Source organism: Anastrepha ludens, chromosome 4 (genome assembly GCF_028408465.1).
Source record: "Anastrepha ludens isolate Willacy chromosome 4, idAnaLude1.1, whole genome shotgun sequence".
Taxonomy (NCBI): domain Eukaryota; kingdom Metazoa; phylum Arthropoda; class Insecta; order Diptera; family Tephritidae; genus Anastrepha; species Anastrepha ludens.
The window spans coordinates 122,735,958-122,857,853 of record NC_071500.1 but is presented as its reverse complement, the minus strand read 5'-3'; the positions used below and the strand labels follow the sequence as shown (position 1 = coordinate 122,857,853).

At 36.5% G+C, this 121,896-nt stretch overlaps 1 protein-coding gene across 1 annotated transcript; it reads right to left on the bottom strand.

Moving 5' to 3' along the window:
- Positions 1-1,924: 1,924 nt before the first annotated feature.
- Positions 1,925-85,761, bottom strand: LOC128860943 (uncharacterized). The gene is made up of 4 exons (XM_054098751.1): positions 82,325-85,761; positions 75,597-76,724; positions 5,430-6,008; positions 1,925-5,354 (listed from the first exon to the last, which is right to left on the bottom strand). The coding sequence occupies exons 2-4, from the start codon at positions 76,444-76,446 to the stop codon at positions 4,378-4,380; spliced, it is 2,406 nt and encodes an 801-aa protein (XP_053954726.1). The 5' UTR covers positions 76,447-76,724; positions 82,325-85,761; the 3' UTR covers positions 1,925-4,377.
- Between the last annotated feature and the right edge of the window lie 36,135 nt (positions 85,762-121,896).

The following is a 121,896-nucleotide window of genomic DNA, read 5'->3' as shown; positions in this document are numbered from 1 at the left end:
ACAGAAAATTTCGAGTTTTATTTCAGCATAAACAAAAAATAAAAATATTCAAATTATTTCAAAGAATTCCAAGGAATATTTCCGTGTACATTCGGATATCGGCATATGGTAAAATTAAATTACGAAACGTACTATTTACATTCAAATTTGTAATTTGAAAATTGAAATCTTGCACTGAATTTAAATTCAAAAGGCTTTTTATAAATAGATAAAATAATGAGAAAGTGCGTCATTTGTTTGAAATAAATAAATCACAATGTACAAAATGTTGTTGTTGTCCTAGTGCTACCATCTTAGGAGAATTCACCTTGAGGCAATTTATAGAATTGTTTTTGTTTATTGATTTTGAGGGAAACATGTTATTGAAAATGTGTTTTAAGATGTGATTAACTATAAATAAATAGATGAATGACGAGATAAAAATTAATTAAAAAAAAAAATTTACAAAATTAAAAAAAAAAAAAATTAAAAAAAAGCTAACAAGTTAAAAAAATATTGGTATTTATTTTAAAGAGGTAGTAAAATTCTACATTTGTTGTTGAGAAGCATACAAAATATCCAAATTTCTCCAATAAACATATTTAATTTTTTTTAATAAATTTCTACTCTGCACGGACATCAAAAGTGAAAGAAAAACAAATCAAACATTACGGATTTCATTTGATATTTTTTTATTTTTGAAATAAGTGTTTTCAGTAACGATATCAGTATTTTATTAGTTCTTCTAATTTTAGATCTCAGTAATCAGAATTCAGTCATACCTATGCTCGGAATTTAATATTCATTGAATCCATCACGATTATGTTCTGAAAGGACAAGCGGGCATTAAGTGCTATTATTTGGCTGTTTTGAGGCGTCAGCGTGAATACTATAAATGGCCGGAATTAATGGTTGCTGAATTACGACACCAACGTATCGAGAAAATATTGTGTACAAATTTAAAGAAAGCAAGAAAAACAACGCATTACATTTCTATTATTTAATTGTTTGGTGCGTTGTTGGAACATCTTTTAGATCCCTGCTCATCTCATCTAACAGTAGGCGCAGGAAGCAGGCTGTTTCGACGGGGTGGGATCAAAGTCATCGGCGTTTAGCCAGCCTAAGGAATCAGAAAGCAATGGTGCCAGGCGATTTCATTACGGAATTTTTTTTTTAAATACATTTGAGTTTCTTTGAAATTATGAGTTACAACTAGGCGGTGGAGACTATTTTCTGTGGAAACAACTCAAAAGCTGTGTTTATGTGAATAAGCCAGAAGCAATTGGAGCTTTGTAAGAAATTTACGAGATAAGGCTTCAATTGCGTCCAAGTCTCATCGAAAATTTCACAAAAGAGTCCACATTCGTATGCGTGAACGCTTCATAAATTTTGTGGTCGTATAGGTGCCACCATAATAGCTTAAGTCGATTTAAGATAAAAATATATATATTATATTTTTAATAGAGTTCTAAATACTAATACGTCCACATAACTTTTTTATTTCTTAATTACATTTTTAGAAAAAAAATCAATATTAAGATGAAACAAGCTAGCAGAAAAATAAGCAAAGGTGGCTATATCTCCAAACTACTACATCATACGACCACAGAGTTGTGCATACACACACACGCTACACACACATATGTAATTTAAAGGATAATTTATTTTCGTTTAAAATATTATATGTGTTGAAAAAGAGACTCGAACATGAGATACCCTGTACATACAAGTATAACTATTTCATGTGTTATGGGAGGATTGTCCCCTCAAATTTTTTTTTGAACTCTTAAGGACTTATGGCATGTACTCAAGGCGAATTGAGTACTGGAGGTGGCGCCATTAAAAAACAGTTACTTTACTCTGACCTGAGCTCCCTTCGCAATACAAAACAAACAAAAGTAGGAGAAATTGTATGTTTTGGAAAATTCAGTGAATGGCTTGGTAGTACTGTGATTTGTGACACTTGAATTAAACAAACTAATGAAAACGAAGTGCCGAAGTGTAAAGCACAAATTAATATAAAGCCTCCAAATGCAGGATTTTGCGTTTTTATGCGGAAGACACCGCGGCTAGAAAGTGTGTGTGTGCATTTAATTTCTTGTGTTTGGTTGTTTCCATTGCTTTTCTACCCGTCTGTTCGCCTACCCTTCTTCTTTACAAACAAGTAATTCCCTTTCCTTTTGTTTGTTTATTGATGGACTCTTACGATATGGCGAATGCGGAAAGCGCAATCTTTTTCTCTATTATTCTTGGTATATACATAGTTCATAGACCCATGTATGTATGTATGTCTGCCTGATTTACGATGTACGCAGATGGGAGAGGAACAGTAGTTCTCATAAAAATGCAATATTTTTTGTAGGCTTATTTGGGTTAATTGGAATCTATTGTAACTGCTAACAATTTTATCAACTGATTTTTGCAGATTTTTTTTTATAATTATTAATTTGTAATTTTGTAAAATTACCTTCAAATTCACTTAGTTTATGTTGTACGAGCCTTTAGAAATAGGAAAAATATAACCATTAGACAGCATAAACAAAAATGGTTTTGATTAGAAAAAATAGAGAACAAAAATTGTTTTTAATTAGAAAAATATTAGAAAACAAGAATTGTTTTTAATTTTTTTTTTTAATTAGAAAACAAAAATTTGTTTTTAATTTTTCATTTTCAATTTTTTATTTTTTCTAAACATAATGGTTGCTATATGTATACATACATATGTACGGAGTTATTGATATTTTCAAATATTTAAATCAAAAACATCAAATCATGCCGTTCTTTCAGGAAAATATTAAATTTCAGTTGTGTCACAGTTAGGTAGATAAGTAGTTTGCTTCTTATTTGTTCTAATAAAAATACGAATATAGCAAAGTGTTTAAATTTTTAATTTCTAATTTTTCTCAGCTATTCTTAGAAATCAACAAATATTAGAGATCAATCGAAGGGCGCCATATCATAGCAGTGCCATATTAATGCGCTGCAAATACACGTCCAGAGCGCGACTGCATGCCCATGAAAGGACTGGAAAGCACAGAGATGCGAGAATTCCAAGTAAAAGACGAATTTAGCAAATATATTAATGTATATGTATGTATATTATTTTAATTTTAAATTAACTATCAAGAGCTCGCACAAAGCAGGAGAAGTAACTAATATATCATTTAATTGGCATTCTATCCGTGTAACTTCAAAATAATTAGCTTAATGTACATTTTTGGAAATGGGTTGCACTGAAATTTTACATAGCCAAGCATTTCTTTAATGTAGCTTTATTTCTTTATATCCTTTTAAATGAAACCACTGATTTGAAAAAAAAAAAATGTTTTGTTTTATAAACAAAGCTGAGCTATTGCCGTTAGTTTAAAAAAATATATATTAGTATTTGGAGGTGGGAAAAGTGTTTCTTTTTACTTGTCATATTTTAACCCAAAAAAAGCATCGAACATATCTTTATAAAAGGCAAATGACAAACAATAAATATCTAACTGTGCTCCTGAGTACAGCTTTTTCCATCATTCAGCGTAAATAAATGTATTTTCTCATAATTACTGGGCCAAGTAGTTGTTAGATTGGAATTGACATTTTTTTTCCAAACTCAATTAATATGTCAAGCTTTAATTTTTAAGTACTAAGTTCTTTATAACTGTTTTTTTACAAAGCTTTTAGGTTAGTTGTTAAATATGATTTAAGTTTTTTATTCAAACTTTCATATGTCTGTAGACATTTGTCATGGTATCTCGTGGGTGTTTGTCATGGTGTACTTTCGAAAGCTTCTGTCACTAAGCTAAGGTTATTTCAATGGTAATACTTATATTTACTTTTACATATTTTGATTTCAAACGGGGCAAACTATTAATTACAATTTCTAGACTTTTGCTGCAAGTTAATTTAAATAATCTTAGCTATAAACATACAGGTTTCAAATAAACTTTATAGGTTAGAATAAAACCATTTTTTGTAGGTCAGTTTAAGTGTTCCTTCTTCAGAGGATTTAACACAATCCGCTTTTAAGTTTTACAAACTTTTTCTTTTCGAGTATTTCCAAGACTTATATGCTGATTTATGTTTGTAGGTATTTGCTGCATCCAACATTTCCTTTGTTTACGCATTTTGTAAAATTTGAAAGTGCATTGTTGCTTTTAATAACATTAAGTTCGTCTTTTTTCAGGTTCTGCAATTTTTGACTTTCTTCCTTTTTCAGCCGTTCAATTTTTAATTTGCATTCAAATTTTTAATTTTAAATTTTTGTTTTTCTTATATAAATTTCTTCATACAAACTCATTTTTTTTCTCATTCTTTACTTGCTTTTAATTACTCTCCCACATGAAATTTTTCTTATCACTACTCTTCATTTATCAAACCTTTCCACTTCCTCCTCTTCCGATTTATTATATTTCACTTGCGCACTTCCTTATTCTCCTGCAACTTCTTCCAAGTATCGCCCAATGCCTTGGCAAAGTGATCATCGACAGAAGCATTCACTTTAGTGATGCTGGTGGGCGAAGAGGTGGAAGTTGGGGAGGCCGGCGGTGTATTGGACGCCGACATGCCCGGTTCGGTTTTGATGCGCATTATGGCTGGCATTATGGGTGGTGGTGATGCTGCCGCTGTTCCTGCTGCTGCCGTTGTTGTTAGTGGTGTGGTTGAGGATACCACTGCAAGTGTCGCCGCAGCAGATGAATTTGGCGATTGTAGTGGTGTTGGAACCGGGGAGCGTGAACTACTGATTGAGAGTGGCTCGATTGATATTTGGTTGCGTAGCGACGCTGTAGGGAATGGTGGTGGTGGTGGCGGCGGAGAATTTAGCACGGCGCTAGGTGGTGGTGGTGATTGAGTTACTCGTCCTTCGACGTCCATGCTGGGAACTATTGGTTGTGGCGTATTGCTGCGCTGTGTGGTGGACAGGGCAAGCGGTTGCTGTTGCGGAGGTGGTAAAGCAACCGCCACATGCTCCAAGTGATGTGGCGACAAGGCCTCAGCTTTAACTGGATGCTGTGCTGCCGCTGCAAAGATTGCTGCCGAGGAGAGTAAGACCGACGCTGGTTTTGGTGAGATGAGCGCTTGCGGTGAACCAACAGCTATGGTTGCATGATAGGGTGGTAAAGCGCTTGGCGCTGGCGCATGCCCCACAACCAATGCTTGCAGCTGAGTCTGCGTGGTTGAAGAAGGTGGCAAAGACAACGCTGATGGCGGTGGTGTAGGTGTTGGTGTATTTATGACCGCTGTGGTCGTCATAGCGGCTACACTCGGTTGTGGCGATGGTGTAGTTGGATTGTGGCCAGGCGATTTTTTGCCGAATAGCGCAGCATAGTCGGGACCCAGTGAGCGGCGGAAGTGTTCATCGATCACCAATTCGCACTTCGAAATGGACTCTACAATATAAGGAAATGGTAATCATATGAAATAGTATTTCAATCGCCATTTGGCTTGGTTGTGATTGTACTTACCAGTACTGCGATTGTCATTCTCGCGATTCGCCAACAATTCGCGTTCGCCGCGTTCACGTTCACGTTCGCGTTTCGATGGCGCTTGTGTAATTACGCTGGGGCGTGCAAGCGCAGTGGCATATGTGGAGCCCGGAAGTGGTGCACGGTATGGTGGCGGCGGCGACGATCGATGTTTCAACGTAGACGACGACACCGACATATCGATTGGACTCTCCATGCCGCCTTGGTGATGATATGCTGCAACAGCGGCGGCGGCTGAGGAGTTCGATGGCGGAGGCGTTGGACGATTGGTAGATTCGCAAAGCGGACGCATTGCTGCGGCCATCATAACGGACATGGGTGGCGGTACGCCGCTGTGCACCGACGACGCGACATGATGATGCGCGCTCACTGGTGATGGAATGCCAGCACAAACAGCCGGCGGCGGTGGTGTGCCAGCTGGCGAGAGGCTGCTCGAAGTAGATGCGGCGACGGCGGCAGACACTACACCGCTGCCCAGCGTGGGGTATTCACCAGCGCGCGAACGACGCTCGCGGCGCCAACGCGCAGTCGGCAAGTCCTTCGACGAGAGGCGGGCCTCTGAAAAGGAAATACAAATTTTGAAGAATTATTAGGAATATTTTTAATAATAATTTAAACAAAAGTATGTATGGCTTATGCTCAAACATTTTTGACGCTACTAAATATGTATATGTGGGCGATAAGAATGCCATATATTGCATGCCATGTTTCTAAATTTTCTAAACCTCGTTTTTGTTGCCGGAGCGCACACATACGGGATTTTGGAGTGAGCTTATGAAACGGTATACCTTATAAAAACATACATATTGACGTAAGTAGCCTCATACAAATATACATAGCGCATAAATATGAACCTAGTTATTGGAAATTCATGACATGCCTTCGAGGCACGTCAACATCAGAGACAACTACGGCGGCAACGGTGGCAACGTCAATGTCTTCGTCGCTTTTTTGGCTTTGCCATTGGCGTTGATCGTTGGTTGCTGCCATTCAGATATGTTCGCACATACGGGTATTTGATAAAAAAATAAAACAAGTCCAAACTGGCAATTGCAAAACTCCAAAAAAACGGGCAATAATAAACAAAAACATATAAATTCGCATTGTGCAACTTGGAAGCGTTCCAGCTACTGTCTAGCTAAAGCGTTGGCGTTATGATTCATAATTTTCATGCGAAATGGCTCCATTTGGATAAAGAAGAAAAAATATAGTACTTAGTGAGCAAATGTTTACAATGAATGATATAGAAATTTTGCATGCAATTTAAAAGTAAAGGATTTCGTAAAATATATTCGGGGTTGGTTGTATGGTTTGTTTTTTGAGATAAAACTGACTTTCGTTGCGTTTTGGTGCGCTGAACACTATTTTGGAGCCTAGGCCGGATTTCTAGCAAATTTCTTCAGGCGAATGGTAATTTTACTATTCTTTCTCTGGAGCACTCATGCAACAAATTTCGAAACATCATAGAATATTTCGCCTACTATGCTGAGATTTTAACTGTCTTTCGAGCACATTGGACACATCGGGCTCTCTTTTACCAATAAGAAAAAAGTTGCCACTCTCTCCCAATAAATGTTTGACGTTGGTATATTTCTAACTTTTCATAAGTAACGAAGTTTTTCTGTAGCTGAACTAGATCTCAATGCTTAACAAATTCCAACCCTTACCTCTCTTGGTCCGGTGCCGAAACAAAAATTATCTGTACGCCATGAGGACCATGCGGCTTGTTGAGGCGGGATATCATTGACTGCATTGCATAATGCATGCAAATCTATTTAGTAGTACTGATTTTATTTAAAGTTCATTTTTATTATTTAAAGTTTTGGATAAGGTTTCCTATAGCGATTTTAATAATTGATTTAGTGTAGAAATTCGGTATGGATCACTCAACAGTCTCTTATAAAGATAAAGTTCGTAGTTTAAGTCTTTTGTTTTGCTAACCTGTATCGATTATCCTCATTTGGGTCTTATAAGAAAAGTTGCACCGATTATTTTGAGTAAAAGACACAAGAAACCATAACAAAAAGTAACTTGGAGTTCCCATGAAGGAAAATATCGTTGTATGCCAGTGTTTTCATATGGTTTTATAGATCAGCATTCCAGTATCTGTGATATTTGTCTGAAATTATGAATCTTCTAAAAAACATTTATTTTGAGTACAGCAGCTGCTTTATACGATGGCATCCTTGTGCTAGCTTATACAGCTGGCAATAGAAAAGGAAGGTCATGAAGAATGACTTTTGTTGGGTGCAGTATTTTGTGCGTTAAGAAGAGCTTTTATTTCTTAATACAAATGGTTTTAAGACTGTTTAGGGTTTGCAAACAAAAAAAAAAACTGAAAATTAAATGTGAAGGACGAATGAATGGTTAAATGTTCTTGTTCATAACTTTGAAGTCGTGGAATTACGCGGCACTTTGTGCTTTATTACACTCCAATTTTTTACTATCTTATAATACAGATTATGCGCTTACAAATCGTCCAAGCGAGCTAAATATTCAAATGATAATAGCGAGTAGCTTTGCGAATCATTGACATTAGATTAAGACTAAAATACTGTTCGCTTCAATAAGTAGCCTATAACCGAAAAAATATCAATTCATACTAACCTATATATTTTATCACAAGAGAGTATCAACGTCACATACCAGCCGTTTCAATCCCATCACACTATCCAATCACACTCTCCAAGTTTCTCCTAATTTTTTAGCAGTAACTGGTTAGCTTAGATTCCGCAACATACATAACATACACATACTTGTTTCCTCATTAACAGCTGTTAATGTTTTACTTTATATTTCATTAACTTCGGCATTATGTAAACGTTATATTTACATACATTAATAACATCATGTTATTAACATTGCCGCCTATATTAATATTCGCTTGTATACTACATACATATATATAAATCGCGCTCCATCTTATGCACCGCTACGGCGTACAGAGAGTCAGTATGACTTGCAATTATACGCAGTGGTATCCTTATTATGGAACTCTTTCGATGTTTTGATGACATTTTTTATACATCAAATTTAATATGCGACAAAATCGTCACAATACATGAACGTACGCGTAAATATTGATATATATGTATATAATGCCGCCGTAGCCGAATGAGTTGAGACGTGACTACCATACCAACCTCATCGTGGTTGGTCTCCTTGCCGCGGGGATGGGGCTTAAATGAAGGCTAAATTCCTTTTAGGAATTCAACCTGTCATGAACTAAGAGGGAAGCTCCGTATGGGGATTGGTCGAACACCCTCACGCGAAACGGCGTGTGCGATGCTCGTCCAATCATCTATACGGAGAGTACCGTACCAACACATTCCCAAGTCAAGGTGTGCTTGGAATCGTGCCGAGGACTGAATGGTGCAGGGAATTAAAACATGTGCATCGCGAACGGAGTTTCCCTCTCGAATACCTGGCCGCCTTCGAGAGTAACTGTGGCCTTACCGCGGTAAGGGGCGCTGCCGCGGGGGACCCCATTACTTCCCCTTAATACTCGTGGGTTGTGGAGCTTGACGCAGTCAGGCGAAGCAACCGTAAGAAACAGATGATATGAATTTACAACAAAACGAAAAAAACCAAAAATTCGTGCCGCGCTGCGACACAATACCATCCTCCGAGGAGGATACCCTGTTGGCCTCCAGCCAAGAAACGGCTGAGTCAGCGAAGAGTAAGGGAAGTACCAGCCATAGCACACCCTTACCAAGAAAGCAACAACAACAACAAAAAGTTCTACCACAAACATCGCAAAAGGCGGATGACGGCACTCAGAGAGAGAGTCAGGCCGCACGAAAACACAAATCCGAGGGTGCCCTCATGAAGTCTCGCTACACGAAGGCGAGGTTCATTCTAAGCAAGATTGCCAAAAATGAACTCGCTGGAGCGACTGACGAGCGCGACGCGGCTGACAAATTAAGGAGTACGAAGACTTCTTATCCAAAAAACCCAAAGAGGACGACAAGAAAAAAGGCGATGCGAAGTATAGAAACAGGTCACAGGACGTGATCGACCAGGCTCCGAAGAGACCTAAGGTGTCCAGCAGCATCGAAGAAACGAAGCAACGACCGTTCAGTGAGGTGGTTAAGGATAACCTCCTCTATGCACTGATCGACGAAACCACAAACAGTGGCAAAGTGGTCCTGCAGAAGTGGGGGCAAGTGGAGGCCAAACTGCCCGAGCTCGTGCTAGACAAGCATGTGGTTGGAGCACAGGGCGCAACTCTCCCTTCCTTTAATTCTGCAGGAGTACTTCGCGGCTGTAGAGTTATCAAGTGCGACGACGACTGGTCAAGGGTTGTCCTAGAAAAGTGTGTTGCTGAGATCAACAGCACACTGGAAGGCTTAAAACTCAAGCTTATTCCGGCCAAGGACATCCCTTGCCCTCCTCGCGCTCGCATTTGGCTACCGGTGATGGACTTGAGCGGTGCAGAAGTGCTGAAATACCTGAAGTCGCACAACCCTGCGGTGCCGATGGACGACTGGGCAATCGTGAAGGCAGAAAAACCGCAAAAGAGCAGCATGTCATTCGTTCTGCAGATCAACGATGAGTGCCTGCCAATATTAAAACAACACGACAAAAAAATGCGGTTTGGTCTGAGAAAGGCCAAACTGAAAATTTTCAAAGCAGACAGCAATGAAAATGAGGAAGACCCAGATGAGGTCGACAACAACATACAGCTAGAAAGACTAGAAAAGCTGGACCTAGCTGAAGAAAACAATAAACCCGATGCCTAGAGCCATACAGGTGAATCTGCAGCACTCGAAATGTGCTACAGAGAATTTGGATGTCTTCCTCAGGGAAGGGGACATCGACATCGGTTTCATACAGGAACCCTGGGTCAGAGACAACGAGATTAAGGGGTTCCAAAACAACAAGAACATCAACATATTCTACAACAAAGCTGACGGTAAGCCACGGTCATGCATAATCACTAAAAAACACTTAAAAGCTTTTCTGTGTTCTAATTTCAGTACTCCCGACTTTACGGTGGTGAAAGTGGAGCTGCAGAAATCGGCGATATACCTGGCATCAGTGTATATGCCCCATGAGAAACCGGCGCCGCCAGACGAAGTGGCTCGATTCCTGTCAACACTAAACAACACAGACAAACTATTGATGGGCTGTGACGCAAACGCCAGAAACGAGCTCTGGGGCAGCTCAGAGACGAATGAAAGAGGTGAGTCACTTTTTGAATTCCTATTAAACACGAACCTAGACATATGTAATGTAGGGACCACCCCAACCTTCACTTTTCCGAGCTCGGCAAACTTTCCAGGCTGGGAAGAGGTCTTAGACGTTACCCTATGCACAAACAATAATTCCCAAATAGTCACAAATTGGAGAGTCTCCGACAAGAAATCCTTTTCGGACCATAGCTGGATCCTCTTCGATATCAATCTTAAGCTTGAGAAACCTATCCCATATAGAAATCCTAGAAGAACAAACTGGCACACATTCCGTAGAGTGACCCAGTCTAAACTTCAACACATAAATAAAACCATAACGTCAAGGGAAGACCTAGATGAGAAAGTAAGAGCTTTCGAAACTTCGTTGACGAAAGGACTTGAAGCTTCATGTCCCGCCACATATGGCAAAACAACCTATCCTACCTGGTGGAATGAAGACTTAAGTCAACTCAGGAAAATGACAAGAGAAATCTTCAATATCTGCTACAAACACAAGTACTTCAAACCCTACAAAGACTGCCTTAGGGAATACAAGAAAGCAATCAAAGAGGCTCGGACAGAGGCTTGGAGAGACTTTTGTAGTTCCATAGAATCGACCAAAGACACGGCCAGACTAGGCAAGCTGTTATCCAAGGAACACTCCTGCCCTTCCTTCTTGAAGAAAGATAACGGAGAGTGGACAAAATCCTCGGCCGACACACTAGAACATCTTGTAGATACACACTTCCCAGGCAACACAGAATATATTGAGAACAATACTGACAGTGTTCACACATCCAAAATATCACCCACTATAATCAACCACATCGTATCCCAAGACAGAATATTATGGGCGATAAAAAACTTTGAACCATATAAGGCAGCCGGCCCAGACGGGATATTCCCAGCCATGCTGTGGAACACTCGAGAAACGACGATTCCTTGGCTGGAGGTCTTTTTCAGGAAAAGCCTTATGCTGGGGCACATACCAAAAAGCTGGAGGAGGGTTAAGGTAATCTTTGTCCCTAAAGCTGGTAGACGCGGTCATGATACAGCGAAAGATTTCAGACCCATCAGCCTATCCTCCTTCATCCTCAAAACTCTCGAGCGATTGTTGGATGTACATCTCAGGGAAAAGATTACAGACTCAACGATCTCGCCATCTCAACATGCTTATCTCAAAGGAAAGTCCACAGAGACAGCTCTTCATGAGGTTGTAAGTGCGATTGAGAGGAGCATAGAATACAAGCAATACTCACTAGTCGCTTTTCTCGACATAGAGGGGGCCTTCAACAATGTTACGACAAGATCTATAATTGAGGCTCTTAACATGTTAGGCATAGACATAGGTCTCAACGAATGGATAGAGAACATGCTCAAAACTAGAATAATCATCGGTGAGGTAGGCAGCAGCACGATAAAACGCTCTGTCAACAGGGGAACCCCTCAGGGAGGGGTCTTATCCCCTCTGCTGTGGTTACTAGTCGCCAACAACATTCTCACCAAATTTAACCGAAAGGGAATTAAAGTGGTGGCGTACGCGGACGACATAGTGCTTATGGTTTCAGGAATGTTTCCAACCACAATCAGTGAGATTATGGAAGGAGCTCTGGTATTACTCAGCAATTGGGCCACGGACTGTGGTTTAAGTGTAAACCCGAGAAAAACTGAACTGATGCTATTCACCAAGAAAACCAAGGTGCCAAACTTTAATCTCCCAAAACTAAACGGCGTCAGCCTCACGCTAACCAAACAGGCAAAATACCTAGGGGTTATCCTGGACCCCAAACTCAGCTGGAAGTCCAACGTAGAGTATAGGGTAAAGAAAGCAAATATAGCACTTTACACGTGTAAGAGAATGTTGGGAAAAAAATGGGGTCTCCAACCAAAATTATCCAACTGGTCCTACACAGCCATTGTAAGGCCAATACTAACATATGCGGCACTGGTTTGGTGGCCTGCAACAGAAAGGAAATACAACAAAACTAAGCTGAACAAGATACAAAGAACAGCGTGTATCTTAACTACAGGAGCGCTTAGCACCAGTCCTACTGAAGCGCTCAATGTACTAACACATCTATTGCCATTAGATTTACACATTAAAACAATAGCTACTTGCAGCGCGGTGAGACTCAGAGACATAGGAAGCTGGACAACAAGGTCGTACGGTCACAGTAAGATCCTCCTACAGGGACCCCCCCTGCTCAAAAACGGATCAGACTACACAATCCCCGACCTAAACTTCAAGAAAGGCTTTACGGTACGTTTTCCACCGAGAGCCGAGTGGAGCAAAGGAGAGGTGATTGGAAGATACGACATCGAAATTTATACCGATGGTTCTAAGATGAACTGTGGTATGGGAGCTGGCTTCCATTCGGAGCCACTCAACCTATCTCAATCAATTCGTCTTCCTGATTATGCCACCGTGTTCCAGGCAGAACTTTTGGCGATCAGAGAAGCATGCAAATCCCTAGAACTCTACAAGGAAGTTGGTGCAAGAATAGCTATCTTCTCAGACAGTCAAGCAGCTATTAAGACCTTAGACTCCAACTACATTTCATCCAAACTGGTCCTACAGTGTAGAGAGGAGCTGAAACTGCTCAGCCATTGGCTTGAAATTACCCTGATATGGGTTCCCGGTCATAGGAACATATGGGGCAATGAGATAGCGGATGAGCTAGCAAGAAAGGGCTCGACACTAGACATAACAGAGGCGGTGGCAGTCTCCACCCCACTGAACACACTAAAGGCATCCATTGCTTCACACTATCATGCTTTAGCCGAAAGAAGATGGAAGCAAATACCTACATGTATTACAACAAAAAACACATGGCCGTCATACAAAATCCAAAGGACGAATGACCTGCTAGGATGTTCTCGGCCAAACATTTCACGCATCACTGCAACCCTTACAGGGCATTGGAAAGTAGGGGATCATGCAGCTAGACTCAATCTACCCTTCAATCCTATCTGTAGAAGCTGTCAAGCGGAAGGGGCGAAGGAAAGTTTTTTCCACTATTTACGTGAATGTCCGGGACTAGCCAGGGCACGACTCCGATCCTTCGGTAAGCCTTTCCTACAGCAAGTTAAGGAGATCTCAGACATCGAGATAAAGGATTTGCTGCTATACTTGGACCTCACTAAATGGATCTGACTTGGAAAAAAAAAAACCTTAATCATCATCACACGAGATAGTGGTAGTAAAACGGTGCTGGTCACTAATTAGGAGCATATTCAGCTCAGAAATGCTCAACCACCTCAACAACAACAACAACAACCATTCGGAGTTAGGAGAGAACGTAGGTTCGAATCTCAAGGAAAGACCAAAATGAAGAAAAAATGATTGCTATTAGCGGTCGCCCCTCGGCAGGCAATGCCATGAAAAAGCTCCTCATAAAAAATATCTGCCGTTCGGAGTCGACTGTAGGTCTCCCCATTTGTGGAACAACATTAAGACGCAGTAGTGGTAGTGGAGCAGCTCGGCCTAACACCCAAATATATATATATATAATGAATGCACGAAGTTAACAGGGCTAGAAGAGATTTCCGCGAAGTAAAGTAAAGTTCTTGTTTGCCGTATTTCATATTTTCTTGGTATGCGTTATACCATTTTTTAGATCAATCAAGACCTCTATCACAATAATGAAGGTCGAATCAATTTCTCTTTTACGTCAATTTAAATAATTTTTCGCTCTTATGTTGAATTGTTTTAATGTTATCAGGTAATCAAAATTGGTCAAGGGGTTTACTCTGTAATGCGATATTACTATGCAAATACAAAATTTCCTTTCGCATGCAATTACAGAGTAGACGCCCAGGTACTCAGTACGGATAATTTGAATTTCGGCGCCGGGCTAAGAAAATTAGGAGTTTGAATTTGTTAAGGGTCGGGATCTAAAACTGTTTAGCTATAGAAAAAATTATCAGCTGCATTTAGCATATTTACACAGGAAAGTGTTAAAAAACAGGTCGACGTACATACACATACATATGTAGTATGATTATATGCACATAGAACGTCAAGTAAGAGAAAAATTACAAGAAATTGAAGCGCAAAACATAAGAAAATAAAGCGTTAGAAAGACAATGACGCAAAAAATCGCTAAAGCAAAACAAAACATAGAAAACTAGGTACATTTTCATCTATGTGTGTGTGTGTGTGTGCTGAATGTATGAGTGTTAATATGCAACCATGCGCTTAGTGAACAACAATGACAACATTAATAATAAACAATGAAAGCGTACAACGATAAACATAACAAACAACAGGCCATGAAAGTGAGTGCATAAAAGAATAGGAATTAAACAAAAACGAAAAAAAGAGAATGGCATAAAAAATTAATAGCACCACGGACAAAAGACTAAAAATAAATACATGCAAAAGAAAAAAAAGAAATGATGTAGTGGAAAAGGGAAAGAAAAACACAACGGGCTGTGGAAATCACGTTGAAAGCAAACCAGTTTGCTACCACAATACGCGCGCCTTGCTGCTTGGTGCTGATCATGCCACCAACACCACTACAGTCATAGCGACTTCAATTGAAATTACAACAAAACCAACTGCTTTATTTTGCTGCTTGTCATTTCTATTTGCTTGCTTTTGTTTTAACTTATTTTTATTTTTACCTTTTTGCGCCTGGCGTTTCCACCTTTTCACATTCATATTCACGTTCACGCCCCCCCTTTCGCAGCCACCGCTTCAAAGCAACGTGCGAGTGCGTGTGCTGCGTATAAAATTTATGATTGAATATGAAAATATACATGCATACGCACATACATATGCACAAGCAGGCGAATACGTACGTGTTTATTTATGTTTGTACAGCATTAAGTATGTGGTATGAGAAGTGTGGCGATCACGCTGGCTATTGGCTTAAATAGCATTACAAAGTCGTGCGACCAAAAAACAAAAACAACAATGTTGGATGATTGGTACGGTATGATTTGCGAATGTACTTTCGAAAACAAAAAACTAATTAAAAGTTGTGATAGATTAGCAAAATGTAAAGTTATTGCTACAAATAGAATACTCAACTACACTGTGCGACAAAATCAAAGTTTTTCTAAAATAACCGTGCCGGAAAATTAGGCGACCAAGTTTTAACAAAAAAAAATATTTAATTAAAATAAAATAATAAAAAAATGTTTTAAACTTTTTTTTAATTATTTCATTTGAAAAATTTTTGAAATTATTTTATTTGATAAAAAGTTAACATATTTTTTTATTATTTTTTAATTTTTTTTTAATTATTTTTTTATTTTAATTAATTATTTTTTATTAAAATTGTAAAAGTCAAAAAATTAAATTATTTTATTTAATTACAATATATTTAATTAAAAATAATAAACCAATTAAAAAATTTTAGGTTTTATTAATGAAATAATTAAAAAGCTACAAGAAAATAACTTTTGATTAAAAAATTAATTAAAAAATAATAATTTGTTATTATTGTACATAAAATAATTAAAAAATAATTTCTTATTAAATAAAATAATTATTTTTTATTCAACAAAATAATTTAAAAAAATTAAAAAAAAATGTTTCTTATTAAATAAAATAATTAAGAAATAATAATTTTTTGTTAAATAAGATAATAAAAAAAATTAAAAAAATGTTTTTTATTGAATAAAATAATTTAAAAAAATAATTAATTTTCTTTCGTATTTTCCGAAGGAAACGGAACAACGGAAGCAACGAAATGCAAAAATGTAAACTTGACTCTAAATATTTTTGAATTTTATAATTCAAACTAAAATGTCAACTATTTACAAAGACACAAATTATTGTTAAAAAAGTGAAACGCGCACTGAAATCAAGCAACCATGCCTTAAACGCGTTATTAGTTTTCCTACCATTAATTCCTAAATAACAGCATTGGCAAACACTACCAGAGGTTGAGGATTGCCTTAGCAGCGGATAGCTGAAAGCATTTCGCGAGGAATCAGTTCAGTCTAGTATTGACCTTAAACTGACTAACGAGAAGTCTTGAGACAATTCGTTTCAAAAAGCATGAACATGTAATTTATTACCATCGTAAGCATATATATGTGTGTGTAAATATTTACAATACTTATACATATGCAGTACATATTTACACTCACTTAATGATCATGAGACTTTTTTGCACGTACATACATACGTACGTGACAATTTTTCAAATTCCGAACCACACACAGCGAAATATGTTTGTTACTTTACCAGACACAAGGAAATATTTTAAGTGCATCGATTTGTAACAGAAATGCAAATGAAATGTTATTATAACAAACCATTGGCGAGCAGTGAAAATGGAAGTAAATTATTTATAAACACCTAAAAATTAATTTAAGAACATGCATTAAGTAAACTCACTAGGTGCTACCGTGACTGGCTATGCATGCAGTTTAACTTACTTTTTACTCGTACATAGAACTTAGTAGAAATAATGTAATACACGTAAAGGCAAGAAAAGATTATGGAAGAAAAAATACATGCTTATTAGGGTGGCAGTTATTTTGCAAGATTATTTTTTTATTGGTGCTACCCCCCAGATTGGTTCCTTTATATATAAAAATGGTGGAAAAAAAGTTTGAAGTATATTAAATCTGGTAAGTGGAAAGTGTGCCCCCGGGCCTTCAAAGTTTCAAAAAATCCGAAAATTCGTAGTATAAGTACTAGTAGTAAGTAAAGTAGCCGAGCATTTAGTTTATCACATTACAATGATAATTCAAATTATTACGCTTAAAAAAAATATTCAATGCAGAATCTACCAAGTCGTTCGACCCTTGCTTTTTGACAACTCTGTCAAAAATTTTCCATTTTTCTCCAATTTCTGAATTACAAAAACAAAACGGAAGTTAAAATACGAGGGGTGCCTTCTATATGTCGGGATTTGGCAACCCTAGTGTTGCAATCTGGCAACTGACAGATGTATCGCAAAGTTTGACATTTTTTGGCTTTTACGTACTCAGAACGTTTTGAAATACCAGCGCTATTTGTGTTGTTTACAGTAACTTAAAAGATTCATCTCGGTCCAAAAATGGAATTAAATCGTGAACATTTTCGTGCGACTATTTTTTACAGCTTTCGACGTGGATTAACTCAGCAACATTGCATGGATGAACTTAATTCGTTTTTTGGCGATGAAGCTCCATCAAGGACCAGTGTTTATCGATGGTATGGTGAATTCAATCGTGGTCGTAGTTCACTCCAAGACGAATTTCGTGAAGGTCGTCCAAAATCAGTTGTTGTTCCGAAAACCATTGATGCTGTGCGCGAACTGATATTGCAAGATCGTCATGTGACCTATCGTGAGATTGAGACAATCTTAGGCATTAGTGGGACCAGCATACATTCAATATTGCATAAACATTTGACTGTCAAAAAAATTTGTTCGCGTTGGATCCCACACAATTTGTCAATCACCCAAAAAAAGGCTTGTGTCGATTGGTCGAAGGAAATGCTCAAAAAATAGGATCGCGGGGCTTCGAAACACGTCTATGACATCGTGACAGGTGATGAATCATGGATTTACGCGTATGAGCCCGAAAGTAAACAGCAGTCGACTGTATGGGTGTTTTAAGATGAGCCAAATCCAACAAAAGTTGCTCGCGCACGAATCATTTCCAAGCAAATGGTCGCCTGTTTTTTCGGAAAAACTGGACATGCCGCAACCGTACCACTAGAACAACGCAGAACAGTAAATTCTGAGTGGTACACAACCATTTGTTTGCCAGTTGTCTTCCAAGAAATTAGGAAAACCCTTCGCCAAAGACGGATCACTCTTCACCAGGACAATGCGTAGGCGAGCATTTCGTTTCTGAAATAACAACGGTAATTCAAATTTTTATGGTTAAAAAAGTTTTGTATTAAAGTTTTTTACAAAAATCATTAGTTGCGTACAACATTTGAAGTGAAGACATTCGGTAGTACAATGTCGCCGACCTCTATTACGGGAAAAAGTTTATCTGCTCGGGTATTATTCAAATGAAATTTTTGGAAACAAACTTCCATCTGTAAAACAAACGTTACAAGTTTTTTTTTTCAATTTACGGGTGTGTAAGTTAACAATACGAGGCAGTGCTTCACTAGCTGTGCGGGAAGTGATGATATATTGGGAGAAAGCCCGAATTCCGACGCAAGAACTAAAGAACTGTATACCAAAGTTAGATGGTCTCTATCAGCAGTGGCGGCAACTTCAAAAGCATGCTGCAAGAACGTCGATGGATCGTAAGAAAAAAAAAAAATTTCGTTGAAAAACTCTTCATCTTCTCTAGCTACCTATTTAACATGAATATTTATGTATATCGAACTAAATCGTACTTATATTGTTAATACTATTTCTAGCTCAATCTGATATACTGATGACGTCGAGTTCAAGCAGCGGAGAAGATTTAGAAGTGCGTGCTTCAGAGGAAATTCCGCAATGCTCAAAACATTTGTCTGTACCAGCAAAACAAAAAAAGAGGACGACAAATAATAATAACTCCTAAGCTTGCTGCTGCTTTGAATAAGTGCAAGATCAGTGGCAGGAATACAGTTCATATTCTTATAGCTACACTTGAAGCCCTTGGTCAAGATGTGGAGAGTTTTGCGATCAACAGGTGGTCTATTAACAATTCTCGTGAGAAACTCCGCGAAAAGAAAGCTACCGAAATTAAAAATATCTTTAAGGATAAGGAATTGCCTGCCGCTACGTTACATTGGGATAGGAAATTACTGCCATCACTAACAGGTAAAGAGACAGTAGACCGACTTCCTGTTATTCTTTCAAATTGCGGTGCTGATCAACTTCTTGGTGTACCTGCATTGCAATCAGGGAGTGGAAAAGAACAGGCAACATCAGTTTGCGAAACCCTTGCGGAATGGGGCCTTCAGGACTACGTAGAAGCATTGGTTTTTGACACTACTGCCTCTAATACGGGCGCTTTTAATGGTGCGTGTGTTTTGATTGAAAGCTTTCTAGAAAAAGATCTCTTATATTTGCCTTGCCGCCATCACATATACGAAATCATTTTAAAAGCCGTTTTCGAGGAGAAGATGGGTAAAACTACCAGCCCAACCGTACCAATCTTAAAAAAGTTCCAAGCTGCTTGGCCTAAAATAAATCTAAATAATTTTAAAACCGGAATCGTGAATAAGAAGATCAGAAAACATTTGGATCCGGGTGATGTTTCCCGAGTTCTTGATTTTATACGAAGCACGTTGCAAGAACAACAACCGAGAGAGGATTATCAAGAATTTTTACAATTGGCTGCTATTTTTCTTGGCGAAATACCATCTCGTGGAGTACCCTTCCGTGCTCCAGAAGCTATCCATCATGCAAGGTGGATGGCTAAGGCTATTTATTGCTTTAAGATATTCATGTTTCGCGATGAATTTAAATTATCACCGCGTGAGGAAAATGCAATTTGTGATATTTGCATTTTCCTTATCAGTATATATATCGAAGCGTGGTTTTGTGCACCTTCTGCAGCCAAATCACCATTTTTGGATTTCAGTGGTCTTTCCAAAATTTATAAATGCCGGACAGTTAACGAAGACATCTCTCGTGTGTCTTTACAAAAAATCAAAAATCATTTGTGGTATTTATCACCTAAATCCATCGCCTTGGCCTTCTTTGACCCAAATGTGACGGCAGAAGCAAAAATTAAAGTGGTAAAGGCGTTGAATCGTGAAACTGATGCTGAATGTGAAAAAAGTATTAAAAGGATAACCGTGGAAACAAGCCAAGTTCCTGAATTATTAAACCAAGGACTTGAACAATTTGTCTCCAACAAAACAAAACGATTCGTTATAAGATTTAACATAAATGACGAATTCTTATGCACAGATCCTGCCCGGTGGCACAAACATGAAGATTTCTTTAATTTTGATTCATTTTTATTTTATTTTCTTCAATGAGTTATTTCTTTTTTTAGTTTTTTTTATATGTTGTTATTAAACTAAATTGCAATGAAGTAAGCGTCATATGGAACTATATATGCTAAATACTGTATGGATAACAATATCCTTCTACTTTACCAATTAAATTCTTTTAGTACTTATTTACGCTGTATATAATATATACTCATGTAAAATAAAAAACACACTTTTAATGAAATTAAAATTTTGCATATTGAAAGGCTCGGGGGCACACCTTTCCCCTATCCGATTGGCACCAAATTTCACAGAGGTCATTTTTATATAGAATGGAACCAAACTGGAGTGTAGCCCGCGAAAAAATATTGTATATAAAAAAACAGGTCAAATAACTGCCACGCTATTGCTTATGTCTGTGATTTGAGGTACATATTTCTAAAATTGTTGTTTATGTATTGCATTATGAACTTTAGCGCTATGACAAAACAACAAAGCTATTTTTCAGAGTAATTCATTGAATCAAAAAAAAAGGAGATACTCTACACTTTTGCTGATCGTAAAAAATTGTTTACACGGCTTTTTGAGGTTCGACTAAGTCACATTCTTAACCTAATTTTGTTTAAAAGCAATTAGATACATACATACATTTTCCAAACTTTGAAGGAGCTCATTGAGCCAATAAGAGAATTAATGCACACATACTGAGAGCGTCAAAAGAAAGTGTTCACCCCTTAGTGATACGTTTTGCCTAGGATTGGGCATATTGCACTGAATAATGAATGCAATAAGCGGATGGTTAAAACATTGAAAAACTGAAGATGTAGTGATAATGAAACCCTTATTTTAACTATCATTCAAAAATTAGTGGTAGTGCGGTTTAGTGGTAGTCCAAATGCCGGACCCTGGTTTTGACTATTTATTTATTTATTTGGTAATTTCAATTATTTTTTTATAAAAATATGGTTCATACTACAACAAAAATCATATAAAGCAAAGTTTTAAACATTGTATAAAATTTGGAAAAATGCATCAAAATCTCAAACTTCTTACTCAGAATTTTGGAAAAATTTCTAGTATGCAGTTTTATAGTTTAATAAATTTTGGTATAACAAAGGGCAAATTTCAAGTTAGTCAAAAATCACATTGATGTTTAAGATTTTTTTTTGCTGGCGGTCCTCATGTCCATTGGTGTAAATGTTGAAGAAATTCAGTCACAGTGGTCCAAAGCACGTCTATTACATCGTAACAGGTGACGAACCTTGAATCTATGCATATGAGCTGGAAACAAAACAGCAATCGACAATACGGGTTCTCCACGTGAAACTTAATTCAACAAAAGTGGTCAGCGGAAGAATCACCTCAAAGCAAATGGTCGGGTTTTTTTTTCTAATCATGTCGTAACTGCACCCCCTATAAATTTTCTTTTTCGTTTGCGACATCACTTCCAGTGACTTGCTTACATAGAGTTGCAGACCTTAAATTGATATTAGTTTGGGGGAAAAAGAAATCCATTATTTTTGTGCAAATGGCTTAAAACCATCGACCTCTAATCTTTAACTCCTGAGCGATACTACGACTACTAACACACCGGTCAACTTCGATTATTTCTGTACTTTTATCGACATAATCGACATCTTCTTTAACATCAAAAATGCCTGAAAAGAATCGTCTAAACCAAAACTGCACGTAATCAGCTGTTGCAGTACCGGCATCATAAACACCATTCACAATTTCAGCCGCCTGGCTTGCATTTTCGCCCTTATCAAAGAAAAACTGTAAAATGTACCGAATTTTCTCTTTGCTGACTTCCATTGTTAACATCCTGTAACTCACAACTGAAAGGAACAACCACAAAAACAGTAAAACTTTAAATTGTTTGATCGGTACTTTACGAGATATCAGCCATCTACCGAGAAAATAATGGATATCTTTTTCCTTAAACTAATATTTTAAAGTAAATTTTCCAACCTGGCTTAATTGAGTGTTTCATAAAAGACTGTTTTTATCTTAATGAAATTTGGTAAATTATTTAAGGTACAATTTAAAATCTTTTACTTTAGAAATTACATATCCTCGTACAGGACCGCGAAGGTATAAACTTAGCGCAACTTTCAGATATTAACATTTCATATATCTTCCATATTCCTCCGCGATTTTAAAGATGGCTCCAATAACATCTGCTGTAAGATTTCTTTTGTTTTAGTAAAGAATACGTTTCGAAATTTCACCATAGTGATTACTAATTCGTAGCTAATAAAAAAAAAGAACTGGTGGAAAAATAAGTGCGGCTTCGAGAAGAACGGCCTCAGGTGAAAACATTACCGCAATCACAAGCTTTTCTCGCACCTATCCCTGTTTCAAAATTCGTATAGTCCAAAAAGTAGTACCCCTCACTTACATACATACATTTACATACCTACATTGCTTAACTGAAATATGCTTTCATTAAAGAAATACGCATTTTTTAAATCCTCAAATTCTTCAAAATCAACAGATGCGCTTTCTTTGGCAAGGTATTCACTGTCCATAAATTTTTTTAATTTCGTTTTTTGGTTTTTTATTTATTTTTTATACTTGGGTTCACCAACACGTGGTGTGTTTTAACGTTCCATTGCGTGCAATGCAACGCTGCTACAAGAAGTCAATAAAGACAAAAAATAACAACAGCGCATTTTTTCTGCTCTGTCGAAAACAAGTTGCCAGCGAGAACCACAACTGAGCTCCACAAAATCATGAGGCGGTTCACTCAACAACAACAACAATAAATACACAATATAACAATCATGCAACTTCTTGGTCAAGATCACGCACACATTTGAAATTTGTTTCGGCCGAGTTGCAGCCTCCACAGCTAAAGCAATAGCTGGCTTTTTCATACATACATATTTGCATTAGGGTGACTCACCAAAACAAATAGCTGTTTTAACACTAGAATTATAACATTTACGTGCTTTAGGACTTTCAACAAACTATTTCTGAAAAATACTAAGTTTTATGTGAGTTGGATCGTTGTGAAAATACCTCCAAAAGCCGAGTGTTTTATAAATGAAATTAGTTTTTAAAAATATTTCTTCCAAAACTCAGATGACAGAAGTGTTTCAGCTTAAAAGGTTGGCATAAACATGTTTAAAAATTGCATCATTGAAATTACAATAATAAAGTTTAGGGTCCTACTTTTGACTGTTTTGTGGCAGATAAGTTTAAAGAAAACTTGAATAACTTGGTGAAATCTTGACAAATGCAGACCTTTTAAGCTTGAACTTTTTTATTATTTGATCGCAGAAAAAAATATTTCTAAACACAAAGTTTAACAAAAAAAACTCGATTATTGGAAGTATTTTCAAATCGAAATATTTTGGCGGAAGTCTTAAAAATTGTCCGTGCAAAGTCAGAGAAATGGCGCATGTCGAGGTTGTGTTTAGTAGCATCTCTTGGAAGAACACACACCAAGTTTCAGGCAGATCGGTCTATTTCTTTGTGATTGGGACTCGTTTAAATCGAGGAAGTCGATTGATTTTTCTTTTTCAATAGGAAAATGCACCAGCTTACACCTCAGTAGTTGTGGTCGCAAAATTAATGGAAATAGTGTTCCAACTGGTTTCACATCCCCCCTATTATCCAGACTTGGCTCCTTCGGGTTCCTAGGACTACTATTCGTGCCTCAGTGAAGAAATGGCTGGCGGGTAAAAGATTTTATTCAAACGCGGAGGTGATTGCAGAAACAAATGCCTATTTTTCAGACTTAGGCAAGACAAAATCTATTATTCGGAAGGAATAAACAAATTAGAAAAGCGTTGGACGAAGTGTATAGGCTTAAAAGCAGATTTTGTCGAAAAATAAAAAAGGTTTACCCCAAAGAATTAAGTAGTTTTTATTTTTTCACGGATTTTTCAAACGACCCTCGTATTTCCAAGGGAAAAGCAGTACCAATGTTTTCGTATGAAGAGTGATGCATCCTAATGTACATACATACACTTTATTTTTGCGCTTAAATTGTTATTTTTGTGGCTCCTTCTGAAATCTTGAAAAGCGCATCTGTTCTCATGCATACCCATATGCGCATACTTACACACATACATGCGCACTCATTTATGTGTATTGTACTTTGGTAAATACTTCACATTGCAGCAGAATCTTTGAATACTCCACAACATTTCTGCTCCGCTGCCGGCCGCTACCACTCTTCTAAGTATACGTCGCAATTTGAAATTTTTTACGTTGCGTGCACGCATGCGCAAACGGAAATGCGCTGCATACAGCCATTTTTGGCGCAACCTTGGTTGCTATCACCATTCTTACCACTCCATTATCCCTCCCTCCCTTCTCAATCTTCCTCTTTTGCAACGATGCTCTTCCTCTTTGGTGCGTCAGTCGGTTGGTCAATCGCATGCCACCCATTTCCACTTGCATGCCAATGCGAATGTTCCAGTCAGGACAGCAAAAAGGTATTTGACTTTTTGGTGCCACAAGTAACAATAAAGACAAACAAACAATAAAATGCTTCAAGCCAAACAAACAAAAAATAAAAGCAGCAAAAATATCAATGGTATCAGAAGCAGCACAGGCAGCGCAGAAGATGATGGCGGATAAAGGTCTTATTGTGGCAAGGCGATTCAATTGGCTCCATGGCATAACAATAAGGCAGGAAGTGAGACTATAAAGGATAGCTGTACACGCAAGGCGTCTGCATGCATTGGCATTTTACTTGCGAGTGCTACGTAAGAGTCCAAAGTGTGCATTGACTGCAACATAAAACCTAAGCTGGAGGCTGCCGTATTCCTGCATTAATTCAAAATATTCGAAGGAAGGGCGTTGTTGCATTTTTGCATGCATACCGGACATGGTTGTGGCCTGTCGTTGAGCCCTCACGGTGCAGAGAACGATGTGCAACGCGCAATAGGTGAACAGGCAAACTTGTTGGAACAGAATGATATGTAAGTATGTGGCTGTTGTTGGTATTGCAAGGAGGAATGTTGATTCATATGTAATGTGTACATAGTAGATACCCCTGTGTTTGTTTTTGTAGCAGCCCACTTATCTGTTTTGCGCTTGTTATTTGCTATTCCAGCGTGGATGCCAGCGATAAGTCACGTGGAGTTACACAACTACTTGCACACATGTGGAAGAAGTCAATGAAATAATAAGTTAATGCTACATTTGGTATGCGTCAGGGGTGAAATTCACCACGCGTCTTTTAAGCGAGTAAAATTCACCACACATTACAAGAAACCACAAGATTTCTGCATTAAGGGTATTTTACTTAACCTAAGTTCTTTTATATCTCGAGCATTACATCCGATAAAATCAAAGGCCCTAAATCCAACTGTTTAATGAAAAGGCCTGATAGGGTGTTAGCAAGATTATATCTGGAGCATTGATAAATAAATAAAAACAGTAATAATTGGCGCGTACACTTCTGTTAGATGTTTGGCCGATCTCCTACACCTATTTGTGGCGTGCGTCTAGATGTTGTTCCACGAATAGAGGGACGTACAGTTTTAGGTCGACTCCGAAAGGCAAATGATTATTTTATGAGGAGCTTTTTCAGGGCAGAAATACACTCGGAAGTTTGCCATTATCTGCCGAGGGGCGACCGCTATTAGAAAAAACTTGTTCTATAATTTTGCTGTTTCATGCCGGAATGGTAGTCACGTACCATCTTATTCGGCTACCGCGGCCGCATTACATCCGATAAAATCAAAGGCTCTCAATCCAAGTGTTCCCTGGAAATACCTGATAGGATGGTAGAAAAATTCTTTCACAGAATTGCGAGGTTTAATCCATGGGATGTCATATGATCACCATAGGCATCATTGAAGATCCATGGTGCAGAATTTGTACAGAGGATGAGAATACTCTGTATTCTCTACTTAGGTGATACATTTTTTGGTCGGATGTATTGAGGAAGTACGAGGCCTATTCTCTTTCTTTCGACAAGCTTTTAAGATTCTTAAAACATCTTGGTTACTTGAAGAGAATCAATAAATTCCCACCCACCTGTTTTTCCTTTGTTTTTTAAATCTTTCTTTACGCTTAAATATGGCATTCCATTTCCAAACCCCCAATGAATTGATGCGGACATTAATCAGTAAATGTTTCTGCAGATTGTGCCCATATTTTTCCAAAGAAAGAGAAGGAACAGACCAACAGCGTCAATTGAGTAATATATCTTTCAACTTCCTCCAATCTATAGGTACGCCTGATTTAAACCTTATGATTACACGAAGATACCTTTATTGCATTGATTGGGATTTGCAAAGGAATGGTGATACTTTTTGAGGAGGACATGTAGTAAACATCAGACTGAGCTTAAATTATGTTAATTTAAATGAATACAAAACTAACACTCTATAAGGCTCCCATCATGCCCGTTCTAACGTATGGCGCAGAAGTTTGGACGATGACAATATCCGATGAGGCGTCCCTTGGAGTGTTTGAAAGATTCTGGGAAGATTTTGGGACCTTTATATGTTGGTGACGGCGAGTAGGCTCTGCAAGTAGACGATGCGGAACTAGTTGGTGATAACAGAGAAAGAGCAAGACCTCCTCTCCGTTGAAAAGATCAGGTGGAGAAGGACTTGGCTTCACTTGGTGTGTTCAACTGGCGCCGGTTAGCTTGAGAAAGAGACGACTGGCGCTCTTTGTTAAACTCGGCAGAAATCGCATAAGCGGTTATGCCGCAAATCAAGAAGAAGAACAAGAAGTGTACAAATGAAGTAACAATCTTTCTGAGATTTTGAGAAATTTACATTGCACTTGAAGAATTTACTATTCCCAATAATATACAAGAAACGTACTTAATCCGAACTCTTTCTACCATAAAATTGTATATTCGACATGCGGAGAGATTTTTCCTGACCCTACCTACCTTCGGTCGTATCTCTTTGAATTTACTCTAACTGTAAAATAATCCCTTCTCTTTGCTGAAGCTTAGCCTATTGAACTGGCCTTTTATTGGAACAATAGTCAGTAAAAATTCAGGTCTCCAGTCTTTGGAGTATACGACCTTCAGAAACGTCTTCCACTCTTACTGGGTTCACGGAATTTCTTTCCCACATTATTTTTTACTCGGCGCTAGAAGTTACCTTAATTTATGTATAATTTATATAATATTTAATGAAAAATGAATGGGAATGACTTCAAATCTAATATGCAAGAAAACGGAATGCGACACCAATCTTATAATAAGATTTCTTAAGAAAAATTAGTAAACTTTATTAATTTTTTGAAGACTTCTACGAATTTAAATTAAACAAAAAAACGAATACAAGAAAAAATGGCAGATGGATCGATCTCAAAGATGAATACAAGGGGAAAAAAACTACTTTCGAAACTGCGACACTGACTGTAACAATGTTACAGATGGATTTGCGCAGGCAGTTTGAACGGCGCCGCCAACGCGAAATTGACTACATATACGTAGAATTTCCAATGAAGGCAACAGTGACAGCATCGCCAGCCCAGCGCCAAGCCAGTAGGATCTAGAGTAAGAACACCTCTGCCTAAAGAGAAAAAATCAACAACGAAGGTTGGAGCAATAGAGCAAAAACACTCAACAAAAAAGTTATCGCGACAAGTACGAGAATGGAAAAGAACGCGCCGCAAAACCAAAACCGCGCGTAACTTCAGGAAAAGGGTCGGGCAGAGCAGATAAAGAGTGCAAGTGGTAAAGCAAATGGATTAACCCCAAAGTACGACACTCTGCACTTGGCTGAATTCGCGGCTGAAGTAACAACGTTATGGCGGCTTGGCGGTTTGTCTGCTCGATGGGCACAAAAGGGAATGAGGGTCATTGTATAGTAGATGAGTTGTTGTGGAAAATCATGAATCTTCATTCACAAGCCGATTGCCGCAAAGTGGAAGAGCCGAGAGAAGATGCGACGGGATGGGAGAGCAGTATAGCGGACGTAAGCAAACATAATTTACTACAGACTAAAAAAGAAATACGCGATAGCGACGCAACCGTCGACAAACCGGCCGATCGACCCAACAGAGGCCGGACATATGGATTTGCAAAGCGCAGCATGAACAAAACACAAAACACAAAAAAACGAAAACAAAAACAAAAACAAAGGAAGAAAGATGAAAGGCGTAGTGCGCTACTACATAGAAAGATAGTATGAATGCGAGGAGCGGAGCGAAGAGCAGGAGAATGACCATGATGATAGCAGCTGCTGTTGAACGAGAATCGTAATGCTGCACACAAATAACAACGGCAACGGCAGCAGCGGCGGAAAAAGTAATAACAATAATAATAAGAAACTTGCCAAACGGCTTCTGGATTTTTTGAGCAGCGCGCAACATAAAGTTGCAGATACAGCGAAAAAGTTGACAATATGCAACAACACAGCAGAGCAGCAAAGAAAACGATACAAAAACAAAAATTAAAAATAAAAATAAGAACACAACAAATAAACTGATGATGAACACATACACAGAGTGCAGTTGAAGTTGGGATCGGCGATTTGGTCGGCGCACAGGTTGTAGAAGTGTGCGCGCGGCGCGGGTGTTGGCAGGAAAAGCTTTAGTTTGCAAAATAGGCACACAAAAAATAAGAAGCAAAACAAGAACAACTGAGATGAATACGCGATACTGACGTACCGACAAATAAATTTAATGAAGATAATGGAAAAAAGGATGGAACCACTTCAATAACTATGTATGTATGCACATACAACAGAAGGGGTAATACAAAAAAAAAAACCAAAAAAGCGAAAAAGCCATAATACTTAAGGGGGAAGTCTACTGTGACAAGGGAAAAAACAGGCTTATTTTCCGGATTTTATTTCTAACAAAATATTGCTCGTACATAAAATCTATTTAAACTCTTATCTTTATTATATATTTAAGTTTTTGAAAAAAAAATTTTAAGTCAAAATATTCAAAATGGCCGCTGTGGCACTTCTGCAAGCGCAGGTCCGCTTTTCTTAGGTGCCTAAACGGTGTACATGAAATCTTACGTTTCGGTGATCTAAAACAAAAAAACAAAATATTGTTATCATATACATAGTATTGACTCTCGTCTGACGTAGGATTATGTCGATAAAAAATTTTGGCGTTGAAAAAAAAATTCTTGAAATTTTTTTCTTTTTTTTTGCCTAAAATTGATGTTACTATTGTTTATAACAATTTAACAAATAACGATATCAAAAAAATCCTATGTCAGACGAGAGACACTATTACAGAGAATATATGATTAAATTTTTAAGCTGATTCATTTATCAGAACTCGAGATATCGTGTACACCGTATACAAAAACTTAGTTTCGAGAAAAATGCGTTTAAAGTTTCAGTATAGCAGGTACGCGCTTTGGAGCGCTTCGGGAAAAGGTCGAAATTTCAACGAAAAATTTCAAAAATTTAGCCAGCTGTAACACATATTGTACCTTATTTAAGAGGGTTCAAAGTATTTTTTAAGCTAATAAAAAAAAAATCGATTTTTTGAAAAATTCACAGTAGACTTCCCCCTTAAATGGGTAGTGCGCGTATGCGAGAAGTGAGTGCGGCGAGTTGGGCGCAGGTAGAGTGATAAGCAGGAGGGCAGGCGGGGAGATGGCGTAAACGTGGGTAGGTGAGCAACAGTTGGAGAGGCGATCCACCAGCAGACAGGACTCATAAACAACATGGCAACAAGCTGCAATCACGCCATGCACTGTTCGTGGAAGTGATATGAATGGGGATCGACGCGAAAGAACCAACGAACGCACGAAGGCGCTGATTGGTTTGTGTAGTGGGAAAAATGCCAGTGCCGCCGAATATTTTTACGAAGCAAAATTAAATGCAAAAAAATACGCATGAAAAGTAGCTTTAGTGTCGATGGGGAAGTTAAGCGTTTAAAATTATCGTAAAAAAATTGAGTTTTATTGTTTCTGCTACGTTAATATACATTATGAGAAATTTAATTTTAGGGAACGAGCAACAAACTGTGGGAACGGGGAAAATAGTTGGCAGGTGCTGAATGGAGTATTATTAATTGAAACTTTACTTATATTAGCTTTTTTTTTTACTTTTTCAGTAAGGTTGAGTTCAAAACACATATAAATGAGTGTATGGAGAGAGAAAGTAAAGAGTAAAGAGAGTAGAGAGAGGTGTACATATTTTCATAAAAGTCTGAAATTGGTGTAAAATATGAAATTCATTTAAATATTAATTTAGATTTTTATTAAATTTTCCTGCTTTTAGTAGCGCACATTTGCCAAAAAAATTAATTTTCTATTAAGGGAAAATGAAGTAACTCCGCAATCAAACAAAAAGCGAGCAAAGTATTTGTCGCAATGGCCAGTTGTAATTTTGAGGAAGTAGAGAATGTTTTTATTTGAGAAAAATTTAAGAATAATAACAAGAGCTTTTAAATCCGCTTTTTTCCAAGAATGATAGAAATAAGATTGCGCCCATCAGGGAGTGCGTGACGCCACATTGGTGTAGTTGTGCAGTGTCGCCAACCGTTTGATCTTCGTTATAAACTTTATGCTTTTTTACACCCAATATTCGAAAATATTTGAGTTTGGTGTTTGCTCCTTTTTTTAATTTAAATTGTATAAAATTTGGGCTAAAAAAGTTCACTTTTGCATTCAAAGCTTGTGATGAGAAGATTTCAGTGCTATTGAAAATTTGTTGATTCTTATGAAAGTTGATGTTTTGCAAAAAATTTGATTTGCACTTTATCTAATTTTTTGCGCGTTTTGAGGTTATGAAAGAATATTGGATCTTCTTCTCTTAAGTCTTCTTAACATTTATAACCCTTTTATATATTTTTAAAAGCCTTCGTACGAATTAAAGCCATAGTTGTGCATTCATAGTAAAAATAAAAGTTAAAACATACCAGATAATACTGAAGAAACCATAACAACCTCAAATATAGCAAAACAGTGTTTTTCGGTTTTTTTTAAAGAAAACCTCTTAACATAAATTTTTAATACAATGATGGCTTTTAACAACTCTATTTTTCAATACAGTCTATTGTACGTAAAACATTTATTAAGAAAAAACGCATACAATAAAGACACTTTGTCACGCATACAAAGCTCTCTAAATAATTCAATAAAAATTTGGGATTTTCTTGACTTTAAATGGGAATTTTAATGCTTTTTTATATCCAAAACTAGGCAACACTGCAGTTGCGAGAGAGAGAAGGAGAAGAAGAAGAGCAAACTTGGAAAAAAAATTCAACAAAACCCCAAACGAATAACAACGAACACCAACTTTAATCGCAATCACCGACAATGTAACCAGATAATAAATAAAAAGTAAAGCTAAATAGAACTGAGTGAAATTTATTTTATAATTATATTTTACATAATTATAAAATCACATTTCAATTAGAAGAGACTAGAAAAATGTTAAGAAGAAAGAACTAAAACTCTCAGGCTAGATAACAAAAAATATGCCAAATCAAGTTACGAAAATGGTCCACTGATCATCAATTGCACTAGGGTGACATCACGAAAATCAGCTGATATTGTCGAAATCGCTGAGAGCAAAGTAACGGTTCAACGATAGGTGCCACCTCAAATTTTCTATGCTTAGCTTTTAAAGTTTGCCTTTGCCTTTTTTACGCCGGTAAGGGGCTTAATACGAGAAAGTCCATACAAATAAGAAGACACTAAGATTATTCGTTTTTAGACTCTATTTTTACTAAGTATTTTTACATTTTTATGCTGTTATTGGCCATTATTCTTGAACTAGAAAAACTCTGATGTTTAGCAAAAATGTTCTGATTATAATTTATAGCTAATTCGACCACCAGCCGGGCATGAATCGCCAAAAGATAGAACACACATTTTCTAATAGCGGTCGCCCCTCGGCAGGTAATGACAAACCTCCGAGTGTATTTCTGTCATAAAAAAGCTGTTCGTAAAAAAACTTCTACCGCTTAGAGGCGGAGGCTGTCGGAAAACATCAAGACTGACTCTACAAATTGAAACAACAACCATCAAAGAATGTAAGCGCCTAATATATGTACCAATATAATTTATAACAAAATGATGAAAAATCAGTGTTTTTCTTAAAAATTCGAAAAATTCTCTGCTTCCTCAAAAAGCAGACTTTGACCAAAAACAATAACTAAACTGACGAAAACGCTAGAAAAACGACGTAACTCAAAAACGTGTAAAAATTACCAACATCATGGAAAAATTGTATGCCATTACCCAGTAACAGTATATCAATAGGTGAAAACAGTATATATTTACGTTTACTTAGAGAGTAGAGGTATCAGGTCAGTCCATAAGTTCGTGCGTTTTTTAAAGGTAGTTTTAAAGTTAATAAAAAAGATGTTTAAAGTATTTACAGGGTTTGATTTAAAAGTAATGAGCCTTATTTTTTTAAGCAGTTTTATTAAACCTTTTGGCTTATACAACTAATATTCCTCAAAATAGGACCCTTGAGCGTCAATACACCGCTGGTAGCGGTCCTTCCACTGCAGGAAACATTTTTTAAACTCATCCGCCTGAATCGCGTTCAATTCGGCTATCACAATTTTTTGGATCGCCTCGATGGAGTCGAAACGCTTCCCCTTCAGCTTTCTTTTCAGGCGCGGGAACAAGAAGAAGCCCGGAAGAGACAGGTCTGGGCTGTAGGGAGGGTGGAGAAGCACCGGAACCCCCATCTTGGCCAATGCAGAGGTGCAGAGGAAGGGGGTTGCGCCGGCGCATTGTCGTGATGAAGGGTCCAATTGTTGACGAGGTCGGGCCGAACCCGGCGACGCGGTTTTTCATCCGAAGGAGCACTTCTTTGTAAAATGCCGCGGTTAGAGTGCTTCCTGGAGGTACAAACTGTTTAGCTTTACGCAAAATTTGATCGAAAACGTTGCTCCAACGATCGCTGCATTTTCGCCACTGCAAAATCCTAACACACTTTTAAAACAGCTTTCACGCGCGCAGCGATGTTGACTGCACCGCTGTTGGCAGCGAACTGGGACCGGTTTCTAGTGGAAGGGGAAGGTCCAACGATCATTTTTCCCCACCAGCCGATTCGGTTGATCGCTTGGCAGACGCTTCGCGCAGTAAGGCTCATTACTTTTCAATCAAACCCTGTATTAATCAATAATATATTTTCCTTCCTTATTTACAATGTCTTCCCAACGTTTAGGCAAATTTTTAATTCCCTGCTCAACAATTTTTTTGTCCTTGGAGTAATTCTTGTTGAAGGCCATTTCTAGGGGTTGGTTCCGGTGTTTCATCTTTATCTAACCATTGGCGGATTATTGTAAAGGACCCGTTTCTCATCACCAGTAACGATACGGTTCAAAAACCTTTCATTTTCAAGCCGTTGCAGCAGCTGAGAACACACATTCACTCTCTGCTGAAGGTTGGCGACGGAAAGTCTATGCGGAACCCATTTTCCCAGCTTTGAAACATTTCCTAACTGAACCAGGTGCCTGTGAACTGTTTCATGCGATGAATTCAACTGCTGAGCTATCATATCGACTGTCAAATTTGGCTCAGCTTCCACGAGTTCGAGCAAGGCGTCGGAGTTAAAAACTTCAGGACGACCAGCGCGCGGAGCATCCTCCACGTCGGAGTTACCACTTCGGAATTTTGAAAACCACTTTTGCGCAATCCTTACACTCACGGCATCCTCTCCGTGAACGGTGTTTATTTCTGCAGCAGCAGTTGTTGCATTTTTACCACTTAAAAAAAAATACAAAATATACCTCTTATACGCGTTCGAAGATTCAATTTTATTTTTTAACAATACGTGCTTCTATCCGCGATTAAAATCACTTGTTGAATCCACAATATATCAAAGAAAATATAAATAGTTCCGTTATATTCCGCTTTGTATGCAAAAATCATACAAAAGTGAAATTATGGGTAAAATACGCACGAACATGTGGACTGACCTGATAAATTGCAATCTTTTAAGCAATTTTTCGCGAATTATTCATGTTTTGAGTTACTATGTTTTTTTTTCAAAAAAGGAGCGATACGTATTTGGTGCAGAAACCTGGACAATGGAGCTGTTCTTCTTTGATAGAATGAGACTGCGAAATATTAAGGGACTAAGGAGCTTAAAGATATGGAATAAGCTGCATGACAGATGAACTGGCAAAGCAAATTTTGCAGTCTGCAAGAACGTTGAGGAAGAAACGATTCTATCCTCCTTTCAGAATGCCGATGCCATTCCCACTCTCTTACATCCAGCTCGAAAAAGATTGCGGACGTTGATTTTAAAGGCCTAATGAAATTTATTTGAGGTAATGTATGGTTCAGCATCGGGAATTGGAAAACGAAATCCTGCTATTTCTATTCTGTGTACACGGTGTGCCGGGGGCCAGACTTTTTAATAGTTTTTCGTATGCGTTTGCTTATGACTTGCCTTATGTTTTCTATTTCTACGAGGCAATTGACTTCATAATTTATTGTTTTTATTCATGCCACATGTGACGAAATGATTAGCGATATTGCAGATACCTGAATAAAGTGATTGAATGCTACACAAGATAGTCAGCCAGAACTGAAGCGGTGAAACCTTACGCAAATCAGTTTAAAGGAGTACAAAAGGCAATGGAAGAGTTAGCTGGAGTTGCTTTGACAGCGGAAACTCGGAAAGATGTAAATATCATTTTAACTTACGTTACATGGCGATACTGGATGATTTCTTAGCTAATAAACTGATAAACCATTTCGGTGAGGTATCCTGGCCATCCTCGTCAACCAATCCTAACCCTATGAACTTTTTGACGTTTTTATGTGAGAATTCTCTAAGTCTATGGTACGTTTTCACGTTTCCAGTGGGCAGCATGGAATACAGAGGCCAGATTCCAATAGTGTATGCGACGTAACGGTCAACATTTAGAGGAAATAATCTTTTAAAAACAAAATTCACACTTGTCTTGAAATAAACTTTTATCATTAGTATTTGTTTGAATTTAGCTTTTAATTCCTAATTTTGCCAACGGACACCCTGTACTTCATTACTAACATTATATCACCGTTATACAATATTACTTCAAACTGTCCGGCATCAGCGAAGGTAGGAGTATTTCGTACATACATTTACGTACGCCAAAACGTTTTTCTTTGCAAGTTTTCCATTTTTGTTGTTGCACTGGTTGCGCATGCGCTTTATATACTCGTACATAGTGACCCGCTGCACAGAAAAAGCTGCGCATCATTTGGCTTCGTTGCAAATTTAATGGCACGAACAAAAATACAACAATGCGAAAAAAAAAACATATACGAAAACTACAAGAGCGCAAGAAAAAATTTTAACAAAAAATGAACAACTAAAAACAGTAAAAATGGGGGAAATCATGAAGAAACATTTAAATTTTATTACACATTTCCGGTCGTTGTTTGCAGTTTTTTTTCGCTTGCTAATTTTTTGTTGCGGCTTTTGCCTGTAGTATCTTTTTCCTTTTGGTGCTGGCTGGCTATTGTGTTGCTGATCTTTTACTTTTATTTGTCGCGCTGGCTGTCGAGCTCTTGAGTTTTTTATTTTATGTATTTATGCACGTAGGTGTGTGTGTGTACATGTTTGCGCTTGTCTTTTGCTTGCTTTGTCGTCGCACAAATAATGCTTTTTTTTCGTGGTTGTTAATTTATCTTATTTTTCGCTGTTGCCACGGACTGAGTGGACTGTAGCCGGAGGGGATTGTAGTCGACTGGAGGACCCATTGACTGAGCTTTCTGCACGCTGTAGTGGAGTGAAGATGCTTAGCGTTCAATTTGGACGTTTTGGACAACAAGTTTCGCTTGGCCTGGCTGTTGACTGTTTTTGAAGTTTTTTGCTCCGTACACTTTTCGTAATTAAAGCAGGAATTGCATGCATGTTTGTGCAGTAGTTGTTGTTTCGCTGAAGTGTTTTAGTTTTCGAAATTTATTTTTTACTATTTCTTGCTCATATTCCGCGATTGTACTATAAGAATACATAAAATTTGTCATTTTTAGCGTCTAAAATTCAGTAATTATTTTCGCAAAAAGTACTATTTCAGCAGAAGATGAGAAAATGAAAAGGAATTTACTTAAACTACAACAGAAGAACAAAACTAAAGTGGGAAAAAATACTGTTTTGGTGCACTTTTTCATAAATTTGTTAATTCCAGCGCGAAAAATTGAAAGTATTTGTTTCATGCCATTCAACGTTTAGTGAGTTCATTCAGCAAAGGAAGATACCACAAAATTCATTCACAATGTGAATGGCAACATTTTTGTGTCCCTTTTTTTCGGCAGGCACAATTTCATATGGGACTTTTTTGTATGCATTTTATGTATGACGAAACTGGTTTGTTAAACTTTAGTTGCAGATTTTTGCAGTTTTTTTTTGAAAGTTCAACTCGCAAGAGTATGGCGCAAAAACTCATATGCAATATATATGTACGAGTAGGAATGTATAGTAAATTGGATTGTGCGAAGATACATGTTTTTGTTATTTATTTATACGAGGCAAGCTGATCAATCAATGAAATATAATTACATGCTAGGGTAGGCCAATAACTCTTTATTTGGGTGAAATAGCTCATTTGATTGGAGGATGGTTCCATGTGTAGAAGTCCACGCAAGTGGACGATTGTTCTGCATATGGCTCAAGCAGCTCACAACGTCCGGGATTAGCCCACGTATCCTCTGGGTAGCTTCCGAACACCCGTTCGGGAGTGAGCTAACGTGAGAAGGCGAAGCATTCCAGGATAGCTGGTTGTGCGCTGAGTTTGGGACCCGCCACTTAAAAAGCCCCCCCAATGAAAACAGCAACAAAGCCTCGGATGAGAACTTCCAACACTGATGACGACCCCTGCAAACGAAATAAGGAATACGATTTGAGGGCGTGTACCTGGAATGTGCGGTCCCTTAATGGGGAAGGTGCCTCTGCCCGGCTGGTTGATGTCCTCGTGAGAGTAAAGGCTGACATCATTGCCATCCAAGAGATGCGATGGACGGGGCAAGGCAAGAAAACCATAGGACCTTGCGACGCCTACTACAGCTGTCATGTAAAGGAGCGCAAATTCGGTGTTGGATTTGTTGTGTCGTCGTCAACTACTGTCGTTCACTCCGGTGGACGAGCGTCTCGCAATAATCCGCATCAAAGTGCGATTTTTTAACATCTCGCTATTTGCGCCCACGCCCCGACGGAAGAGAAGGACGATGCGACCAAAGAATCCTTCTATGAGCGCTTGGAACGTTCCTATGAGCGCTGCCCCCGCCACGACATAAAAATCGTGCTTGGCGACTTCAACGCTAGGGTGGTCAAGGAGGGAATTTTTGGTCCCACAGTCGGAAAATTCAGCCTGCACAATGAAACATCCGCTAACGGACAGAGGCTGATCGACTCCGCCGAGGCCCGAAACCTAGTAGTCTGCAGCACCAGATTCCAGCATAAAAAGATCCACCAAGCTACCTGGCTGTGCCCTGATCGAAAAACGCGATGATGGAAGACACGCTTCTAGTGTATTAGATGTACGTACGATGACGATCCGAGCCGCAGAACTTAATCGCTCAGGCACAATATTTTATAAGAGCGTACAATTGTTGGCGTATGCCGACAATATTGACATTATCGGCCTTAACAACCGCGCTGTTAGTTCTGCCTTCTCCAAACTGGATAAGGAGGCAAAGCGAATGGGTCTGGTGGTGAACGAGGACAAAACGAAGTACCTCCTGTCTTCAAACAAACAGTAGGCACACTCGCGTATCGGCACCCACGTCACTGTTAACAGTTATAATTTCGAGGTTGTAAAAGACTTTGTTTATTTAGGAACCAGTATTAACACCGATAACAATGTCAGCCTTGAAATCCAACGTAGAATCTCTCTTGCCAACAAGTGCTACTTTGGACTAAGTAGGCAACTGAGCAGTAAAGTCCTCTTTCGACGAACAAAACTAACCCTCTACAAGGCTCTCATCATGCCCGTTCTAATGTATGGCGCAGAAGCTTGGACGATGACAACATCCGGTGAAGCGACGCTTGGAGTGTTTGAGAGAAAGATTCTCTGCAAGATTTTTGGACCCTTGCACGTTGGCAACGACGAATATCGCAGGCGATGGAACGATGAGCTGTATGAGCTTTACGACGACATAGACATAGCGCAGCGAATAAAGATCCAGCGGCTTCGTTGGCTGGGTCATGTCGTCCGAATGGATACAAACGCTCCGGCTTTGAAAGTATTCGATGCGGTACCAACTGGTGGTAGCAGAGGAAGGGGAAGGCCTCCTCTGCGTTGGAAAGATCAGGTGGAGAAGGGCTTGGCTTCACTTGGTGTGTCCAATTGGCGCCGGTTAGCACGACAAAGAAACGACTGGCGCCCTTTGTTAAACTCGGCCAAAATCGTGTAAGCTCGTGCCAATTAAGAAGAAGAAGAAGCTCATTTGGTTTCAACTTAGTTTTGTTTTTTCTACTTTTAATAAAAGTCAAAGTGAATTTTTCGCTGATCACCAAATAATACGATTTCTCTCGGCATTTGTTTCGTTAACAATAATAAGAGTAATTGCCGTTTGCACCCTTTGTTTCGTGTTTGGCTGAGCTCCTACTATTTGCGGTGTGCGCCTTGATGTGTTTCCACTATCCTGATGGAATAGAGTGTTATCCTCGACAAACGCGGTCTTATGTTCTCGAGTGTTATCGAACCAATTCAGCTTATCCAATAATCTGGTTAATATGCCACGGGGACAATTCTATCCTTTTCTGGGTAATTGATGCAATTCAGATAACCTTCCACGACCAGAAAATAGTGTACGGATTCGTTTGGATTGTAATTGAATGACGCCAAACACTCTTTTCACGTTGTGAAACGATTGCATTTGTTGTCAATTGTCTATCTTGAACGGACCATGCCCAATAAGGACACCCTCCAAATTCAAGAGCTGCGGTTTTGTTCGCCTCAGAAGTTCCCTTGAGCGCCCCCGATCTACCCGTGGCCAGAAGGATCTCACAACTTTTCACTTTTGCGCACTAACGCAGCCCTCGCTGAGTTGATGCGAGACCCATATTTCCAGGAGCAGATCACAGGTTCTCAAGGGAATCCCGATACTCTCTTTTTGCAGTAAGCGCCTTTTGAGGGCCCCCTGTCTGGCCAGCTCTTCATCCGCAGTTTCCCGCTGTGCCAGTGTGACCAGGAACCAAAATGAGCCGAAAATTTACATGTGAAGTCGAGAAAGAAATCAATCAATTCCCGACTAATTTCGAACGCACAAACAACAGGCCCCGAGCCCTAATTGCCGCTTGGCTGTCGAAGTAGATATTTATTTCCTTTACAGTAATTGCATAAGTAAGCAATCAATTCAATGCTTCTTTAATTGTAGCTACCTCCGCTTGGAAAACACTACTGTGGTCCGATAGTCTAAACTTGAGCTTGATGGAAAGCTCCTCGCAGAATAGTTCCACCAGTCTTTCTGTACAACTTCAAGCCATCCGTAAACATGTTTGGTATGCCCTGTTTCCAAATGTTGCTCCCCACTACTTCTCATTTGAGGGAATGTGAATGGAGAAAGTACTGCACGGGCCCAATAAGGGTGTACGTTGATTAAGCGGCATTGGGATGAATTTTAAGTTCCTAAGAATACTAAAATATCCGTAGCTTAAGTCTAGCTTTTGACCCGAACGCCTCAAACTAATTGTGCTGCCTGCAGCGGCAGCTTTCCCTGCGATTCCTACGCGTACCACATTCAGCATAACTTTAAGCGCTGGAGTAGGAATAGTCAGAAGCGCCCCACTGATTCCTTTGGACCCTCTCCAGTTACTTATATGATGTCATCTCTTTCAGAGAGTTGCACCAGACAAGAAGTCAGTACAACAAAATTGGAGGAGCCATATCCATACAAGGCAACTGTTGGCTTTCTGATTCTCTCTTCTATGTTGGGCTACCACGCTAGTCCTCTGTCAGTTATGAGTTACAGGTACTTCACCCAGTCAGAGAGCGCCAACGGAGCGCCCACTATTGAAGAAAGTTGAGCTGTACATATGTATTTTATCTTTCTTCGTCGACGGAGCTCCTCCAGAGGATTTCCCGAGAAACCGCAATCTGCAGTCCATTTCACAATCAGATTTCAGTTCCATGGGAGTATCTAGAAACTTCCCTCTGACAATAAATGCTACGTCATCCACGTAGGCAACCACCTTGCAGCCTCTCCTCTCCTCTTATTCTTGCCTTGCAAAAGTTCCAAGTAGAATCTGTATCATGTGAATATTTCGCCAAGGGTAATTATATCTCACCTTTTTCAGGTCACTGAATCATTTCCATTTTCCCTATTTATATACATAAAGTAACCAGTTCTCAAAAACCACGTTTTCCAGTTGAAACGGCAATTCCTTCTATACAAATTAAAAAAAAAAAAATTCTAGAGAAATGACTTCATTTGTGTTTCCTATGCAATTAGTAATACAGGGTGGCCTACTTAGCTTTGAGAAATAAATTCGATTATAAATACCTTCTGCTCAAATATGAACGAGACGTTGACTTGTTTACAGTAGCACAGAAAAAAAAAAACTATGTAAGCTTATAACAGTCCTACCAAAAAACAAAAAATTTATTTTTGCCATATGTCATCCGCGGACCGTTTTATTGATAACGTCTCGTTCATATTTGAGCAGAAGGTAAAACACGCTTTCATATTTTTCAATGATTTCGAAAGAGAAACTTGAAAAACGAGCTTTATCTGAAAAAATTATTTTGATATTATTAGTTTCCTAAAATTGTCTCAAAATTATCCAAGCAAAAAACGATTCAGTTGGTAAATATCCAATTATAAAAAAAGTTTCTAACAAACCCTGGATTGTATTTTAGCTGTCACAGTCGAAAAATCGGCAACTCAATTCAATTCAAGGTGACATTAATTTTGTGTTTCTCTTGCCACGCATTAACTTTCTTATTCAGTCGAGAACTGTGCTAAGCTTTTACCCTTTTACCTAAAGTTATTTAAAACGAATCTCGAGTCCAATGTACCTATTGCTCGGACTATTCGCAAATTTAATGAGATCTCGAATTTCATTTCGTTTGATATTTCGTTTAGCAAAAACAACTATCTTCTTTGTTGATGTTCTATTCAAGTCGCTAATATATTTATGTATTTATTGATACAGTTGAACTTTAGTCAGAGCTCTTATTATTATTCTATTAATAAACAGTTAGTACTAAGTCAGTAGTCAGTACGAACTTTTGTGTTTCTGACTAAAATAAATAAAACAAACAAACACTAGATGTAGCACCCTGTATATATGTATGTATTTGTAAAGAATTCATAGTCATGAGATGTGTACGTTCGCAATAAGTATGCGGTTACATCGTATGATCGAAGCTGTCAAGAAAAGATTTTGTAAATTACAAATTGCAGAATTCTCGCAGTCAGTTGTAATATTACTTTTGTTGAAAGTAAAAATGATAAGTCAGAAAAACACCGTCATCGCTAAAAGACCGCAAACTATGCTGCTTGATGTCTGAGCTCCAAATTTGAAGTAGCTTAAGTCGTAACAAATGACTGCATGCCTTATTTATATGTATTTGAGGGATCAGATGTATCCGTGAATCCTATGGTGACTCATTCCAAGCGCTACTGCGCATTTAAAAATTTGTTTGGTCTTATGCGCGTAACTCGTAATCGGGGTACGAACTGGTTGATTACTTTTTTTTCTACTGCAAATTCACTACCTCAGAAGGCAGCGAGAAATTCTTGTGGTAGGCAAGAAAGTTGTAAATAATTGTGGGCGTTAAAAGTAACATAAAAGTCGCTCGCCAGAATCACGTCACTTGCTTTATTTACTGCTCGGTGTATAAAGGGTGATCAGATTGGAGGTACTTTTTCCAATAGGGGGGTGATTACTGTTAAATTAAATACATGATTTTTTCAGTATTCATTGGCATTTCATCCTGGAAGGACTTACACCTCAGCAACGTTTACAAATCGTAAAATTGAATTACGAAAATCCAGGCTCTGTGAAAAGTGTTCATCGCGTTCACGCCAACTTCTGGTTTACAGCGATGAGGCCAATTTCTGGCCTAATGGCTACAATGGCATCAATATGCAAATATGCCATATTTGAGCTGAGAACCAACCCGAAGCCATTCAAGAACAACTAGAGGCTGGAGGAATCATCAATTCATATTTCTAGACTGGCGCCAATTTAACATTGAATGGCGAACGCTATCGCGCCATGATAAACCACTTTTTGATGCCGGAAATTGTAGTCCATGATCTCCACAACATTTGGTTCTATTTATCTCTCGTTTCGGACCAGTGGATTGATCACCAAAGATCGTGTGGTATCATACCTTTGGACTTTTATATGTGGAGATATGTAAAGCCAAAATGCTCTGTGGTTGAACCAGCTTTAATTGAGGCATTTAAAATTATTCACGAGATACCGACCGAAGTCCTTCAGCGAGTCACCCAAATTGGTGTTTACGGATGGCCGAATTACGGCGCAGTTGCAGTTAACATTTGAAAAGGATTATCTTTAAAAAATAAATAGGATTGCCCAAACTATTCGAATTTTCGTTGTTTTATTTCAAATTAAAATCCGATATCTCTAAATTGATCACCCTTTAGTAAATATTATAGGTATAAATGTTATGTACTGCGTAAGAATTTTTTATGGCAGAATACTAAGCCACTAGGGATGCTATGGGATACTATACTAACGATATCGGGGTTTCGCGATTCCAGGATTTCAGGATTTTTAAAAATATAATGTGTAAATTTATAATTTTATATAAAATAAATTTTGGGTAAATAGAGTTATAATTTATAACAATTTATTTTATTTTAAAAATAACAAAATTTCGGATATAAAACAATATAGTAGATATAAAACAAGTATAATCTCTAAAAAAATTGTATATGATTTTATGACATAATCTCACTTTTGCCATAATCTCACTTTCCCTTTTGTGCAAGTGGGTGAAAAAGCAGAATTGAAGTGCCAGTGAACCAATTTAAAAAAACGAGAATAGAGTAAAACGTAAGAAGTTCTTGACAAAAAAAAAAAATGGTTTCATGGAGTCGATATACTCATCTTTCTCTTCTCTATATAACTAGCTCTAAGGTTTCGTAACGAAAAAACCAAAATGTTATAATATACAACTTTTTAATAATTTTTCTCTTAATAATAATTAAATAAAACTACTTCCACCGTGAAATAATTTTTTTCAAGTGGCATCGCGCGGCAGTAACGGCTGGAACGCAATACTGACGAAGTCCCATCATACTGAAAATGCCCTTTTAACCCCTGTTGCCATAGCTCCCACTTGGGTCTAGTGTTCGACAAACCTGATTTTGATTTCACTTAAGGGGTTAGGCCACTCTAGGATTTTCAAAATATCGAAATTTTTTTTTTTTGCTTAAAAGATGCTTTAAACTCTTTAGAATATGAAACAAAAAGTCCTATGCGTGAAAAAAATGTTTATCTCTAATATTTCGCACTTTTGCGCGAGCGCCTCTGACGTCTCTGACACGACTATTTCAAATTTAAACCGTGTTTATCTCAAAACGTGATTTTTCAAAACTGCACGCAGCATAACACAAACAATTTTTAATATTTTCACTTGTAATTGTACAAGGATCTTTAGAACATTATTCCGCACTGAAATACGTACGGATTTTTTTATTAATTAATTAGAAAAATTTTTATAAACAATTAACGGTTCCATTTTAGATGAAAAATTCTACTTTTGACTTCAAACATCTGCAAAATACACAAATTTCAATATTTCTAAAATCCCGTACGTATTTCTATAGCTATACTCACGTCGATTGAGAAGAATTTTTTTAATTTGGTTTAGGTGGACATTTACGTCAGTTGTACTGCGTGCCGTGAAGTGCCTTTTTCGCAGGGCGCGTTCAGAGATTCACTCCAAAGGCGCCATTTTGTAATATTTTTCAATAAAAATATTTGTAATTACACTTAAATACATGCTTAATAATATACTTAAAAAGTTTTTTCCTAGCACCTTTCTTTCAATGTAAAAAAAATCCTTAAAAAACTGCTTTTTTTACAGTAGCTAGAGGGGCGTAACCCCTTAAGTGGCTCTAGAATTCATCTCTAGTAACCGGCAACTGGTATGCAAATATGGTATGTCTTGAATTTAGTTGTTATGTGCCAAATAGCGACATGCGCTCTTTTCTTCACGTTAGGTAACACCGCACAAAAGAGTAATTAATTTCATCTACATTCGATTCGAAATTTTTTACTAGTTTTATTTTCATATATTTTTCCCTCAACTATTGGTCACTTGATTTTAGTGAACTCTGTATCGGTAGTATGCGTTTTATTGACCGCTGAAATGTTCGAAATTTTGATCCAAAGGGTATTTTGCGCCCAAATTTGGATGTTACAACCTCGAATCACCGTTTCCGTTACGTTTTTTCTTTGCTTATAACCTCAGTTACAATACATATAAAAGCATAAAATTTCGGGACAGAAAAATTTTCGAACCACTGCTTGCCAGTGAAAAAAATTCCTTGCCTAGTGGAAAGTCCAAGAAGAAGAAGTCATCGAATTTTTGGATAATTTTTATCTAATCGATACAATTTTTGCAATGAAATGAAAATGAAAAGGTCACGAAATCTGTGTATATAAGTAAATTAACAGTTATTGGCAAAAACATTGCCATTTTTAAAGGCGGTGTCTCGCTTTTATGTGTATTAAAATGGTCGTTTAAAAAGTAATAGACCTGAGGACTAGTTAAAAAGCGACGGGAGTATTTTAAATTATTATGCGAATACATACAAGACATACGTACATAAATCTGCCATGGCCAAATTGTGAGGTATGAATCATCAACTGCCATGGCGGCGGCCCCCAATGAGACAGTCAAGCCTGTCAAACAACTAAATAACCAACCAACCAGACAGCTACCGATCAGACAAACAAACCGCTTAAAAGTGCGAGTGTGTGTGCGTATGTACGTTTATACCTAGTCGTATGTTTAAGTGTAGCGCGGCAGCTAAATTAAACATTGGCGAACGTGTAAGCTCACCTAACCAGTCATTCGCCAAGTCATTTAGTGAAGTCAAATGCTGGCAAATTAAACTGGCCGGCATTTTGGAGGCAGTGGCGGCGGCAGCAGCAGCAACATGTGAATTAGCATGTTTTCGATTGAGCGTTTGGACACCAAAAAATATGTTTATACTAACACAAGCACGAGTATATACATATGTATGTATATGTAGTTATTTGTTAAATAAAAATATGTTTATAGATTTTTAAAATAGTTCGGTACCTACATAAATAGACATTAATATGCGCATATTTTCGCGTTAATAATTTTTAATTTTTTTTAGTTCTTTTTAATTGCTTTTGCCGGCTAACTGACGAATGATAGCAAAAACAGCGAATATACTATTAGTGTGTGTGTGTGTATTTTTAGTTTCTTTCAATAAATTAAAATTTATAAGCAATTATGCTCATATTTTGTCTATTCAGAGCAGTTTTAGTGAAAATCTAACCGTTATTTAGTGAATTTTTTAATTAAAAATCCTTTCAAGTGCCATTCGTTTGATACCCATATTGTGTTTTTTTAATAAAATTTATTTAACTGATTTATATTTTTGTAATAACATTCTATTAAATCACATTAAAACTTTTATAAGCGCTTTCTTTGTTTGCAAACTAATCGTAAATTTCTCAACGTTTTCATTAATTAGTTATTTAGTTAAATTTTGTAAAACAAATCTTGGATTCCTAGATATTCCTTAATACGTCTAAATCTTAGTCTTTTTTTTTTTTTAACTATAATTTAAATGGCGGAATGAAAATTCACAAAATGCCAAGGTAATTTCACTTATTTTTTTTCATAAAACAATTTACACATTTACACTCTTGGTTGCTTTTAATTTTACTCGACAGGTCTATGCGATTATCCTAATCGAGTAGCTATTTTTGATCTTAATCTTAATCTTCTTATCTTCAAGCAACTTTTATTTGGCATTCATACTTTCATGTCTGGCTTAAGTAAGCTAAAGAAAGTTATTAATTTGTATTATTATATTAAAAATAGATGGCAACTGTATTCAACACTACTAAATACTTCCAATACCTCGATTCAATGCGAGTTGAATACTTAGCGCCTTTTGCACACCTCATAAATGTTTGAGTAATTATTTAACTAAGCATAATATATTAAAAGCTAGTTGGCAACCCTGTTCCGACAAGTTTTTTGACGTTTATACCGTGTTACGTTGCTGAAGTATTTAATTAATTAATATTTTTTACTTAAAATAGGTGGCAGCACTGCTCAAAACCATACTTCACTACAACTCGCTTTTAACGCCTAAGCTGTAATTTTGAAAAAATTGTGGTAAATTTTCCACTAATTATTTAGTTATATATATTTTTTAATAAAGATTAGGTGACAACTCTATTTTCAAAAATTAAGGTAAGTCCTATTTGATAATTTGACTATAAAATTTTTTTGAAATTTCAAATAATTAACATTTTGGGCATTGAAAAGAGGTGGCGGCACTGCTCAAAACTATACTCCAAGTGAAGTTTTTTTATTATTTATTTGGTACTTGATAATTTTGCTTTATAATTCTTTACCAAATTTTATAGGTGGAAAATGTGGACTACTCTCCTTAAAATAATTTTCGCCCAAAGCTATGCCATGTGCTTATTTTTGTAACATATGTATTTCTATGGCGGTGTCTTACTTAAGTTCGTAGTTGATGAAAAAAATTGTAGACAACTCTACTCAGTATCTAAGAAATAAGTTGTTGTCAGGGTTGGGGATAGTACACTAAATAATTAATGCAATAAGTGAATAGTTAAAACACTGAAAAACTGAAGATTAAGTGAAAGTGAGACCCTTACTTTAACTACCACAAAAAAATTAGTGCTAGTGCAAAATGCCCTACCCTGGTTGTTGTAGATACATTTCGTTTTGCACCTTTGCAAGCTTGTATTTTGGGTCTAGAACTACACAAGTGCTTAGTGAGGTTTCCAGCCTTTATTTACCTTTACCATGAACAGAATCATGGTTTTCATGGAATCATGTTGCAGTACTATCAATTGTAGAGCTTCCCCAATGCATCTTCATCACATAGAAACAAAATGACTGGTACTGGTATAAGTGTTAATGACAAAAAATATATTTGCTACGAGTATATACAATAAAATAATAGAAAGTTCATAAAAGTGATTCTTTACTTATAGCTACAAAAGTCAGGATATCAGTACGGAATGAAAGTGTTACATGCAGCAAGAATATTGAATTTAAATTGTAGACCAGCTATTTTGACTGTGCTCTGTTCGAGATTGCTTCGAGCTTATTTCTATCTCGTATTGTAATATTGTTAAATTTTTACTCGGTCGGAATTCCAATTCCACAATTTGTGAAGAATTTGATTATACGAGATGATGTACATTTTTTGTTTCTTATGACAAACTCTTTAACTGAAAACAGAAAGAAGTCGGACTTTTCAACTAACATTTAAAATGAAGTGTTCGTGCAAAGAAATGAAATTGTATTTAAATAATCTTTAAAATAGAATATGCATACCTTACGTATCTAGGACGACTTATACAGTAACGCTGTATACCTACAAAGCCAATAGAGACAATAAAAAACAGGGAACATAACTAAAGTAAAAGTAAACGAGCAAAAATTCGACTTTATAAATAAAGTATGCGTATTGAGATTTTTGTATATACTTAATATTTCACTTATTTATTACTTCATAGACTTATGAATGCAAAATCTATTATGAATAGTGGGACGCAATTCTCGATTGAAAAAGAAAACTTGGCATAGCAAAATCTAGGTCGAGTAGTCTGTAGAAAATATTTAGCTCAGTAAGAGCCTACCGATATCGGTGCTCATAATCAAAAGATTCAACTTTTGCAAAAATAAAGATACATATGTATGTACATAATTTCCATGAGCGAAGAAAAAAATTCACATAAGTCTGATTGCTGTGTTTTGCGTTCGTGTGCTAATGACATTGATGACGTTCCAGCGACTTATGACGTTATGAATGATCAGTATCCACATTCACATCGTATGTGCACTCATACACATGAATCCACATATGCATATGTGAATAGGTGTATAATGAAACGGCACGTGTTACACTGCCACTTTGAGCAGTCAAACAGTCGCTAAATTTATTTTCCAAAATGTTTACGAATATTCATACATACAAATGTTGAAATTGTATAACATAATTATACAGTCGTGACTTTACGCACCGTCGTAGCCGAATGGGTTGGGGCCCGACTACCATTCGGAATTCACAGAGAGAACGTAGGTTCGAATCTTGGTGAAAACACCAAAATTAAGAAAAACATTTTTCTAATAGCGGTCGCCCCTCGGCAGGCAATGGCAAACCTCCGAGTGTATTTCTGCCATGAAAAAGCTTCTCTTAAAAAAAAAAATGTCTGCCGTTCGGATTCGGCTTGAAACTGTAGGCCCCTCCATTTGTGGAACAACATCAAGGCGCACACCACAAATACGAGGAGGAACTCGGCCAAACACCCAAAACGGGTGTACGTGCCAATTATATATATATATAACTTTGCGCACAAAGCACCTTATTCAGATTATGGCATGGGGTAATTACTTATGAAAAATTAATAAATGAGAAAAAAAAAAGTATAAAATAAAAAAAAGCAATTCATTGAACAGTCATATCCTCACAACGATATTCTATATATGTAAAAATGAGACCTCTACAACTTTACTGAACTAAGCAATGCAAAAATCCAAGTAGCTGCCTTACAGTTACATCTGTGACTAAGCGAATCTAGTGTTAGGGCAAATGTACTACTTCCTATTAAAAAATATGAAAAGTAAGTGAAAATTATGAAAAAACAAAGTAAATGGAAACTATTTGTGTAATAAAAAGGCTTAAACTATTAAGTTGCTCAAGTTACAAAACCATCACGTACGAGCACAGCTGTACTACAATCTGTATATACACATGTATGCACATATATGTATGTGTATGTATATGAAAATGTAAAAGGGTAGCACATTTGACACGTGTTCAAAGTTCTACTGCAGATTTAGAACGCAATAAGTACAGGTGCGCAGTCTGCACCGCCGCGGCTCAAACTGCATAATAGAAAGAGGGATATTCGAATCACTCTGTAGTTACACTAATAATGTCTTTTGATTACAAAGCCATTGATTGACTGGCCTGGTGAATAAAATTTAAAAGTGAAATGGCTTATTTTGCAAAATGGCTACTTCTACATTCATACATAGTATATAAGTAGTAAAGTTCAACAGGTGTGTATGTATGCACGTACATGGATACGTTTGGTAGAAAGCAATAAAATGCGTCGTATGACGAATCATTTAAATCGCCATAAATTTTTCATGCTTGGCGCGAAGTTCCTGAGATCGTGTTATTTGTTGGTGGTAAATGATAAATTTGAAAAGCGGTCGCCAAGTCAGTGATTGAGCCACTGAAAATATTATCAATTAGTTTTTTAAGGAAACCTCGATTTTTTTGTTTGCGTAAAACAGAGTTTAGGGTTTTATGAACAATATCCAGTTGGTTCTATGGTGAAAGCAGTGCTCAAGTATGCCACAATGCCTCGGAGCGGTTCGTCAGAGTTAATACAAATCTTCATCGCAAACATCTTGCATGCAAGAATGCAAGAAAACTGAAATTTAAATCGAACAAATTTGTTTCGATGACTAAGTAGTTGAGGAAGACAAGATTTGCAAGTGTAAAACAACAACGGCCGCAAAATTTTGTAAAAGAGAACCATAAAAACAACAAGAAAAAACTCGCTTGTTGCAAAACACGCGCCAGCAGTCTTAACAATGGCGGAAATTGTAGGAAAAAAAGTTTTAAAGCGAAAAATAAATTATTAAAATGCAATTAAAAATTAACACATTTTGCCAAAGAAAATTTTCACTTAACGGATTAAAATTGTGTAAACCACAAGCTTCACATGCCGTAATAAAAAACACAAAGCATATACCATATATGTATGTATATACCTATACATACATACATACATACACAAATTCGCGCTTAATAACAGTACTCAAATGGGAGCTGGCAAAAATGGCGTTGAAATGCAGAAGATAATATCATAGCAAGGCATTTAAAGTGCGACAAAAGAAATAGGTGGGTGTTGGCCAAACCAAATTCCCACATACTATAGATTCTCTATTAGGGTATCAGTGTAGGGCCACTGTTGGAATCATTGAGGATTCTATTTGCCTGTCTTGCTTAGAGGAGGCGAATAGCACTGAGCATTTTTTCTGTTCATCTCCTGCCTTTGCTAGAGCAAGGCTACAAATTTCGGATTCATATTTGGCACTTTCGAATGGTAGGCACAGCACACTCCAACCTATTCGGCTACGGCGGCGGCTATTAGTAGTGATAAAAAACTAAGTCAGGTTATATTATATCCCAGTTGATCATTATTCTTCCTTCCTAAGTCGGAAAAACTGCTAGAAAATGTCGTCGTATTGAAAAATTAACTCTAGACATATGAATGCTCATAAGACACATAGGTATATGGGATTTATGCACGGACCAAGTCGATATAGTTGAACGTGGACCCGCTTCATGGATTCAGAGTATTTCTCTAAGCCCAACTTTCGCAAACAATTTTAGTATTTGCCCTATTTTATTGAGTTCTGATCTTTTTTAACATAGCTAAAACTTGTTTATTTTGTTTTTGGCCGTCAAATTGTAAATATTAATATCAATAAATTGAGTTCGAGGTCGGATCTTAAGTAAACATTTTTTAAATAAAATACAATTTATATTAGATTCCAAAGATGACTTCAGATTGCAGCCGACACATAACGAAAAGAAATTATGATAGTGGAAATCCGTGCAAATCGGATACCCGTAATGTATGTATTTTTGGTGAATGCGCAGGGCAAGACATTTTTGGCTTGTGGCATATGATTCATTAAGTATACGCCCGCGTGCACTACGAATTTTCGCTAATTATGGCACAATACCTATTTTTCAATAGGGCATGCGTCAAGATGCTGAAGAAAACTATCATATAACGATTTTCACTACAGTAGCGGACATAATGTTAAGATCTGGAAAAAATCACATTTTCTTACCGCTTTCTGTTATTTTTGAAGGGAATAATTTATCTTAAATATATATTACTAAATTATAAATAAATTTTAAATAATAATAAAATGTAATAAGAATAAATTTTAAAATTTAAAATAAATTAACAATTAATTAATTAATCAATAATTAAATAGTTTTAAATGCATTTCTTTAAATGTATTTAAATCTGTTAAATACATGCAAACACATTAAATGATACAGTTTCGAGAAAAAAATGTGTTTATTTTCATTATTAATTGTGTAATCATTATTTATCTGATTTCTTTTTTCAATTTATTGCAAGAGTATGTTGTTGTTTTTTTAATTATTTCTTATATTTGTATAATAGAAATTAATGACTCTGAAATAAAATGTTTTTAAGAAGTTTCATTTATTAAGTCTAATAATCAGTTCTAATTGCCCAAAATATCCCCAAATTAGTCGACTGCTTCCCTGTCCAACAGTTCTTCTAAAGCAATTCTACGGATGTGATGGAGTTTGCTTTTTCTACATCTTTCGCAAGCTATTTCATCAGATGCAAATAAATTGCAAGTGGATTCATCGAATAATTTTAACCTACTGAAGTCATATGCCGTCTACTTTACATGTTTTTTCGCGCATGCAAAAGTAAGTAAAGAAGCTAGTTTCCTACAGTTTGCGTAGTAAAATTATGCTCAATTTTTCCCATAAAACTCTGCTAATATCCGAAGATTGGAGCTATTGTTTTTAGTAAGCGATTTTCACGTGCGGTGGTTTTTGGTATCTTTCTCGGCTCCTTTCTTATTATAAAGATCCAGTGTCCTATTAAGGGGGTCTTCTGGTCTCCAGCGAAAAAAAAATCGTTTTTTTTTTTTTTTTGCATAATTTTGTTGTATGTGTATGCGAGAATACGCCACAGAAAGGATTTTTTTAAAATCGCATTTTTTCACATTTTTCTGGGCACCGAAGTGTACCCTCCTCCGGCCGTTTTCATCATAAACTTTATCTTTAAACGCGTTTCCCCGAAAATCGTGTTTTTTAAGCATTTTGGTCACACTTTTCATAGTAGTTATACTCCGATTTCAATGGTTTTGGTCTTAAAAGGTTCGGAAAACTTACCGCTAAGTTTCCCCGTGTACGATTTTTGAAATTTTTTTTCATTCCATTTTTATAACCTTTTAAAGTTCAAAAAATGAGCAAAAAAAATTTTTTTTGCAAATTGTTGCATAACTTTTGAAAAAAATTAAAAAAAAAAAATCTGTCACGGGAAAACTTAACCAGGGCAACTCTGAAGACAACGCATATCTAATTTTTGCTTTCTGATTACCCAGGTGGAAAAACCGTGACCAAAATGGAGACCTGTTTCGTTTGGAGGTGGACGTCTTCAGCGCCATTTCAAGGTCGCGGGTGTTAATTTTTTTCAAAGTCAAAACCATTTTTTAAAAGCCAAGACATGTACCTTTAAAATAAAAAAAATTTTTTTTTAAAATATTCACAGGATTTGTCACAATCAATCCCCAAAAAAACCCTTCATTTCAGGGCCTCGAGACCAGAAGACCCCCTTAAGCATTTAAACATTTTCGTATTGCAGGTCTACTAAGCCAAACGAGAGAGTTGCTGATATTCCGCAGACGTACAAATAATTTTCAACATATCAACTTGTGTAATTTTTCATAACTTGCCAATGTTTCCACTTAACACAGCAGCACCGTTAAGTAGTTGCACAACTTAAGAGTAATTGATTTAATTCAAATCGTAAAAGCTCTACTTAAACTCAGAAAAATTAATAGGTAGCAAACAGTTAGTGTAATATTTTTATGGCCCTCCAATTGCGGTTAAACTAGCAGTTACAATTTTTATGTCCGCCACTGTATACATATACATATATTTCTTTCGATTTTAACCTTACTGTTGATGGAGTGACTGATGATCAAATAGAAGTTGCCCCGCCTTTTTCCTTTCCCCTCATACTGTACATATATTAGCGCGCATGCTCGGCTATTTGGTAACACAGCGTAAAAATTCCAAGTCACTCCACGAGTACACATACTTGTATGCCTCTGTGTGTGGATGTAGTACGAGTATACGCGCGTTCGTTAGCGCATCAATTCGTCGTTTGACGCGTCACATTGCGCCGTTACAAAATGTCTGGCAAATAAGAAAAAAATGAGAAAGTGCCGATTATACATAATGGCCAGAAAATTGTGCAGAAAAGAAAAGTAGAGAGTAATAGCTAACAATTGTGGCTGGGCGGATTTTGGAATGATGGCGGCAGGCGATTACAAAAGCGTTCGGCTGGCTGCTGGCTGCGCTTGGCTGATGGTGTGGGTAAGACTTGAAGGGGCATTTTTCGACACTCGCTGACTAACCGCAGTTGTTAACTATTTTTATTTTTGTTCTCCTTTTTATTTTTAATACTTCTGCTATTTGTTTTTAAATTTTGGTACTTTTTTCTTTAATTTTTATTCACTTTACCTCTTTATATTTATTTATTTTTCACTTTGCCTTACGGTTGTTTGTGCCTTGGTTGTCTGCGTAGTGTCAGAGAAGCAGATCAACAAAAAACAAACAAAATTTTTCTGGCGTGAGCGAAACAACAACAACCATAGTATTGCAATACAATTACTTGCATTCATTAACTACCCGCATACACCAAAATATCTGCAGAAAAAGTTATTGTTATTATTGTTTGTTGAAAGTAAGCGAAATAAAAAAAATTATATATTAAAAATAATTACGTTGAAGTGTAAGAGTTGAGCAAAATTGTAATAATAGTTAAACACAAAAAAGGTAATGAGTAATCATAGATATACATGCATATGTAGCTTTCAAGCTTTTCCGAGCTGCTAGCTTTTTAGGACATCTTTCAGGCAACCAACTCTACAAACAGTCTTTACAGTTCTTTCTCTCTCGCCACAGCTGTTTAACAATGGATTGGACGCCCTCATGAAGAACGCCGCGCAATGGAGATTATTCATAAGCAAGAATGATAGAAACAAGATTGCGCCCATCAGAGCGTACGTGACGTCACGTTTGCTGAGTTGTGCAGTATTGCCAACCATTTGCTCTTCGCAATAAATTTAGTGCTTTTTTATACCGAAAATGCGACAATTTTTAAGTTTGGTGTTTGCTTCTTTTTGTTTTTAATTTAAGGCTAGCGAAACTTTAGGTTAAAAAAAAACTGTATTATTATACAAAAGAAGTTTAAAAAAGGCCACTCTGAGAAGATTTTAGTGCTAATGAAAATTTTTTTACTCCTATAAAATTTGATAATTTGAAAGTGCAAATTTAATTTTTGGCTCCATTTAAGGCTATGCAAAAATATTAAATGCCCCGCTCTCAACTCTTCTTAAGATTGAAAACCTTTTTACACATTTTAAAAAACCTTTCTTCCGGTCATCAATCCTTAGTGAGACATAGGGCATCAAGAGGTGTATTCATAGTAAAAATAAGCAACAAAATACCAGAAAATACCAAAGAAACCATACTGACATTTTTACAAAAAGAGTACCTTATCTAGTTACATAACTTCAAATATAGCAAAAAAGTCGTTCCCTTAATAAAAGAGTCTCGCTTAACAAAAAAAACTCATAAATTAAATTGTACATAAGCATAACACATTTATTTAATAAAAACGCACATTCTACAGACAATTTGTCACGCATGCAAAGTTCTTTAAGTAACACAATAAAAATTTCGTGTTTTATTTTCTTTAAATGGGCATTTAGTGCGTTTTTATATCCAAAGCTAGGCAACTCTGCAGTAGCGAGAGAGAGATTTGACTGCCGAAAGCAGAAGAACACCAACAACACCGGCAATCGCGGGCAATGCCACCAGATGTTAAAAAAAAGTAAAGCTAAATAAAACTGAGTGAATTATTTAAATAATTATTAAAAAGTGTATATTTTACAAAATTATAAACATTACTTTTAATTAGAATAGGCTAGAAAAATGTCATGTGGAATGAACTAAAACTCCGAGACAAAAAATAATAAAAATAACAAAAAAAAAATGCTAAATTAAGTTACGAAAACGGTAATCTGGCCATACTGGAGCTAAAATCACGTAACTAGTTGTCAAATTCGCTGAGCGCAAAGTAACGGGACCACGATGGGCGCCATCTCATTATTCTTTGCATCATGCTACAAACAGTCTTTACAGTTCTCTCTCTCTCGCCACAGCTGTTTAACAATGGATTGGACGCCCTCATGAAGAACGCCGCGTAAACTGGAGGCGGCATTACCTGGGGACTGAAAGAGCGCCTAGTGAACACAGAAAATAGCAAAACTTTTCAATTCATCGTATTGATCTAGAAGAAGTGGCTCTCGGCGAAACGTGGAAGGCGACGACAGCTGATACAAGTTCACTACTAGTCTTTTTAAGCAGACCTCTACGGAAATCCTTAAAATATTCTGGCCAAATACTATATCGAATGCTGACTTATGGCACAAAACACTGCAAAAGCCTATGCTTTTAGAGATCTGAAAGAGAAAATGTGGCTGGATCGGCCATGGCGACATATTATATTAAGGGTAGCGATTGATTGGAACCCTCAAGAAAGCCGCAAACATCTGCAGATGACAGCTGGAATGAAGTCAAGAGATTGGCGCAAAACTAACCACCGCAAAAAAACCACTTAGACTTGTTTAAGATTATTTCCATGAATCTGCTACAGCGAAGGATCCAAATAAAAAAATTTCTTGCGTAGTATTTTTATAATGAAATCAAATAAATCCTTAATACTTTTTAATGAAACTTTCGTTTGAAGCAGCCATTTTTCATGACTAAAATGATGTCTCTCCTCGTTCCGAGCATGCTGATATACAAAGAGTGGGCGCTAAAAATGCACTCCTTTATCATCATTACAAATTTATTGACTTATTTATTTGTTCATTCATAGCAAATCTAAAAATACCTGATTTATTACAAACTGCAATAACAGTACTTAACGATTATAGTTCATATTTATTCATATAATTCATTCAGTGACAATCGAAGAGTTGGCTAAATGATGAAAAATCAAAAGCCGAAGAATTTGAAATTTTGAATATGAGAAGTATTTTAATTGAGGCTTGTGCGGTTAAGGTAACATTCGTTTCGCTAAACTGAAAGTGAACTATTAGAAAGAGTGAAGTATTAGAAAAACGTTCTCTATTATTTGGTGTTCGAACATACGCACCTACGCGAATTATTTGGTTTTAATATGTTATGTTCTTGAAACAAATTGCAATATTCAGGCACGAATGGTCTTGCAAATATGTAATATTAAAAAATTGATTTGAATAGGAGATGCCACGCCCATTCACTTCAAATTAATTTTACTATGCCTATATCATTACGGAAATTGCAAGCAATAAGTTGACGAAGATTCATTATTGATATGGCAGCTTTTAAAATACGTACAAACAAACAAATATTAATTTTTATATAGAGGGTTTTCCAATAACAGGTGTTTTTTGAATGGGATTGCGCTATCGAGAGATGATTAACGATTTTTAATGGCCGGAATTGGATGGTATTGATCTGGACAACGTTTATTTTCAACAAGACGGCGCTACGTGCCACACAAACAACGAAACCATTGATCTTTTACGGGAAAAGTTTCCGGACCGTGTTATCTCTCGAAGAGGTGATCACAATTGGCCACCGAGAGCTTGTGATTTAACACCTTCTGACTTTTCTCTTTGGGGCCACGTGAAAGAGAAGGTCTACGCCAACCGCCTAGGGTCGATTCAAGATCTCAAAGATGGAGTTCGTGAGGCTATCGAGGACATAGGGCAGCTACTTTGCAATTCGGTTATGGAAAATTTCATGAAAAGGATATTGTCCTGTAAGCGTGGTCGTGGTAGTCATTTGCCTGATGCTATTTTCCACTATTAGCGGCATACCTTCCTCCTTATAACGAAATAAACATCCGATCATGGACCACTTTATTTTGTCATTTTTATTAGAGACATAAACATTACGCCCGATATTCTATTTTTTTATTTTATGCGAATGGCTTAAAAATACTTAAAACCGCGACGAGTCTTTCTGCTTCTATCAAACATAAATCGGATCTAGATAGTGTAACAGCTTGGAGTAGTAGGAATTTCTTTGCATTTAAATGTTAAAAAATGCTTTGTTTAGCATTTTCTCAATCTGAATCTGCTGTCCGTACTTGCTATTATATTGGTGGCACTTTGCTCAGTTCGGTTAATGAGAATTAGGGTAGTTTTAGGTGCCAAATTTATTTTTCATGGTCAATTGAATTATGTTATCACAAATTTTTACTCTATGCTTGCATTCATTCGCCGCTTTAGCTCGGATTTCACTGACCCAAATGCACTTAAACCACTGGTTACATCTTTGCTACGCTCCAAATTAGAATATGCCGTCTTCTTATAGAGACCCAATTATGTCTGTCATATAAAAGCCGTCAAGTCGTGCCCAAAAAGGTGTATGACTTCGGTCGCTACGATTTCGTGATCCCATATTTTCCTATAAAGCTAAGTGGGTGCTAATTAATTTAAATTCCCTTAAATAGTAGAACTATTATATTATTGGAATTTGTTTTTGATATTTAATTGTTTCTGTTTTAAAAAAACTATTTATAGGCGTTTTTATACGTTTTTATACTCGATTGAGTAAGAGTAATATACGATTCTAACTGCGATGAAGGAATATAAGACTCCCACATTTTTTTCAACATACATAGATTTTTCTCCACCGAAATCTAGATTTAAGCAGTTATTGCATAAACTACTTTAATCAGTATTTAAATTGTATTTGTTAACGGTAAATAGTCTACAAGGAAATTTTTACATTTCCTAAATTATAACGAAAATATAACGAAACAAATAGCGAAACAAATAAACAAAAGAATTGTCGAGTATACTCGATATTAATAGAAAAAAGTCCGCTTTGTTATTTATTTTAAAATTCGAGTAAACAAAACTAAAAAGTTATAAGCACAAGACGATTGTGATGATATTTTCAAGAGCAATAATAGAAAATTGTCGCAATATCGTTTCGTTGATTGTAGGTGTAAAACAGTATCTCATAACGGAAATTCTTTCGCATTTATTTACTGGTATTTTAGTAACGCGCAAATTCTTGTTGTGTGTAAAACGAAGACCAAAAGAGTTTGCTTTTAATTTAAAAGTTTACATCGTAAGTTATAACGTTAAAATTATTATATGTATTATAAGTGCTTTTGATTGTTTTATCTTATTCTCGTATTTATGTGTCTGCTTGGTTTTAGAGATAAAAAATAAGCCGCGCGAAAAAGCTTTGTCTGAGTCTGAGCAGGGACAAATTTCACCATGGCGAGAGGGACCTTACAATTCGAGAGATTGCTTCAAAATTAAAAAGAAGCAAAATTGTGGTTTCGCATTACTTTTATTTGAAAGAAAATCAAAACTTAGCGCTAGAGATACTCGGGAAATCAAACGTTTAGTTATAAATAAATCAAATAGCCCTGCTGAAATTAAACACGCCCTTAATTTTGAAGTTACTACTCGTCGTGTGTAACAAATTTTGCAATCGGATTCTACTCTAGAATATGTAAAATGAGTACCTAAGCCTAAGTTAACTCCACGACACAAACAGGCCAGATTGAAATTTGCAGAAAAGTACCAATATTGGGAATATGAATGGGAAAGAATAACTTTTTCGGATAAAAAAAATTCAATCTGGACGGATCAGATTATTTCTAAATGTATTGCCATGATAAATGGAAGAAAAATGAGGAGAGAATGGTTTGCAATTTTTGAGGGGGTTCTGTCATGGTTCGGGCAGCCATTAGAGTCAAAGGCAAAACTTCTGTGTGTTTCATATGCACAAAGATAAATAGTGTCACAAACTTATTGCTTTTTTTAATCATAATTTCGATGCGGAGTGGATTTTCCAGCGTGACAACGTAGCTATTCATGCTTTCAAAGCAACCAATTTTAGAATGGCCTGCAAGCAGCCGTGACGCTAAAACTCTTGAAGTGCGACTAATGTCGAATCGTCAAAAATTGATCAAAATATTATAAAAAACTTAATGAAATCGATTCCTAGACGACTTCTTTTTCTTCTTTCACAGCATTACAACGCGGGGTACGTCAAAGCTTCCTTTGCAATGCTCCTTCAAAGCAGGCGATCTTGAGCTTTTGCTTCATAGTTATGTATTCCCAAATCCTTGATATCGTTTTCCATTGTGTCTATCCATTGGTTCATGGGCCTGCCTTTGGCCTTTGGCCTTTACTCCCATTAGTTTCCTGTCATGGCTTTGTTCACGGCACAGTCAGCAGGCTTACGGGTAACATGACCCAGCCATCTTATGCGCTGCGCTTTAATAAAACGCGCAGCTGTCCCGTTCTGAGTAAGATCGTTTAGTTCGGAGTTGCACCGGATTCTATAGGTATCATCATCCATTCTTATTCATCCAGCCTCGACGACTTCAAAAAGTTATGATTAAAGGAGGATGCAACACAAATTACTAAGGCCCAAATTATAAAGTAACCCCAAGAATTATATTTGTTTGTTTTAAATATAATCAGATTGGACTTACACTTTTCGTTCTATAGATTTTACATTACTAAATGTGCGCTTATTTCGGTATATTTTTAAAATATTTATCATTAAAAGTGTAAATATTAAAAGGGATAAATTGTTAGCTGTAAGCTGATAATAAAAATATAGGAAACTAGCTGACCCGGCGAACTTTGTTCCGCCCTAGAGGCAATAAAAAAGCAGATTTTTGATTTTATTAAGTTAATTTTTTTATTAATCAAGTATTTCAATGAAGCTTTAATAGATGCACTCTTCAGTTAAGCACCTTGTGATACACGACATTTTTTGTTTTATTATCAGGTGCAAGAACAAACAACGCAGATGCTTTTCCGACCCGTGAACATGCCACATATAATTGACCATGTGAGAAACATTGATTTTCTAGATTCAGACCACAAACTTTCAAGGATTGGCCTTGTGATTTGTTAATGGTCATGGCGAATGCAAGACGGATCGGAAATTGAAGTATTTTAAACTCAAACGGAAGATCGGTTGGGATCATCGGGATCCTCGGAATGAGAACTTCTTCACCTTCGAATTTTCCTTTGAGTATCGTCGCGTAAATCACATTGTTCATCAATTTATTTACCACCAAACGCGTACCGTTGCAAAGTTTTGGTGGGCTTATGTTTCGAGGCATGATTACTACGGAGCCAACTTTTAGGCGTATATTGTGCGGTGGTAAGACAGGCACATCCAAGGAGTTTAAAAATTCACTTCGATAGTTGATGGCTTCATCTTCATTTGTTACACAGTCAATGGATTTGAATGAATGCATTGTTCCAATGATATCCTTTTGAATTATGTAGTTTTGGTCATCTACATCTTTATTCTTAGTCGCTAAAATTGCTCGCTCACTCAACCATTCATTATTTTTGTAGTTATTAATAATGTTTGGGAATACTTTATGGATAAGTTCGTCTTTCGATGAGGCAAAGTTACAGAAATTCTGAGGAAATGAAATCAATCCGCTCGATTCGTAATCAGGTACTCGACCATTACCGATAGTCAGTAATTGCTCAGAGAAATCTTCAGTAGATGTATCATTAAGTAATGCAACTCTCATGTTTGTTGTCAGCTGAGGTTTCTTCACAAAGCGCAATAGATTCGATGATTTGAGGCAAGCGCTTATTTCGTCAGCAGCCGTTGATCTTGGAATTACTGGCAGTGTTTGGCGGAAGTCGCCAGACAATAAAATCATTGCGCCTCCAAAAAAGTCAATTTCATTCTTCCACTAAGGCAGCACAATCCGGGCGTTTCTCCGGAAAACTTCAATGCGCTACAATACTCGCAAACAACGTTCATTGGCCCAATGCAAACGCTAGGATGCAAGTTGTAATCAGTGTTGCAATCATATCGAAACGCTCCTCGATTCAAATCAGCACTTGATAATTCTCTTCTTGGGCGACGAAAATGATCTACTTGTTGATCTCTGTTATTCGCTGGACGATTTCGCATTGCCAACCGAGCCGTTTCACGGGCTGCCTCGCTTTGCTCTTGTGCTGCTTTGCTAATGATGATTCAAAGGGAATACAAATTACTGTGATTATATATTTCTGACAAAATTTATATTATCAAATTTTCTACTTAACCATAGACAAAATTACGTTTAGCTGTTATTTGCGTTTTGTTATTCCATAAAAGATGCGTTTTTGTTATAACACATTTTATAGTGACATCACGGAAACGAGTTCGAATGGGATAAAAAGTATCCTATGTCCGTCTCCTGGTTCTAAGCTACCTCTCCACCAATTTTCAGTCAAATCGGTTCAGCCGTTCTCAAGTTATAAATAGTGTAACTAGCATGACTTTCTTTTATATATATATAATATGTAGATTTAGTTCCTTTTATAATTTTTTCGTGTAAAATAAAATCAATCGAATAAACTCAAATTATTCAATTAAAATCCTTTTAACACTTTGAAGTCGGGCGTTTCGTCGAGAGTATTCGCCATCGCCTAAAAAATTAATTACACCCATGCACATTTTCGAAATAAAAAAATGCTTAAAAGGCTAATACAAAAACGTTGCCATGGCGCTCTTCCTTTTCTCAGTTTTCTTTCTATGCAATTGCATTTAATACTTTTTCCTCACGAATATGCATTTAAGTATGGCTTTTCAGCATTGGTGACCATTTTTTCTCATACTTATTCACAATTTCATACTAAAATAAAATGCCACTTATGCACAAATAATTAAGCTTAGCTTTTAATTTTTTTATGTCCACCACAAAAGTTTGTTACTCGACTATTATGACAACGACCATTATTTGCTTAAAGGCATATGGTAACAGCCGCCTGCTTAACTGCAACCAAAAAGGGTTAACCATTCCGCGCTTTTGCAATTCAGACATTTCGAAGAAAGCAAGTCAAAAACAATCACCTCAGCGGATTCAATGCTCGATTCACAAACTTGTCAGTCAGTCAGTCATAATTTTGCAAATTACCATTGCCAATTGGCAAATGTGTGTTGTAAGCTTTAAAATTTCCCAAACTGCTACGAATTGCAAAAAAACTACAAACAATAAAAAATAAATAAATAAAATAAAGCATACAAATTTAAGAAAATAAAAGAATTCCAACATTCAATTCTTCTGATAAATGCATATTCTTCTTTGTTGGTATTGGCTCCATTGGACACTGTGGCAATATCGTGGATGGCAAAATTTACATTCTTGCAGGTGCCCAACATTTTTATAGCTACATTCATATTTTTTACATTGCGACATTTACTGTCAATTGTTCGTCAATGTATATGTGCACCTAGTACATCTATTCCCTTTTATGTCGAGTTCAATGAGTCCATTGCCCATTAATGAATATGAGTCGAAAGTGTTATTTTACAATATTGACAAGCGAATAAACGATTATAAAGTGAAAAGTGTATTTACTTTTTACTCTTTGCAAAATTATCGATAGCTAATAAGGGAAATAATAAGAAAAAAAATACAACTTTCTGTTATATAACACTTTTCATTTTAATATTATGAAAGGATCGATAATAATTTGCTATTTTCTTAGCAGCCCACCAAAAAGAGAAAGCAAATCGGTTTAATTGCTAATGTGTTTTTTCAGCATAGGGTTTGCACGTGTAAATCTTTTGTAAATTATTTCAAAATCGTTGATGGCAGCCCAACAATTTTTCAAAATGCTTACTATTTATTGCCGAATTTTTCTTGTGAAAAGTAGCTTGTTAAACATAACTCTTCGGAAAATTCATGTAGAAATAACTTTGTAACTCGACCAACTGTAGTAAAAGTTCTCATAGGCGGGCACTCATGATGCCCTGGTATACTTAAACGAAAAAATGCCATCATTTCATGACGAGTATACTTAAAGGGTTAATGAAGGAAATCAATATACAGTCGAACTTCGATAACTCGAACTATGACATGCCACAAAAAAAAATCGAGCTATCAAGATTTCGAGTTATCAAATATATTATACATATGTACATAAATACATAAAAATCCATAAACAAATAAAACCTTAAGGAAAAATAAAACGATCCATAAAACTCAAGGGTTAGCAATCAATTTTATTGAAAAACAGTACATGCTTCAAATTATGTATAGTTGCTATATAATATTGTATGTGTATATTTTAAAATTATATATACATAATTAAGAACATTGTATGAATAGATGTATAGCTTTCATTCGTTTAAAGTAAAAAAGTCAGTTATTTGGGATTGACGAGAGGATTTTTTGTTATGATCTTCAAAAAAAGCTTCAATATTATTTAAACCATTGTACAGAGAATCGGTTGTATGTTCATTGGTTTTTAAATATGACCGCAAAATCTTGAACGAATTTGCAACTAGCTCATTTGAAACTGGTTGCAGTATATCATCTTGCAAACCATCTTCTACATCACTTTCGCTATCATGCTCAAAATCGGATTTAGATCCCAATAGCTCCACAATATCTTCATCTGTGGGAAACTCTGAAGTAACAATAACGTCATCCACATGCATAAAATCATTAAAGGTAACACCTTCTGTACCTTTGCTATTTTGCCAAGCTTCATATTCATTCTGCAGTTGAATTTCTTCCTTACTCCTTTATTTTATGCGTTCGCTTATGAAAACCAAAGGAATGTCATCTTCTTCCTCCCATTCAGAATTTTGACCGAAGCCGGCTTTTCTAAAACAATTAGAGATCGTTTCAGGCTTAACATCGATATTCTATGCATTAGTTATTTCATCAACACAGTCCATTAATGTAATGTTAAGACTTTTGTTTACTTCAAAGCACCTTGATCGAGTGGTTGTAATTTTGATGTCATATTCGGGGAAAAAATGCAAGTTTGATAAACTTTACAGCTAAATCTTTTTTCGCGCACCCATTTCTACTTCCTTAATTAGTTTAAATTTTTCATCAATAAATAAAGTTTTTAAACAACGTTTTGGTGACATGTCAACAGAGTTTATTTTCGCGTAAGAACTACTAATAAAATACCTGTGGACTTAAACAGTGCAGCGACCCTACTGCTGACATCTGTTTGCTATAAAATAAGTAACACGTAATAAGGGGATTCCCCTGGAAATTCGACTTATCAAAGCTGGCGCCAAATATTCTGTTCGAGTTATCAAGATATTCGAGTAATAGAAGTTCGAGTTATCAAGTAAAAATTACACACAATTCTCACTCTAAACGCCATTGCCAAGCAATTTGATTCGAGATATCAAATATTCGAGATATCGAAGTTCGACTTATTGAGGTTCGATTGTATTAGAGATTTGCATTGTAAAGTGCATACGAGTAGTATTTTTTTCAATCGCGAAATTTCGGTATTAGATTTCGGATTACGGGACTTTCATCGGGATCCAGTGTTTTTGAAAGTTGCATTAAACTATATTGATAAACATAACGATTTTTAACTATTACAATTCACAATTCGTGGGAAATTCAGAAAAAAAGCGGCTGTTTCTAGATCTGGTCATCGACAGTTACAATAATACCTATAATATAATAAATTTGGATAATCGGACAGGTTCTTCAATTCATCTTCGAGTGAACTGACAACTAAATTCAAAATCACGCGGAAGTGAATTACAGACGCCCCAGAATATGCAACTATAGCAGTATAGAATCAAAGAAGTAGAAAAATTTTCTTATCTTGGGAGTGCCAGCAATAAAGACAGCGGTGATATATCTACGCAGCCGAATATCAGAAGGCCACGCAGTGTTCGGCTTGTTGGACAAAGAGTGAAGGTCATCTCATATATCTAGACGCACGGGTCCAATGTGAAGTCGGTTATCTTAAACGGTTTCCGACCCTGGTGTCTACGTGGAATCCAGAGGGACAAAACTATACTTTGCTCTTGGAATGTACGCATCTGCGTTGCAAGCGGAGGTGTATGCCATTCAAGAAGCAATGAACTTTGTTGTAGAAAACAGGTGGAGATCTGTATGCGTCTGCAGCGACAGCAAATCTGCGCTAATGGTTTCAGACCGCCTTCCAACCACTTCAAGGGTAGTTGAGTCCTGTAAATCCTGTAAACATGTCGGGGGACACGTGGGTATCGCCAACTTCTTTGGCCCGCAGCCCGTTCTGCCCTCCCTTCTGCAGCCATTAAATCTACGCTTAGCAAACGGGTTACTTCAACCCACAAGCGAGCTTGGGAGGATGAAAGAGGCTGCACATGAACAAAACTGATGTTACCTGTCATGTCCGACCGACTATCGCAGATCCTCCTGTCATTAATCAGAAGTGACTGCAGGCAGCTGGTTTTTTTATGGGCGAAGCACATGGAAAAGATAGGCATCTCAAACATTGCACTCTATGCAGCATGTGGAGAGGAGGATGAGGCGGCGGACCACTTTCTATGCGTCTGCGACCACCTTGGCTCTTTGGCACTATAAAATCTACTCAGATTTCTTCTTCTTTCGGGTAGATTTAAAGAAAATTAAAAAGGGAACCCAAGTGCAGTACAATGGACTTAATGTTGTCTGAATGAGGTACTAGTTGCTAGATTCTAGTTGTCCCCACAAAAAAAAGACAACAAATAAAAAAAGTCGGCCGCGTAGAAAAGTAACAGAGAGAGAGAGAGAGAGCAATAACACTGTGCGACAATTTTGGGGTCATCAAAATCAAACCACACCGGACCTTTTTTTTCTGAAAATATACCTATTCAATAGCAAAACCCTCGCTGGGTTTTTAAAAGTTAGCTCGATTTTATTTTTATTGCGTTTTGAAGTTTTCTATTTTCATGAGATTTTGAAGTTTTACCTGTACGCTAAATTTGACTTATAAATCGACCTTTGTTTGATTTAATCGATTTATTTTGTCATAGCTTGATGCAGAAATTTCGTACATGTACAAATAAACTTATTTTGAGAAGAACCTATATCTCAATACGCAATTTTGAATACCAAAATTTCGAAAAATTGTATGTTTTTACCATTTTTTACTGTAATTATGAAAATAATTAAAATTTCTCACTATTTCTTCTAGCAAAAATGTTGCAAAATGTACTAAAAAAGTCATTTATAAGATAAAAACATAAAACTGAACTTTTAGTTTGTTATTTTCTAAAAAAATAAATTTTTAACAAGATTTTTCTTCATAAAAATAATTTTTTTATACTCTGCTTTAAATTTTTTTTAAATATCTAAAAACTCTGTAGGTAAAAATATTAAATAGATTAAGTAAAAAGAATATAGACTTGAATTCTTATAATTTTTTTTTTTTTTTTATTAAAATAAGGAATTTTTACGTACTAAAACCTTAGAGACGAGCTCTTTTCGACAATGATTGAATTTCGACATCATCATTATCAGAGTAATCAGATTCATCAGTAAAGAATTCCATGCCTGTCTCTTCTTCTTCTACCTCATATTCTTTTTCCTCCTGGTTACTCCATTTTCCTTCATTTTCTTCCTGGTCGTATTAAAAAATATGTTTACTCCACCAACATATTTCGGCTAGTATGGCACCTGGAGCTCGTTTTCCTCGGTATCTTGACTCAAATGGCATCGCAGTTTGATGGTAGCGCTCTCCTTGCTCATCTGATTCTGTCGACAATTGTTGACTAAAATAGTCCAAATGTTGGTGAAGAAAGTGAATTTTTAGCGACATATTGACCCCAATTTTGGAAAAAGCATCTAGCATTCGTCGCACAGATTCTTTGTAACTTGGAGAACGATGTTTGCCTAAAGGTCCAACTATTATTTCTTTTAACGATTCCCACGCAACGATTTCATTGTTTATTAGGACCCTGTTAAAGTCTTCAGACTTTACCAATTTGCGAATGTTAGGACCATTTAAAACGCCTGAATGAAATTTAAAAAAATATGAAAAAATATATATACAAATAAATGATATATATGTGTGCATCTGGAAATAAATGTATCTCAGAATCTCACCATTTTTCCATTTTGCATCACTGATCTTCGGAAAAATGTCACGTAGGCAGGAAAACCCCGCATCCCTTTTAGCAACAATCATCAGGAAATTTTTCACAATTCCTAGCTTGATGTGAAGTGGTGGCAAAATTATTTTTTTGGATGATACAAGTTCCTTGTGAATTCTATTGGCGTCTTTCTTTTCACTTTCATCTCTCATTTTCCAATCGTTTTTTTGGTATTGATCCCCTTTGTAACGACCATCCCAATCACACAAAAAACACATGTGTTTAATGTAGCCAACTTGAAGACCGGTAAGCATAGCAATCACCTTCAAGTCACAACATACACGTCCACAACAACAGCAGAAAACGTTAATATTTGCAGGACAATTGTACATTTTTTATTTTCTTAATTCATAAAAAATTCACGTAAATGAAATTAATAAATTCAAATATGTTAACAAAAACCGTATTGTTCACAAAATATTTAGCGCGTCAAATGTGTTTTAGGAGTTGTTATGCACGAACCTGATCTCGCAAGAACAAATTTTGGAATTTCTAAAACAAACATTTCCTGATAAGACAGACTACAGCCTTCTTTATACTTTTTATTTTGGAATGTGTGCTAGCCACTTTTCTATGTACTTAACAGGCTAAAAGTCTTGTGAGACCAATCTTGCTTTTCACTACTCACGATCACATTTTGTTACATCCAATATTCATTAGAAAACCGTATCTGGAAAAAATACTAGCAAAAATAGAAAAATCTGAAAATGTGTATAACGGGTGGTTACGTATAAAATTATTTTCATAATTACAGTAAAAAATGGTAAAAACATACAATTTTTCGAAATTTTGGTATTCAAAATTGCGTATTGAGATATAGGTTCTTCTCAAAATAAGTTTACTTGTACATGTACGAAATTTCTGCATCAAGCTATGACAAAATAAATCGATTAAATCAAACAAAGGTCGATTTATAAGTCAAATTTAGCGTACAGGTAAAACTCCAAAATCTCATGAAAATAGAAAACTTCAAAACGCAATAAAAAAAAAAATCGAGCTAACTTTTAAAAACCCAGCGAGGGTTTTGCTATTGAATAGGTATATTTTCAGAAAAAAAAGGTCCGGTGCGGTTTGATTTTTGATGTCGCACTGTGTAATAAGAGAATAACAGTATTAAAAACAAGAGATCAACACAGCGCTATAATGACCTGGATTTAGTCCACCACCGTCCACTGTATACATAAAACATCAAAATTATGGAAAATAGCGATCGTCCCTCAGTAGGTAATGGTAAACCGTAGCATGTCTTTCTGGCATGAAAAAGCTCCACATAAAAACCATAATTTGACATAAAAATGCAGAAAAAAATCTATAAAAGTGAGATCATACTATCGTGGAATCGCTCTAGGACATATTGCGCCACCGTTGTAAAATCAAAGCTGCTCCCCATCAAGATATTGTGAAAAAACACGTACGAACGCATGTCTATTTATGCTCAAAACGTAAACGTACCGAATAGAATAAGCTGTCGAAATGCTTGCCACGAGAAACGTTGTTGCCAACTGGGAAATCAAACTTTCCTTTATGCATAAGTACACTTGTATATGCATACATATACAGATTAATATACAGGTGAAACTGTATAGAAAAATTATTGCTAGTAAAAAGTTGGACAATTAGGTTTTATTTGGAAAAATTGAGTTTAGCATGCATTCACATATGTATGTAAACTGCAATAAGGGCAAAGTGCCATAAGCACGTACAATTTTTAAAACATTAGGATGATTGGACAGCAGCAAGAAAAACGATATACTTTCTTATTTTGACCGCAATAACAGTGACCAGTACATTAGACATCTGAGAACCGTTCACAACAGCCCCACTTACAAAATCGTGCCACCACGTTACGAATACTACGACTGCATAACTCATATGAATTGCTAAGCAACAACACCACCACTTGCACCAAAATATAAAATACATACAGTGGCTCACAGAAGTATTTTGCATAATAGCGCGTATGTACAAATTTAAGATTTTGTATGTACTAAGTATCCGAAAATAAAAATGTTAATACTTACACGCATTATTGAGCACTGTCTTAGCAATTGGGCTACACATCATGCACAAAAATTGTACCGTTAGGTGCATATAACAAAAAACGTGCGTAGCAATGAAAATGTGTGCTCACAAAAGTATTTTGCTTATTGTTTATAGATACCGTTACTGGACGCAGTTCAGTTACTTTTTCTGTTTTCGCTGAAGTTGTGGCTACAAGTGCGTATTATAATCAATTTTATTTGTAATTGAGTTAATTTCGTTTGTAATTGTGGTACTGTGCATATCGGAAATGCCAAAGGGTAAAGAACTAACTACAGCTGAAAAAAAAAATTATTTTACATCTCCATAATGAAGGAAAATCTACGAAATATATTTGCAATATGTTTAGTCGATGCCGCCAAACGATAGAAAATGTAATAAAACGGTGTAAAGAACGCGGTAATTTAGAAAATTTAACCCGTTTTGGTCGACCAAAGTTGCTAACTGAGAGAGAAGAACGCCAAATATTGAAAGAAAATCGAGAAAACTCACATTTATCAGCCCCAAAAATCAATGACAAAATAAAAGCAACCTTTCAGATTGAAGTATCCGATGAGACAGTGCGCAGAGCCCTCAGAAGCAACAATATTCACGGTCGTGCAGCAAGGAAAAAACCACTGATTTCACAAGTCAATAAAGCAAAGCGGCTTTTATTCGCCAACACCTATAAAACCAAAAGTTTTGAGTTTTGGAAAACCGTCATATTTAGTGATGAAAGCAAATACAACATTTTTGGTCCGGACGGACGTCGTATGGTATGGCAGAAGCCAAATGAAGAGCTGCGATTAAAAAATGTTAAATCCACTGTTAAGCACGGTGGAGGTTCCGTCATGGTGTGGGGTTGTATGTCGGCCCAAGGAGTCGGAAAGCTGGTGTTTATAGATGGAACGATGGATAAACATCTTTATTTGTCTATTCTCAAAGACAACTAACATTCCAGTGCAGAAAAAATGGGAATGTCGTCTAACCACTTTTTGTTTCAACACGACAACGACCCCAAGCATACAGCTCATGATGTCAAAATGTGGATACTTTTTAATACAAAACATTTACCAACACCTCCCCAAAGTCCCGATATCAACCCCATAGAAAATCTGTGGGCCTATCTCGAAGAAAGAGTGCGAGAACACAAAATTTCGTCAAAAAGTGACCTTAAAGATGTTTTACTCCAAGAATGGGAAAAAATACCTCTTGACTTTTGTCGCAAGTTAATAGAATCTATGCCAAGGCGCTTGGAAGCAGTTTCCAAAAATAATGGTTATCATACGAAATATTGAATTAATAGAAATTAGTATATTTGTACACCACCTAGTCAAAAGCAAAATACTTTTGTGAGCAATGAATTCTATTTTATTTTACTTTTTTTACGTTTACATTGGAACATATTTTTCTTTTAAAGTTTTAATACATTGTTAATGTAGATATAAGGTTTATGTTTAAGAATTTATGAAATAATTAACAAATGAATTTAAAAAAAAAAAGGGATTGAAGCGTGAACTTATTTGTCTTCTCATGCAAAATACTTTTGTGAGTCACTGTATGTACATATATACATTCATACATGCAATCATAAGTTTATGTACGCTATTGCTGGTGGCGCTAAAACCTATGAAAAACCTCAACGATTCTGTTAAATAGTCCAGAATAAAATGGTAGCAGCAAATTTCTTACTTTGCTCATTGGTTAATTCTGTTATGGTATAGCTTTGCAAATAGGTGACTTGACCCACTTTCAGCACAGTCGACACCACCAATTCACCGATTTGCAAAACCACAGCAACACTTAAGGCAACCGAAATTTACAACCATTAACCGTCTAGCGTGCAGCGAGCGCCGAACGCCAAGGCAACAAAGCTTTCATTCATTGGCGACAATGAGTTCACTTTCAGCAACCAAGACAACAAATACGTTTTTCTATTTTTTGTGTTGTTTATAGCAACGAATAGCGCATCAAATTTCTTAGAATTGCATGGAAGTTGGTAAAAAAGTGTTTACACAAAAATTAGCCGTGAAGAAATTGCACAAAAAGCAAAGAACCTTTACTGCAACTAAAAAGAAAAAATAAATGATAAAAAAATTAAGAAATAAAAAGAGAATAAAAATAAAAAGTATGAATAAAAAAATATTTTGAATGTGACAAATAATGAATTAACCGAAAATTATTGTTAAAAATGTTGCTTTTTGGGGTCAAAGCAAACGAATGCTAAGTAACCGCGGAAAGTAGGGAGAAATAAATAAAAATCGGACTGTAGAAAACTGAAATTTAAAAGAAATATTGAATTAAATATCGGCGTTCTATGTTCGATTGAAACATTACTGGATTTTATGTAGTTCACTTTGTGTACAAAATCCAAACTTCGGAGACAGAGCGCGGCATACGCTGGGGTGATAGGAGGAAACTAACTTGGTTTAGGGATGGTGAACAGATTTTCAGAGATTTGGCCAAGATAAGACCGTTAACCGGCTTTCAGCGAATTTGAAAGAAGTTTGTTTACGAAAAAAATGAAATTGCGTTGGTGATACGAAAAAATTAAGGCAGTCTCTGCCCATGTTCTTTCATTGTCGTCACACATTGGACAAGTGTGTGAATGCATGTGAAATGAGCGGTCAGAATTCGGCTACCAAGTACCGGGTGATGTGGCAGCCGAAGTGGTTTGAACAAATTTGTTTTTCAGCTTAGCTATGGCCAAACCGGGTAATCTATCATCCTTGGATGGGATTGAGTAAATTAAGCTGATTCATCTCTCACTCGCCAGAAATGGGCTGTGAGTACCCAGTCTAGAGAATAACACATCCGACGTTGTTGTTCTTTCCGTTGAGAGAGGCGAAAAAAAATGTGTACCACGATGTACAAACTGTAAAGGTGTGGCCAACATTAAGCCGCTATTCAACTCTCAGCGAATTTAAAGGAAGGAATGACTGACGTCATAAGTGTGATTGTTTACAACAGAGGTCGGGAAAAATTGAGACTGTGTTGGGGATATAAGAAAAAATCAACGCAGCAACTGCTCCAGTTACTTCGTTGTCATCTGAATAATGACAGGTTGGGAGAGCGTAAGAATACGTATAAAATGAGCGACCACAATTGTGCTTCGGGTGGCCAAGTCGCGTAGTCTATTATGCAATCATGGAATTTTAAAGAATAATTCTATCATTTTCAAGCCTGGATCCCAGATATGGAATACTGATGGGTCGAAATTAGAAGATGGTAGAACAAAGGTAGGAATCAATGGATCTAAAGTCAAAAAATCGATTTCAATGGATTTTTGCCCTACAAGCTTCCAGGAAGAAATAGGAACTCACATTTATATACTTTCAGATAGTCAGGCGGCTTTGAAAGCCATTCTATTAACTAGTATCACCTCAAAAATGGTATATGACTGCTTAAACCTTCTCAAAATGTTAGAAAACTTCATTATTAGGTTAGGTTCCTGGACACGAGGGACATGAGGGAAATGAAACAGCGGACCATCTAGCTAATATAAAAAGGGGGCAAACTTGACTCTAATTGGTTCTGAGCCTTTTTGTGGACTTGAGAGCAATTTCTTAGAAAGTGGGAAGGGAAGAAATTAGTTGAACACTGGCGAAATTCTATCGGTCAGCGACAAGCGAAACAATTCCTAACGCCGGTCAGAGTAATTTCTGTTGAACTACTTTCACTTAACAGATTAGACTTAAGACTTTGAACTGGTTACTTCACAGGCCACTGTAACCGTACCTCAGACTTAAATGAAACTGGTCTCTCTGAGACCGATTCTGTGAAATGGACACTGAAAATTCTGAACACAGTCATTGTAAATGTCGTACACTAGGCAGAAAACAGCTACCGCACATCGGTGGTAGTAGCCTAATAATAATAAATATGCTTGCGACCTTCCCTATTACACTGGCGACTTACCGACGGAGTGCGGAGTTGAGAACTTGTTGGGAGACTGGTTATTATGTGTATTAATAAAACCATTTCAACTAAATCGACGATATCCTGAAGGAGTATAGAATTGAAAAATCATTGTGAGATGATTTTGATATGTCTACCTGGGAGCTTATCTTCTATGCAGACGGGATCTCGATTGTGGAAGGAGATGAGAAATCATTGGGACAGGGTATGAAGCGGAGGCAAGCACTTCTTCGGATCTGCTGGATGTAAGTAGGTACTTTCATCTGCCTTTCTTTCAAATTTTTGACAAGGCTGACTTATTATTTATCCATTTTATAAGGAGTAACATTACACGCGGTCGATCCTCTATGAATCTGACAACATCTAAATCTAGAATATTTTTGAATGGCTTCTGTAATCAGCTTGTGGTTGATTTGATTTAGGTTATCGGACATCGAAACATTCCCGATACCTAGTAAAGGTTCTTTTACCATTCTTTAGCAAATGCGCAGCGAATTTATTGGCAACCTCTTGAGAGATGCGAATTTTAACCGATCAACGAGTTTTTGTTAGAAAACAAGGTAAATATAGATTTAGTCGAAAAGTGGTTCTAATAGCCAACAATGAAACGGCTTTTAGCACAAATTAGACCGGAATTGGTGAAAAACTTGTTATAAGCAAAAAAAAAAAAAAAATCATAAATAAATAAAAATTATTTTTATGGTCCAAAAGAACTTGTTTTTATTTTTATAGTATAAAATAATTTTTGTCTTATTTTTATGGCATAAAACAAAAATTTTTTGAAATAAAAACAAAGTTTTTTTGGTTAAAGTTTTCTACCTCTCTTCCAGTCTAATTCCCATTTGGCAGATTAGCTCTAGTTTTTTAATTAGAATTTTGCTTCAGCTATTCAAGTATTCAAGTAGGGTGATCCAAATGTTCACAATATAACACATACATATGTAAATGCATATAAAAATATATATGTGTGCACACCATCTTCGCCACTTGCATTATTAGAATGCTACGGCCGGGAGAAATACAATTTCAAATTGGGTTAACTTAACACTCTACAATCAGAGCATTCATATTGATTATGTGAAAATTAGTTCAGACGCTTGGGAAATTCATTTTCCCATGGCATTGCCAAAGTGACCTGTTTTGATTATTCAGAACCTCGCATTTACATATACGTTAATTGGGTCAATAGTCGGTTACATGGATATATTAATAACATTTTGTATAATTTCAAAATTAACAAAATTCAATATCATATCACACACCACATCACATTATCATATTCAAATCATAATTCATCATAAAAGAATGAACAAAAGTAAGTAGATAGGATTATGCAAATCATAGCGACTGATTACTTCAAAATATACTAACCAGTGGCTCGGAAGAGTGAATAATTAAATAAATCCAAATATTGATTGTAAATGACCGCGATCCTTTCCCTCAGGAGTTAAGTGTAGCCATACTCAGTGTTAGTAGCTTCAAAATGGTTTGAAAGAAGTAAGAAAGGGTTACAGGAAGAAGTGATGTCTCCTAGGAACACACATCGACTCAGCTCCCTCTAGCTCAATTTCCTATTGATGACATCAATAACACAATCGGATCTGAGAGAATTCGGGAAATGAGCTGACATTTTTAGTTCTATACATAGAAAAAATATCAGTGCCTATGGGCCCGTAGCCGAATGAGTTGGTGCGAGACTACCATTCGGGAAAGTGTAGGTTCGAATCGTCGTGCATGAAACAGCAAAATGGTAGACAAGTTTTTTCTAATAGCGCTCGCCACTCTGCAGGCAATGTCAAAGTGTGTATTTCTGCCATTAAAAAGCTCCTCATAAAAAAACATTTTCGTTCAGAGCCGGCTTAAAACTGTAGGCCCCTCGATTTGTGGAACAACATCAAGACCCACGCCACAACAAGGAGAAGGAGCCCGGCCAAACACTCAACAGAAGTGTATGTGCCAATTATTTATTTACTGTTTATGAGTAATTTTAAGGTAGAAACCCATGCAGGGGTTATTTTTTCAGTCGCAGGCGGAAACCAATTTTGTCCATGTAAGCATTTATCTAGGCATGATGCCCATGCATAGAATTGGCTCAAACGCATGCTGCATAATAGCAAAACTGAGGCTTTCTACGCCAACGGAGTGAGAACACCACACGATTCGAAAATAATTATTTATTATTTTTCCTTATTTTTCTTTAATATTTGCGTGCAAAGAGAAAAGCACTTTGAAAAACTTTGTTTTTCCTCACACTAAATCTATGCAAATATTTTATATTTACTCATATCGCCTACCTTTCTGCAGTTGTTGCTGTTGCTGTTGATACAAGTGGTGATGGAGATCACGCCACGGCTGCCACAACAAACTATTTGCCACATTCGAATTATTTTGTTGATCGCGCGCGTGTAGCAAATGTGCATGCGCGTGCGCAGTTTGGTGGTGGTGATGCAAATGCTGCAGATGAGATGGTGGCGGCGGCAGTGGCAACGCCGCTGCATGTTGCAATTGTATGTGCGAAATTGTTGGTGACGGCGTGGCGGCTGCGGTATGATGCCCGCTCAAATTCCCCGGTGCCAACTGTTGATGTTGATGCGCGATATGTTGTTGTTGTTGCTGCTGTTGCTGCAAGTGATGCAGGTGCTGTTGTGCGGCCATAGCAGCGGCAGCAGCAGCAGCTTGTGCTGCGGAAAAATGTGGAAAATGGTGCGGTGAGAGTGAACGCTGAGCTGGCTGCGGCGGATGCACCTGCGGAAGTTTCTGTCCATTTGTTGGACCATTGCCGTTAGTGGCAACGACTGCTGCTTGATGGTTTCTGTGTTTGCTCGCCGTTGGGCTAACAGCAGGCAGCGCTGCGGCGGTTGCGCTGCCAACGGCTGATGTTGGCGAAGATGATAAAGACGAGGCGGTTGAGGAGGATGTTGAAGGTGAGGCGATTGATGACGTGGTCGATGAAGAATTGGTAGTATTGTTGTTGCTACTGCTAGTGTTGTTGCTGGACGTATGGGAGTTGGCGCGCGGCGAGAGCGTGTTCTGTGCGGCAGCTGATGCTGCTGCGGCGGATGCAGCTGCTGCGGCCACGCGCTCAAATTCCTTGATACGATTGTAGTAGTTTTGTTCGAATGCGTTGAGCAGCAGATATTCCATTTTGAGTCTCGGGAGGAGTGCTTAGCAGGTGTGTGTGAGTGTAGTAGGGGGTCTGAAGAGTTATGTATGTGTTTTTTTAATTTTTCTTTTAGTACACAGGGTGCGCCATTTTCAAGTGACGATTTTTAAGTTGAATTCAAACTTTTATTTATTATCTCGTGCACATAGAAGTACAATTTTGGTGGTTTACTATATTCACTTTTTGTTTTGATATGTTTTTCGTTTTAATATTCTTACAATTTATGCACTGTTTTTTTATTATTGTATTTTTCGGTGACCTATTCAGAAGAAGATTTTGTGTTTATTTGTGTTGTGTTGATGTTTTTTTAAGAAACAAGTAACTAATGTGCCGTTTACTTTTTTAATGACTCTGGTAATAATTTCATTACTAGGCTTTCTAGGAGGGTTTCTAGCAAAACAAAGCGAAAAAATAAATAAATAGAACACTTAGAGTTGCATTAAATTAAACACTTTTTATGGTATTGCAATACATTTTTTATGGAAACATTTTAGTTTTTTAAGTGTTTAATATTTTGTAATTTTACTACGGCCATTTTTTGTTTTTTTGCTAGCAGGTAAATATCGAAAAATTCATATTTATAATTATTCTTTGCTTTTTTATTTTTTTAAATTATAAAATATTTAAATATTTGCTTTGTTTGTGTTATTTTTATTTTATTTAATTTACTGAAAACTTGTTGTTTTAAATTTTTAAATTCTCCTAAGCATTCGACAATGTTGCATTAATTTTTGTTTTAGAAAATTTTGTTTAATTTACTGTATTTTTATTTTTTATTTTAATATATTTTCCCCGCAATTACTTAAATTTTTCGACGAATTTTTTCCACTTTATTTTTTTGTGTGTTTTAATAAAATTTTTGTTTCACTTCAAACACATTTTCCAAGCGCCATTACGAATTTCAATAGTTGTTGCTAAAGTCTTCATGAGGTAATTTGTTTTTGTTGTTGTTTACGAAATAGCCCGTTGGCTTCATATTTGGCGTCGGCGACGTGCCAATGTGTCGCTGAAAACTCCCAACTAGTAAATATTTATGTAACGAAATTTTAACGATTTGTTTGAAGTTCACGATTCGAGTTTTCAGCATTTAAATGCTGCTTAAATACGAAATAATATGCGAAAACGTGCTTTGCCTATTAAAGCATAGCACAATAAAAGCATTCACACGAGTAATATACAAATATGTATGCATGCACTACAACAACAGCAAAACAATTGCTCCATAGTACTTGAGTGGCTGTCAAATTTCAAAAATATTTTGCAGTAGTCGGAGGGGTAGGGTAAAATGGTTTTATTTGGAGTTGCTTATTTTTTTCATAAACAAGTGCTTCAAATGTTTTATTAAATTTCCTTAAATTTTTCAGTCAAAAACAATTTTTGAATTTATAATTTTTTTGTTGTATTAAAATTTTTTTTTTAATTTTTCAGTCAAAAATAACTTTATAGATTTTTTTGTTTTTTATTTGTTTATTTTATTTTCGATTTTGTAGTAGGATTTAGTTGATTTTTAATTTAATTTTTTGTGCAGATTTTATTTTTTTCTAAAAAAACCAGTTACCATTTAAGGTTTACCTTTTTGGGTTTTTCAGATTTACCAAATTTTCATGACTGCTTCCAAACAATTTATTTATTATACAATATTTCAATTTATAATTTAATTAAGAAAATATTTAATTTACTAAGCCAAGCTACTGTGACCGCAAATAAATAAGAAAAAGACAATGGAACTGCTTAGCCTTTCAAGAGCGGATATCTCGAAGGTCGTGGCTTATATAACCGGTCATTGGCTATTTGGCAGGCATTCCTTGAGACTAGGAGTTTTATCCTATAAATATTGGAGAAGTTATAGAGATGAGGAAGAAAAAGAAACAGTTGAGCACTTCCTTTGCAATTGTCCAGCCTTAGCTAAAATCAGAGCAGGTTTTCCAGGTAAATACTTTTTCAATTCTCGTACAGAGCTGTCTGGCGTGGGGATGGAATCAATCCTACGCTTCATAAAAGCCACAAAATGGTTCCACGAAGAAAAATAAATGAGGTGCCCGTGGCCACACTGGTATTACAACGAACCTAAAATGTTTAAGTGAGTTAGTCGTACAGACCGATTACCACCTTAAACTAATTTAACCTACTAAGAAATTTAACTTTTTTTGGAAGCTTTACAACTTGAAAAGGACTAGGCGTTTTTAAAATTTCGTTTGAGCATCCAATGAATTACAACTAATATATAATTTTGTTTAATGAAAAATACAAAATTATTGCTACTCAATTTTTTTAATTAAATTTTTTCGTTAAAATAATTTTTTTTGTTTTAATATTTTTAATTTTTATTTTTGTTTGCTTTATGCTTCCCAGTTTTACTAGAAGTTTTATTAAGCTAATTATTTGTATAACTTTTATCGGCTCCATTTGTGCTTCCAATAATGTTTTAGTGAATTTCGTTCCAATTTCAAATTCCCAATTTTTGTTTTGATTTAAGGGGTTAGGGGTAGTCAGAATTTTCAAAAAATCAATTTTGTTTTTTTTGCATTTTCTTATAGTATAATGTTTTAAAAATATTGTGTAAAAATTTGAAGTGAATCCGACAAATACTTTTCAAGTTATTCAACAATTAACAAAGGGCGCTCGGCCGCTCCGGAGCCGATAGCAAAACTTTAAATGCGTTTTTCTCAAAACTATGTTTTTCAAACTGGTGAACACTGTAACTTAAAAACCGCTACGTAGATTTCAATAAAATTTATACAGCTTTTGAAAAACATAAAAAACTTGTGCCTGATCGAAGGATTTTTTTTTTTTTTTAAAATTTCGATTTTTTTTTTAACAATTAACTGTTGGTTTTTTCCCGAAAATCTGAAAAATATTTCCTGAGGCCGCCATTTTGTTCATTTTGAGAAAAAAAAAAAAGCTTCGATCCGGCTCGAGATTATCTATTAATAAAAATAATTTTTCTCATCCGATTGGTTTTAGATGAATCTGCAAGGACTTGTGATGTTCACCGCAAGGGACTTCTGGAGAAACGGGCTTCACACAAACAGCGATAACTTTTGCAATTATTAATTTTTTTTTTTTGAAATTTTGGCGAGTTAAAACATGATGTTTTTATGCTATGTTTTTATTTTTGTTAAATAAATTAATTAAGTAGCAAAAAAAAATTCGTGAAAATCATCATTTTTTCGGGCCTCTGACTACCCCTAACCCCTTAAGTTAAATTTTAACGATTTTATTAAACTCTCTTTAAGTGTTTCTTGTTTGGTTTAGAAAAGGTTTGTTTAGAATTTATATTTTTTAATTTTCATTTGTTTTAGTGGATCTTACTGTTTTTTTCGTTTAGTTTAGAGGAATTTTCAAAATTCTTAAAGAATTCCGAACTTTTGTTTTTAATAATTATTTGATTTAATTTCCAATTTTTTAATTAGAATTCTTTACGTAAACTTTTATTTGTTTTTAGTTAGTTTTTCGTGGTTAATTAATTTTATCATTAATTTTTAATGTTTTATCTAAATGTTTTTATTTACATTTTTATTTTTTTTTAGTTTTAATTACTTTTTTCATATATTTAAAATTTTTTTATTTACATTTTAATTTGTTTTAAGTTTGTTTTTGAGCTTTAATTACTTTTTTCATGTTTACTTTAGGGGCTTCATACTTCAAGCAAGATTCGAATTATATTTAAAAAGTTTTGAATAAACTTTTATTTAATTTAAGTTAATTTTTAAAGATTTTATTAGGCTCTCTTTAAGTGTTTCTTAATTGGTTTAGAGAAAGTTTATTTAGAATTTAAATTTTTTAATTTTTATTTGTTTTAGTGGATTTGACTGAATCTAACTGTTTTTTCGTTTAGTTAAGGGAGTTTTCAAAAGTTTTAATGGGTTCCGAACTTTTCTTTTTATCAAATATTTGAATTAATTTCCATTTTTTTTCATTTAAATAATTTTTACATTTATTTTTAATTTTTTTATCTCAATATTTTAATTTACATTTTTATTTTTTATAAGTGAGTTTTTGAGTTTTATATAATTTTTTCGTTTATTTTAAACATTTTTATCTCAATTTTTTTATCTACATTTTTATTTAGTTTTTGAGTTTTAATGAATTTTTTCACTTTTTTTAAATTTTCTTATCTCATTTTTTTATATAAACTTTATTTGTTTTAAGTAGTTTTACGTTCATACCTTAAGTTCACTTGTGCTTTCGATAGTATTTTAATTTTACTTTAATAGTAAATGTAACTTTATATTTTTTACTTCAAATTATATTTCAAAATTCTACTATACATTTTAATTTATTTTGAGACAAATTTTAAATATTTTGTTAAAATTTTTGATGTGTTTTTTATTTTGATCAAAAAACTGATTTCCTTTATTTTTTTAATTTTATTTGTTCCAGCGAATTTTTAAAATCTTCAAAATTTTAAAATAAATTGGTTTAAATAATTATTTTATCTAAATTCACATTGTTTAAATTTAAATTTATATATTCATATACATTTTTACTTGGTTGAAGTGAGTTTTTGCTTTTTTAATAAAGAAATTTAGTTTCTGAAATATTCTCTAACTTTATTTTAATATTCTTCATATTTTAAATTTTTTATTAGTTTTTGTATCGTTTTTGGTTAATTATACATCTCTTATTTCAAGTATATTTATGTTTTTAATCCCATGTATACTTGCCATAAAAATTTCCCTTATCTTTAAATTATCATTTAAACTTTCATTCATTTTTAAATATTTTACTAAATTATAGTTGTTGCTTTTAATAGTTTCTAATTTTGTGTAAACATTTGCTTTTATTTAAGTTCACTTATTTATATAATTTTCCCTCAATATTTTTTTGAGTTTGAAATTTATTGTACTTTGTAGTAAATTTCCACTTTGATATTTTCTTTTTTAATTTGCGATTATTTGCTTTTATTTTTGCAGTTCAACGCATGCAACGCATTGGTCTGTAGAGAAAAGCAAAAAATCGCACGGATTCGCATTAATATTTTTTCCACATTTCTCTACTACGGTGGTTATCTTTTGTGCGGGCATTCAGTAGCTCAATGCAGTGCAGGCGTTTGCCGATTCACTTCAACTGTCTTTGCTTGAGCGCTGTTGGCAGACACAATCACACAGCTTGTTTGGAGGCGATTGTGGCACTCGCTTGCTTTGGTTACAATTTTATTTGAATAATTGAAAATTAAAAACATAAAACAGAGAAAAAACAAAAATTGCACGTAATTTGCATTCAATGCAGTCACTTCAAGTTGCCTTTCGACTAACTGTCAGACAATTCGTTTAGTTATCGACGCATGCGCGAGAATTAACAGACGCTTGCAACGTATAACTTGTTGTTGCCGTGGTTATTGCCGTTGTTGTTGTTGTCGATCAATTACACTTTGCTTGAACTTGAGTGGGGGTATTCAATTACAATTCGAGTTTGCTGTTGTACAAAGAAAATTAGAAACATACACAGAATAAATCCAACACTAAGCGCTAGAAAAAGCGTGAAAGCAAAGCCAATACATCCGCCGAATGCTGAGTAACTGTAATCGGGTCTATGTCTGTATTTGCTGTTGCTACTTCTCAAGGGAGGCGTCAAAAGTAGCCGGAGCTAGGTCAGGATTGAAATGTAGCCGTGTAATTACCAGTTGGAGCTGGCAATGCAGAGAAAAAAAGATCGCCACGAAATAAGGTTAAGCGGAAACAGTTGTTAGATACGCGGCTGGGGCTACGGCGGCGGCGACCGTGGCGACAATAACGATGTCAATGATATTAAAAAAATATAAAACAGCTGCAAAAATTGCTTATTTTCTTCTAATTCACTTTCCTTCCACGAATTTGCGGCACTTTTTCTAATTTCAAAACGTTTTTTTCAACTCACTTCTAATTTTCAAGCGGATTTTTATTAATTGATTTACGCTTTGTAGGCAATAACAGAAAATTTTTGCTGCCTAAAGTAAGTAGTTTTTTTCTCGTTTGTTGTCCGCGCAAAAAACTTCGATTTCTCCGCAAAGTTGTGTTTAATCGAGCAGCTTCAAACCGAAACTAAGCTCGCCGTTGACGATCTTTAAGTGCTTCAACAATAGCCTCACACACAAGCCCCTTCAAGTCAAATTGAGTAATCCACACTCACTAGGCAAGCGAACCAGCGAGCCAGCGAGCAAGCAAGCAAACAAGTCTCCAAAGGTGGCGGCAAGCCGGTTCAACGGCGGCAACGTTCAACGCTTGTGCTCATTCGCTTTTCTGCTGATCGCGTTAGCTGACGTTTGTTTACGTTCGGTGTTCGCTGTTCGGTGTGTGTCTTCACTTAGCCGCCGCGCTGGCATGAGTCAGTCAGTTGTTCAATGCGGATGGACGTCATCAAAGCTGCTGTATATTTCCAAGGGGCCACAAGTAGGCATGCTGCTGGCAGTTTAACCCAGTCACTGGCTGTGCAAGCGCTTCATCGCTGACTTCAAAAGTCTCCACGTGCACTATTCCATAGAAGCTGACATCGTCTTAGATTTGTGTTTCTCAAGCTCACACTTTATTATGCTCCAAAGCGAAGTTCTTTGCGTTGGGTTCTCTGCATTTTGCGCGCTCTCCCTCTCTCTCACTCTCTCTATCTCTTTCTCTGGCTCTTAACAAGTTGCTTGCCGCCAGCCGTTTGCATCAAATTGATAAATTTTTCTTTTTACTTCTATTTTTTTGTTTTGTTTTTGCGTTGTGCCTTTTACTTATTTCTCCACACAATTGCCTTTGTTTATTTTCTTTTATTGCTGACTATTTTCGCCGACTTATTTTTGTATTGCCGCCATTCACGCTTCGCAGTTGAAACTATGGTACGAGTATGGTACACGTACGCACACACATGGGCACATATGGCAATTTTTAATTTTACTTATTTACATTTATGACTTTTTTATTTATTATTTTTCACATTTTTATTACCAACATTTTCATTTATATTTTTTACTTTCCGTCGCTTTATATTAAAGTTTATTTGTTCGCTGACTCGTCCGATCGGATCACCGCACTGATCACTGACCAACTCGTTCGTTGCTGCTCCACTCGCTGCGCTGTTTTGCTTTTTTTGTAATTATTTTTCCAACAAGTCAATCACAATCTTTTTTTCTTTATTGATTCTATGCAGTGGTGTATCTTTCTTCAATATCGCGGCTATTATAAAGTGGCTAGTTGGCTTTTTTTTTCTGGCCTTTCGCTTTGTGTATATTTCACTCACCTCGTTTCTTATTGATTTCGATCTTCATTTAATTTTTTATTTATTTGTAAGCTATTTTGTTTGCTTTTTCTTCCAAAAGGTTTCATATTCGAGTTCAACAGCATTTGCTAGGTGTGCAACACAGTCACAAGTTACAGAATTGCTCGCATTTGCATATTCAAATTTGAAATAGTTTGTCTGTAGATTTTGTTTGTGCGGATTAAAATTGTTAATGAATTGGAAATGCGTTGGCGCAAATTCCAGTTGGCTTAGGGTGTGTGTCAACTGAAATTATGGGCCACTTTATTTTAGTTGCTGTTTCAATAATCATCTTAATTGGTGAGGTAGCGAAAATAAACAAGTTTATTGGATTTTCACCACGTTTAATTAATAAATGACACATTAAGGGCATTGCTCCGTGAAGAAGAAACAGAGCTGACGCTGATTTAAAAAATACCCCAATGATGTAGATACTTCTAGCCCATTGTCACGATAGATAAAGTGTTCGAATCAGGAGTGTTTGATAGGATCAAAATAGGAAACATAACTGATACCAATAAAAGTACCCATAATTATGAAAGTGATCTAAGTATATTAGAAAATTTAAGGGAATTATAAAAACATAACTTGAAAATGTTCAGTTGTAACTACTTAATAGCTTAGAGTTATGCTTGTCCCGGCCAAAATCGTTATATTGAAGTAGCATTGATAATATTGAAACAATAGACCACAAATTTTCGGTACCGGGTCACTCCTTTCTACCGTGATTTGGGTTGATAGAAATGAAAATAAAAAAAGCAAATTATAGAAATCATTATATAAATATATTTTATGTAAAATACATTTTCGAAAAAAAAGAAAGGCAGAAGATTAAAAAATACCGCGGGCGAATTTGTCTCTTGGCTGAAAATACAATAAATGAGATTCTTAAAAAATGAATCTTATAAAATGTTCTATAAATCATTTTCAGATGATTCTGAATTCCACGTTTTTGATCCTTTACAAATGCAGTGAGAGAAGTGACGTCTTGTTGTTGTTGGAGCAGCATAAATCTTCACCATAAATTTTTAAGAAATGTTGCAGAAATACAGTTCTTGAACGAAATAAATCCGGCTAGTCTCGGTAATGAACTCTGGCTGGCTGGAAATTTTTTCTAAGCACTCAGGCCTATTATAGAGGGTCTTTCAAAAGACGCGCCTAGATGTTTAAATTGAAACATCACAAAATTTAGATTCTATCATGTTTTACTCTTTTTACTCAAAATGCGGCTCTTAACAATTATATGCGAAAAATGGCACCATTTAAATATCCATCGTGAGCACATCTACAGTCAAAATCTGCCAAACTGTCGAATCATATTTTCGGTGAGAACGTCGAGTCGATGTCCAAGGTTGTTCAGCAACACTTTGTGCTACAACAGCAATATTCTCAACAGAACGTCCAGTTTTTGTTGTGCCAGTCATTTTTAAATTCTCGGCAGAACCAGTGGGTTGGGGACTAGTTAGTGCCAATTCACAAGAGTTTTTTACGAGTCTTAGCAGTTTGTCGAGGAAATGAGAATGTAGCCCTGGCATTCCCAATACATCCGACCCAAACATTTGCCATCTATGTAAGTCTGGCGAAAGCTGAAGAGCGGCAGAGAAAATGCCCTATACTATTCTAATCCTCCAAACAAACCATGTAACATCCCCATGAGTTGCGTCTCGAAATTAGTCCAATTAGTAATTTTGCTACCACCCTATGAGGACTTTTTAGGAAACGCTTTGTTGTCTTTTAGGTGTCGGCACTACACCAACGGGGATTTCGTGAGCTTTATTAATTAAAGTCTTAATGCAATCGACAGTTCCAGCTAGACTAGTTTCCGTCCCAATTGGACAGTTTAACAAACGGCAGCTCTCCAATTCATCAGCAAGTTTGTTGCCTTGAACACCACAGAGTCCGGGCACCTCCATAAGTTCAAAGATCGTTGTCTTCATACCTATGGCAAGTAGTTAAGTTATTGCCCAAATACCATCCAGCTGAAGCTGGAGTCGTCGGTGTAGAGTTTTTACGGGAAGGCTCCTTCTGAAACTAGGCGATAAAATACTGAGATCAACAAACATTTCTATACATAATAATAATGCAAAGCTCAAGACAAATAACCTCAAAATCAACTATTTCCAAAGTGTGATGATATTATGCTCCCCTGATTGTATATTATTCGACAAAAATCGTTGATCAAATATAACTATTCTTTGGCTAGTAGTTCTGGCAAATGATCCCTCTCTTTGCCACCCCAAACATCTTCATCGATTATCAAGGTGCTATTAAAGCAATAATGGATGTAATGATTAGCTCGGAATGCGTACAACACTGTAGATCCAAATGGATGAGCTTTGCGCAAATAGACAGGCCATTATTTACTGGATAGGAAGGCACAAGGGAATAGAGGGAAATGAGAGAGCTGACGAGATCGTTAAGACAGGCACCCGCTTGCCTAGGATGAGTACATCAAACATATATCCCTCACTCTTCATTTTGAAGGCGGAATTAGATGAGGAACTATTTCTGGAAGCACAGTCCACTTATGTATGTATGGGTAGCATCGACCTCTTACAGGATTGCCAAAATAAAGCCACGAACTTGCTAATGAATGAAGCACGTAACTTATCCGAAGAAGAAAGGGGTACGTTAGAACACTCCCTTTGCCACTGTAATGCTCTAAACTGCGATCGGTATAATTCTCATCTGTGAAGAATATCGCTGACAAAAGTTTAAACTGTTTATTAAAACTCGCCAAGACATTTATCACGAACCCTGTTTAACACGGCTCCAAAAACCCTACGGACCCTTGTGGTCTATGTGAGATCTATGCAGATCAGCCAAATATACCTAACCTAACCTAGATCCCTCTCGGAAGTGGTATTAGATTGGGTTACAGTTGGCATAATTCTTCTTTTATACATACCGAATAGAATGACAGCCACGCCACCTCAACTTAGCGTGACGTTTCAAGCTACCAGTGCTACATTATATTGGTTATGAAATCGTAAACTGGCTAGAATTAATCACCGCAGAAACAATGTTAGCAAGTAATAATACTTCCTACAAGCATACATATTCACATACAAACTGTATGGTATGTACTATACACATACATATGTACGAATATATACATACTTATATAATTACAACAATTATACGTAAATATATAGCATGCAATTGGCCCTGCCTCGTCTAAACTTTGCTAACACAACACTTAAGAACTTAATTGCGGTGCAAATGACTTGTTCACACTAGTAATGTGCAAAGTGTTGCCAAGTGATAATGTAAAATAATAAATATGTATTTTTCGCCATCCTGGCAGACAGGCAAAAGAACTGCAGCGGAAGGGGGCTTTTTTCACTGAATAAATTTATCGAATACCTACGTGTGTGCCTTATATTTCCTGTCATGGCACAGCGTTTGCAAGTTCTTGCATAGATAATGATGTTTGCCTTTTCAATTTTGCATTAAAACTTAAGACCAATTATAAATGTGTAAAGGGTTTTCTAATAGGGCCTATTTTGATATGCTGTTGCAGTCATATTGTATCGACGATTTGGCAGGAAGGTTATCTCTTGCCACCAAAATTGTGTCATTTGATGACTCTCGAGTTTTTCTTGTGGGGCTTTCTGAAGTCGCAGGTCTTTGCCAATAAGTAGCAATAGATCGACTGCCTCCATTTAATGGCTTTTTCGATGGGTTTGCAAAAACCCAACCTGTCAACACAATTTTCCAAGACCATATTGATGGCTTCTAGCTATATCTCTCACATATTCGGCAGATAAGCGCCTGTAGGATCGGAAGGGGGTTTGAATTATTCATTAACGAGAAACGACTAAAGAAGTCTAATGGTCGAATCACAGCACTCAATCAACTGATAATACGAGTACCATACATCGTCCCGAAAGGATAGATTTGATGAGCTTTGTATCCTGGCGCTCAAAGAACGTACAAGTTCATATCAGTAAACGAAATATCGGCCGCCGTAGCCGAATGGGTTGGTGCGTGACTACCATTCGGAATCCACAGAGAGAACGTCGGTTCGAATCTCGGTGAAACACCAAAATTAAGAAAAACATTTTTCTAATAGCGGTCGCCCCTCGGCAGGCAATGGCAAACCTCCGAGGTTATTTCTGCCCTGAAAAAGCTCCTTATAAAAATATCTGCCGTTCGGAGTCGGCTTGAAACTATAGGTCCCTCCATTTGTGGAACAACATCAAGAGGTGCTCGGCCAAACACCCAAAAAGAGTGTACGCGCCAATTATATATAACGGGAGATTTTATAGTTAATAAACACTTGCTTTAAACAGCTGACGCAAGTTTCGTGTTTTGTTTCACTGTCAAACATATTTCATTTGGTCTATAATTTAACCATGAATCGTCTTACAAACGAACAACGCATGCAAATCATTGAATTTTATTATAAAAATGCGTCTTCCATTTCATGGTCAGTTTAATCGACCCACTGAAGCGGCTGTTCGAGCTATTGTGACTAAATTTAGAACCAAATTTACATTATTGGACATCAAACCACCAACACGCTTACGTAGAGTGCGAACTGAAGAAAATATCGCAGCTGTATCGACCAGTGTTAATGATGACCATCAATTATCGATTCGTCGTCGTTCGCAGCAATTGGGCCTCTGTTACTCAACAACGTGGAAAATTTTGCGAAAGGATTTAGGTGTGAAGCCTTTCAAATACAGCTGGTGAAAGAATTGAAGCCGTACGACCTACCGCAACGCAGAATTTCTGGTGAATGGGCTCTTGGAAAGTTGGCCGAAGATCCACTTTTTTATCGAAAAATTGTGTTCAGCGACGAAGCTCATTTTTGGATCAACGAGTACGTAAATAAGCAGAATTGTCGATTTTGGAGTGAAGATCAGCCAGAAGTATTGCAAGAGCTATCAATGTATCCAGAAAAGGTCACAGTTTGGTGCGGTTTATGGGCTGGAGGTATCATTGGACCGTACTTCTTCAAAGATGCTGCGAATCGTAACGTAACTGTGAATGGTGAGCATTACCGTGAAATGATATCCAACTTTTTTTTTTGCCCAAAATGCAAGAGCTTGACTTGCATGACATGTGGTTTCAGCAAACCTGTACCACATGCCACACAGCACGCGTAACAATGGACTTGTTGGGGGGCGAGTTCGGTGAAAATTTTATTTCACGTTCGGGACCTGTTAATTGGCCACCCAGATTGTGCGATATAACGTCTTTAGATTATTTTTTGTGGGGCTATGTTAAAGCTCATGTCTATTTAGACAAGCCTGCTTCAATTAACGCATTGGAAGACAACATTAAAGCATTTACCTATATGTGAGATACCGCCCGAAACATTGGAAAGAGTATGCCGAAATTTGACTAAGCGGATGGACCATTTGAAGCGCAGTCGCGGTCAACATTTGCATGAAATAATCTTCAAACATTAAATTATATGGACTGTACTATCGATTTAAATAAAAATTTCATGCATTTTTCTGAATTTTACGTGTGTTTTTTTGAAAAAATTTCCTATAGCTCTTAAAAAATCACCCTTTATATATATAGTTATCTAATTTTATTTTGAATAACTCTTTACTACAAAAATGATTTTGAATGGATTTGACGGAAGTCTTCATTTCGACCTGTCCGCCCTCCGTGGCTTGTCTGTTTGAATGCTGCAACTGTTTAGATCACAAATATCAAATATGATTCGATATAGTGATTCATTTCGTGCCACCTAGGTATGTAGGTGGGTGAAATAGTTGAAGTACCAAACTGGCACTCCCCACGAAAGCACGAAAGTGCCGTCTTGATACCATTATGAGATCTCCAACAGGCAGATATCTACAGCCAACCAGAGCTGTTGATGTAACTGAGAAGGTTGATGGGATTTAGGTTAGAGCAGTGTCCCAGGCTGCCGAAAGAAAGATTACCCAGTGACCTCAGTCGTCTGGCTGCCAAATCCGGACATTTATATAGCTACGAGTGTGGAAATTGAATGGCGCGGAGTTCCCAGGATTTTCTACGCCCTGCGTCTATTGCCTGGGGCCATCGCATTTTCGAAATACCACACGAAGAAATGGAGCTCCATCTGATCTGTGTTTTCCTGAGAAATAAGTTGTACCATTCCCTTTTAAATAAATATTCCCTTTTATAAAAAATATTACTCATAATCACATTTTTTGATTTTTAATTAATCGCTTAGAAAACACAATGTAATATAAAGAGTTATATTTTTTTGATAAATAAAATTGAAATAAAACTTATTTTTGTATTGTATTTTTCTCCTTCTAAAAAATTATGATTATTTTGCGCGTTGTTGTTTCTTTGATTATAAATATTCATTATTTTCCGAGTTTAAAATCTTTCGTCAAAAATAATGATCAATTTTTAAGTAACATTTTTTTATAGATAATAAAACTAATTTCTTTAGCGCTAATTTTTGAGAAAAAAGAAATAATTTTGACTTTTATTTATTTTTAGCAAATTGAAAAACTAAAATCGCCACACCTCAGTGTAGCCTGAAGTCAGCTCAACTCTCTTTCCCAGGATGATAGATTTACAAGGTTTGGCTATTAACTATGGTGAAAAAGAAAAATGTGAGGGGAACAACGGCTGACACGTCACAGCAGACTTGGCAGTGGGATACTGCATAATCATTTCGTATATATTCTCAGTTTTTTTGTAACAACCACATACACCTTTACGTCAGCCCTCAGAGCAAAATAACGTTTTATATTGAGCACATCTTCTCAATTCCTTTCACCATGTTTCCTAGTACCTCCACCACTATAAGTTATTTTAGTTTTGAAATCTCAATTTTGACTTTTACGCGCTCCATTTTATTTTATTATTAAAAATCAACGCGATGTTTGAGTCACTTAACACTTTATCATTATCTGAAATTCAATGGGCTATAAAACTGCATACTTGAAGTCCCTCTAAAGATACTGACTAAGACGTTCTTTCATAACACGAGATATTTAACTAAATTTCTTGATGCTTTTTTGAGTCCGAACGACTTGGCGCTGACTTTGAGTTAAACAAATAGCAAAAAAAAGGCAAAAAGTGCAAAAATCGATAGCCTTGGATGGACAAGCGCTGAGAGCCTAGGAAAAAACGAAAAGAATATTGTAGGCATGTATGTATTTGCGCATAGGTCCCTTCTTAGGCCATGCTTCCAAGCAATTGTGTGTTGCATGCAACAATGTTAAATAAGTATAATATATTGCTGATTTTTACAGTCATGCCACAAAGTATTTCTAGGTATAGAATAAGCCAACCCTACAAAGTCTCTGCTGCGCGCAGCTATGAAAATCAATTACAGGGCGTGATGCATAAAATTTTTACACAATCACTAATAAGCAAATTGTTTCGTCACAACATACATAGGTATATAGCCACCCAGCAGTGCGGGCGATAAGGTGGGCAGTCTTTAGCGGGTTGGGTGAAGGTTGAGGCAGGGCTGGAACTTACTAATTAGTGACATGAAAATACAAACAAATAAGCGGAACACAAATACATACATAAGTACATATTGCAGTATGTGTGTATATATAGGTATGTGCTTATGAGCAGCCAACTATGTTTACAGAAGCTATAAAGTGTACATTTGTGTCGAGGTTCTTGTCACGGAAAGCAGTCAACGTCCTTCTGAAGGAAATCTTTGCTTGTTTGACCCAAATTTTATTGGGTGTATTTTATATGATTGGCAACAATTATTGCACACATATTAGTTGAGGAAATTGGTGATTTAAAGGAGGAAATTAATAAAGTTAATTTTACAGTATACTTTATTATCCACTGACGTGGAGAGTAATGTGTATGCAAAAAATAAGTTTAAGAGCATTTAGAATACTCTGGAAACGAATGCTATCAAGTTAAGTTATCACGCGTTATTTTGACATCGGCAGACCAACAACTGTTTCACACTCAAAAAGTGGCAGCAATCCAGGATTTTCTAGGCGGAGGGAAATGAGTCGCTGTATGCTTGAACAATTCCTGGAAAAAATAAATTTTAATATTTCAAGAAGAGAACTTCGAAATTCCTACCTTTTTTATGAAAGTAATAACAAAACAAATTATGCCCGAAACGCGTCAATTGCTCGCGCTCTTTATGAATTCAACAGGATCTCATCTATTATTGAGTTTGATTTTTCTTTGTCTAACTCAGAGAGAACGTGATTCGAATCTTGGTGAAACACCAAAATTAAGAAACAATTTTTTCTCATAGCGGTCGCCCTGCGGCAGGCAATGGCAAACCTCCGAGTGTATTTCTGCCGTTCGGAGTTGGCTTGAAACTGTAGGTCTCTCCATTTGTGGAACAACATCAAAACACACGCCACAAAATAGGAGGAGGAGCTCGGAAAACACCTAAAAAGGGTGTACGCGCCAATTTTATTTATTTATATATATAATGTTGTTTTTATTAACCTTTTGGAATCTTGTAAATAATTTTTTTCCCGTCTTAGTCTGTAAGAATTTGTTGTTCATAATAAATATTGAAAACTTGCTTCCCAAGCGAGTGCTGTATTGTCAAACTATCATCTCGGCATTTGATGATAGGAAAATCCTCACGTGATTGTTCAGAAGCCAACGTATCTGCGGACAGTGATAGTTTGGTGCCGACTTTCGAGTGGTGGAATTATGGGCATTTTTTTAAAACTGCAAATGCCATTTCGTTATTCAGCCATAACAGCCATAAGTACCGATTTTTATGAGTTGAAGTTGTCCATATTGAACTTGGACGATATTTGGCTTTAGGAGGATAATGATCAAAATCCCCAGTAAGCGATTTCTGCCATCAACTATCTTGCTGATGTCAATTGGCCACCTCGAAGCTGCGATTAGATCCAGATATATTTTTTCCTTGGTGATTGTCGCTAAATATCGATGTTTTGCGAATAATCCAGTAACTATAAACGGTGAAAAGATTTTTAGAAGTGTTCTGTTTAGCAGACCGTTATTCGACACTGAGCGACTTTGACCGAATCAGTTGATGGGCTGACGAAACAAGTGATGTATTTGCAAAAAAACTAAAATTGTGTTGGTGATAAACGGAAAAAATCAAACAATGACATTTCGTTGCCATCTGAACACGAGTGATTGGACGAGTATGTGAATAAATGTGAAATTATCGTGCAGAATTCGGCTACCGAATCTCCCAGTCGAAGTTCCCCTTAAAATTTTCTTTTTCACCATAGTTAAAGAACAAACCTTGTAAATCTATCATCCTTCGAAGGGCGCACAATTCCCAACTTGGTTTTGGAAAATTGGGTTGAAGGGTTTTATGTACATTTATTGTATGTATCCCTTATGATAAAGTGAAAGTTTTTGAAAAATATTGAGAGCTGTATTTTATAGAATTTTTTAAAAGGAAACAGTCGTTGACTACCCGTCACAAACCCTTTACCCATTTTAATTGTTCAAATCGGATTGGCACACTCAAAATGGATAATTTATATGAACTAATACCTTCTTTGGCCACCTGGTTATAGAGTCCTAGTGTGGTCTACAACATTTCTGGAACAAGTGCTATTCGACAAAAAAGTTTTTACTGTCGATGGAAAAATCTATTTGATTACTTCACGTAAGATTACCGTTAAAAATTTATTTTGAGGAAGATTTTTTTGTCGCAATAAGAAGTTCTTGTCACCAAACCAGAGATCGACTCTAGGCGATGTCGGAGGTCAAATATACATAAATATACAGAGTCTTTCAAAAGATGCGCCTAGATGTTGTTTTAAAATAAAACATGTAACAATTTAGATTATTTAAGCTTTTAACTATTCTGATTGAAAATCCGGCTTTTAACAATTATACAATATGAAAAACGACATCATTTAAATGCCCACCATGAGCACGTTTACAAGTGAAATCTGCCAAACAGTTGATTCATGAATGCACAATTGTTGAGAACGTCGAGACATCGGAAGGTTGTTGAAAGATTGTTGAAGGTTGTACAGCAACATTTTTAACAATGACAGCAAAATTTTCAACACGGATGTCCAGGTTTGGTGTGGCAGTCCTTTTTTTTTCTTCAACAAATGAAATCACGAATTCTTAAAGATCGACTATTTCCATAACAAGTTTCAAGAATTTTAACGCGTTGTCTTATCCTGCAAAATTGCACACCTATCTACTTGACAAATGTCAAGGATGACAAAAAAGGTACCGTCAATGAATTATTCACTACTGATATCTAAGATACCTTTTATATATCGCTAACCTATGCTTGGTGTCAAGATTATCGAATTTCATTATAAGCTTTTCGACAGCACAGCGTCCCACTGCACTGGGTCTCGGGAAATAGTGGCATTAAAGGGAGCAGACGAATGTATAAACAAGTCCAAAACAGTACTTGGAAATTCGAGTTCCAGTATAAAAGCCCTAATGGCTTTGTTGGCTTCACAAGTTGAATTTGAAATTGAAGTCTAGAGTAGCTACTAACCACAGGTGCTGTATCGCGTTCACTTTAGCCAACACTCGAAGAATGAAGAATTCGAATTTCAAAAACGAAATACGGTTTCCGCAGGAATAATAATGGAATAATAGACTAATGGCTATATGGACATCATGCCCCCGAGTTTCGTAAAATGATTTTTGTAGATGCTGTAAAAGTGTGAAAGAGATTAAAGTTAGATTTCGATTTCTGTGGAGCTACTTCTGAGAGGGCGTTAACAGTATGGACTGATTGGTTTTCCCATAAAAACATGTAAGGGCCAGAATAAAAAAGCTCCTTCCTTTTAACGCTTTCAGGATTCCAGAATTTTGTAATATCTAATAGCAATTGTAACTATTGTAAGAGCTTTCTAATCTCGAAAGGGATAAGAGTGTAAAGGCGGTTCGATTTAGAGCAAATCTTCAACAGCAAAACTTTGAAAACTCTATAGCAGTGTTTGTGCCAAATATTACATAAATAAAATGATCACATTTATCTTAAACAGATTGATGACATATGCGCAGATTATTCCAGCCATACGGCAGTATGGCAAATGTTTACACCCAGTGGATTAGGCGGTTAGAATTTGCTCGCTTTAATAGACGCCTGCCATAACAGATGACAAAAATGCACATCTCAGCCTGTTAGTTAATGGGCTGAACCAAACAGCTACAGAAACAACTTGGTGACGATGGGAGCTCTGGCGTCATTGTAATAAAATTTATCGAAAAAGTTGAGCCAAGAGTAATACCCTGAATCCATTAAGCGGGCACAATAAATCTTTCAGGTCGCAGTGCTAAATCCCCTCATAATAATAACAATAATGAGCAATTTTTGATGTAAATGAAAATACTAGCAGAGAAATTATCAAAATGTGTCATTATGACGCCTTCGAAAATAATAATGGATTGCATTTACACACATTCTTCCACACTTATTTACTGAAGGGAGTTTTTGGTAGAGCTTGAGAACTTAAAATTATAATACTAAACAGAAATATTGTTGGAATGCATTTTTTTATTATAATCTGTGGATAATTTCATGGCATTTATTTTTTGAATTTACCAAAAACTGAGAATTTACCACAGATAAGAATATTTGGTTCAGTAAAGGAAGCTGATGGGACTTATAGAATAGAATAACAACGAAATCGAACAACTGATAACGGTTCAAAATATTGTGTACTTTGCTAAGGCGCCGAGGTTACGATAGTCTAGGCATCTACTCAGAATGGACGAAAACAGCATAACGAAACAGACCTTCAACTCTTGTATGATGGGCAATAGAAAACGCGGAAGATCCCCAAAAAGATAGATTGATGATATCCAAGAAGACCTTATCCTCAAATGTCGTTGATGTTTAGTTGATTCGTTTTTGGAAAGAAAAACTCAGTCAACATGGCTCGATAGTGCCCGCCACTCACCGTAACGGAGGAGCTGCTCATTTCGAAAGAAATTCGGTCCTTATTTCTTGACGTCAGTGCACTACGAACACATTTTTTTTTTAAGTAAATTTCCACAGTTTGGAAGCGTTAAACGTTTCATGATGACCTGTCAAACCTTACTGAACACAGAAAAACACCCGATCCTTGTTGCATACAAAATATTAACTCATTCACCACGCCAAACTAGCAATGTTGTTAAGTGTGCACTTCCCCAGAATCGTTGACAAAGAACTTTAAAGCACATTAAAGTACCTCAACAAAAAATAGAAAAAAAACGCAACACCTCTCTTTTGTACCTCCACCACTTCACAGCGATTGCTTGCACTTTGCCTCATATTTTATGCACATAATAGCGTTTTATTTATGATTATCTACAACTTGAGTACTTCACCCACGTCGACGGATAAGAAAAAGCAGGAACGACAGTAAGCACTTCAAAAGTGCATAAAATAGATGAGAAGAAATAAACAAAATCGGGCGTGCGTGCTACTGAATAAGAATTAACTATTTTAATTTGAATAACAAATGATAGAAGAAAAAAGATGAGATTTCATTACCAAAAAAATAGAAAAAAATTAAAAATATGCCACCAAGGCAGGCATTATTACTAGTGATAGTGCAGACAAAATACCGCCACTCTTTCCACTTGGATATGGAAACATTCAAGTCGATATTCATCATAAGTAGCGGTGGCTTAAGTGTGAATGCTTATTGCGAAGGGTAACGCGTACCTCATCCAGACCATTCACTTTGAATCTAATGCACTTTATGTCGATTGGTTGATTGCACCGGGCAGTGGCTTAACAGCTGTCACGTGTGAACATTGAGGTTCAGCCATGAACTGTGAGTCCGCATAGAAATTGCGAGAATCAGCTGAAGAAATAGTGAAAGTTGTGTGCTCTCTTCAATTACTTTTTATTATCTTAGATTCGTTCATAAATACATTTTGCTGCAAGGAACGCGTAAGTTACAAAATAGAGCTGTAAAACCAGAGGAATCAGCTCGAATCCCGATATGTTGAATTAAACGAAAGCCTTGGCACGATTTCGTATAATTTCGTTTATTTAAATAAAATATAATCCAAAATCGTTTTAGAAACATAAACTTTTAGTTTGCTGATCAAAAATGGTTTCATATATCGTACTGTTGCCAACAGAGTATATAGAGGCATGTGCTAGTTTCAGGTTCTACTCAAGATGCACTTTAGTAGATTACAGATTTTCTGCGAGCTAAAGGAACGTATAACCAAGACAGCTTGGCTTAATAGCCATCTACATTTTTCGTATATTCGTATATCTTTAACCAAAACGTAGCATCATCAACAATTCACTGTGTACCTTTTGTTTGGCGGATGAGAACTGCTCAGCGCATTTTTCCTACCGATGTCTGGTTTTGCCAGTCTTTGGGTACATTTTTGGGTCGTTTGTACTGAGAGTGAACGAGCTACGTTCTCTTTCCATCGACAAACTGCTAAGATACTTTAAAAAATTTGGTAAATTTGCAGAGGAGTAATGAATCACCACTTCATCTATCTCTTCCTATCCTTTAATGCCTCTCTCTTGACATGTGCAATGGTCCAATAAAAATATATTTGATATTCCAGATAACATAATTTTAATTTTCTGGATATTAATATTAAAAATAAATGTGTCGGCGCTGTGCCAAAATGACATCGAAAGCTCTTTTAAACGGATAAACGCCACGATATGGGCATTAATCGGATATTAGATTCATATACATAAGTCCATTTTCGTACCCTGTATCTACTTATATACAGGCAAACGTCATGCAATCGAGAACCGCTTTCCCCTAAGTTTCTGAACATAAGTAAATTATCTTCTTTTTATTGGAAATATACATAAGAGAGGCCAGAGGCTCTGTCTGCTCGGAATTGCCCACCTTCGCGACCTACATTTACTGCGTGCACAATTTCAGCGCGAAGAAAGGCAACAATAGGAAATCTAAGACAGTCGAAACTTTTTGGATATCCGTTCATAGTGGCGAAATTAGGTTGCTAATCGACCACTGTAGATTGTGGGTTTTACTAAATGGCTCTGGTACTTGCATCCCGAGTTGGAATCATTCAGCCCCCAAAATGGCTGTAGCTTTGTGCTATCTATCTAAGCAGGAGAAACAATACGGAACATTTTTCTTTGATGTCGAGATATTTAAGAAAACTGTATTTATGAACGATATGATGCATATTCACACACCACAATTAAGTCCCTTAAACAGTAAGCAGTAGAAAAGTTCAGCGAATTGCCTACGCAGTTGGGTTGAAAAGTTATAGAGCAGCCAGAAAGCTATTCATTTCCGAGAAAAGTCGCGAATCTCACCAAAATTTGCTCGGGATCATCTCGTCTGGACATTGTAGAACTAGAACACGGGCCTATTTTCTGATGAATGAAAGTTTAACTTGAAAACCTCTGTTAAGGGACTATCAAGAGGAAGGAACATTATGGTATAGGACTACTCTTCCGAGTATGACATTGGACCTGTCATGGGGCCGAGTATCAACGGCATAATTAACAAATTTTTGTATAAGGACAACATACAAAATTTGATGCATCTCTACGCAAAATGGAACATGCTTCTTTCCTGGTCACTCCAAAATGACAATGAACCTAAATATACATCAATACGTATATTAAACTGAATCAGTATGAAGAATATCAATATTTTGAAGCTCACCAGAGCTCAACCTGATTGAGAATTTCTGGGAGATAGTTTACAAGTAATTAATAATAATATATTATATGATTCGCCTTGATTTTTTATATAAATAGAGTTTTTTATGAGGAGCTTTTTCATGGCAGAAATATACTCGAGGGTTCTCTATTACCGAAAAATTTTTCATTTAGTTTTTCGTGCCCGACGATTTGAACCCATTCGACAAATAAATAAGTAATTTAAATAAAAGGCGCTCTTAATGGGACACCCTATCGTGCGCATATGTAAGTATGCACATTATGTATATGTCTTCCGCATATTGTGCATGGATCTACGGACCCCAAGCTATTTGGTTGGCCGCTCAGTGTAGCTGCTTCTGTGCTGCCCAAACACCTTACGCTTAACCATAGAATCAGCTCTGATAATTGATTTTCCTTGTAAAGTTCTTAAATTTTCCAAAGAACTCCAAAGTACACTTCAAACAAAGCAACCTTGCTGTGGCGGCACACCAGCGGCAGTGGCAGTCTTGGAAAATATAATAATACAAAAACCCTCCAAATATAAAAGCGTGAAAAAAAAGAAGTAACAGTGAAAAAGTAAGTGCTAAAAGGAGCTAAGTTGTGCCGATTGTTGAGCGAAGGGCAGAGGTGTTATCGAAGCGGCAAAGTTAAGGCAGTCATAAATGTGCAGTAGCAAATAAGTAGCTTTTAGGCTACTGTGCAGAGGCACATACACACACATGTTCCAGTTTACGGCAAGTCATTGAGAATGCCATATTGTTGGTCGGCAGTGCAAGTATTTGCACCAATAACTGTTGGCCGCCAAAGATCTTGTGTTTGTACCGACTGATGGACGGTGGCTGATGGCTGTTGACTATTATCGCTATACATGTCGTCATTTTCCAAGTTGTATAAATGTGGAATGACATACGGTCGATCGCTTACAATTCCCAGTCGGTCACTCACTCACTCACTTCACTTCGCGTGCTTAAAGCATTCGCTACAGTGAGCGTATCAACCATTAAGTGTGGTATTAAAACGCTTTACTACACCAAAATTATACATTTAGAGTACACTGCACAAAACAGACGCCGGCGCAGTTAGTGCATGCGAGGCAGAGATGGAGAGAGTGCTGGAAGAAGCTAAAAGAATTTCGTCAGAACTGAAAACACATAAAAACAATCTCGAATGACTGCTACAATTTTATATTATCTTAAGAGTTGCTAAGTTGGTGCTCACTATTAAATTGCAATGCGGAAAATAATACAATATAACGAAAACACTTACCTCAATTACTATTTGAAACTAAAGAAGCGGCGACCATAAAGCAGGAAAATAACTGTGGCTATTGAGAAGTAAACGGTTAATGTTTCTGAAAAACGTATTTGGTGAAATGTGTAGAATGAGTGAGGTTGGTTGCACTGGATTTTATTACTATCAGAACCCTAAAATTTTCAACAAGTTTAGAAAATATACTACTAAGAAACACCATGGACTACCATTCGATAGTGGGCACGAAACACCAAAATGCTATGGAAGATTTTTGTCCAATAGTGACAATAGTGTGATTGTATTTCTGCCATGAAAAAGCTCCTAACAAAAATCATTTTCCGTTTGAAGGCGGCATAAACTGTAGGTGCCTCCACTTGTGGCAAATTATCAAGACGCACACCACAAATTGAAGAATGAAGGTAGTCACACACCGATCCCTTCAGCTAAGGCGCCCATCTCTAAGCTTGATTAAACTTCATTTATTTGGACGCCTCAACATGAATTTGTCATTGATAAAATCGAGCGCATCCAAAAGTTCTTCCTTAAATATGCTCTTAGTTCTCGTAAAGATTCTGATCTTATCATATTTTCCTTTATTTCCTATTGGAGCATAGGACCTCAATATAGCTGTTAAACCCGGCCCTGTTCTTGGCTAGAGATTTTAATTTGTTCCATGATTTATCGCATTTACCGATTAATTTTTTAACGTATTTCTGCATGTAGTCTTAGGACATCCCCTCTTACGGCTTCCTTGGGGGTTCCAATCAAGAGCTTTTCGGCAGACTTCTGTGGCGTCTTTTAAGAGTATGTGGCCTATCCACCTATTGTACCCCATTTTCGTAATTGGGTAGAGTTGGCTATTAGTTTCAAGTTGAATTTTTTTTATAAATCCTCATTGCTGATGACGTGTCGATAACCAAATTTTTCTGGTTGGATGGCCAGTCTCGCATCCATAGAACAGTACTTTAATTTTGGAACAGAATAAGATAGCTTCATTTTGGGTTGGAAGGATATTCCTTGTTTTTCTACGTCGGCAAGGAATTCCACTGAAGCTCGCAGCTCTAGTTTCTATGACTCTTACAGGAACAGTGTCCAACGTGATGGTGCTAGAAAACATCTTACCTTTTCAATGCTCTCACGGGTGTTAAGCAAGGTGGCACACTGCCAACGCCATCGAACCGGCTCGTCTATTTCCTCAGAAAGCTTAAAAAAGTTAGAATACAATTTTATATTAAAGATAAAACCATTGCCGTTGAGTTTCGGCGAATAACGCAGATTATACACCAATAAGTTTGGATGAGTTCTGCAAGGACATTAACTTAATTGTAAATTACACAGGCCAACAACCAAAAAACTTTTTCGATAATTTTAACTAAGGTCTTAAGGTTTTTTTATGCTGACAACGAATATGACCTTGAAAATGCTCCAGCACGTCAGGATTTTTGGCAATTTGAGGTTAAAAAGTCAAAAAATGCAGATTTTGGCCATTTTTTTAATTTTTTTTTGGGCAAGGTAAAGTTTTTTTTTAATTTTCCACAACGACATCGCAAAGTACTAGTCTTCAGCTTTAAAATCCATTTTTAAAAATATTTTTGCGATTAATATAAAAAAAGTTATACTATTTATGGAGCATTTTCAAGGTCATATTCGTTGTCAGCATAAAAAAACCTTCAAGAAACACCCATATCCGTTTTAAAAGCTGTGAAAAAGCGAGATTTTGTTGGCCTGTGTTATTCAAAAGATTTCCTTGGCTAGGACAAGTCTTCCTAATTGATCCATAGGCTGTAGTTCGAATGTTCTGATGCAGTATCTCTCTCTCTTCGCATTGAAAATACTACAAATGAAAAGGTAGTTGCCCTCGAGTGGGATTGCCGACACCACGAAAGAGTGACAGACGGATTTTACTTAAGCTTATAAAATTCGGAAATTGCTGCTTTAACGAAAAAAAAAAAAGATTTTTTTTTGCGATATCAGCCAAAAAGGAACCGAAGTTTTTTTAAAGCGATGCCTGATTTTCGTATTGTCTAAATATGGTTTTTACCTAAAAGGATTTGCTAGCATCAGTTAGATTTGCAACAAAACGGATGCGAGCAGCAATGAAAAGTAGTTTGACAAGAAAATTAATAAAACAACAACTGAAATAACAGCAACAACAAGACACAAGCACAAACAAGATAGATGAACCTAAATACAACCAGCGAAAATAGTAGTATCGTCCGGAGAGAGCAGAGTAGAGGTAAGAAAAGATGTAAGAGCAAACTACAACAAACAACTAGAGAGTAAGGGATATGCAAACAACAACAAACTGTGCATTTGAAAAGAAAACGGAAATCAATTTGTACCAGAAATCAATTTGATTACTATCCAATCGGAGCAAAAAGTCAACAGATCCACAAAAGCAAATTTAATGCCAAAGCAGTAAAAATAACTCTGACTCTTAAGGGCATTCGATGCGCTGGGTACGAGGCGCTGTTATTGAAATACTGAATCACTGAACGTCTGAACCTTTTTAACTTTTCTTTGTGCAATGAAAAAGTGTCATAAAAAAGCGATATAAAATCGCAACAAAATAAAGAAAACAACCGATTGCAACGAGTGGAGTGTGAAGTCTAAGAAAGCAAGCAAGAAAGAAAGATTTGTGAAAACTGTAGTATTTAAAAAGTAAGAGAGAGAATGGAGATGGTAATGAGATAGGTGAATATTAACTGCACATAAGCACGGATACAAATGCAATGCCACTACCAGCTGGTCGGTGCAGTTTTGCGGCAATGGATGTGAATCGTGAATGGAAAGTGCGCGTGCGCGCCAACTCTTTACTGGCAACAAAGTAGGAAAGGAAAACAAACTGAGGAGAGCTTGCGCCGGTAGTGCAATAATGAAGATAGGTAGTGAGAGGTGATTTTGTTTTTGTTGTTGATTCTTAATTTTTTATTAGTATTTTTTTTTTTTTTGCTCATATCGAGTATAATTAAGTATAATCACTAACCAAAGTACAGGCAGCAACTAAGTAAGCAGCATAATAGAAAAAGAAATTGAAAGAAATTGCTTTGGTGTTACTGATTATTTTAACGCTTTTGTTACTGTTTTTCTTATTGTATAAAAAGGGGATTCACTAAAGCAAATCCAGTACGCGCGCCTTTGCTGTAATTATAGTTACTAAACTGCGAGATTAGTTTGTGTGGGTTGCAAACATTCAAAGGCAACCGGGTGGATGGTGAGGGGAAAGGTGAAATATAATATAAACACAACACAATACGTAGGTAGGCACTAGAATAAATTGCAAAGTATAACCCTTTCGCGAAGAAACTGAAATCGAAAAACCTAAATAGCCGAAAGCTGGCAATTTAAACAAACTATTAAAACTAATTTCTATATTTTTTAAGCTACCCTAATCTACCGGTTATCAACGCATCATATAGGGTGGGCTATGTAAAATTTGCTTTTTGAATCGGCTAAAAAAAAAAACTAATCAATATTTTTTCAAACTAGTTTTTTTATTTTGAAGACTGAACATTGTCATTTATGAATGAAAAATAATATCGTTCAAATGACTGCCACGACTGGCTTTACAGTAGGCCATTCGATCAACCCAATTTTTAAGCACATTTTCATGAATGGCAACTTCGATTTCGTGTTTTAAAGCATCAATCGTCTCTGGATGGTTCGCATAGCATTTGTCCTTAACGGCTCCCCACAAAAAATAGTCCAACGGGCTTAAATCACAGCTCCGAGGCGGCCAATTGATATCAGAATTTCGGCTGATTATTCGGTTTTCAAAAACGGTAGCCAAAAGTTCGAGTGTAACTTTGGCAGTGTGACAAGTTGCACCGTCCTGTTGAAACCAAATTTCGTCCATGTCATCCTCTTCAATTTTTGGAAACAACTCGTTGAGCACGTCACGGTAACGCTCGCCATTTACTGTAGCCGCGGGTCCGCGCTCATTTTCGAAAAAAAATGGCCTGATGATGCCGCCAGACCAAAAATCGCACCAAAAAGTGACTCGTTGTGGATGCTTTTTCTTCTCTACAGTAACGTTTGGATTTTCTGAGCCCCAAATCCGACAATTTTGCTTATTGACGTCGCCACCGATGTGAAAATCAGAAAAGAAAAAGAAGACTCACCACTTTGGAAATAGGATTTCAATATTTCCCAATTTTGTTCAAGCGTATAGCGTCCCATTTCGTAAATGTCAAACCTTTAAGTAAATTATGAACACATTTGACATGCCATTTGTGTTACCATTCTCAAAAAAATAGGTGGCTCAAAAAGCAAACGCTATTTGGCCCACCCTGTAGTCAAGATAAGGTCGACTCTAAATAAGTTAAAACATAATTGAATTGAAGGTGCAATTGATCTTAGTCATAGTAAAGTTGGAGTAGATTTTTGCTCAAAACTTAAATTAATTTTTTAGGTTTGTACATTCAATTTTATTTTTGTTTCATCTGAATATTTTAAAGCCATTTTGAAAATATTGAACAAGATTTTCTAATCACGATGAAGAGAATAATAAGGTGGCGCCTATCGTTGAACTGTTACTCTGCTCTCAGCGAATTCGGCAATACAGGTATCAGTTGATTTTCGTGATGCCAGCCTAGTGCAATTGATGATCAGTGTGGCCAGATTGCCATTTTCGTAACTTGATTTGGCATATTTTTTGTTATCTAGCCTGAGAGTTTCAGTTGCTTCTTCTTAACATTTTTCTAGTCTCTTCTAATTAAAATGTGATGTTATAGTTATGTAAAACAAAATTTTTTTTAAATAGTTGAACAATTCACTCAGTTCTATTTAGCATTACTTTTTATTTATTATCTGTCGATTGCGATTATAGTTGGTGTTGGTTATTATTCGGGTGTTATTTTTATGTGACATTTCTTTGCTTTATTTCAATTTTTTCAAGTTTTTCCGCCTTGTTCTCCTTCGAGACTATAACAATATTAAAAATGAACTAGCGCACTACAAAACATAGTTGTACGTTCTACGGAGACCAGCCTTCCTGTGTTTTTAGGCCAGTACTATTTTTCAAAAGTCTGTCCGGCGTAATTTTCAAAACAGAAAATCCTTAATTTATATTGTTTTTTCAAATATTTTGCCTTTGTCCGGAGTTTTATTCAATATTTTAAGATTTACGGTGCTAGTACTTTGCTGATTAAAATATAAGTAGTTGTCGTCAGTAAAGAGCTGAAGTTAGATTAATATCAAATTCCTATGTAGATACTCCATCTAAAGTGTTTGCCAGAGATCCTTCTCTAATTCGCGGTGTGCGTTTTGATGCCTTTCTGCATATGGCAGTTTACGCTGTTTTTCAAACGTAAACGGGTATTCGAAGGCACAAAATATAATACATTCGGTGGTTTGCCAGTACCTGAGGTGTGGCGATCTCAATCATTTGATACTTCATCGAACCTGGCAGCAATTGAATGATAGTCACCCTTAAAATAACTCTGCGACGTCGGCAGCTGAACTGCAGTAAGAGTGGGAAGAGATTTTTTTTGTTTGTTTATTTTTTAATTTCTCAAATAATGTCTACTTTTAGATGACCTTTTTAAGAAGAGCTAAAGAATTACTATAAAAAAACATCTCTCTGGACATAGGTCGGAAATAAAGGCTCTCCAACGATTTCTGTCGGCCGCTACATGTCTAATTTCGTTCCAGGTGGTGGTGTGTGAGCTCTCATTTAGGACTGTGAGCATCCAAGCTTGTCGTGGGCTTATTTGTGGGTTCCATTGAAAAGCCCTTTGGCAGCATTGTCGTCTTCTCTACGGCAAACTATCAGTGAGCGAAAGAAGGTCAGCATTAGAGACTGTTCTTGGAAAAAGAAGAAGAAGCAATTTACACTAGTTGTTTCAGGGGCCATGAAAACACCTCAAAATTGAAATATTTTTTTAAATAAAAAAGCAAAAATATTTATTTATTTCATACGAATACACAGTCTGTTAAATCATTAAAAACTCATTCAATCATTCCTAATGATGAAGTAGAAATTTCAAATAATCTATGAATTACATAAATAAATTATTTAACCGATCATGCAAACGAGCCGCTTATAAGGTACCTGGGCTAAAGCGTCGGCCTTTTTGGCCTAAGAAATTTTTAATAATTTAAATTCTTCTAAATTAGTTAGATAATTTAATATTGATATTTAATGCGTCTTTTCATTTTAAAGTTATTGTTATTTTTGAGGTTTTAAATATTTAATTTTTCTTAGGACATAATTCTTTTTGGCATTTGTGAAGGGAAATCAAAAGATGAGATTAAATAATAATAAAAATAGGGATTAAATATTAATTTTCAAAGCGTAGGCGGCAGGGGTGAAATAAAAATACATCAAAAATAGGTTCCTTTTTTTTGACCATGGAACAAATTTAGAGGGAAGAAAAAAACTGCTTTATAAATATCCTAAGGTAGCCTTAAAATGAAATTGCTAGTGTTTAAAGCTTGTATACATTTTAATATAATCGAATGGCATAAAGTGAATGATTTGCTTCATAACAATTCAGACCATCCCTCTTCAATACTAAATGTTCGATAAACTATACTGGATACTAAAGCACCGATACAAACAACGAAGAAATCATAATTTCCATTGGCGCTTTTCTTTATGACTGTAGTTCTATAGATTCCTGATATATGCGCAATGGATAGATGAAACTATTATGACCGTTTTTATCATTTCAGCATTCGATTGCATCACAGAAGTAAGAGGGTCCCATTTATTATTAATTGTGTGATAATTAAAGTATTCATAGGATGGGCTACACATTCAACAAATTAAGACTCGACAAATGTACATTAAGAGTAACACAAAATACTATTTCGACTCCAAATACATAGCACAGGTAACTCAATGGACCCTAGAGGTCTAAGTGAGATCTTTTCACAGAACAGGCAGCACTACTCAACCTAACCTAACCATCCTAAAGCGAGATTGTGTTATCCACAAACATGTTTCATTCCATGCCTCGCGGCGTACCTAGACGCACTCTAAATGCACTGCGTAATACGGCAGCCACGTAAATTAATTTTAGATCATTTCGAGTTGACCGGTGAGTGTAGCTCTTTCTACATCTCAAACTAATCCAACTACCATCAATCATCCTAGAAACCTGCCGACTCCCCTAATTTTTATTAACTAAAGGTAAAACGGGTTGATTGTTTTGCCGTCCTTTTCAAGCGATGTGAGTAACCTCCTCATTTCGGGAAGGCGCTTAAAAGCAAACCAGGATTGAGCACAAAACAACGCTGCCAGCAGACTTCGGATTAAAGAGGAAACAAAATATAAGAAGAAATATATAAAACATTAAGAATAATAAATTGAAAAACAAAACAAAAAACAATGTTTAGCTACTACAAGTTTTGGTGGCAATGTAATATTAAAAGTGCTCCCAAACCAAATTCAGTTTCAAAGAGAGGGAAGGAGGGGAGGAAGGGGGTGGCACAACGCAGCTGAACTAGACTGAGTTTGTGACTGCCACACTCGCGTCTATTCTGTGCTTTCCTGCTGTAAGCAATAGGGGGCGAACGCAATAGCTGCCAATCCGTTGCTATTCACTGCTTCACCCAATAACAATAACAACAATGCAATATCTTCATGCCCGTCCACGCTGTTCTTGTGCACAGTTTTGCTTTCAGCTTTGTTGTATTTTTTTTTTTTTAATTTTCTTGTCGAACGTCAGAACCCGTTTTACAGGCGATTGCTGTACAGCAAAGTGCTGCGCGGCGAAAAGTTGTAGAGTTGGTGCGGCCGCCGATTGGCACAGTGGCTGGATGGAGTCTGACTGGTTTAGTTACGGGGAGAGTAGCTTTCAAGAGTTGTTTTTTTTCAGCTCTTTTTAGTATATTTATTTTTTTCCTTTTGCTTGGTTTTGTATAGGTAGTACATTCAGTTCACCGTCTACGTCACCGTCACCGCAGCCACCAACAGCTTATCTCCTGCCGTCAGCCAGTTCATCGTTTTGTTTGCCAACTTCGACGAGTTAAATGCAAAAAACGTGTTTTCAATTCAATACCAGGCCCATGAAATTTTACGCACGACTTGTACTACTACTGTCGGCAATAAACATTGCAAAAGTACTCGTATGAAAAAAATTAAACAACAACTCAAAAGCCTTTTGTATAAGTAGAAACTTGGCATACATTAAATCTTCAATACGCTTTCGATGACGCTCAATGCAGTAGCAATGCAACAACACAAATAAAGTATTAATGAAAAGCGATGCAACAGACATTTTCGTATATGAATGGGCGTGGAGCAAGAGGCTAAATGGTAAGAGGAAGCACCAGTAGCAGCGGAACACGAGAGCAGAGCAGAGGTTGGGCGGAAAGAAAAAAAAAGAAAAAAGTGAAGTGGAGTAGAGCGCAGCAGAGAAGTGGAGTGAGTTCAAGTGATGTGAAGTGAAGCGGAGTAGAGTGGAGTGCAGTGGTGTATGCTGAAGTACGCTGAGGTGGCATAGATGAGGTCGACTTAGTCGTCGCGGAGTCGCGTTGTCAACAACCAACACCCGAGCGGAATCTAACAAAATTTCGCTTGAGTCATGCGCCACAGATATTGAAATCAAAAATGTAGACTTTTGTCGCAATGCTTGCTCGTTGCATTTCAACGTGATGTGCAGTCGTCGCACTTCGAGTGGAGTAGTACTGGCCGGAGCGGACGTATTGGTGGCAGACGCGTGCCAAATCACTGCTTGCTTTATAATGTTACAAATACTTCTTTACGAGTACATTTTAGCATTCCGTTTCAGCTATTGATACGACTGTAGTGCCGTAAAAATTACGCTTTTATACATTTGTTTGCTTCATATCAGCTATGCACATTTTCGAAATGAGTATTGTAAAGGGATGCCGAGGCGCAAAGAGTTGTTGCAAACTAAGGGCTTCTGCAACGCCAGATCATACATTCACATATATACGCATGTAGCTGTGTGCTGATAAGCATTTGGTGCTGGTTAAACCGCTAATGAAATTCGAGGCATTAGTTGCTACTTGGAATACATTTCCGACTTGTTAAATATAATATGTTAAATAAATGTGGGTGTGAATACATATGCATGCACTCGTGCATATGTATGTATGTAATATAGGTAACGATAAAAAATTAGGTTTGGGTTGCTCTTAAGAATATTTGAAGTTATCACATGTTCGACTTTCCTATTAAAATTGTAAAGAATAAATAGTTTTGTTGTATAATTGTATTGTATGTATGTAATTGCTGTATCAGATCATTTCAAAATTTTATGCCGGGTCAAGCAAAGTGATACTTTATTCACGTCGGTCTTCAACTTGTTATTGCATTTTGCTATAAAAAAGGAAGTCAAATCGGAGAACCTTTTCAGTAGATCAAGCCTAACAGTCGCGTACGTCGACGACATAGCTATTCTAGCTCGCAATAAAAATACCTTTCCGAAAATAAATGAAAGTAAAATGAAGTACCTGAAGCTTTGACGATGCGAAAGGAAACGCCTATCGGAAAATATAACAATTTAAAGCTATTGTTTCGACAATTCAAATACTTCGGTGTTTTAGTAAAAAAATTATAAAATGCACGACACAAACAAGGACGACTTGTGACCTTAAATAAAACATTCTTTGCCAATATATAGTAAATCATCTAGAATCAAGAGTTCTCGTACGCAGGTGCACGCTGCACATTTATCAAGCAATAATACGCCCCGATCTTATTTATAGATGCAAATAATGGACACTAGTCATAAAAAATACCTGCCGTTCGGAGTCGGCTTCAAACTGTAGGCCCCTCCATTTGTGGATCAACATCAAGACGCATACCACCCCGGGAAAGTGATGACACATATATAATACGATACAACGACGAATTGTTATCCTTATGCAAAGGAGAAGATGACATTAAATTACAAAGCATACGTTTGTTGGATCATATTGAACGCATGACCAATGGTCACCCGCTAAAAACCTTTACCACTTTTAATCCGCTGGTTTCGAAAGCACGAGGTCACCTAAACGCGCACTGGCTAGACGAAGTCATCATTGACCTGAAAAAGATGCACGTAAGCAATTGGAGGAAAATTTTGAATGAACCTACAGCTTACCTCGAACTATAACGCAGCGCGATGATGGTAATGGTTGTACGGGTTAGGCTAAGGCCTTTATGGACTGCGGCCAGATTGATCTATTGTGCGCCCCTAAGTGCTTAATTTTATTTATTTAGTATTGCAAGCAATTGAGCCAGCACCTTAGGAGAGAGCATTTGTAAGTCTTCATTCTCTAGTAGGTACGAGCCCAGGATTCTGTGTCCTCTGTAACCTAATGCTTCACAGTTGGTTGCTCTTCATTACAGCAAAGCCTGAATAAACTATTGTATTGAAATGGCAAAGTGCCCCACAGTGTAGTCTGTGGCCCTTCTTGTCTACGGTTACAGTAGATTTTGCTCTGTTGGTGTTAAAGTTCGGGAACTTTTGGCGTGTGATTAAGGCCGTTTGTGCCATTCCAGTATTCCTTGGTTTTTATTTGTGCCCATTTTTTGGTTTCCTGTTTTAGGTAGTTTTTGTTAAAGCCGACAAATGGAGTTGGTCCAATAGATTATCCTTTTGCCCCTTTTTTTGGCGTAAAACTCCGCCTTCTCTTTTACCCGAATCAGGGAAACCTCAATGAGAGTCGCCAGTTTGTTTACTGCATTGTTACAGTGTATACGGACGTTTGAATTGAACATAAAGCTGACTAAAACTGTCCGAAAGTATTTTAATTTTTACTTTTTTCAAACCCTCTTTTGGACACAACTTCCACTGTTTCCATTAGGGTAAAAAGCTCCGCATGCAAAATTGTAGTATCTGTACTTAGTTCTAAAGATTTAATGATCTTGGCCCCGTTATTCCTTCTCCTACCCCCTGGAGCGTTTTTAATTAATTTCCATACAATTTTTGTCATGTAATCATGTTGGGCTAGTCTTCCACTCTTCCCTAGACGGAAATCTAACGTTGTATCTCTTAGTAAAATTGTGTACGGGTTCCGTGTGGTCATTCGTCTGGGTCATGCATGCTGCATGTTCAATCCTGTTTAGGTTATTGAGGTGCCCAGTAAGATGTCTTGATTTGAATTTTTCGTTCGTTTGAAAGGAGAGTGCTTGCATAGCAAGAGGCAGCTACCTGATGGTGATAATGAATTGTAGTCGTACGCACGTTCTACTTTTTTAAACACGTTTGGTGTCAATATAGCAACAAGATAGCTAATAGCAGATAAATATGTGAGTAAAGGCAAAGGCTACAGTTTTACACTTCACTGTATATTATAATTAGAAACAACATCCAACTACTATCTGACAAGTAACAGGAAATGCATTCTTAAAATAGTAGAAGATAATTGGGAAAAAAGTGCATTATATCGCAACTGATCAAAACGACCGACTTTGTATCGCTATTTTTTAATATTTTCAAATTGAAAATATTTTAAAAGGTAAGATCGCCTTGATTTTTTCAAGCTTTTCTTGTTAAGAAATTTTTAAGGTAAAGGGATGTTTATTTCATTATAAAGAGGAAGATATGCCATTAATAGTAGAAAATAACACCAGGCAAATGACCACCACGACCACGCTTACAGGAAAATATCCTTTTCAAGAAATTTTCCATAACAGAATTGCAAAGTGGATGCCCTATGCCCTCGATAGCCTCACGAATTCCATCTTTGAGATCTTGAATCGACCCTAGGCTGTTGGCGTACGTGGCCTCAAAGAAAAAAGTCACACGGTGTTAAATCACAAGATCTCGGTGGCCAATTGTGATCAGCTCTTCGAGAGATAATACGGTCCGGAAACTTTTCCCGTAAAATATCAATGGTTTCGTTGTTTGTGTGGCACGTAGCGCCGTCTTGTTGAAAATAAACATTGTCCAGATCAATACTATCCAATTTCGACCGTTAATCATCTCTCGATAGCCTTTTATATATTTAAATAACACCTGTTATTGGAAAACCCTTTACATAATAGAGCCCGCGATTTTGTTTGCAAATTTTCGAACTGTTCGGGTGAATGAGCAACCAGCAACCGCACACCTGTGCGCTAAAATGTTGGAGCGTGAGCTCGAGTATATTGAGCAATATATATACATATATAATTGGCGCGTACACCCTTTTTGGGTATTTAGCCGAGCTGATCTTCATATTTGTGGTGCGTGTCTTGATGTTGTTCCACAAATGGAGCAATAATTTTTCTCATCACTTTCTTTAAGTGTTCACATCGTTGGAAAACTAAAGACAAATGAAATTGACTATTTTGGTTTAACTGCTCAAAGTTTTCAAAAGCTCGATAATAAACGAGTTTCGAGCGCTACTCGCACTGTTCCATACTCAGGTATCTGGAGCTCGAGTACATTTTTCGAGCAATATCTAAATAGTTTGAGAATTTTTGATGTTTCGAGGACTTTTTTATCTTATTTTGCATTTTTCTCAAAGGCACATTTTTCGAAATGGTTCAGATGATAGCTCAAATTTTTCAACGGATCGACCTAAAAATTGGTGCATATCTTTTTCAATAGATTCTACACAGAATGACGCTTTTCAAATCCATTCAGGACATTATAGTAAGCGCCAAAGACATGATTTCTAAGGCTGAATCCGACCCAACCTTCATCAAATGCATCATTACGACACACAATCCAGGCATCAACCGAGTGAGTGGAGAACTCCGAATGAACCAATACCAATGAAACCACGTCGTTTTCATCGAAAAAAGAATGCGATGCTAACGGTTTTCACGGATTACAACGTTATTGTACCTAACGAATTTTTGTCAGTTAATAAAGACTATTAAAGGGATTTGTGGGAAAGCAATTTTTGTTTTTGTCCCATGATAACGCACCGTCGCACATTGCCATCATTATCTGGGAGTTTTTGACCAAGAACGAAACGAATATCACCCAACAGCCATCGAATTCATCCGATATGCCTGTTTGATCGACATAAAAAACCTGGAAGAAAGTAATAGAAAAATCGAAGACTGCTCTGATGGCTATACCCAAAATAGAGTTCCAGAAAAGTTTCGAGAGCAAACGCTGGCATAAGTGCGTTACAGTTGATGGAGAGTAGGGAGTACTTTGAAGGCGATAATAATATTACTTGTTTTTTGAATACTCTGAATATATTCTGGGAAATTTTTGATCAAGGTTGTATGCATGGATATTTCCAAGGGGACTTGAACTATAAAGGAAGCAAAATTCTGGAAAAATGAAATCAATGATCGTATTCATCGAGTCTGTCCATGCACACTTCAAGCGAGGTCAACCACGGTGAATCGGATCAATCAATAAAAACTGAATAAAGTTATGTTTATGTTTATGTCACAATAAACACCGAGGCGTCCTGAAAGCCGAATTAAGTGCCATTGCTAGTTAAGCAAGTTTTTTAACACGTCGAGTGCGGCCATGTATGTGAAGTTTACATGGCGCAGGTGCCATTGTTGAAATTAGTTGTAAAATTTCTTAGTTTAGTCTTCTCTATGAAATTAAAATAACTCCTCAGAACTAAAAATATATTACAAGAATCCTACATTCTAATGCAATTAAGATTTTTTTTACAATTCGTTAATGAAGCAACAAAAAACTGTGACCGCCAATATTATTATTTAATATAAGTTAACTGTGGCACTCAACTTGTTAAAACAGCTTTCCTAATATTGATTTTTTCTATTTTTGGTCCAGTGCATTTGTAGCAATCGTTCGGAATAGTTCTGAGGTAAAAACTGAAATGTGTACTTCCTGTCCGTCAAAGATGGTCAGCTTTGATGTGTTCAGTAAATACAAAAAACAAAAAAATATTTAAATAAAATAATATAAAGTAAGAAATTAATAAATATGCAGGTATAAGTAGGAATAAAAGCTCAATAACAACTGCTTAATTTCTTACTGTTTATCTATGCTGTTGGTTCGTTTATGCAAAATCCGATTGCGCATGCGCAAGTGTCGCCTTCATTGCTTATATTCATTTGGTTACAACAGTTTAGAATCGCTATTCATTGCGCTGCTTATAATGCAAATAATAATTGTGAATACATATGGAGTGTATGCAAGTACTCCCTGTAGGAAAAACTTGAACTACCGAAAAAAGTTGGCTTTGGTGGTAGTTTGACTTGGAATTGTGGGGTGTATGCACCATAAATTCGTACTTTCATTCAATGATGATTAAGAATGTGTAAAAAAATGTGTAAGCAGTTTGAAAGTCATTGCACGGACGAAGTTTAGCTCTTGTCGGGTATATAACGAAAAAATTGCGTATATATAGACGTAAATGGGGTCTAGTACAGATTGAAGTTAGACATTTCGAAGAGTTATATTTATTTTCGAGCAGAATTTAATTATTATATCCCTGTACTAACTTTTTTTGTTTACCAAGGTATGCACTTCAAGGAGTTACAGTCATCTTACCCTTAGCTTCTAGTTTTAGTTGGGGCGAGTTTTGTATAAAATTCTAAAAACAAATTTTATTAACTGAGAGAGAAATTGATCAACACAGAAGAAAAAAGAAAAATCAGAAAAAGATGGCAGACAATCTCTTAATCTCTTTTAATTTGCGTCCGTTCATCTTAACGGGGTATCAGCTAATTCCATTTCTGAAGCTGTCAATCTTTTCGCAACATTTTTTTTTCGAATTTTATTTCAGGCAATACTGAGTTTGACTTTGATATATTCTGTTTAATTTAGATAGTTCCATCAACTTTGGGAAATTAAATTTGACTGACGAGGAGCTTAAGCCATCCACTAATACAGATGTTGATGGCCTATCGGTTATTCTAATTAAAAGTTGTCCTGCTTTGATTACGCCTTTAAAGCACATTTTCACCACGCCATTTTCTGCTGGAGTTTCATTGTTGACTGGAAATTAACTTTTCTTATGCCCATCCTTAAAGGCGGCATTAAGAATAATATTGAAAATTATTGGCCGATTTCCAATCTATCTACAGTTTCTAAATTATTTAAGTACGCGTATATAGCCAAAGACAGGATATACTTTGCCGTTAAACATTTGTTATGTCCCAATCAACTATGGGTTTGTTCCGGATCTACGTTAACGAATTTAGCAGTCTTTACGGAGGACTGTTTGGGAAACAGGTTTCCCGGTGGATGCAATCTATAGATTTTTCCAAGACTTCTGATAGGGTCTCTCACCCAATATTAACAGCTAAACTTTAGGGTTTCTGCTTTCACTCTCAATTTCTGTGTTGCTTCGTCTGTTGTCCCTCAAGGTAGTCTAGGAGACACTACTATTTATCCCCTTCATTAACGATATTTCCTCCTATTTTTCATTGTGTAATTTTCTTCCATGCCCGGATGATCTAAAAATGTATTATAAATCCACTCTCCAGTGTGAGTTGAATAATTTATATAGTTGATGTGTGCGTAATAGTTTGTTCCTTAACATTAATAATTGTCACTATACTTCGCATGCGAAAGTTTTTAATATTGTTCCAACAGCTTCCTAGATCTCAAACTCGCCACTAAAGACAATTAGAGAATTAAAATACCTGGGTGTGTATTTTGACTCCAAGCTCAATTTCACTACGCGCATAAACTTTATTCTTTCTCAATCGCATTTATTCGTCGAAATAGTTCTTCGTTTTCTGATCCTTATACTCTCAAGCTGCTGCACTCGCCCTTAGTTCGTTCAGGTTAGACTACGTGGTATTCGTTTGGAGACCGTTTCATACAGTCTGCACTAATAGATTAGAGTCTCTTCAGAGGGCCTTTTGATCCCATTCCGTGCTATTGCTCCCGTTGTTTTTTAATAAATCTAAAGTCCTCAGTTTAATGTTCTATCTCTCATTTTCCATTGTAATGAATTATTTCTTGTGGGTATTGCTAAAACTGTTTATGGAATGAATGCTCCTTTTAGAAGGACGTTACCTCTATTTAATACTTTCTCCTTAGTCTTTTTTTACTCTAAGTTTACTTTTAAGAAGTTACTTATAAGACTCTTGTCATAAGGTCTTTGTTTGTATCTATCGATGTAATAGTCTGTAAGCTTCTTGTTTGTTGATTAAAAAAATAAATAAATATTTGTTATTTGTTCACAAAAAGAAAGTCGAAACGAATGTGAACCAGATTTGGTTTCAAATTAATTAGGATGGCATCAGTTCAGATTTTCCTGCAGGGCGGTTAGATATGCAAATTTGTGCGCACTGTCAGACTGACATAAAAATCAACACCAATTGAGAAGCTTTTGTTGTAAAAATTGAGGCCTCCGTTCCGCATAAAAACTCGTTTAAAGAGAAAAAGGAAATATGGCTATGCAAATATGCGTTTAAAATTACCAAAAGAATTAAAGCCACAGAAAAACCATACACCTCAAGAACATTTTTTGTTTGTCAAAATTTTAGTAAACCACCGCCGTTTGATTGATGTGTCAGTGCAAATTACCAATAAATTTGGCTGCGTTACTTTAAGCGCAATTACGTACCTACAACAAGTGAATACTAATAACAACAATTCGCTGGCAAAAACAGAAACAAAAATATTACGTAGTAGGAAGCAGTTATAACGATTATACTTATATATATACATACAAATATATTCTAGATCTTGTTCACTTGTTGCCACAACGAAGAAAACGAAATACATATGGAAATAAAAAATTGGGGGTTGGGGGAAATAATTGACGGTTGGTATCATGTTGCATGTGCCGATTGTGGTATGATGTAGCGGCGCTTGCTACTGATGACTCAATGTTTCCGAAACCGCTGGCCGCGTTGCAACCGCGAAATCTGCTTACCAACACGTCGATGGTTCGATTAGTTGTTGGCTTGTGCTGCATTGGCTGTTCGATTGACCTCAATGTGCGCGCATGCGCCATGCTGAAAAGCGGCTGAATCAGCCATATGGCAACGCAATATAGTTTATATCTATGAAAAATTCGACAATAACATATGGAGCGGTAAACAGAAACTGATTTGAGCGCCAGATCTTGAATCATTTGGTAACAAATGCAACGACAGTCGACGTTGCCACCTGTTCAGTGAATTGTATAATTTAGGAAATTCACGAAATAACAAATGGTGCGGGATCATTGCAAATTTGGATAATGTCTCAAGTTGAGCGGTTATGCGAAGCTTTGTGTCCCTTCAAGAATACTCAAAATATCGATCTTTTTTTGTTTGGAATGGGCTATTCATTCTAAAAATTAGGTGGCATCGTCCGTCTTTACCAGCCAATAGTATTGACGGTGCCGTCTTACGGCTGCAAGTGCTTGGACAGTGACAAGCAAAGACGAAAGAAGCTTAAGAGTGTTCGAGCAAAAAGGGCTCCGAAGAGTGTTTGCCCCCATACGCTGCAAAACGAATTGCTGAACTTATGCCGAGGAGAATATGTCGTTAAAGACGCGCATGGAATAAACCTTGTTTAGCAACAAATTCCCTATTGACCCGGGCCTGAGGACGTCCGAGGTTAACCTGGCTTAAACAAGTCATAGCCGAACTAAAAACGAGCTATGAGTTAGGAGCTGGAGGCAATTACTACGAATCGTGCAATATGGAAGAGGATTGTGGATGAAGCTAAAGCTTACCCTGAGTTGTTGCAGCTACTTGATGATGATGCTGGTGATTACGTTTCAAAGTTCCATGAGTAGAAATTTTTAAAGTTTTACTGAAAGAGCCGCCCAGTACTTAGAACTTCAGAAGCGTCGACCGGAGACATAATTCAAACAATTGTCCGAATGCATTTTTGACGTGCTAAAGCATCTCATAAAACTATACAACACCTGGGTCTTAGATTTATTTATTTACTTCACTCTACAGAAAAGATGTTACAGACATTAATTCACTCAATGAAATATTTTTCGATTTTCCTCGAATAAACCTCATAGTATGGGTTCCACATTAATGAACAGTACTCAATGCGAGAGCGTACCAAAGCAACATAGAGGGATTTCAAAGTTTGAGGGTCTTTAAAATCAGTGGAATTTCTTCTGATGAATTAGTATCAAATTCATTTCCCACTCCCGTCTTAGGATGCAGTTGTTCAATTTATAGTGAGCAGACTCAGAAATAAATGGTTTGATGAGCACCAATTAAGAAAGGCATCGAGATTCGACTGTAAGTTTTAACTATCTGTCAAGTTTCAATACCTCTTTGAGGAGTTTTATATCGTCCGCAAACATTAAATAGTTTACAAACTTTAATTGGTTAGGTAAGTCGTTTATAAAGAGGGAGAACAGCAATGACACGCAATGGCGGTATCCAGGCCATGCACTGACTATGATTTTAGACGCAATAGGTAAAATTTTCACCAGTAGTAGTATTTATTGCAAATAAACGTAAACTATACAAAATTTGAAATTTACTTATTGTAATATTAGGAAAAAAAATAAATATTTACAATAATTTAACGACAATGGCATTAGCCGTCTGTCGATTTATTTTTCGTACAAAACAATTATTCGGCTTACGGTTTTTAAAACCAGTTAAACTCTTTTATTAAGTAATCTTTGTATCTAGATGCATATTTAATGAAACGCAAAAGTTTATCCCAATGATCATTTTCGCCATTGAGAATCTCAATCAGTTGTGAATCACTTAAGGTAAATTTTCCGAAAAAAGCTTTTCTGTATTCTCTTAATATTGGGCAGCGCGCCAGGAAATATGCTATGTTTTCTAGCTCGCCTAAATTACACATTGAGCAAGTTTTATTTCTTGTGTCGAATCTGTTGTTATTTAAAATTACCATGCCACTTCTAGCCCTCATCATCCACATGCTTGATTCTATATCATATTTTTTTAAATAAACCACACCTTTTGACCAATCTAATTCCTTATATATCCTACAAGTACTTAAGACTTTTTGTATGTACATATTCATCCTAAGCTGGTTGTAGTTTGTTAAAAGCAATTTTGCATCTTCTATCCAGCTTTGTGTTTGTACATATGTTATCTATTCGCCAAATGACATCGTTTTTACTAAACAAGTTCTTTAAATCTCTAATCCAGAAGACTTCTTTCTTTATAACAATTTTGGACAGATAATGTGGCAGCCGATTTTCTGAGTATACTATGTAAACAAAATTCTGTGCATATACTTAAGGAACAGTTCTAAAGTGCACAAAACATTTTCTTGCATGCCGGTTTCCAAAAAAAGTATGTATGTAGGCATAAGCGATGGTAGCTTCAGAATTCGCTTTACAAAATACTTTTGCAATATATCAACTTCTTCAAACCACCCGAAACCCCACACCTGTGCTGCGTATGATTGTATTGAACGACAAACTGCAAGAGAAAGTTTCCATTTAGCTTCAATTGAAATTTCTTTCTTTTTTAAAAGACAAGTCCATGAAGCATTAATACCATTTTTTGCTGCAGCTGTTCTGTTTTTAACTTGTTTTTTAAATTCATCTGAGGTGTTATTTCCACTCATAAGTAAGTATATCGAGACACAGTCTGTATTTCTTCCTTACTATAATACCATTTCTCCTCTTTACTGAGTTTCCCACCTTTTCTGAACACCATTATTTGAGACTTTGAGCGGTTTACTTCCAGATTCCACAGGTTACAGTAGCTTTCAAGGTTATTAATCATCACTTGTAGTTTGCCTGGGTGATCCGCTAACAAAATGCTATCATCCGCATACATTAGAAGTCTAATATTTTTCCCTTCTATGCTTAATCCTCCTTCTAAGCTTTCATGTAAGTCGTTTATGTAAAGAGCAAATAGTATTGGCGACCATAAGCATCCCTGTTTGACGCCTGAGTTTGTTTATACTTTTCAAATTTATCTGCACTTATGTGTGCTTCGAGTAATATGAAAATATCAAAAGACTTGACATATTGAAAAAATTCAGCTTGCAATGATTTGTTTTCTAAACCATGTACGTTATAAGAGAGTACATTTAGATTAGTCTTGAGCTCTTCACTTCTTTTGGTATATTTTTCATTAATTATGCCTTTGCATTTGTTTTTGTTTTCACAAGTAATTCTCGCTTGATTATTTAATTTTTGTGTTTTACAATTTCTTAGTTATTTGAGTTTGAGTTTACTAAATTATTAAAATTAAGGTTTGTATCGTCAAATTTATTACCATTCAATACTTTTGTTGCCTTCTCTTCGCCACTCACCAATATTTTGTGTTTATCCCATTTAAACCATTTATTTCTATTTTCCTCCTGTTCCCCAATACTTGAATTTTACGCGTTGCATCCATGTTACGAATTTCTCTTTTAAGTGGAAGTAGTACCTGTTTCTCCTCTCGCTTGTCTACGCTTAAGTCGTTCTCAACGGAAATAGTAGAGCCCACCAGCTTTTTGATATTCCTAAAGATTGCTCCAACCGCTGCTTCTGTTGAAAATTCCACCTTAACTGCCATCTTATTGCCTCGTTCATATAGAAGTTTAACGGCTCGAATTGTATTTGCTTCCACGCCCAGTGTGATCTCTTTTACGGCTTTTTCCGGAAACGCTTGTTTTTCTATTCCTTTGAATACGAAGTTCTTTCTATTGCTGTCATCAATCAATCGTTTAATTTCAGTGTTTTTGCTTTCCATTTTGGTTTTCAGCAAGTTGACTTCAGAAACCAACGCTTTGTTTTCATCAGTTTAAACCTTAACTTTTTCAGATAGGCCATCAACATTTGCCGATACTATTAATATATCGTTTTTCGTGGCTAAATTTTGTAAATTTTCTTCTAGCAAATCTTTCATAAGCCGCATTAACTCCGCTACATCCAAATTTTCAACCGACCTCTTTTCTGCATCCGGTGAGATTTCTACCAGCATTCTTTTGGATCGCCGGGTGACATCCCTGCTATTAGTATTTAGTGGTGGCGTTCGTTGCATACTTCCGGGCTGCTAAATTGCTGTTGATTCTTAATTTTATTTTTATTTTTCTGTTGTGAATGCTGTTTCTCGTGGAGAGGTTATGTCCACCGCACCAAGTTCTCAAGATGCCGGAAAAAGATTTACTTCTCTCCCAGCTCTCGTTTCCTCGTCAGGTTGGTTGCATTTGTCAAATATGCGTGTGCGCAACAGATTTAGTCTTCGTTGATAAGATTAGTTATACGCCAAACTTACGCTGGAGCCTTTGGAGATAGAAGTTGCCGTTTTGTAGTGTTGTTTTTCCGCAGCGATTATCAGCAGTTTCTTTCGTTCTTAAAGTTCAATCGAAAGGGCTTGTTATGGTTACATTTGTGGCTGTAGCTTGCTTAGCTGTGTACCTCACTTTAAATTTCCACCAAATAAATAATTACCAGCAAGAAACTATTTAAAGTAAATAAATTTCTTCGACACACTTTTTTATTTCACTTTCCCACTTGCGTTGCCACAGTTCACCAATTTCACCAGTAGTTTACTATCTTATGGGAAACTCGCCAACTACAAGAGGCTTCCTCTAATCCTATGGCGTCGCGGAACGGGTATGCCAAACCATGCTGCGGTGAGGACACTGAACCGAGGGACAGATGGATGGCGTAACTTATTCCATCAATAGGCAAATGTGTCCAAAGGAACTTCGGGGAAGTGAATCCCCTTCTTAACTCAGTTCTCCTCGGACCACGAATACTTCCTGATCCATAGGCCAGGTAAGCAATCCCAAGTGCATATGTGTGCTGCGAAACGCCGAGCGATGATGCTAAACACACATTTTTAGTTCTGACAGATGGCTGGCGGAAAAAGATGCTTTGAAGAAGCAGATGGGCGGCATCGCGCCGACCAACATAATTAGTAAAGTGCTCGAAAGCGACGACGGTTGGAACGCCTTACAGACAAAGAAACAAGAAGACGATCCTATAGCATGGAAGCTGGCTACAAATACAGTGGACCTAGACGTGGTTTAATTAAATGGGTTTCTAGATGTCGTTCTGGGCTCTCCTCGAATAGATGAAAAGCTCCGCTATTTTAACACTTGTGGATTATCAATAATATAGCTCGAGCTAGAAAGTCGGCGCAAGTTCTAAAAAGAATTGCTGAGAACCTTCTTCAACTTAAGAGTTTAAACTTTATGAATGCTTTGCTTTTTCTCATTCTCAAGTTCATGTCATGATCTATTGTTGGCTACTGATTTGTTTAAAGGAATAAGTTTTGAAACTGCAAAAGAAAGCTTTCGACATAAAAGTTCATACGAATAAGCGGGACCACCGATGACTACAAAAATCTTCAATCGGTTTCATCAAGAAAACTCTTAATTCCCTTATAGTCAGCCTTTAGATAATTACGTTCCGGCACATGAACAGAGCTGCTGTAGTGCCAAAACTATAAAATTTAAAGTTAATAACCAATGCTTTGTGATGCAAAGTATGCTTTGAGATTGTAGTGACAGTTTGCACGCAAGTAATTTTAAAGTTGTTGGAAGCAAATATAAAATCTAAAGCTTTACCATTGCTGTTTAAAATGCAAGAGAATATCACATAAATCAACTGCTGTTCGAAGGCGCTGTGCATAGTATTTGGTTATACCAGACGTCCATATGTCTGAGCTGCTGTCCCGCAT

What these genes read in the sequence shown, in the direction of transcription:
- LOC128860943 (XM_054098751.1), bottom strand. Translation starts at nt 76,446, where the DNA reads ATGGAATATCTGCTGCTCAACGCATTCGAACAAAACTACTACAATCGT. An exon ending in ACAGCAACAACTGCAGAAAG is followed by an intron (nt 6,009 to 75,596) that starts GTAGGCGATATG and finishes TTTCCTTTTCAG; the next exon opens with AGGCCCGCCTCTCGTCGAAG. An exon ending in GAATGACAATCGCAGTACTG is followed by an intron (nt 5,355 to 5,429) that starts GTAAGTACAATC and finishes CTTATATTGTAG; the next exon opens with AGTCCATTTCGAAGTGCGAA.